The 138,633-nt window shown below is 44.0% G+C and overlaps 7 protein-coding genes, 1 long non-coding RNA gene, 12 other non-coding genes and 1 pseudogene across 39 annotated transcripts; 7 read left to right on the top strand and 14 right to left on the bottom strand.

Moving 5' to 3' along the window:
- Window positions 1-13,060: 13,060 nt before the first annotated feature.
- Window positions 13,061-15,806, bottom strand: Tmem107 (transmembrane protein 107). The gene is made up of 5 exons (XM_005332843.5): window positions 15,583-15,806; window positions 15,352-15,419; window positions 15,152-15,252; window positions 14,287-14,383; window positions 13,061-14,065 (listed from the first exon to the last, which is right to left on the bottom strand). The coding sequence occupies exons 1-5, from the start codon at window positions 15,667-15,669 to the stop codon at window positions 13,996-13,998; spliced, it is 423 nt and encodes a 140-aa protein (XP_005332900.1). The 5' UTR covers window positions 15,670-15,806; the 3' UTR covers window positions 13,061-13,995.
- On the bottom strand, window positions 13,250-13,384 carry LOC120884611 (U8 small nucleolar RNA). The gene has a single exon (XR_005727033.1). It is a non-coding gene; the product is annotated as a U8 small nucleolar RNA (small nucleolar RNA).
- Window positions 15,807-24,893: 9,087 nt separating the features above from the next.
- Trnaw-cca (transfer RNA tryptophan (anticodon CCA)) lies at window positions 24,894-24,965 on the top strand. The gene has a single exon. It is a non-coding gene; the product is annotated as a tRNA-Trp (tRNA).
- A 423-nt stretch (window positions 24,966-25,388) lies between these two features.
- On the top strand, window positions 25,389-25,470 carry Trnas-gcu (transfer RNA serine (anticodon GCU)). The gene has a single exon. It is a non-coding gene; the product is annotated as a tRNA-Ser (tRNA).
- Window positions 25,471-25,692: 222 nt separating this feature from the next.
- Trnat-agu (transfer RNA threonine (anticodon AGU)) lies at window positions 25,693-25,766 on the top strand. The gene has a single exon. It is a non-coding gene; the product is annotated as a tRNA-Thr (tRNA).
- A 339-nt stretch (window positions 25,767-26,105) lies between these two features.
- Trnai-aau (transfer RNA isoleucine (anticodon AAU)) lies at window positions 26,106-26,179 on the top strand. Its single transcript has one exon. It is a non-coding gene; the product is annotated as a tRNA-Ile (tRNA).
- Window positions 26,180-26,804: 625 nt separating this feature from the next.
- Window positions 26,805-28,701, bottom strand: Borcs6 (BLOC-1 related complex subunit 6). The gene has a single exon (XM_005332845.5). The coding sequence runs from the start codon at window positions 28,590-28,592 to the stop codon at window positions 27,516-27,518; it is 1,077 nt and encodes a 358-aa protein (XP_005332902.1). The 5' UTR covers window positions 28,593-28,701; the 3' UTR covers window positions 26,805-27,515.
- Window positions 28,702-43,046: 14,345 nt separating this feature from the next.
- On the bottom strand, window positions 43,047-49,385 carry Aurkb (aurora kinase B). 7 transcript variants are annotated; one of them, XM_040269414.2, is made up of 9 exons: window positions 49,281-49,385; window positions 48,902-48,994; window positions 46,832-46,934; window positions 46,675-46,726; window positions 46,291-46,482; window positions 45,952-46,090; window positions 45,702-45,850; window positions 44,784-44,958; window positions 43,047-44,623 (listed from the first exon to the last, which is right to left on the bottom strand). In XM_040269414.2, exons 2-9 carry the CDS (start codon window positions 48,947-48,949, stop codon window positions 44,450-44,452), a joined length of 1,032 nt encoding a protein of 343 aa, XP_040125348.2. In that variant the 5' UTR covers window positions 48,950-48,994; window positions 49,281-49,385; the 3' UTR covers window positions 43,047-44,449. The 7 variants fall into 7 exon arrangements, with proteins under 7 accessions (XP_040125348.2, XP_077898981.1, XP_077898982.1 ...); XM_078042855.1 differs by having other exon boundaries at window positions 46,832-46,995; XM_078042856.1 differs by having other exon boundaries at window positions 46,832-46,995; window positions 48,902-48,970; window positions 49,281-49,370.
- Window positions 49,386-54,941: 5,556 nt separating this feature from the next.
- On the bottom strand, window positions 54,942-55,142 carry LOC120884699 (small nucleolar RNA U3; annotated as a pseudogene).
- A 607-nt stretch (window positions 55,143-55,749) lies between these two features.
- Window positions 55,750-58,752, bottom strand: LOC144376170 (uncharacterized). Its single transcript, XR_013436331.1, has 2 exons — window positions 58,183-58,752; window positions 55,750-56,237 (listed from the first exon to the last, which is right to left on the bottom strand). It is a non-coding gene; the product is annotated as an uncharacterized LOC144376170 (long non-coding RNA).
- Trnaw-cca (transfer RNA tryptophan (anticodon CCA)) lies at window positions 57,262-57,333 on the bottom strand. The gene has a single exon. It is a non-coding gene; the product is annotated as a tRNA-Trp (tRNA).
- Trnag-ucc (transfer RNA glycine (anticodon UCC)) lies at window positions 57,949-58,020 on the top strand. The gene has a single exon. It is a non-coding gene; the product is annotated as a tRNA-Gly (tRNA).
- On the bottom strand, window positions 58,698-58,769 carry Trnad-guc (transfer RNA aspartic acid (anticodon GUC)). The gene has a single exon. It is a non-coding gene; the product is annotated as a tRNA-Asp (tRNA).
- Window positions 58,770-59,270: 501 nt separating this feature from the next.
- Window positions 59,271-59,342, bottom strand: Trnap-cgg (transfer RNA proline (anticodon CGG)). The gene has a single exon. It is a non-coding gene; the product is annotated as a tRNA-Pro (tRNA).
- Window positions 59,343-64,081: 4,739 nt separating this feature from the next.
- Window positions 64,082-64,155, bottom strand: Trnat-agu (transfer RNA threonine (anticodon AGU)). The gene has a single exon. It is a non-coding gene; the product is annotated as a tRNA-Thr (tRNA).
- A 262-nt stretch (window positions 64,156-64,417) lies between these two features.
- Window positions 64,418-64,499, bottom strand: Trnas-aga (transfer RNA serine (anticodon AGA)). The gene has a single exon. It is a non-coding gene; the product is annotated as a tRNA-Ser (tRNA).
- Window positions 64,500-64,812: 313 nt separating this feature from the next.
- On the bottom strand, window positions 64,813-64,886 carry Trnai-aau (transfer RNA isoleucine (anticodon AAU)). The gene has a single exon. It is a non-coding gene; the product is annotated as a tRNA-Ile (tRNA).
- A 669-nt stretch (window positions 64,887-65,555) lies between these two features.
- Window positions 65,556-85,266, bottom strand: Ctc1 (CST telomere replication complex component 1). 6 transcript variants are annotated; one of them, XM_005332847.4, is made up of 23 exons: window positions 84,924-85,265; window positions 83,259-83,422; window positions 80,751-80,982; window positions 80,404-80,615; window positions 79,915-80,071; window positions 75,690-75,968; window positions 75,458-75,586; window positions 74,662-74,894; window positions 74,372-74,549; window positions 74,076-74,276; window positions 72,454-72,580; window positions 71,682-71,796; window positions 71,006-71,324; window positions 70,836-70,925; window positions 70,413-70,597; window positions 68,543-68,640; window positions 68,285-68,459; window positions 67,895-67,972; window positions 66,942-67,086; window positions 66,786-66,850; window positions 66,420-66,585; window positions 66,189-66,315; window positions 65,556-66,047 (listed from the first exon to the last, which is right to left on the bottom strand). In XM_005332847.4, exons 1-23 carry the CDS (start codon window positions 84,954-84,956, stop codon window positions 65,911-65,913), a joined length of 3,645 nt encoding a protein of 1,214 aa, XP_005332904.2. In that variant the 5' UTR covers window positions 84,957-85,265; the 3' UTR covers window positions 65,556-65,910. The 6 variants fall into 6 exon arrangements, 4 of the variants coding, with proteins under 4 accessions (XP_005332904.2, XP_077898984.1, XP_013217169.2 ...); XM_078042858.1 differs by having other exon boundaries at window positions 68,588-68,640; window positions 80,404-80,429; window positions 84,924-85,264; XM_013361715.4 differs by having other exon boundaries at window positions 68,588-68,640; window positions 84,924-85,264.
- Window positions 85,267-92,046: 6,780 nt separating this feature from the next.
- On the top strand, window positions 92,047-109,612 carry Pfas (phosphoribosylformylglycinamidine synthase). Of its 3 annotated transcripts, XM_078042861.1 has the most exons (29): window positions 92,158-92,172; window positions 93,545-93,588; window positions 94,862-95,038; window positions 95,125-95,260; window positions 95,934-96,039; window positions 96,493-96,682; window positions 96,808-96,913; window positions 97,266-97,406; window positions 97,508-97,632; window positions 97,810-97,938; window positions 99,602-99,733; window positions 99,883-100,011; window positions 101,537-101,610; window positions 101,723-101,879; window positions 102,170-102,231; window positions 102,375-102,536; window positions 103,025-103,150; window positions 103,265-103,396; window positions 103,800-104,030; window positions 104,183-104,363; window positions 104,456-104,539; window positions 104,729-104,884; window positions 105,081-105,200; window positions 105,511-105,656; window positions 105,778-105,985; window positions 106,139-106,230; window positions 106,326-106,440; window positions 107,150-107,473; window positions 107,567-109,612. In XM_078042861.1, the coding sequence occupies exons 3-29, from the start codon at window positions 94,897-94,899 to the stop codon at window positions 107,875-107,877; spliced, it is 4,017 nt and encodes a 1,338-aa protein (XP_077898987.1). In that variant the 5' UTR covers window positions 92,158-92,172; window positions 93,545-93,588; window positions 94,862-94,896; the 3' UTR covers window positions 107,878-109,612. The 3 variants fall into 3 exon arrangements, with proteins under 3 accessions (XP_077898986.1, XP_077898987.1, XP_077898988.1); XM_078042860.1 differs by lacking the exon at window positions 93,545-93,588 and having other exon boundaries at window positions 92,047-92,172; XM_078042862.1 differs by lacking the exons at window positions 92,158-92,172; window positions 93,545-93,588; window positions 94,862-95,038 and having other exon boundaries at window positions 95,124-95,260; window positions 95,983-96,039.
- A 13,007-nt stretch (window positions 109,613-122,619) lies between these two features.
- Window positions 122,620-124,077, top strand: Rangrf (RAN guanine nucleotide release factor). Of its 5 annotated transcripts, none has more exons than XM_078042864.1 (5): window positions 122,621-122,840; window positions 122,928-123,044; window positions 123,255-123,390; window positions 123,493-123,578; window positions 123,790-124,077. In XM_078042864.1, the coding sequence occupies exons 1-5, from the start codon at window positions 122,764-122,766 to the stop codon at window positions 123,911-123,913; spliced, it is 540 nt and encodes a 179-aa protein (XP_077898990.1). In that variant the 5' UTR covers window positions 122,621-122,763; the 3' UTR covers window positions 123,914-124,077. The 5 variants fall into 5 exon arrangements, with proteins under 5 accessions (XP_040125363.1, XP_077898990.1, XP_077898991.1 ...); XM_078042865.1 differs by having other exon boundaries at window positions 123,255-123,411; window positions 123,493-123,624; window positions 123,790-123,992; XM_005332851.5 differs by having other exon boundaries at window positions 122,622-122,840; window positions 123,255-123,411.
- Window positions 124,040-128,279, bottom strand: Slc25a35 (solute carrier family 25 member 35). Of its 3 annotated transcripts, XM_078042863.1 has the most exons (6): window positions 128,173-128,279; window positions 127,356-127,842; window positions 125,826-125,891; window positions 125,278-125,430; window positions 124,814-124,948; window positions 124,040-124,642 (listed from the first exon to the last, which is right to left on the bottom strand). In XM_078042863.1, exons 2-6 carry the CDS (start codon window positions 127,728-127,730, stop codon window positions 124,469-124,471), a joined length of 903 nt encoding a protein of 300 aa, XP_077898989.1. In that variant the 5' UTR covers window positions 127,731-127,842; window positions 128,173-128,279; the 3' UTR covers window positions 124,040-124,468. The 3 variants fall into 3 exon arrangements, with proteins under 3 accessions (XP_077898989.1, XP_040125362.1, XP_021587063.1); XM_040269428.2 differs by having other exon boundaries at window positions 127,356-128,263; XM_021731388.3 differs by lacking the exon at window positions 125,278-125,430 and having other exon boundaries at window positions 127,356-128,263.
- Between the last annotated feature and the right edge of the window lie 10,354 nt (window positions 128,280-138,633).

Raw genomic sequence — 138,633 nt, forward strand, 5'->3', positions numbered from 1 at the left:
CTCAGCTTATGTGAAAGAAAGAAAGGAGCATCTTCCATGGGGTCTCAGATCTTGCTGTAAAAAAATAGCTTTTTTTTCTTGTCCCTGAGACCACTTTCCTTTCTAGTCAGAGAATAAAGATGCCAAATTCTAGACTTTCAAGTTCAAAAGCTTCAAAGTGTGGGTATAAGACAGAGAGAGTTAGGAGGAGGTAGGTACAAACAGGCAGAGCCCTCTACCTTCCCCAACACCCTGCACTAGCTGGGGACAGCCTAGTGCAGGACCTGGCATAATGTTGAATACTAGTTCAAGGAAATGGGGTGATCCCCATTTTCCCTGGCCAAGTACAGGGGATGTGGAAGACAGAAGCCCACATAAATTTGGGGAGAGCCCATTGTTTGTGGCTTAGAAAGCTAATACATTGCTTTTGCAATGTGGATGGGGGTGGGGGGAAGCAGCAGCAGCAGAGTAGAAATGAGAGCACATATGAGCCATGGAGATGGGGAACCCAGGAGGACTGACCTCAGAGTGAGGACTCACTGCACAACCCCTCCCCAACACACCCGACCTAGGCTGTGATGCCAAGAAACTCCAAAATTAGATCGGTGGTGGGCGGCGGGAGGAATGAGGTAGGATGACCGAATTCACCTGGAAATGAATAAGAGAATGTTTTCTGCAAGCAGTTAGAATGGAGACCCACGAAAGAGGGAGTCGATTATAAAAATAAATAAATAAAGTATTTGCAAAACTGAGATGGTGGTTTCCACATTTCCCTACTGGGGGATTGAAGGCTGGATTTCTAGGCCCCGCCCCTAAGGATCCTTCTAAGGATGTGGGCTGGGGGCCTGACGTTCTTGTTCATTTCTTTTTTCTTTTTTCTTTTTTATTTTTATTGGTTGTTCACAACATTACAAAGCTCTTGACATATCATATTTCATACATTAGATTGAAGTGGGTTATGAACTCCCAATTTTACCCCTAATGCAGATTGCAGAATCATTTCTAAGGAGAACTTTCCTGGGATTCCGACGTGGGCGACATAGAGATCGCACCGTTTTTCCCTCTTGAAATAACTGCTGGTTTCGAAGTTGAGGTGGAAGGGGGCTGTGCCATTGCTACACTTACTCATAAACTTCTCTATCCTCATGAGTCAAACCTGACCAAACTAGTAATTAATTTCAGGGACCTCTTGTGTCCCTCCACGCAGCTTGTACAGCAAAGGTCTTTTAATTAAGAACAGAAGAATTGTGGTTGGGACCCAGGCTGGGAGGCGAGCCGTCTGAGATCAGCAGAAATCCTGTAACCTCTAGGGTGCCCTCTGGCCCTGATGTTTCCAGGGGACACCCTGTCAAGCTCCCAGCTCCAGGAGGGGAGGGAAGCTCCAAAGGCTCCTGGGTCAGATGCTTTAGGTGAATTGCCAGGAGCGCTCAATTCTACCGAGTACCTTAAGCCCTGGGTACTAGGGATGGAACCCAGAGTGGATTCGTTTTTCATCACACAGATAATGTGACATTAAGCATAACAGTGAAGTTCCCTTGGCCACCACATCCTTTTGTTTTACTTTCTAGAAGATTTTGGATGTCCTTGTTTTTGAAAAACTAAATAAAAGCTTTTTGTTCATTTATCTATTTTGCTCAATCCAGATTGCAATATCTTCTCTCTGATAATTATATTTAAAAATTTCAATATCAGTTTTTTAAAATAGGTAACTCAACCATATTGAAAAATCCAAAATATACAAAGAAGGTAGTGAACCATCAGAAGATCTGAGCCATCCCAGGCCCACCCTAAACAGCTGCTGTCTAAAGGTGTGTAAATCCTCAGGGGATAGTTGTTGCAGACACAGTATATACCTAGATATTTCTTTCCCTCCTCTTTATTTGTTCTATTAATCTTCATTTATTTATTTATTTTGGACTGAGGATTAAACACAGGGACCTTTTACCACCAAGCTACATCCCCAGGCTTTCTATTTGATATTTTAAGGGCCTCTCTAAATTGCTGAGGCTGGAGGCTAACTTTGAACTTTCCATCTTCCTGTCTCAACCTCCTGAGTTGCTGGGATTACAGGCAGGGGTTCCTCTTTTTATAAATACAAATGGTAAACTGGGCACAGTGGTGCCTGTAAATTCCAGCAGTTTGAGAGGCTGAGGTAGGAGGATCATGAGTTCAAAGCCAGCCTCAGCAACTTATCGAGGTGCTAAGCAACTCAGTGAGACCCTGCCTCTGGAACTGGATGTGATCCAGTGGTTGAATGCCCCTGAATTTAATCCCCAATACCAAAATAATAACAATAATAAATAAAAATGCTAACAGACTATGCATATTGATTTGTACCTTAGGGTTCTGGTTTGTTTGTTTTGTTTTGTTTAATTTTCCAATTATAGGTTTAATCTTTGTATTAAACCATAACATACACACATAAAATGGAATTATATTAATCTGTGTGGTTCCCCCTGCACAAGTATCAGATAAGTGCCAGTAACAACTGTGTGGCCCTTGTTGTGATGGACTTAATGATCATGACTCAAACATTGTTAAAACTAAAAGTAGAATCTGAGCTGGGCATGGTGGTGCACACCTATAATCCCAGCAGCTTGGGAGGCTAAGGCAGGAGGATCCTGAGTTCAAAGCTAGCCTCAGTAAAATACAAAAAAGGGCTGGGAATGTGGCTCAGTGGTTAAGCGCCCCTAGGTTCAATCCCTAGTACAAAAAAAAAAAAAAAAAAAAAAAAAAAGTAGGGCTGGGGATGTGGCTCTGTGGTTGAGTGCCCCTGAGTTCAATCCCCAGTACCCGCTAAAAAAAATAAAAAGGACTGGGGATGTGGCTCAGTGATTAAGCACCCCTGCGTTCAATCTCTGGTAGCAATTTTTTTTTCTTTTTGCACTTAAAAATAATAAAAAGTGGAATCTGGGGCTAGGAGTGTAGTTCAATAGTAGACTGCTTGCCTAGCATGCACAAGACCCTGAGTTCCATCCTCAGCCCCAAAATGGGAAAAGAAAAAGGAAGGAAGGAAGAGAGGGTGGATGGGTGGGTGGGATGGAGGGAGGAAGGAAGGAAGGAAGGAAAGAGTAGAATCTGGTGGTGGCTGCTCTCATAACTAGAAACAGTAGGATCTGGGTACTGGAATGATGTCATCAAAGATGTTTCTCTGTTCCTGAGCTCTGCTTTCCTGTGACTTAGCTTCATTTCTAGATAGGCAACATAAGCAGCTGCAGTCTCACATTTGATAAAAATGTTGCAGCTTGTTTGTATATTTTTTTAAAAATAAAAACAAGTTATGTTCAAAAGTTCAAAAGAGCATATAGGGGGTTGGGGGATGCAGCTCACTGGTAGAGCACTTGCCTAACATGCTGGACGCCCTGGGTTCCAATCCACCACCACCAAAAAAAAAAGGCATATAGTTCAAAACAGAAGAAGTCTTCTCCTGTATCCCAGCAATATCTTTTTCCTCACAACAACCAGTTCTCTCATCGCTTGTGCCTCCTTCCAGGAATTTCACTGTTGTTTTGTGGGGTTTTTTTGGTGCTAGGGATTGAACCCAGAGTCTTATATAAGTTTCTAAGACAAGCACTCTACCAACTGAGCTACACCCCAGCCCCTGGTTTTGTTTAAGACAGGGTCTCTAGTTGCTGAAACTGGCCTTGAGTTTGTGATGTTTCCCAGGTTACTAGGATTACAGGTGTGCACCACTGTGCCCAACCAAAAATGTTCTTGGTATATACAATCATATTTATAATTTCCACTTTTTCAAAAAGTGAAAAGTATTATTAGTTATAGATGGACACAATACTTTTATTTTATTTATTTATTTTTATGTGCTTCACGTGTGCTAAGCAAGCGCTCTACCACTGAGCCATAGCCCCAAGCCCTAGCTTCCACCTTTTTTTAAAAAAAATATTTATTTATTTATTTTAGTTATTGGGGGACACAACATCTTTGTTTGTATGTGGTGCTGAGAATCGAACCTGGGCCACACGCATGCCAGCGCACTACCGCTTGAGCCACATCCCCAGCCCCTAGCTTCCACCTTTTAATACTAATGTCAGCTGACTCCTTGTACCTTTCTTTTTTGTAGTGGTACCCCCTCCTCCACAAAAATCTTAACTGGGCTTCTTCAGAAATGTTCACCATGGCTGATTTTAGGACTGTCAGTGAAAGAGTCTCTACAAAAGAGTTCAATGTAGATAAACTTCCTATTTTCATGTTGCCCTATTTTATTTGGCCACTAGCCTGAAGAAACCGCCACTCCAGGTGCTGGACACTCCCTTAGAAGTTTTTCACAAACATTTATCCAGTATACTAGATTGTAGAGATATATAAACAAGGCCTCTGGCCTTGAGCATGAGATGTTCACAGAAATGTCTATGTTTCTAAGATAAGAGAAGTTACTAGTTGGGCTCCATGGTAACAGCTGGCAGGGGGAGGAAAGAAAGGGGAGAAAAAGCTCTCCCCTTCTCAGGTGTTGTCCTTGAAGGGTTAACTTGCCCAGAACAGTGAAAGAAATCTTCTTTTATGTGCACTTCTGCAGACTTTGAACTTCTGAGCCCCTCCCCTTACATTCTAGGTATAAAATTCTGAAACTACCTGAACTTGGAGTTCAGGGGATTGATTGATTACAGTAAAAGCTGGGGCCCTCTGAGCCGGGCTGCAGCCAAATAAAACTATTTCCTGCTATCTTCAGTGTCTTGCCTCATCTGTCCCTACAATACTTTGTTTTTCTGTACTGAAGATTGAAACCAGGACTTCAGACATGCTAGGCAAATGCTCTACCACTGAGCTATATGCTACGTCCCCAATCCCTTTTAACATTTGATTTTTGTTTTTGTTTTTGTATTGGGGATGGAACCCAGGGGCACTTTACCAGCCCATTTTATTTTTTATTTTGAGACAGGGTCTCACTAATTTGCTTAGGGCCTTTTTAAATTGCTGAGGCTAGCTTTGAACTTTCGATCCTTCTGCTTCATTTTGAGACAGGCTCTCACTAACTCAGGGTCTCACTAAATTGCTGAGGCTGGCCTGGAAATTGTGACCCTTCCGCTTCAGCTTCCTGAGCCACTGGGATTACAGGTGTGAGCCACCATTCCCAGCTAACATTTGATCATTTGATTTTGAGACAGGATCTGGCTAATCTGCCCAGGTAGCCCTCACTCTCAGCTGCACCTTGTTTTTTTTTTTTTTTTTTTGTGTGTGTGTGTGTGTGTGTAGTTGTAGAAGGACAAAATGCCTTTATTTTAATTATTTATTTTTATGTGGTGCTGAGGATCGAACCCAGTGCCTCACACATGCTAAGCAAGTGCACTGCCACTGAACCACAACCCCAGCCCTGCACCTTGCTTTTATTACTTAATATATCTTGGAGAGTTTTACATCACAGTGCACAAATTAGTTTCTGGATGCATAGTATTCCATGGCACGGATGTATCATAATTCAACAAATCTCCTGTAGACACTCATTTAGGATGTTTCTAACCTTTTGCCAACACAAGTGAAGGCAAAGATTAATCTACACATTTCCATTTCACCCCTGTGAAAATGTTGGGTTAATTCCTAGACATGAAAATCCTAAGTCAAAAGATATGGGTGTTAGTAATTTTGACTGATTTGATTTTGATGGACTTTGCCAAATCGCTCTCTATGAATGTGTTACCAATTTTTAGTTCCACCAACAAACAGGTGAGGCCTGTTTACCTATGAAATTTTTACATCATACACACATACACACACACACACACAAAATTAGACATGACTTGTATTTCTCATATTGTGAATGTAAGGCATCTTTTCATGTGTGACAGTTCTTTGTATTTTCTTTTTTTCGAGGGGAGGGGGTACCGGGGACTGAACTCAGGGGCATTCACTAAGCCACATCCCCTACCCACTTTTGTGTATTATTTAGAGACAGTCTCAGTGAGTTGCTTAAATTGTTGAGGCTGGCTTTGAACTTGTGATGCTCCTGCCTGAGCCTCCCAAGCTGCTGGGATTACGGGTGTGCGCCACCACACCTTGCTCTTTGTATTTTCTTTTCTTTTCTTTTCTTTTTTTTTTAATATTAATGTGGATGGACACGATTTTTATTTATTTATTTATTTATTTTTATATGGTGCTGAGGATCAAACCCAGCACCTCATGGGAGCTAGACAAGTGCTCTACCATTGAGTCACAACTTCAGCCCCCCTTTGTATTTTCTTATCTGTGAAATGTCTGTGAAAATTTTTGTACATTTTTATTGGATTGTTCAGGCTTTTCTTATATATATATATATATTTTTTTCCTTCCTGAGAATTGATCACAGGGTTTTATGCATGCTAAGTTCATACTTTTATCACTGAGCTACACTCACAGTCCCCAATTAATTAAATTAATTAATTAATTTTGGTACTGGGGATTGAACCCAGGGGGGCTGAGCCATATCTCCAGTCTTCTATATTTATTTTAACTTTTTTTGAGACAGGGTTTTAACAAGTTGCTTAAGGACTCACTAATTTGTTAAGACGAACCTCAAACTTAGGATCCCCCTGCCTCAGAGGCTCCCCAGTCACTGAGATTAAAGGCATGCCCCACTGTACCCAGATCCCACATTTCTTTAAAAAATATATATTTTTAAATGTTGATGGACCTTTATTTTATTCATTTATTTATATGTGATGCTGAAAGTTAAACCAAGTACCTCATACATGCTAGGCAAGCACTCTACTACTGAGCCACAACCCCAACTTTCCACACTTTTAATATACTTTTAAATATACCAGTATTTTCCTTTTATGGATTCTGTGGTTTATTTATTTGCAGTGCTGGGGATTGAACCCAGGGCCTTGTACATGTGAGGCAGGCTCTCTACCAACTAAGCTAAATCCCCAGCCCACACTTTGTGTTTTGTTATCATATATAAAAATATCTTCCCCATCCCAAATTTATTTTTAAAAATTCTCTTGGAGGGCACATTACTTCTATGTATTTTTGCCAAAAAATGCCCCATTTCTACTCATGAGAAAGCACACAACAAATCCAAATGCATAATCTCAGTATATTCATGAGAAAGCATTGAACAAATCCAAATGGAGGGACGGTTTCTGAAGGAGAAGGAGAAATAACTTACCATTTTTCTTCAAATATGTTCAAGAAATCATACATACACACACAGACTGAGGAACAGTCTCAGACTGGGAAAATATAATCTGAAATGACAACTAATGCAATGAGATTCAGGATTAGATCTGAAACCAGAAAAAGAGCATTAAAGGAAAAAAACAGAAAAATCCAAATAAAAACTGTAGATTATTTAATAGTGTGGTATCAAGGCAAATTTCTTGGTTTCCACCAATAAATCACAGTTATGAAAGATGTTAACATTTGGGGAACTGAGTGAAGAAGTTACATGTTGCACTATTTTTGCAATTTTTTTATAGGTCTAAAATTATCCAAAATAAGATAAAAATTCTAAGGTTTCTCTGAGTACCATTTACTTTTTTTTTCGGGAGTGGGGCATGGGATTGAACCCAGAGGTGCTTGTCCACTGAGCTATAGCCCCAGCTTTTTTTTTTAAATATTTATTTTTAGTTGTAGTTGAACAAAATATCTTTATTTTATTTATTTATTTTTCTGTGGTGCTGAGGATTGAACCCAGGGTCCCACACTTGCTAGGAGAATGTTCTACTTCTGAGCCAGAACCCCACCACCACCCCCCAGGATTTTTTTTTTGAGACAGGGTCTTGCTAAACTGCTTAGGGCCTCCCTGAATTGTAACTTTCCTGCCTCAGCCTCCAGTCACTGAGTCACTGGGATTTTAAGCATCTGGATTGCTTTTTATTTTTCACACTGCAATCTTTATACACACACACAATACCTTTTATTATTTTATTTATCTTTTACATAGTGCTAAGGATCGAATCAGTGCCTCATACATGCAAGGCAAATCCTTCACTGCTGAGCTGCAAACCTAACACCATACTGCAATCTTTGATCTATAAATAATACTGGTGCAAGGTATTGATCCTTATTATTCCCTAACTGATGGCTATTCAGTTGTTCTAATAACTTTCATTGACTGATCCTTTTTTCCCCACTGACTTATTTTTAAATGATCTCTTTTTTAAATTGTGGTAAAAATACAAAACATTCACCATCTTAACCATTTTTAAGTGCACAGCTCAGCAATACATATGTTAATATTCTTGTGTAATCTCCAAAACTCTTTTCATCTTGCAAAATTGAAACTCTATACACTATTTATCTCCCCTATTCACCATTCTGTTTCTATGAATTTGACTACTCTAGGTACCTCATGCTAGTGGGATCATACAGTATTTGTCTTTTCGTGACTGGCTTATTTCACTTAGCATAATGTCCTCAAGGTTCACCTACGCTGTAGCATATATCAGAATTCCCTTTTTTTTTTTTTTTTGCAGAGGTGGGCAGTAACTGGGGATTAAACTCAGAGGCACTGAGTTGTTTTTTTTTTCGTTTGTTTGTTTGTTTTTGTTTTTTTGAGACAGGGTCTCTGTAAGTTGCTTAGGACCTTGCTAAATTGCTGAGGATGGTCTCGATCTTTCAGTTCTCCTGCCTCAGCCTTCTAAATCCTTGGGATTACAGGCATGCACCACTACATCTGGTCCTTTTTATTTTTTATTTTTTTTAACTACTGAATGCCTGGAGATTTATTTATTTATTTTTTAAAGAGAGAGCGAGAGAGAGAGAATTTTTAATATTTATTTTTTAGTTTTTGGCGGACACAACATCTTTATTTGTATGTGGTGCTGAGGATTGAACCCGGGCCGCACGCATGCCAGGCGAGCCCGCTACCGCTTGAGCCACATCCCCAGCCCCCATCTGGTCCTTTTTAAAAAATATTTTTTTATTTTTAATTGACACATAGTAATTATACATATTTATGGGATCCAGGATGACATTACAATACAAGCTTACAATGTATAATAAGCAGATCAGTGTAACTGGCATATCTATTGCTTTAGACATTTTGTTTTTTGGTACTTGATATTGAACCTAGGGGCATTTAACCACTGAGCAACACCCCTAGTCCTTTTCTGTATTTTATTTAGAGACAGGTCTCACTGAGTTGTTTAGGAGTTTCGCTAAATTGCTGAGGTTGGCTTTGAACTTTTAATCCTCCTGCCTCAGCCTCCAGAGCCTCTGGGATTACAGGCGTGTGTCACTGTGCCCAGCTCTACTGTCTGTGTTGGGAACATTCCAAATTCTCTCTAGTAGCTGTTTTGAAAGTCAGTGCAGGGCTGGGTTGTGGCTCAGTGGTAGAGCACTTGCCTAGCAAGTGTGAGGCACTGGGTTTGATTCTTGGCACCACATAAATAAAATACAGTTATTATGTCCACCTGCAACTAAAAATATTATAAAAGAAGAAAGAAAGAAAGTCAATGCATTGTTGTTCACCACAATTATCCTACTGTGCTATGGAACATTAGAAATTATTGCTTATGGCTGGGTGTGGCAGCACATGCATATAATTCCAGCAGCTGAAGCAGGAGGATCACAAGTTCAAATCCAGCCTTAGCAATTTAGTGAGGCCCTAAGCAATTCAGTGAGACCCTCTCTCTAAATAAAATACAAAAGGGGTCTGGGGATATGGCTTAGTGGTTGAGTGTCTCTGAGTTCAATCCATGGTACCAAAAATAAATAAATAAATAAGTTATTGCTACTGTCTATCTATCCCTGTACTCTTTGTCTACCCTCTCTCCACCCCCTGTATCCCATAGAATTTCCTTCCTTTTAAAGCTGAATAATATCCCACTGTAGGTACATACCACGTTTTGTTGATCTATTCCTCCATTGATGAACACTTGGATTGCTTCTGCTTTGAAGTCTTATAATAACGTCGCTATAAACATATTTGTGCAAATAATCTGTTCAAGTCCCTGCTTTCAATTCTTCTGAGTATATATAAAAGTTCCCTGCTTGTTTTAAAATGATGTCTTTATCATCCACTGAATTCTATGTATTTAGGCCTATTTCTGAACTCTCTGGTGTGTTCCATTGGCCTATCTAATTATACAACAGTACTACACTGCATTAGTCATTGTATTTTACAGCAGGCTTTTATTTCTCAGAGACCAGGCTTCTCTTTTCCTGGTTTGCTGGGTATGGTGGCACACATCTGTAATCTCAGAAACTCAGGAGTTTAGGCAAGGAAGATTGCAAGTTTGAGGCCAGCCTGGGCAATTTAGTGAGACCCTGTCTCAAAAATAAAAAGTAAAAATGGTTGAGGATGTGGCTCAGTGATAGAGTGCCCCTAGGTTTAACACCCAGTACTGACAGATAGAAAAAATTAAATTAAATTAAAAGTCCTGGTTTATCAGGCTTTATGTCTGAACCAAAAGCTGTGGCTAAAAAAATGGAATGCTTTTATTGGCCAGGCTTGGACCTCAAGGCCACCCCTGAAGCAGAGAGAGGGATGGGAGGGAGTGGCTGTCAGCCTCTTACTAACCCTGAGGACTAAGAATGGGGGAAGGCCTCCCAAAGGAAAAGAAAGATGCTATTACCAGTAAAAAGGATGGATACTGAACAGGCAAAAATAACAGATATCCACCATGATGGGAAAGTCTCAGAATCTAAGTCAACTTAGGGAACAGGTACCTACCAGTTATCAGAGGTCCAACACCCTACTAACACTCCAGCCTAACTCCTGGATTATCTCAATTAATCTCTTAACAATCCCATGAAATACTTCGGTGAACTGAGCTGAGACACTTTGGTCCCTTTGATAGATGTCAGTAGTACACCACACTACACCCCTACTGCCTGGTAAGAAGTTAGGTGCTGGGAGGCCTGGCATGGTGGTGCATGCCTATAATCCCAATAGTTTGGGAGGCTGAGGCAGGAGGATTGCAAGTTCAAAGCCAGTCTTAACAACTTGGGTAGTTCCTAAGCATTTTAGTGAGATCTTATCTCAAAATAATCAATAAAAAGGGCTGGGGTTTGGGGTTATAGCTCAGTGGTAGCCTTGCATGTATGAGGCACTGGGTTTGATCCTCAGCACCACATAAAAATAAATAAATAAACAAATGAAGGTATTAAAGGGGGGCGCTGGAGATGTGGTTCAGTGGTTAAGCACCCCTGGGTTCAATCCCTGGTAACAAAAAAGAAGAAGGGAGCAGTCAACATACTACATTTTGAAAAGAGGTCAAACTGAAGCCCAAGAAGTGATCCTGGGTCATTTCCCAAACAAGGAAGTCATTGATGTTAAGCAGTCTGTTGGGATGGCAGAACAGGTATGGTCTGGTAAATGCTCAACAACCAACTCTACCCCCAAAGAGTTTGCATTTTTGTTTGTTTTTTAAAATATGCATTTATGTATATGGACAAGTTTTTAAAATAAATTTTACTGGATTATAGCACAAAATTTATAGATAATAGTAAAATATATGATATTATTTACTATAAATTCCATTCCTGTATTTGTGATTTTTTAAATGGAATTGTAGCCTAACTACAAGTATAGTTCCAACATAAAATAAAGATACATGTTGAAACCCCACTGGTTTGTCAATGACTAGAGTGACTTCTTTGTTAAATCAGATAATAGTTTTCAAATCCTATGAACATTTGCAATACTAGGGATTAGACAGGGGTGCTCTACCACTAAGCTACCTTCCCAACCACTCACCCACACCATTTTTTTTTTTTTTGAGACAGGGTCTCACTAAGTTGCCCAAGGCTGGCTTGAATTTGCAATCCTCCTGCCTCAATCTCCCAAATTGCTAGGGTTACAGGTGTGGCCATAGCACCCACCTTACATCCTAAGAATATCTGGATTGTGCTATTCACAATGTAACAATTGCAGACTTAACACTTTTAAATTTAATCCCCATTAACATTTTCTGTATCACTTTCTTAAATGTAGACAAATAAAAAAGCCTGATTTGTAGCATTTGCCAGTTTCCATAGTGTAAAAATTCCTGCTAATGTCTATCTCAAACCAGTTAAAAGTCAATAAATTAGTTGGGAACAGATGCATGCTAGAACATCACTATATATTATTTCTACCATACAGATACAATAAACAGAAATAATCACATGAATGTATAACAATAAAATCACCAAGGCAGAAAGCACTTGGTACTTATTGTCTCTTTTTATATTACTTTTTTTACTTATTTAAAAAAATTTTTTGATGCCAGGGGTTGAACCCAGGGCCTCAAGGTCTCTGAGTATGCACTCTTCCACTGAGTTATGCTTCAGTCTAACTATAGGTTATTTAATTGTAAGTTTACATGACCTTTAATAATGGTAAGCTGATAATCAGCTTTCCTAAATCAGTAGGAACACTCCACTGGGGGCCAACAGAGGCAGCCTGACTGTAAGGGGATGAAATAGATCTTTCCTACCAAGGCATTAACCATGACCAGCAAGGCACATCTTCCTGGCTTCCCCTCTTTGCTCCTGCTAAGCTCCAGGAGTTTAAGAAGCAATCTTTTTTGCCACACCTTGGGCAAATTAATCTCTACTCCATAGCACCTTTAATTATCTTTTGTAGGACTTTTCACAATTTGTAGAATTAATCACTCTGGGTGAACTAGAAATTGTTTCTTTTCTGTATTAGCCATAAGATTTGTAATGGTCAAAGCTGAGTATGGGTCTTTTTCACATCTATTCCCTTAGTCCTAGTTGCATCACTTTGTATATAGTAAGAGCTCAATAAGTAAGTATTGAAAGAATGCTAAGAATGAAGGCCTGCTATAAGGATAGACAGAAAAGTTATGTGTATGTAAGACATCATTAGAGAGTATCTCCTTGTATGAGTTTTGCTTATTTTTTTTAATGGTGCGGTCTCTGCCATTCAGGACTGAAAGGTGTACAGAGAACCTTCCCAACCTACAGTGAATTTAAGAATATTCATTTTGTGACATGACAGAACATTTGACTTATTTGTGTGTTTCTATGTTATTATCAGCAAAGGCACGAAGGAGTGTGCCTGTTCTCATCAGACTACAGAGTTAATAAGGATTTCACTAGGTTCATGAGTGGTTACTCCAACTTCTAACGGGCTTTCATCCTGAGCAAGTAGTCCTCTAATGTTGAAGGTTGACAACATACCACTTACAACAATAAGTATGACTGAAACTTTATAGAACAAGTGATAAACAGCACCGTACAAAAAAACACAGCAAATTTCCTAGCACATGACCATAAAATATAAGAAAGCAGCCCAATTCACACAACATCTCATTCGAAAATGACTTACACCCACGTTTACTCTCTCAGTCACTGGAAATTAAAAGGTATCAGATCGTCAGGAAGAATCAGATAGGAGCAATCAGGGTGTTGCAAGTCCTGATTACGCAGAGACGTTAATCACGTATCATGCGAACTCCAATCATCATGTTCTATCTGCCCTCCAAAAGGAGGAACAGGTAAGGATTATCCCACCTGACGATACGAAGTACCGTTGCCTTGTCCGTACTCAGTAGAATACATTCCGCTGTAAACTACGGTGAGTATATAACAAGCTAACCTGATCAACTCAGCTACTTAGGGGTCTTTTAATGCTAACGCCGAATTCATTCGAAAATCTTTTAAAGTAAATTTTTTCCTTCCGCGCCAAAAAGGGAGAAATTAATTGCTCCCATAATGCTCTGCTCACATACGTGTACCGAGCTCTGAGCGCATCATTATTTACATATCCCCGCCCACTTCCTTCCGCCTGACATCTACCGTAAAAATCAAAGTAGAAGCGATACTAGTTATCTTACCGTCTGTAAGACTGAAACAGCCTTTCTTTTCTCCGGCAGTTTAACTACCCCAATTGTCTCCTGCAAATTGCATAAGTCTTGCTGTTACTATAAAATATATTTTATTACAAGGCACTAAGGAAAACGCTAATCTCGTATTCGGGAGATAATTATTCCACTGCCATCCTTTACCAGAAATAGTTTGAGAGGAGAGGGAGAAGAAACTGAAGCCTATGCTTTCCTTCTTCCAGGAACGGTTAGCAGCTTCTCGCTCCATCATCCTTCGTCCTTACTTTCTTTCCCGTCATGAAGGTGATCAGAAAGGTTTCTTTTTTAGACCAAGGACAGCGACGAATAAAGCCACTTCAGTGATAGCTGGGAGGGCACTGTGGAAGGTAAGAAATGAGTTCAGGGTCCCTTCAAACCAGAAACTCCACCCCCTAGGTCTAAGGAAGTGGGATGAGAATGAGGGATGCAATTTCAAAAGACTACAAGATGTTGAGTGGATATGGTATATCATACATGAGGAAAGCCCTATATAGGGGAAACCTTCAGATTGGGGGTAATCCTTCTTCCCCCATTCCCCAAATATTGAATGCTATCACACCTGCAGAAGACAAAAATGTACCAGTATGTGGTACACTCCCAGCGCTCAAATATGAAGAAGGATAGAGCCACAGATGCACTACAGTGAGCCCCAATAGCTTGGAAATGCACCAGAGTCAAGGAAAGTCTTTGGATCCACAGGCAGTGATGGACCCGAAATGGCTGTCAGTGAGGCTGGCACCTGAACCAGAGTTAATCTCTCTCTTTCCTCATCGTATTGCAAGGACCACAGTCAGCAGCCTTGTCTCTGAGTTTTAGGACAGTCATATGACTAGAGGCCAGAGCTGAGCTTGGCCAGATGTGGCCACCATTGCACACCTAGGGATCAGCCTGGACCCTTTAGGTGAGGTAAGGTAGGTAGGTTCTCTACCTACCCCAGTCCACACTCTGCTGGCATCACCCTCCAGAGCCATCATCCTCCTGGTCCACATTTCAAAAGTAAGAGCTTCCCTAATCCATGTGCCTCAATTCCTTGGCTTTATATCTTTACACCCTCCTTTGGAATTGTTTATCACTCTTACAGATGCATGTCTGTGTGTCTGCCTCCTTCCATGTGGGAATCTTCAGTGCCCAGTGCATAACAGGGCTTAACAAATTTTTTTGATAATTTATTTTTTAGTTATAGGTGGACACAATATCTTTATTTTATTTTTATGTGGTGCTGAAGATTGAACCCAATGCCTCATGCACGCTAGGGGAGTGCTCTACCTCTGACCCACAACTCCAGCCCCAACAAATGTTTGAAAATTGTATTAAATCCCCTGCACTGCCTTAGAAGATTTCAACTGGATTCTTTTTGCTGGCTTGGACCATTGTGCTAGAAAGGACTTGTTAGATGAAGGAAATCCCGAAGGCAGAAAGGATACAGATGAGACCCTGAGTGCTGTTGAACATGGAAACTCCTGAGAAGAAACCGGCCAGCTCCACTGCAAAGAGGGCCAGGGTGACAGACAGTGCTATCACCAGCCTGCAAAGAGAAAAGGGATTGGCTCAGAACTTCTGGACTTCTTCAAGACCCTTTCATTCCCACCAACTCGGGTCAAACCACCCGGCCCCAAGAGCTCACTGAATGTCTTGCTTCTCATATTCCTCAGGAGTGAAACTGAGAGGCAGGCAAGCTTGGATGTTGCTGTCCTGGGAAGCAGGGAAGAAAAGAAGAGAAATGAATGATGGGTGGATTGCGGGGAATGGAAGGATACAAAGGGGCAAGACCCCAAAGGGGTGAGGCAGGATTGGAGTGAGGCAACTCGGAGAGGGGAAAGGGGGCAAAAGGAGGGAGGGCAGCTGTGTGTCTTACCCGGGACCAGAATAAGGTGATGACGACCACTAGATGCGCCAGAAGTGTCAGGAAGCGAGAGGGCACGAGCCCCGAGATCCGACCCATGGCCTTTGGGGACAGGGACACGGCCTCAGAGAATGGGAGTATAAAGAAGATCACTCCTAGAGTCTCTGCTAGCGGGCAAAACCTCCGCTTACGCCTACATCCTGCGCGCTCTAGCGCCACCCAGTTGTCTTGGTAACTGCGTAGGCCGGCGTCACGCCCCTTTCTCCGAAAATCTCGCGATAGGAGTAAACTCAAGTGCCGCGGAGGGGCACCGGGATGTCAGTGGTTCGCAGCTACAGCTGCCCTCCGGCGTCGGTTTTGCAGTCTGCGGCTAAGAGTGGACGCTGTAGCAAGCGCCGCAACACCAAATTTGTCCTGTTAGGGCCGGCAAATGGAGACCCGCCCTTACCTCGCCCGGGAACTCCCGGCCGGCCTATCCTGATACCCGTGCGGCCTCCTTACCTTCGCCTAAGAGTTGCCCGAGACCGCTGCACCTCCACGCCGGCTTGGGTTACCATACCACCATGCCAAAAGATGGATACTCTCCCCTTCCCTCATCTGCATCCCTTTGGCTTTCCAATGCCCTGGGCTCGAGAAAGCAAGGAAACTCAACGTGGGGAGTCTGATGTCCCTAGATTGTCCGGTAGTCATCTGTTATCATGGAGCTCTTCGTTGTCAATGACCCCAGACCTGAGCCTTCCTTAAAGAAGGCTCTGCTTTCACCCAGATAACTTGGCTTAGTTTGAGGAAGGATTTTTGCCGAGATGCAGGAGACAGCCAATATCCTGGATTTAGAGTGTGAATGAGGTTCCAATTTCGGGAGCGGAGAGGATCACCAGGACCAAAAAGGGAGTGGGGGGAGTGGAGGAAGGGAATAGAAGTCTACTTCAGACCCAACTCGGATTTCATTGTCGCTTGGAGGTGCTGGATGCCCGGCGTTGCCCAGCTACAGTCCAAGAACCTCTTATTAAGGACGACCAGAGTAACCTTTGGGCCTCAAGGGGAATCCCTGCGGATTGGAAAGTTCTCACCACTGTGGGGAGCCACTCCAAACTCAGGCATCTTTAAATCCTGATGCACCAGGGGCATCTGAAAGATCACTGTATTCTGGCGCGGTAGTGCCATGACTGGGGTCTTTTCCCTCGCAGGGATAACAAAGCGTGGCCCAAGGAGTAGGCAACACCCAGAGGGGTTGAGCTACACTCACCAGTTCCCTTGTAATCCTACCCCCTGCCTCATTTGAATGGCTTCTTCCCCATTAAGTGTTCAGCACCCGCTCCTCTTGCTCTTTCCATGGACCCCTAAGGTCAGAGGAGCCATCACAGGACCCTAAGAAAAAGGTACTTTTCTATCTCTGTGTGATTATTTCGTGAAGCCTAGTTCACCTGGGGTGACCTGGGTGTTTTAGTCGTGGATTGGGACACACCACGTTCTTTGTTCACATTAGAGTCTCATCCTTAAGGGACCTCTGAGCCTACTTCAGGAGAACAATCGCTCACCTCCCCACTCCCTTTCAGTGCCTTTAAAGCCAGACTAAATGACAAACCCAAGAGACATTCTGATTCATTTATTCAACAAATATTTATTGACTATCTAATAAGTGCCAGGCACTGTGCTGGGCTCTTGAAGTTCATTGGCAAACAAGACAAAAGTTCCTACTTTCATTTAGTTTATATTCTAGGCAGGGAGGTAAACCACAAACATGTATGCAAATAGCAAACCCACAAGGTAAAAGGTGCTATAAATAAAATGTTAAAGAAAAATATTAGAATAATATGATCCAAGCAAGGTTCTTTGAAAATGGAGATTTGTCCTTAAACTGTGTTTTAGGGAATCAGGCCAAAAATGAGAAGAAATGTGTTTCTGACTCTCAAGACCCCAAAGAAATAATAAGGGTGAAAAAAATTAGAATGTCTAAAAAAAATCAAAGCTTTTGCTGGACACATAGACCTGTAATCCCAGCAATTCAGGAGACTGAGGCAGGAGGGTCACAAGTTCAAAGCCAAGTCTCAGCAGCAGTGAGGCACTAAGCAACTCATAGAGACCCTGTCTCTAAATAAAATACAAAAAGAGGGCTGGGATGTGGCTCAGTGATTGAGTGCCCCTGAGTTCAACCCCCAGTACCCCAAGAAAAAAGATCAAAGCCTTTTGGTCAAAGTCATGAATGAAAAAACTGAGGAGCTCTTCCAAGTCAAGGGAATCTAAAAAGAAATATCAAATTTGACATCACAACTTTAACATGAAATCCTAAATTAGGGAAAAAAAACTTTTCTCTTTTATTATAAAGGACACTATTGGAACAATTGACAATTTTTCAATAAGGTTTGTAGCTTACAAGATAGTATTGCATTAGTGTTACTTTCCTCAACTTATTTGTTTTGTGGGCTGAGGATCAAACCCAGTACCTCTTGTATCCTTGCTAAGCAAGTACAGTATCACTGAGCTCCCTCAGTTCCAGTTTCCTGATTTTTGATTATTGCACTGGCTTTAGAACATAAACACTAAAGTACTTAAGGAGCAAATGGGCTCAGAAAAAATTACTCTCAAATGGCTCAGAAGAAAATATAATGAGATGGAAAGACAATGATGAAAAAATCATGATCTGAGGGAGCTCCCCGAGTCACAGTTTATCAAAGGAAGGAGGCTGTGTCATAGGGCAAGAGTGAAGGAAATCTTTGTATTATTTTTGCAGTTTTTCTGTAAATTGAAATACTTTTCTAAAAAATTGAGGTTGGGTGCAGTGGCTCACAAATGTAATCTCAGCAACTCAGAAGGCTGTGGCAGGGCATCCCAAGTGTGGAGCTAGCCTGGACAACTTAGTGAGACTTTGTCTCAAAAAATAATAAATGTAGCTCAGTGGCAGAGCAATCCTTGGTTCAATCCCCAGTACTAAAAATAAATACATAAATTTAAAATAAAATTTAAAAATGTTTTATTCTTTTTTCCCCCTTTGATGTTGAGGATTAAATCTAAGGCCTTGCACATGATGTAACCTAACATTGAGGTACATTTCAGCCTCCCTTCTGAGTCTTATGTAATATCATTATTGAGACACGAAATAACATTATAAAACAAAAGGAATAATTTCTAGCATTGAGGGCCCCTATATTTTCAACTCTTGAATATTGAAACTTTTTTTCCTTGCAATACTGAGGGTAAAATCCAGGGCCTCAAGCATGCAAAGCAAGTGCTCTTCCATTGAACTTACCCCAAATTCCTGTATATTTAAATTATTTAAAGCCTCTTTAGAAGGCAGCACAAGCTTTCCCTTATAATGGAGGCAGTGTGATCACCAAAATTATCTTTAATCCTATAAAATAAAAACTGTGAAAATCGAATATTACCCACACAGTTTCTTCAACTTCAGTGTGTGAAGAAATTTCTCTTCTTGACTGTGGAACTCATTAAAAGTTCTGAAAATAATTTCAAATCACTCCCATCTCAGGAAAGACAAACAAAACCATCATGTACAGTGGACAAAACTGCTTTTCTCTTTTACATTTGACTCCTAAAATGAGTGACACTGATACATCTAATTTACAATGAGCCATGCATGTCTCTTATCTTCCAACACAGAAATTAACAGTATAGCAAATATGCAAAGTTTTTTAGGATATAAAAAAAGATTAAAAAACTGAAGAGTTTATGTTTTTCTTTCCTTTGTCAGAAACATATATGCATTTTCTCCTAGGAATCAAAAACCCAGGCTGAGCTCCCCTGGTCACAGCTTATCAAAGGAAGGAAGCTATGTCATAGGGCAAGAGTGAAGAAAATCTTGGACTTGCTTTTGCAAGATTTTTCAACGTCCCTGAATAAAATGAAGAGAGCCAGCCATGTGAATATCTGGGGAAAGAGCATTTTAATCAGAGAGAAGAACAAGTGCAAGGGTGGTGGGAATGAGCCAAGTGTGTTTGTTGAACAGAAAGGAAACCATAGTTTCTGAAGCCTAGTGATGAAAGAGGAACAAAACCCAGAGGTTCTGAAACACTGAGCTACATCCCAGCTCCTTTTAATTTTAATTTTAATTTAATTATTTATTTATTTTTTATTTTATTTTATTTTGGGTATCTGAACTCAGAGACACTAGACCACTGAGCCATATCCCCAGCTCTATTTTTGAATTTTATTTAGTGCGTGGGTCTCACTGAGTTGCTTAGGGCCTTGCTTTTGCTGAGACTGGCTTTGGACTCAGGATCCTCTTGTCTCAGCCTCCTGAGTTGCTGGGATTACAGACATGCACCACCATACCCAGTGGAGAATATATTTTAAGATTTGAAGCAGAAGATGAATGAGAAACACCCAGAATTGTCTAGAAAGGACAGGTTGAGGCTTAGACCAGATTGGAGCTAAGAAATTACAGTGAAGTAGGGGGAATCAGTGTAGTCATATGTGTATAGAGGGTAATCGTGTCCGTCATTGCTCTCTCTTCCCATCTCCATAGCCCATCTCCATAGCCTGCTTCCCTCCCCTCACTCCCCTCTGTACAATCCAAAATTCCTTAATTTCCCCCCTACCCATTTTTATTTTTTTTATCTTGAGACAGGATCTCACTAAATTGCCCAGGCTGTCCTCAAACTTGTGATCCTCCTGCCTTAGCCTCTGGAGTCTCTGGGACTATAGGAGTAGATGGGCTTGCAGGCATGAGCCCCTGCACACCACCCAGCGTATTGTTTTTAAGATTCGTACATATAGTGTGTCAGTATTTCATTCCTCTTGATGGCTGAATAACATTCTATGCATGCATGTGATCACACTTTATTTATTTAAGCCATTCATCAGTTGGATGTTGGATTTGTTTTTGCCTTTAGGCTACTGTGAATAGTGCTACTGTGATCATGTACAGGTATTTGAGTACCTGTTTTTAGTTCTTTGAGGAATAAACATCAGAGTAGAATTTCTAGGTCACATGGCAACTCAGTTTAACTTTTTGAGTAACTGGCAAATTGTTTTCCACAGTGATTGTACCATTTTACATTTCCACCAGCAATATGTGAAAGTTTAAGTTTCTCCACATATTTATTAAGACTTACCTTCTTTCTTTTTTCTTCTTCCTTTCCTTCTTAAATTCTAGCCATCCTAGTGGGTGTGAAGTGCTAACATTGTGAGTTTATTTATTTATTTATCTATCTATTTATTTACTTTTTATGTGTTGCTGAAGATAGAACCCAGTGCCTTACAGGTGCCAGACAAGTGCTCTACCACTGAGCCCCAGCCCCAGCCCCTATTTTTTTTTTTTTTTTTTCAGTACTGGGAATTGAAAATTCTCTTGCATGCTAATGCTCTAGTGCTGAGCTTCATTCCCAGTTCTTTTTATTTTCTTTAAAGACAGGGTCTCATTAAGTTGAACCTTCAAACTCACAATCCTCCTGCCTCAGTTTCCCCAGGAGCTGGGATTACAGAAGTGCACCATCTGTAAACCAGCACATTGTGTGTTTTTGTTTTTGTTTTTGTTTTTTACTGTACTGGGAATTGAGCCCAGGGATGCTGTATCACTGAGTCTACCTCCAGAGGTTCTTAGTTTTTTATTTTGAGACAGGGTCTGGATAAATTGCTGAGGCTGACCTTGAACTTTCTATCGCCTGCCTCAGCCTCCCAAGTAGCTGGGATTAAAGGCCTAAACCACCAAGTCCTGGTTATATTGTACAGTGTGGTTTTAATTTTCATTTCACTAGTGATGGATGATGTTGAGCATCTTTGCATGTGCTTATTGGTCATTTGTGGGGTTTTTGTTGTTGTTGGTTTTGGAGGAATGTGTATTCAAGTCCTCTGACCATTTTTTAAAAATTATTTATTTTTTAGTTGTAGTTGTACACAATACCTTTATTTTTATGTGCCTGGGCGAGCCCTAGAGTGCTCTACTACTTAGCCACAACTCCAACCCCAATTCACCCCCACCTCTCTGACCATTTTTAAACTGAGTTGTTTGCCTTTTTTTGTTTTGCTTTGTTTCTTAGTTTCTTGAAAATGTCCTCTGTTGCAGGTCCCTGAATTATTGTCTTGACAGTACCATGTTCAATAGTTTCCTTGCTATCTGGTATGACAAGACATTCTATCTATAGCCCTTTACCTTTCCCACATCTGAAATGATTCATTTCAGGGACAGGAAATAGCATTTTCAGTAGGGGTGCTCTTTGTTGTCTCTAGGTCCTTTTTTAAAAACAACATTAAGAAATACTTTTTTAATCCTTTTTTAGAGAGAAAAACACATCTTGAGTTCATACTTACAATTCTTTCTTTTCTTTCTTTCTTTTTTTTTAACTAGGGATTAAATTCAGGGACACTCAACCACTGAGCCACATCCCAGCCCTATTTTGTATTTTATTTAGAGACAGGGTCTCACTGAATTGCTTAGAACCTCACTGTTGCTGAGGCTGGCTTTGAATTTTGATCCTCTGCCTCAGCCTCCCCAGTTACTGGGATTACAGGAGTATGTCACAGAGCTGTTGTTATTTTTTGATTTGTCTTATCCTTAAAGTCTATTTTAACAGGGATGAACAATCAAAACAACTGCTTTAAATAATTGTTCTGATAGTAAACCCACAAACCTTTTTATATCATTGGATTCAATGGTTCTGTGTTACTTTTTTTTTTTAATTTTATTTTTTAGTTATAGTTGGCCACAATACCTTTATTTTATTTATTTATTTTTATGTGGTGCTGAGGATCAAACCCAAGGCCTCACACATGCCAGAGGACTGCATTACCACTGAGCCACAACTCCAGCCCAATTTATTTGTTTTTATGTGTTGCTAGGATGGAGCCCAGTGTCTCACATGTGCTGGGCATGTGCTCTACCACTGAGCTACAACTCCAGCTCCACTTTTAACTTTTATGGTTTACTTTTATTGTCCATGTGAAAAATTCAAAAGAACCTATCAAAAAGCTCCTGGAATAAATAAATGAATATAAAAGTCAGCGGATGTAAGATCAACCTACAAAAGTTAATTACTTGGGCTGGGGCTGTACCTCAGTGGTAGAGCGCCTGCCTCGCATGTGTGATGCACTGGGGTTCCACACGTAAAAAGAAAAAAAAAAAGCCCATTGACAACTAAATATATATATATATATATATATATATATATATATATATATATATATATATATATAAAGATTCAGTATAGTTGTAATATGGAAGGTGAGGGATGTGTGGCTGAAAAAGCAAAGATTAGATATTACTACTACTCCTAACAATAATAATTGAAGAATTATTACCAGCCAGGATCTGAATACTGAGTAGCAAATAGACTAGTAGCAATATATTTGAATCTTACCACTTTCTAGATAGACACAGGGAGGCTAAAAAAGCAGCACAAACTACACAGCTACAAGTAGTAAAGCCTGTGTATAAGCCCTGACATCCAGGTTCCAGAGCCCAAACAGTAGCACTCTGTTGCTTGACCCTGTGGGTCCACACAAGAAAGTAAGACTTAATCCCAAAGGTTATGATACTCTGATTTATTTTTTTATTTTAATTTTAATTTTTTTTTTTTTGTACCTGGGATTGAACCCAGGAAGACTTAACCACTGAGCCACAATTACAGCCCTTTTTTATTTTTAGATAGGGTCTCACTAAATTGCTTAGGGCGTTCCTAAATTGCTCAGGCTGTTTTTGAATTTGCAATCATCCCTGCTGTAGCTTCCCAAATTGTTGGGATTACAAGCATGTGCCACCTCCCCAGCTGAGACTGATTTTAAGCCAATGAGAGACGGAACCATGTTTGCATTAAAAAAAAAAAAATTATAAGTTGTAGATGGGACAAAAATGCCTTTATTTTATTTATTTTTATGTGGTGCTAAGGCTGGAATCCAGTGCCACACACGGGCTAGGCAAGCACTTTACCACTGAGCTACAACCCCAACCCCCATGTTTGCATTTTAAAAAGATGATAATCTTTGACTATTCTGGAGGCAAAGTGGTCAGAGAGGAGAGTGTAACTATAAGCCAGCAAGACTGGCCAAGGGGACAATGGGAATGGGAAATGGGGACTGACAAGAGAATTACTAAGGAAATGGCAGGACTTGGTGACTAGAAATGGGATATGTGGGAGAAGGAAGAGTCAAAGATGAGTTTTTCTGCCTCATATTGGCCACTCAGAGGAAGTGCAGAAGGACTGAGAAGGCGAGAAGACACAATCAACTGGAGGTATCCAGTAGGCACTAGACATTTGGATCCAGAGGTGGGGGTGGGATTCAAGAGCCCTGAACATAGAGGTGACAGCAAAAGCCAGGGAACATTTGTAGCATGAGGACAGAAGACTAAACCCTGACAAAAACAATGACTTAAGAACAGAAAAAGAGAGACTGGTTGGGGAGGTCAAGACCAACAGCCCAGTGCCAAGACAATCAAAGAAGTGTTCTCTTAGAGAAGTTGTTGGAAATCAGGTAAGGCCAGGCTGGGGAAGCATCTATGGGCGTTGACACCTCTGTGGCCTTGATAATTTTTTAGAGAGCTGCTGTGCAGGAATGAGGGTCAGAAGGGCAGAGGTGAGATACAGCATGACCTCCTTCCCCATTTGGCCTGTTGAACTCTTCCTTCAGGAAGCAAATGGGGTCTCTTCCAGTTTGGGATATCCCTCTTTAGAAGTTCTCAGCCCTGTCTCACTTGGGGAGCTTTAAAAAAATACAAATGTTTATGGTGATGGAAACCGGAACAGTGGTTCCCTGGGAAGGAGGGTTGAGGATCCACTGAGAAGAAACGTTTATGGGATAACCTTCTGCACTGATGGAAATGCCCTCAATTTTAAAAGGATTGCGAGTTGCATGGGTGAATTTATCAAAATATACACTTAAGATCTTCTCATTATAAACTATGCCTCAAACATTTTGAGCACCAATTTTTGCAAAAGTAAATAAATACCATGGTTCTTTTCTGGATGAGTTAAGTTAAAATCTCTGAACCCGTGGACTGGGCTTGGTATTTTGGAAGCCTCCAAACACTGTTAATGGGGAATCTGAGTCTTGCTGAAGGAGCTGATCGCCCACCTTTTCTGGCATGGCTCCATCTCGTTCCTTTAATTTGTTCTACTTAGTTCGGTCCCCGTTGGACTGTGAGCTCTGATATCCCATTTGATGAGCTCGGAGATCTTCACCTCGGACTCGGTCTTGAGGCCGAGTCTATTGCTCTGTTGGGTGCTGCCGGCGAGGTTCTGCTCAAGAAGCTTTTTGTTCCAGTCGTTTTCAGAAACACAGTAAAAACATTTCGACTCCGGTGTATCAATCTCCATTTGCCGGCTGCCCAGCTGAACAATGGTCATGAAGGGACCTGTCCAGCGTTGTGGCCGACCGGCCTCGTGGCGCAACGGTAGCGCATCTGACTCCAGATCAGAAGGTTGCGTGTTCAAATCACGTCGGGGTCAGTGTCTTTTCTAAAGTTGCTTTGGTTTAGTCCTACTTTCAATTTTGATCCAATTACAGTACTCTGAGAAGAAACATCTCTTAAAGGAGCAGGAAGGGGAAGGCTTCTGATGAGAAATTCCGTGGCCAACCCGTCCAAGGACCCTTGTGATTTCGCTGGGATTTTTTTTGCAGTCGATCCAGAAAATTCTGTGACAGGAGGGCTCCCGGAGACAGATTCAGCTCTTGACTACTCAGCCTAGAAGGAAGAGAGGTGAGCACTCGCGTACCTGAGGGTATGGCTGGGTCTTTGTGAAATCTGTTAGTAGGGATGGGCAGGATTCCTGTAAATGTGTTTACTTTGTAACACAACCATAATCCAGCTGCAGGAGTAAGAACAGGAGAGTTCAGTTCCCAGTGAGAAGAAGACAGCGACTTCCTATGCAGACGAGGTGGCCGAGTGGTTAAGGCGATGGACTGCTAATCCATTGTGCTCTGCACGCGTGGGTTCGAATCCCATCCTCGTCGGTTCGCGATTATCAAGGTCTGCGTTTCATTTTGTAATCTGTAGGTAAGAATTTCTCTTACCTTCTTTCATTGGTTTAGATTCAATGTTTCAGCACCACCCCTGCATTCTTTCTCTTCCCAGAGAAACTTCTGTACTACTATTTCTTGCACTATTAAACCCTTATATTTACCTGGTACAGAACTGACCTGGCCAGGAAAGTAAGGTTATACATACCTTCGGCCGGCGCCGTGGCTTAGTTGGTTAAAGCGCCTGTCTAGTAAACAGGAGATCCTGGGTTCGAATCCCAGCGGTGCCTCCATAGTTTCTTGTATTTTAAAACAAATATCAGACCTTGCAAGAGTTACGGTCCCTTATGGACCAACTCTCCGTATTCATTGAACCCCTTCGCGGAATCTCCTAGGCGCTACCAGGCAAATCCTATTTTGGGGCTCCTCCTCGTGCCCATCACATTTATGCCTGATCCTGAAGCTGGTGCTTCAGTAGTCGTATCACCTGTGTTTGTCAGTATTGCAGTTTGGCTATTAACTTGCCTAAGTGCTCAGCTGGTCAACTTTTTTGCATCCTGAAAGTTTCCTAGAACAAATGACCAGTAATAACTCTCATGTAACTTCACTTTCTAGCATGTTTGTCAGGTGGCCGGTTAGCTCAGTTGGTTAGAGCGTGGTGCTAATAACGCCAAGGTCGCGGGTTCGATCCCCGTACGGGCCAGCTGGTTAAAGTTTTGTGCTTAATATTTTCTAAGAGGGAAATGGTAAACCAGGAAAGCGATATCGTCGACCTGGGACTATTTCATACCCAAAACCTACTCTAGTTTAGTTCATTATGGATAATTTGAACATACAGAGAAAGTGAGTTCTTTCTGTGATACCTAAATTTCATCCCTATAATGTGTACGGCGACCTTAGTTTGTGTTCTGTAAACAGAAGACTGCCAAGAATTGGGACAAAGTTGTCTCAAATAATTACATTTGGACACCATCAGCAGAGTATGGCAAATGGTCAGGAATAGAGCTGTCAAGTATTCCCCATGTTACTCCACAGGCAAGATGTCCAGCAGCCAGCCCCTGCCTGTCCATTAAGACCTAAGAAGATAATTTGCTTCCCCTCTTCAAGAGAATCTTGCTTGCATTCTCTGGCCCCCTGTGTGTGATTATCTGTTTCACATTTCCCCGCAGATCTGCTGCCTACAGCAGGAACCCCCATATCCTTTCCTATCCAATCTGGGACCCACACCCCACTCTCAGCCCTCACTCCAAGGGTAGCTCCATGACCCTCATATTCCCATTCCTTTGGATAATGGAATCCTGCCACCCCACAGAGATGCAGCCTCAGCCTTAGCAGCAGCAGCACTTTAATTCCACAAAAACTCAGAAAGCCAAAACGGATCAGAACATTCCACAACAGGTGGACTTCAATACCAGCAACAATTGGACCTGAACCCTGAGAGCAGTGAGACACCTCCCACTTCACCCTCCACCATGCAATGTATTCCTCTTCACACCACCCCAGTTCTGGCTGGGGAAGTGGTTTTGTAGGGAACCAAAGGGCAGAAGCAGCTGGTTAAACATCTGCAGGTATCCATTCTTGCCTGCATGGTGTGTGGCCAGGGGCCACTCAAGCTCCCAAAGCCCCTGAAACCTGAGATGTGGCCACCAGAGTCAGGATGGCCACAATGGGGCTGGGTCTCCTCTGTTCCCTTTTTGTGATCTTGTATGGGATTCATGTTCCCACTCTGAAACCGAGACTAAGACTCTGGGTTCCCAGGCTTGGTTTTCTAGCTAGGGAGGAGAGTTGGAAAGAACAGGGTAGCTACAGATGGCCAACTGAATAGAAGCAAGGCAACATCCCATCCCACCAGGAGAACTTCCCCCATATACACCTCCCTAAGACCCTTCGAGAGGGCACGGGCCAGCTAAACGCATTTGGAAGAACCTCCAACACCCAGGTCTTCCCACAGCGGGCAGTTCCCACCAAGGCTCCTGGAAGAGTCCTTAGGATCCAGCTGGGCCCTGCCAGGACTAGGCCCCGCCTCTCATCTCTCCAGGTCACTTGCACAGGGCCTCCAACACCTCCAGAGTGCGTCGGATGTCTCGGACTTGGCGCGCCAGCCCCTGAACCGGCTGCAGAGCCCTCTCCAGCTCCTCGCATCGCGCCAGCAGGGTGTACATGCCCTTAATACTCATGTCCACGGCTTCGCCTAAGGAGTCCACCGCATCGCGGTAGGTCTGAATGCAGCCCACGCTCAGCGCTGTCAGCTCCTGCACCGCACCACCCAGCCCGCGAAGCAGGCGGTCCACCCGGCTGCCCAGATCGCGACTCAGCCGTTCCAGATCCCGCAGCACGTCAGGGTCGATGGGCGGGATGGTAGGAGTGGGTGCCGGTGCTAGGCAGGGACGCACTGGAGCAGGGGGAAGGGGCGGAGCGACGCCACTCAGACGGATCTTGAGTTGCAGGTTGTTGGCGACAAAGTGAGTGAGGTCTCCGTGGCGGCTCACAGTGCCCTCGAGCTCCAGGGGACTGGAAATAGTGGCACGGCGTCCGCTGCCCGCGCCGGACTCCGCACCCCCTGCGGACCCCGCGCCTCCGCACGCCCCACTGAGCCCGTCCAGACTGCGGCTGTCCTGAAGGCGGCTGGAGAACGAGCGGCTAGCCCTGCCGGCCGCTGCCGCCTCCTCGTCAATGTCTTCCTCTTCCTGCTGCGGCTGTTCCACATTCATTTCGACGCCTCCCGGGCTCCCTCGACGGTCGATCCTCTCGGATGCAGGCTTGTCCTCCGACGGCTTAGGATCCTTGTGTCGGGAGGACAGGTTCGGGTCGTACTCGGAACCTGGCTCCCCGCGGCGGCTCCGGCTCCCAGGCCGCGTCGCTCGGGGGCCGGGCTCGTTTTTCCAAGCCTCCGGTTCCAGCCGGCGGACTATGCTGCTGCTCGAAGTCTTCGGGGACGACCTGGGTTGGCGGCTCGCGCCCCCAACGTTCTTGGCCTCTTCCTCCCCAGACACCCTCAGGCCTGAGGGTGGTTTAGAGGGCGTTCCACCCGGCCCACCGCAGAAAATCGCGGCCTGCTGTTCCGCTGGAGCTAGAAGGTCAGCCTCCGACCCGGGCCGCCCCCGAGACGACTCCATACTGCGGGTGGGGGCCGGAACGGAGGAATTGGTCCGCCGGGGCTTAGGAGGCAGCCGCGGCGCCTTTAAGGGGCGTTGGTAGAGCCGCGCCGATTGGCCCCAAACTGACAATGGTTGGACAGGAAGAACACTTTGATTGGTTGTGGTGACCAGGAAGTCCCGGAAGAAGAGCTGTTATTGAACATCTGAACACACACGAGAGCCAGCCGGGTGTAGGGAAGGAGGTGACAGCTGCTCTCGTTGCCCCGCCCTTTCAGAAAGTTGAAGGGGCAGGTCTTCAAGATTAAGGTTCCGAAATACCGGAGCCCTGAAGGAGTGCAGCTCTCTTTCCGCCCATAATTGTCCCGTTTATAATTATTGCTTAGCAAACTCACCAACTAAGGACCAGACTCGGGGTTCCCCGAGACCCTTGGAATGGAAATAGTATATCCTGCTTGGATCCTAGGGATTGAATCGTACCCACCTGACCAAATTCTCAGCAGAGTATGAATAATTGGTTCTATTGTCCTGGGTTGACAGACCTAGCTGATGAACTGCCCAGAGCAACTCATTGTGGACAGCGATTCAGGGGCCCATGGGCTTTCCCCTACTTTTGGCATTCCTGTGTTTTCTGTCTCTCCCACTGGACGATGATGTGTGATTTTGTCCCAAGGTAAAATTCAAACGAGAATATCACAAATTCTGATAAGCACTTATTTTGCTTTGTTGGTGCGGAGATCAAATTCAGAGCCTTGTGCATGATAAGCATGTTCTGACACTGAGCTACACATACACGTCCAAACCCCTCCCTAAGTACTTTTTAGGATATAAAGGGTAGGGTTGTGATGATTGGACAGGCACTAGTTTAGATAAGGAGTTAAGCAAGACCTCAAGAGTTGTGCTAAATCTCAGGGGGAAAAAAAAAAAGATTGACATATTCAAGGAACTGGGGATGAGGTGGGCAGGAGACAGTTGGGCAAAAAAAAAAAAAAAAAAAAAAGATCAAGGGGGAGGGGGAGGATTTAGAACCACAAACTGAAGAAACAGGCAGAGGCTACCTCATGCAGGGAGGGGCCCCGAAGTTCCTGTTAGGAAACAGAGATTTCTTTCAAGTGCAATGGTACAGCAGACATTGGAAAATATAACCAAGACCCTGAGACATTGGTATTTATTAAAAACATCTCACTAACACTCCTTAGCTGATAATGGATAAGAATGTTCCTTTTTTCAAAAAAATATTTTTTATGGTTTACTAATCCTTTTGTGAAAATTTCACACAATCTCCTCAGATAATGTCACTATAGAATCTTTTTTTTTTAAATTTTTTTTTTTTTTGAGAGAGTGAGAGCGGGCAGAGAGAGAGAGAGAGAGAGAGAATTTTTAATATTTATTTTTAAGTTCTCGGCGGACACAACATTTTTGTTGGTATGTGGTGCTGAGGATTGAACCCAGGCCGCACGCATGCCAGGCGAGCGCGCTACCACTTGAGCCACATCCCCAGTCCCCACTATAGAACCTTTACTCCTGCTTTTTTGACAGCATCAACATTGCCCTTTGCAGTTTGCAGTCCCCTGAATTTCTTCATTCTGTTCTTGTATTCCTTTCATTGTTTTCTTTATTTGTTCTAATTAGATAACATGACAGTAGAATGCACTTTGACAAGTCATACATAAATGGAGTATAACTTCTCATTCTTCTGGTTGTACATGACGTAGAATCACACTGGTCATTTAGTCATAAATGTACATAGGGTCATAATGTCCAGTTCATTCTACTATTCTTCCTACCCCTATAGCCCACCTTTTGTTGTTTTCTTGAGGTCTTCCTATAAGAGGCTGTATCTTACAAGCCTGTGTTGTGGTTCATTTCTCTTTACACAATCCAAGGAATTGTAAACCATACTAAAGCTTGCCATCATAAAAATGAGTTCTGGATCCAAGTACAAAGATGTCATCTGATCATGGACACAGAGATATACTGAGGCAGTGTCACACCTGCATTCAGAAGTGCAAGTGCCAGAACTTCCCAGTACTCATCCTCAGGTCTCGCCAGCATCTTAGGCAGCCAACTCTGATGAGAGTAGCTCACTGTTTCACTAGGCCTGAAGAACTCACAATCACCAGTTGTCTTTGTCTTCTATTTACCTGCTGCTTAATAAAAACCCTCCCTCTAGTCTTAAAAAGGCTATATATATATATATATATATATATATATATATATATATATATATATATATATATATATATTTGGGCTAGGTGTATATTCCTTAGAAGATAGTAGTACCTCCCTTGACAATGAGATGCTGAGCACAGAAAGGGAATGATGTGATGGATTCATTTTTGGGAATTATTGGCTGTTGCACGAAATGTTTACAAGGGGACTAACGGGGACAGGTAGGGTAGTAAAAAGAAGGTTACAAATATAAGAAGATGATGGCTCAGCCTAGTGTGATACAGTACAATTGTGCAAGTGAACATGTTTTAGATGCATCTTGAAGGTTTTAGTGGGTAAGTGCTCAGTTAACCAATGTGTAAGTGTAGTTTTTATTCATCACTCTATGAGGATTAATGAGGTGACAGCCTCCTTTATTGTGCCCAGGGATAGGCACATGACCCAAAGCTTATCAGAGTACTTAATACTTCTACCTGCAAATTGTCTCAGAGAAGGGAACAGAACATAGGCATGACCAATAAAAGTCCTCCCCAGTGCTCCCTTGCACCTTTACACTAAGGGATAGAACCCAGAACCTCTTCCACGCCAGGTAGAAGCTCTGAAAGAGAAGACTGCAGGAAAGAATGAGACTGATAAGTGACAACCAGAACCAGAGACAAAAGATGGAGAGGCATGTATCTTGGAAGCACTTGAATTCCTGTGCCTGCCTGAGACCAGCCCCATCTTTATCCTTCCTATGATCTGGTTCCTTCACCACTTCCATCCCATCAAATCCTCATTCCTTCCTAAGGATTTCTTTCTTTCTTTTTTCTTTTCTTTTCTTTTTTCTTTCTTTCTTTCTTTCTTTTTTTTTTTTTTTGGTACTGAGGATTGAAATCAGGGCACTTAACTACTGAGCCACATCCCCAGCCCTATTTTGTATTTTATATTAGAGACAGGGTCTCACTGTTTATTGCCTCGCCTTTGCTGAGGCTGGCTTTGAACTCATGATCCTCCTATCTCAGCCTGAGTCTCTGGAATTACAGGCCTGTGCCACCACACCTGACCATACAATGATTTCTTTTTGCTGCAAATGGCAACTCTATCTTTCAAAAGCCTTGGGGTTGCTCTTGGTTCTTCTCTTTTCATCACAATTCATGTCCAATGCTTGGTTCTACTCCAAAATACATAGACACTGTTTCCTTCTCATTTGCTGCTCCTACTACTCCTGCTTCACCTCATTTCTTGCCTAGATTATTGAAGTAGCTTTGCCAGTGGTCTCCTTTACCCTCACCTCTCTACAGTCTATTCTCAATAGAGTGCCAGAGAGATCTTTTAAACTATAAATAATGTAGACTGGGAATATGGTTCAGGGGTAAAGTACTTGCCTGGCATTCATGAGGCCCTGGGCTTGATTCCCAACATCACAATAAAATTAATAATAATAATAATAATAATAATAATAATAATATCACTCCTCTGCTCACAACCTTAAAATGCCTCTGTTTCCTTAATTAAAACCCAAGTCCTCACCATGGCCTGTGAGGTCTGTGGTCTCATCTATTCCTTTCTTTTCTGCTCTGGAGACATACAAACATTTGGTGTTCTGCTTCTGTCTTTCCACTGCAAGGATTTCACCAGCTTTAACCTTTTGTTTTGTTTTGTTTTCAGAGTTCTTAGACTTGTACATCAAGTGACATGGCTTCCCCTTTCTCTTTTGTACACTTGTCCTTTTGTGTGTAATTATCTTATTTGTTATGGGACTTTGCCTTATTTATTTATTTTAATGCCAAGAAAAATTTTCAACCTGAGTAGTCTTCCTTCCCTTACTTCCTTCAGGCCCCCCCTTTTTTTTTTCCATACTGGGGATTGAACTCAGGGGCACTCGGCCACTGAGCCACATCCCCTATTTTGTATTTTATTTAGAGACAAAGTCTCACTGAGTTGCTTAGTGCCTGGCCATTGCTGAGTGTGGCTTTGAACTCACCATCCTCCTGCTTCAGCCTACCCAGCTGCTGGGATAACAGGCCTGTGCCCTGTGCCCGGCTCCTTCGGCCTTTTTTTTTTTTTTAAAGAGAGAGTGAGAGAGAGAGAAGTAGAGAGAGAATTTTTAATATTTATTTTTTAGTTCTCGGCGGACACAACATCTTTGTTGGTATGTGGTGCTGAGGATCCAACCCGGGCTGCACGCATGCCAGGCGAGCGCGCTACCGCTTGAGCAACATCCCCAGCCCCCCTTCAGGCCCTTTTTCAGATGTAACTTTTCAATGAGGCCTCCTCTGGCCACCTATTTAAAACTGTAGTCACACCAGGTGAGGTGGCTCATCCTTATAATCCCAATTACTTTGGAAGGTGAGGCAAGGGGATCATAAATTTGAGGCCAGCCTGAACAATTTAGCAGGGGTATTAGAGGTCAGTAGGTGCATCAGTTAATTTAAGACCACCCAATTTTGTTTCATGCCATACCATTAAAGAACAATCTGTAAAATCAGCACAGCTCTTCTATTAGATTCGTTCTTTTACATAATCAGTTGAGATATAAAAAAAATAATAATTATAAAAAACTACTAAAAAAAGAATCAAGCTGGATGTAGTGGCACGTTCCTATAATCCCAGTGGCTCAGGAGGTTGAATCAGGAAGATCACTAGTTTGAGGCCAGCCAACTAGTGAAGCCCTAAGCAACTTAGACACTGTCTCAAAGTAAAAAATAAGCCAGGTGTGGTGGCACTCGCCTGTAATCCCAGCATCTTGGGAGGCTGACACAGACTCAATGAGACCCTGTCTTAAAAAAAAAAAAAAAAAAAGGAAGGGGGCTGGGAACATAGCTCAGTTGGTAGAGTGCTTGCCTTGCATGCACAAGGCCCTGGGTTCAATCTCCAGTACCAAAAAAAAAATATTTGGGCTGGGGTTGTGGCTCAGTAATAGAGTGCTCACCTAGCATGCATGAGATACTGGGTTCGATCCTCAGTACCACATAGAAATAAAATATTTTAAAAAACAGTTGTTGTTTGATTTAAAAAAAAGAAAGAAAGAAAAGAAAGAAAGGCTGGGGATGTGGCTCAGTGGTTAAGCAACCTTGGGTTCGACCCAGTAAACTCATCTTGAAGGATAACACGACAAGGCATGAGAGTTTGAGAGAGTCAGCTCAGAACTTAGTTGAACATCAGAAAATGTCAGCTAAATCCAGACAAAGTAGAAAATAATATCAGAATTTCTCAGATGATAAAGACAATTAGAAACAAATTCATGCAGAGAATAGCTACTAAAGTAACCCACAGTTACCTTTATTAGTATACTCCTAAAGTGGAGACTTAAAATGGTAATGTGACATGGGACCCATAAAGAAGGATGAAGAGTGTAGGCTCAACCAAGGACCCATCTATATGGAATACATCAAAAGCCAGAGTCCCTGTCTACCCCACAGATGCACTTTGCATGAGTCAGCCTGGGATTCCTGTCCCTCGTGTGCTGCCTCCCTTCTGACTCAACCAAAAGTCCCTAATAAATCCTTGCCTATGCTTAAATTCTTTCAGGTTCTGGTGTTCATTTCTACAACTCTGGGTCCAAAAACCCAAGCTTCCTTAACGGTGTTAGGTTTGTTAACAGAGGTGACAACAGGGGCTGGGAAGATGGTCTACTCCTGGCACTGTTCATCATCACCAGGCAACAGGTGAAGGCCAAGAACTGCCAGCACACTTTGACAGCCTGTAATCCCAGCGGCTCAGGAGGCTGACACAGGAGAATCGTGAGTTCAAAGCCAGCTTCCACAAAAAGGAAGGCACTAAATAAACTCACTAAGACCCTGTCTCTAAATAAAATACAAAAATAAATCACTGAGCTCAGCTGCCAGGATGGGAGGAGAGGTAGACACCAGATCAAAAGAAACAGAGAATAACTGTGGATGGATGAACTACTGCCTGTCTGTGCCTGAGTGAGTTAACAGTCTGGTGTATATTCTTCCATGGACACCCCCTCCCATTTACACACAAATATAAAATTCCCTTGTTTGTTCTAAAAATGGTATTATAGCTGGGCATGGTGGCTCACACCTATAATCCCAGTACCTGAGGCTGAGACAGGAGGATTGCAAGTTCACATAGCTGTCAGGTCCACATTGTGGACCAAGTTCAAGGCCAGCCTCAGCAAATTAGTGAGATCTTTAGCAACTTAGTGAGAACCTGTCTCAAAATAAATAAAATAAAATAAAATAAAATAAAAGGACTGAGGATATATCTCAGTGGTAAAGCAGCTCTGGGTAAATCCCTAGTACCAATAAATAAATAAAAATAGTGCTCTCCACTCCACAACTAGCATTTCTTGCCAAATACATCATGGATATATCTTCAAGTCAGTAGATAGAGATTTGGATTAAGAACAATTAAATTTAATTAAAAACTTAATTTTTAAATTTTGAGAGACTGTCTTGCTAAATTGCTCAGGCTGTCCTCAAATTTATATTTCATAGGGTGTTATTTCCCAGTTTGTTCAACTATCCTCACTTCATAGACAATCAGATGATTTCCAGTCTTCATTACTGCCAACAAAATTACAACAAAGTCGTTTATATTTATGAATCTGTGCTTTTATTTTTTCAGGGTAAATTCTACAAGTAGGATTGCTAGGTCAGAGAGTATTATGTTTTACATTGTCAGATCTCTTTCTTAACAGACTATAACAAAGCCAAGTGTGGTTGTGCACACCTGTAATCTCCGAGGATCTGGAGGCTAAGGCAGGAAGTTTGAAAGTTGCAGACTAGCCTGGGCAATTTAGCCAGACCCTGCCTCAAAATGAGAAATTTAAGAAGGAGCTGATGGTAACATTCAGTGATAGAGTACTTGCCCAGCATGTGTGAGGCCCTGGGTTCAATCCCCACCAGGGCAAAACAAACCAAGGTGAATAAATGAATGCCCCAGTCAGCTGGACTCAGCATTTTGATATCCTTTCTCAGAAAAAATGTCAATGAGGACAGTTTTTTCCCCACACCCCAACAAACTCTGTTGTGTTGTTTGAGTTGGAATGTAGTTGAGTGGGATGTGGGGTGGAATGCAAGGGAGTGTGTGGGCTGTGGAATTATTTCATGTTTCTGCATCACATTAGTGGGTGGCTCCTGCTCTAGATACTTGGAATTCTTGTGGGTGAGGGGGTGAAGGCTCTTAGGAAAGTCTCCAAGGGAACAAGCACAGGTCTCTGATAAGGGTCTTGGCTCAGATCATCCATTCTTCCCATTATTCTAAGACAGAAAGCAGTATTCTAGATAGTGGGAAGAATGTATAGAAAAACCCTGAGTGGAAATGAGTTGGGTATGTTCAAAAAGCAGGAAGGAAGTCAGGGTTTCAGCAGTTAGAAAAAAGAAGGGTAGTTCAAAGCCAGCTTGGAATGGTAGAGAAGGGCCAGGTAGGTGTCTTATAGAAGAAGGGCTTACTTGAAATCACGTAAGAAGGTTTAAAATATATGGGTGCCCCAGCCTCAACCCAGACAATTAAATCTGAATTCCTTTGGGTGAGGTCTGGGAGTTCTAATGTGCAGCCAGGGTTGAAAACCCCTCATAGGAGACCTTGCCAACTATGTGGAGTGTGAGTTTTATTCTAAGTACACTGAAAAACCAAAGGAGAGCTTATTTATTTTTGGAGAGGAGGGGGAAGGATGCTGGAGGGATGCTGGGCCTTGTGCATGCTAAGCAGGTGCACTACCACTCAGCTACATCCTCAGTCCCCAAGGAGGATTCTAATTAGGGGAATGGCATGCTCTGACTTGGACTTTGCAATTAACAAACTTGAAGTGACAGGAACAGAAGGAGGGAGAACAGTTAGGAGACTGTTGCCATCCTCAAGAGAGAAAGGACAGTGACTTGAACCAGCATGAGAACGATGGGGTTTGTGCATAATTAAAGTGGGGCTGGAGCAGGTGATGTGGCACATACCTGTTTTCCCGGGTACTTGGGAAGCTGAAGCCAGGGAATTGCTAGTTCAAGACCAGCCTGGGTGATAATGTAAGACCATCTCAAAGAATAAAAAGGTGGGCATGGTGGTCCATGCCTGTAATCCCAGCAACTTGGAAGGCTGAGGCAGGAGGAGGGAAAGTTTGAGACTAGCCTCAGCACCTTAGCAAGGCCCCCAGCAACTTAGTGAGACCCTGTCTCAAAATAAAAATAAAAAGGACTGGGGATGTGGCTCAGTGGTTAAGTGCCTCTGGGTTCAATTCCCAAACCCCAGTACCAAAACAAAACAAAAAAAACAGAATAAAAAGAACTGGGGATATAGTTCAGTGGTAGAGTATATCTGGGTTTGATCCAAAGAAAGTGGAGCCAAGACTTGGTGGATTTGACTAGCAGTGGAAAGATCTGGAAGGTGGAGTAGGGAAACACAAAAGAGAAACAAGATGGTGCTGGGGAACATGGCTCAGTAGAACAGCATTTGACTTTCATATATGAGGCTGTGGATTTGATCCCCAGCACCTCGAAAAGAAAAAGAGAAATTAGGGATGAATCCGAGGTTTTTGATCTGAGCAACTGGATGAGTAATGGTGCTATTGACTACTAGGGGAAAGATGTGATATTTTGGAGGAAGGGAATGATGAATCAAAACTACTATTTTATTTATTTTGGTACTAGGGATTTAACCCAGAGGTGTTTTTATCACTGAGCCACATCCTAAGCCCCTACCCTCCCCCCTTTTGGGGAGGGTACTGGAAATTGAACTCAGGGATACTCACTCGACCAATAAGCCACACCCCCAGCCCTATTTTGTATTTCATTTAGAGACAGGGTCTCACTGAGTTGTTTAATGCCTTCACTCTTGCTTCAGCCCCCCCAGCCTCCCGAGCCACTGGGATGGCAAGCATGAGCCACCATGCCCAGCCCCACTTTTATTTTGAGACAATGTCCCACTAAATTGCTGAGGCTGGTCTCCAACTTGTGATCCTCCTGTCTCAGCCTCCTGAGTTGCTGGGATTTTTGTGTACCACAGAAACTGTTAAGAGTACTATTTTATACACGCCAACTTTTTTTTTTTTTTTTTTTTTTTAGTTGTAGATGGACACAATGCCTTTATTTTATCTATTTATTTGTCTGTGGTGCTGAGGATTGAACCCAGTGCCTCACACGTGCTAGGCAAGCACTCTACCACTGAGCTACAACCCCAGCCCCACATACATGCCATCTTTGTGAAGCCCATCAGACACATTAAGTGGAGATGCCAAAATGTCAATATCCAGCAGGGTAGGGAGGTCAAGGTGAGATATAAAAATGTGGAAGTTGTACTGAAAGCCATGCCATGAAATGAGACTAATAAGTATAGCTGGGGAACAAAAAACAACCCAGTGGACCATCAGGGCTCAGAAGAGGACCCAGCTCAAGGGATTTAGAGCAATACCCTGGAAGCAGAAGGTGAGGAACGGGGTATTTCTAGAAGAGAATGTCATTCATGTTGAATATGGCTGGGAGGTGGAGTCTGAAAGGGCCCATCAGATTTGGCTGAAGCAATTTTGGTTACTGATGGGTAGAGGTTTGGAGATGAGGGGATGGACATAGGCCATGGTGAATGAATGGTAAAGAAGTCAGTGTAGACCATTATGCTGTGAGCAGAGCCCAGAAATTCAAAGATATTGGAGGATGTGAAGGTCAAACAAACTTTTTCCTGCTCTGTTGGGGGTTGAACCCTGGGTTTCACACATGCTAACTAGGTAAGTGCTCCTACCACTGAACTACATCCCCTGTCCCTATTTTTTTTTTTTAAGTGAGAGGAGAGAGAGAGAGAATTTTTAATATTTATTTTTTAGTTCTCGGCGGACATAATATCTTTGTTGGTATGTGGTGCTGAGGATCGAATCCGGGCCGCACGCATACCAGGCGAGCGCGATATCACTTGAGCCACATCCCCAGCCCTGTCCCTATTCTTTTGATACCAGATGTTTATATGGTGATAAGAATCATCCAGAAAAAAGAAAGAAAGAAAGAAAGAAAGAAAGAAAGAAAGAAAGAAAGAAAGAAAGAAAGAAAGAAAGAAAGAAAGAAAGAAAGAAAGATTGATTAATGGTTGAAAAGAGAAAGGGGACAATTGCTTGGAATGAAACTATCAAATAGTGAGGTCTGGGTTCAGAGCACACCTGTAGGGGTTTCCTGACAAAGGTGAGAATTAGGAGGCAATAACACTCTTGAAAGCTGGTGATTAGAATAGGAAAAAACCCTGTCTGTTCCTGCTGTTTCTGAAGTGTAAAGAGTACTCATAAGAACAGGGCCTGCGAGGAGCTCTGGGATCTTGAGGAGTGAAAAGCCACCCTCCCGAAATGGGGAAGTTTGTAGGAGTATTAGTGCTACCGGTGTAGGAAAATGGGTACCCTCCATTACTGCTGATGGGAGTGCAAGCTGTCCCACTTTAGATGGCAATTTGGCAATATCTACTGAGTACTTAGCTCTGCGGTTAGCCTACAACCTAGAATTGCTATGCCTTTCTCTAGTTGTGCCCTAAAGAAGTCCTTACATAGGTACAAGCAACAGACATTGGCCAGAGGGCAAAGCTTTGAAAATAATTTATATAGCTAGGCATGATAATGCAGACCTGGAATTCCAGCAGCTCAGGAGGCTGAGGCAGGAAGATCATGAGTTCAAAGCCAGCCTCAGCAAAAGTGCACTAAGCAACTCAGTGAGACCCTGTCTCTAAATAAAATACAAAATAGGGCTTGGGATGTGGCTCAGTGGTCAAGTGCCCCTGAGTTCAGTAACCCCCCACCACCACCAAAAAAAAAAAAAAAAAAAAAAAAAAGCAAGAAAGAAATCTACATGTCATCAATAGAGTAGCTTCTTTAAAAAAAAAGAAAACCTAGAATAGCTTGGGTGAGGTGGTGCTTATTTGTAATCCTAGCTATTTGGGAGCCTGAGGTGGGAGGATCACCAAAGCCAGCCAGGACAATTTAGAGATAGTCTGTCTCAAAATTTAAAAAAGGATTAGGGATGTAGTTACTTCATTGATAGAGTGACCCTAGGTTCCCCAGACCTTGGGTACAATTTAAAAACCTACGAATATCCACATTAAGTACTGTAGTGTAGCAATTTTTAAAAACAAAGTATAGGGCTGGGGAGGTGGCTCAAGCGGTAGCACACTTGCCTGGCATGCCTGCAGCGCAGGTTCGATCCTCAGCACCATATACAAACAAAGATGTTGTGTCCCCTGAAAACTAAAAAGTAAATGTTAAAAAAAAAAAGTACATGTACCCAAACTGTCAAAACCTTCTAAGATAAAACTGGCAAAAAGCAAGTGACAAAAATTACATACAGTGCAATGCAATTTACATAAAAGAAGTCCCCATGTGCTAAAAATATGCTGTCTTAATTTGCAGTCATCTCTGTATGAAAGTTTTTGGGTGATATGATAAAATGAATAAAACCTTTAAAAATATGCTGTCTTCTGGAAGTATATAGATATGAATATAAATACAAAGAAAGAGGGCTAGAAAGATGTTACCAAACCGACTGATATTATGTTTCTAATATTAGCATATTTGGAAAAGTGGAATTTTATCTTATTCACAGCACCCATAAGAGAATCCACTTGTTTAATTTATGTAAATTTAAAAAAAATAATGAGACAATCCTGGGCTGAAATCCAAGCTTTGGAGAAGGAGGTCCCAGGGTACATGGAGATGAGGAGTGGCAAGAACAGGGCATCTGCTAAAGGGACTTGGTAGAGAGGGTAAAGGAAAATGGGAATAGAGCACAAAGCAGGGTGGGGTGGGGTGGGGGTGGGGGTTGGGTTAGTCTCCTGTGTCTAGAATATTTAAAACACCTTTCAAACATTCCAGAATCAGTGGAACTGACAATAGTCAGCAAAGAATATTGAGAACTGAATAATAACAAAATACACTATATTTTAGGCCTGTGTGGTACAGTGAAATATTTTGCTTTTTTGGGGTACCAGGAGTTGAACCCAGGAGCACTTGACCACTGAGCCAGACCCCCAGCCCTATTTTGTATTTAATTTAGAGACAGGGAGGTTCTCACTGAGTTGCCGAGGGCCTTGTTAAATTGCTGAGGCTGGCTTTGAACTGACGATCCTCCTGCCTCAGGCTCCCAAACTCCTGGGATTACAGGTGCCCACCATTAGGGAATATTTTGATGAATATGTATAGCTTTAGGTGCTTAGACTGGGGGAGATTTTTGTAGATAGATTAGTAATATACTTACTGACCAAATGATAACCAGATAACTGACTTTCAGGGATGGTCAACAATATAATGCTGCTTGTGTCAGCCTGTTAACTTCTTAGTGATGACATAAACACTGGGCATTTGCCCTTTAAATATGTAAGCTTTGTGAGCAAAGGATTATTATTGGTTTTTGCATTGCTGAGGATTGAACCCAGGGTGTGGAGCATGCTAGACCAGCACTCTACCACTGAGCTCTGTCCCCAATTTCTTCTTTTATCTATTGCTTCACTCTCAGCCTCTAGAATAGTGCCTAGAACATAGAATGTACTCAGTAACTATTGTCAAATGAATAAATCTAACCAAAATTACGATGTAACTACATCAGAAGGCTGTTGTGACAGAAAATGTACACATGGATGGTGGTAGTGGGATGAAAGAATAAAATCTTTTTTTATTTCCCAACGCTGGGGATTCAGCCCAAGGCCTGTGCTTAGCTTACCACTGAGCTCTTCCTCCAACCCCAAAATTTTATAATGAGAAAATAATAGGTAATGTCTATGGGGCTGGGGATGTGGCTCAAGCGGTAGCGCGCTCGCCTGGCATGCATGCGGCCCGGGTTCGATCCTCAGCACCACATACCAACAAAAATGTTGTGTCCGCCGAGAACTGAAAAATAAATGTTAAAAATTCTCTCTCTCTCTCTCCTCTCACTCTCTCTTCAAAAAAAAAAAAAAAATAATAATAGGTAATGTCTAAAAGTGAAAACTTAAGAAACAACAGAAGCATGTGATTTAGAAATACAGATGTCTCACAATGGCCTGACTTCCAATTTTTTGATGGTGCCAAAGTGTTCCAATATAAATATTTTTCACTTTCAGTATTCAGCAAATTATGGATTATTTAACACTTTTTTATAAAATAGGTCTGTGTCAGAGGATTTTGCTGAACTGTAGGCTTTCTCACTTAAAGTGGCTGGGCACACTATTGATGTTTCATATAGGTTAGCAATTAAAGGCATTTTTCAGCTTACAATTTTTTTTGACTTCTGATGAGTCTATCAGGATGTAACTAACCCCAGTAAATTGAGAAGCATCTGCTTATAGTAAATGCCAAAAGCAAAGCAAAATAGTGAAAAGACTTGAAATTACTAGTCTCTGAGATGGAAATAGGAAGATTTCTTTTCATAATTTTTTTTTTAGTTGTAGTTGAGACAATACCTTTATTTTGTTTATTTATTTATTAATATTTTTAGTTGTAAATGGATCTTTTTTTTTTATTTATATGTGGTGCTGAAGATTGAACCCAGGGCTTCACACGTGCTAGGCGAGCACTCTACGACTGAGCCACAACCCCAGCCTGGGAAAATTTCTTAAAAATAAGAGAATCTTTGGCATATCATTCATTTGTTTTAATCTATTAGCATGTATAATGGATTACATAGTGTTCCCATAAACATATGTCTACATCCTAATCCCAAGAATTTATAAATGTGACATTTTGAGGGGAAAACAGGTCTCAGGAGATGTAATTAAAGGTCTTAAGGTGAAATCACCTTGGATTATCTGGGAAAGCCCTAAGTCAAATGACTTGTCTTCTTAAAAGGCACAGAAGAGGGGCTAGCATTGTGGTTCAGTGGCAGAGCTCTTGCCTAGCACATGAGAGGCACTGGGTTCAATCCTCAGCATTACATAAAGAATAAATAAAAGCATTGTGTCCATCTACAACAATATAATTTATATTTATTTATTTTTTTGGAGAATTTTAATATTTATTTTTTTAGTTATCGGCGGACACAACATCTTTGTTTTGTATGTGGTGCTGAGGATCGAATCCGGGCCGCACAGATGCCAGGCGAGCCGGCTACCGCTTGAGCCACATCCCCAGCCCTAAATATAATTTTTTAAAAAGGCACAGAGGAGAGAGAGAGAAGAGGAGAGGGAAGGCCATGTGAAGATGGAGACAGAGACCAGAGTTATAAAGAAATGCTGGAATCATCTGATGCTGAAAGTGGCAAAGAAAGATTCTCTCTAGAGCCTTCAGAGAAAGCAGGATACCCCTGACATCTTGATTTCAGGCCAAGGGCTTCCAGAACTGTGAGAGAATAAATTTTTATTGCTTTAAACCATCAAGTTTAAGTCATTTATAATAGCAGCCCTAGGAATCATCTAAGATAGCATGCATAATTAGGATAAAATAAAAATAAGAAAATTTATTGAGGCATTCATCACATGGGTTAAAAAAAGCAAATAATATATGCAGAGAAAGCATTTGATGAAACTCAACTCTGGGGGCAGGATAAGGAAGAAAGAAAGAATTTTGGATTGTGTAGAGGTTAAATGTGGGGAGGGGTAGGGCTGTGGGGATGGAAAGGACGCCAGAATAAGACAGACATTATACCCTATATACAGGTATTACACTACTGGTGTGACTCTGCACCCTGTATAGCCCGAGGAATGAGAAGCCTGCTCCATTTGTGTACAATGTGTCAAAATGCATTCTACTGTTATATAGAACTAATTAGAACAAGTTAAAAAAAAAAAAAGGAAGGGAGATTAGGAGAAAAGAATAAGGGGATCAGGGGGGAGGGAGAGGTGGGAAAGAGGAGATATTGGGGGATAAAATTGATTAGAATTATACTGTTTTATTGTGTGTACGCATTTATATATTATAACAAATCCCTCTGTTATATATAATTATAATGCATCAATAAAAAGAGGGAAAAAGTCAACTCTGACTCACAATATAGAAAATCTGCTTTAAAGAAAAGATCACTAGTGAACTAGATAGACTAGACCTTCCTTCCTGATGAAGGATTGTCTATTAAAAACCTAAAAAAATAACTGGGCAGAGTTAAGCCCTATAAGTCCCAGCTACTTAGGAGGCTGGAACAGAGGATTGCCTGAGCCCAGGAGTTTAAGGCCAGCTTGGACAGCAGAGCCAGACCTTGTCTCAAAAAAACAAAAACAAAACAAACAAAACCCTATGGCAAGGACTAGCTCAGTGGTAGAGGACTTGCCTACGAGGCTCAAGTCCCCAGCACTGTCAACAAACAAAAAAAACGTATATTGCTTCTATTCATTCCTATATGAGACATAGCCAGCACAGTAAAACAAACAAAAACTGACAAGTAATAGGTTACAGACATCTCAGTTCACTCCTAAGTTGGCAATGAATGAGCCAGGAGAGGAAAACACTATAAGTCAGGAAAAGGTGGGTAGAGATCAAGTGTAGCAGTGGGGAGCTAAGGTCCCCTAATTACCCCCATGTTCTTCGAATCAAAGTAGGGCCAAGAAGTGGGTGTGTGGGTGTGTCTGGGAGCTGGGAGGGTGGGAAGTTACCACAGATAAAGATGCAGTGTCACTCCCTACCACTCAGGATAGGTGCTCCCTCCTTGCCCTAAGGGACAGCTTCCTCCACAGCAAAGCCTCCACCCAGAACCTCTACATTCATCAGTACAAAAAAGCTCCAGCCTTTATTAAATAAAAAGGAGGTAGAAGACAGATAAGGGTACAGGCTAGGACTCCTTCCTCCCCCTGAACATACACAGACATACAAACAGATACAACCAAGTAAATGACAGAGATGATCAGGGGACAGAACGAGGGGCAGAGGGAGGCAGCACCCTCCGTGAATGGGCCCGGACCCAAGGGTGAGCTGAGACCTGGGCCAGGGGCAGCCTTTCAGAGGGGTTATGTTTGAGCAGCTTGCAGATGAGGTCCTGGGCCCCTGCAGGCACAGAAGGAGGGAACTTCAGGTCCACCTGCAAGTATGGAGAAAGAAGAAAGATGGCATTTGTCACCATGGTTACTTTCCTTGTTTACCTACTCTATTCAGAGACTTGCGCAGGACGGAGCACATCCATTCTGTCTACTGTCAGTCCTAGCCTCTGAAGCTGACAGAGCCCCAGGCAGCCCTCTTACCTTGACGATCCTCCGATATGTCTCATTGTGTGAGGCACTCTCGAAGGGTGGGTTCCCCACCAGCAGCTCATAGCAGAGTATCCCGATGCACCAGAGATCTACCTTCTCATTGTGTGTGCGCCCCTCAATCATCTCTGGGGGCAGGTAGTCCAGGGTACCACACATTGTCTTCCTCCTGGGGGGATGAAGAAAGCGGGCATGAGTCTTAGGTCAGACAGACTTTCCTTTCCCTGATGGCTGGGTACCAACTGTCATCCAGATGCACCAGGAGAGTGTTCCAGTCAAACCATATAGCAACACTGGGTAGAGCTGGGTGATGAAATAAACCAAAGCACCAGAGGTTGGCCTACCTACTGCCCCTCATTGCCACACTGAGAGATGTATCCTAATAAAATAATTTGACATAAAAGCAATACTCATCTTGCAATTAAAGAAAAATTGGAGACATCTCTAATGTCCACCAAGAATGTTCTGCTTAAATAACTGAGGTTACATCTCTACTATGCAATACCATGAAACCAGGAACAATGACAATGGATAGTCAGGCATGGTGCCGCAGGACTGCAATCCCACTGATTCAGGAGGCTAAGGTAGGAGGATGGGAAATTCAAGGCCAGACTTGACAATTTAGCAAGGTCCTGAGCAATTGAGTGAGATTCTACCTCAAAATAAAAAATAAAAAGGACTGGAAATGTAGCTCATAGTATTTGTAAGGTCCTAAAAAATGTTTGAGAGTTTTCTCAGTGATATGGCAAAAGGGTCCCAATATATCAAGTAGAAAACCTTTGTCACGGGGACAACCAAACTGTTTGAGTCTGTTATGTGAGGACATCTGGGTTATAAGATTTGAAGGGGTTTTATGTAGAATGCTGCAGTCTTATTTCAGGGCTCCCCCAACCCTTGCCCCAGCCATCATACCTCAGAGAGGGAGCGTGCACCGACCAGCCAAAGTCCGCAATCTTCAGCTCACCTTGGAGCCCTAAAAGCAGATTTTCTGGCTTTATATCTCTGTGAATCACCTTTTTCCCATGGCAGTATATCAGAGCATCCGCCAACTCCTCCATGATCTGAGAGGGTCAACAACAGGCAGTTAGGCCTCCAGCTATAAGCCACATATCCCCAGCCTCCAAACCCCTGGCTGAAGTCCCAGGTGCCCACCCGCCCCGACCGTGGCTGTTCGTTGCTCATCAAAAGTGCGGCATTTCTGTAGCTCCTTGTAGAGCTCTCCCCGGGGGGCATACTCCAGAATCAAGTAGATCCTCCTCCGATCATAAAAATAGTTGTAGAGCCGCAAGATGTTGGGATGCCTGCAAGAAGAGAACCAGTAAGAAGACAGGACCCAATGGGTTGAACTAGGGTCACACATGGACCAGGGATAGGAGTAGATAGGGGGAGCTGGGATAGCTGGCCCACACTGAGAACTAAAGGGGGCTCACTGGTCACAGCTAAGAGACAGCAATCTGGGGTAAGGGCACAAATGGGGTTAGGTTCCGAGGTGGGAACATACTGCAGATGGGCCTGGATCTCGATCTCCCTGCGCAGCTGGTGTTCCACACCTTCCTTCTCGATCTGGGACTTGAAGAGGACCTTGAGTGCCACAATGAAATGACTTTTCTTCTCTCGAGCCAAGTACACATTTCCAAATTTGCCTTTGCCCAGAGGACGCCCAATCTCAAAGTCGTTGATTGTGAGGGGCTGTCTATTAGAAAGTGGGGGGGGGCAGGCAGCTCAGTGCTCACTTGTCTACACCCTCTAAGGTGTATGCTTTCCCTCCCTCCCTCAACCCCATTCTCTTCATCACTACACCTCCAGCCTTTAGGTTTTACTTCCCCCATTTCCTGCCTCTTCACTATCTCAATCCCACCCTCCACCCCCAGGCTTGAGAACTTACCTGGAGTTGCGTAGGCCAATGCTATTTTCTCCCACCTTCTGGCCATGGGCAGCTAAGGAGACAGCAGGTAAGTTGAGGCCCTCTTTTCATATTCTCATCCCTAAACCCCCCCAGATCTAGCCCCTGTGGTCAATCTTCTTCCCCTTTTCCCAGTTACCTGTGGGCAGGCCGTTGGGGCGACTCATGAGGACAAGTGCAGATGGGGTGGCAGGCTCCTTCCGGAGGACCCTCTGGGGTAGGGTGTTCAGGCCCGATTGAGACTGAGAAGGAGCAGGGGTAGCTCTGAGGGTGCCTTTGTCCTGGAGACCAGGCTGGAATGTGCTGCAAGCAGCATTTCATCTACTTGCTAAAGAGCCACCCACCCTTCCACCCCTAGTTCAAAGAAAAAGACTGATAACTACAATCTGGCTCTATAGTTTCAAGATTCTATTTATTGCTGCACATTAAAATGGGTTACTAAGGCACTGGACTCATAGCACAGTGGTAGAGCACTTGCCTAGCATGTGTAAGGCACCGGGTTTGATTCTCAGCATCACATATAAATATTGATTGAAAACTAACTAAATAAATAAATAAAAATAAATAATTACTAATAAACAATCTAAGATTAACATCAAACATTTCACCTTTTTGGTTTTGGTCCACATTACTTTCTGAAGCACAAAACTGTCCAACCTGTATAGTCCTGTCTGTATCAACACACTCATTCACCCAGCCTCCAATCCAGCAGAGGGCTGGGTCAATGAACATCCACAATTCAATGAATTTAACACAGAGGATTTCTCAAAGTCCTTTAAAAAGCTCAGACCATTAAGGCTTGAATAAGATCCTTGAAGACTTAAATGTTGCAGCAAACATCAGTATGTAATTCTCTGCAATAGGCTTTAGAGACACTATGGTCTATTCCGATGGCCTTGGACCACTTCTTCACTTTTAACTTGTCAGAGACACACTTTATTTTGGGAATGATCAAGGCAAAAGTGACAATGGTTTCTCTTTCAGACTCCACTCTTGTGAGCCTGACTTTGTATTCCATGAGGGAATAAGCAGGTGGCAAGGGAACACATGGACTCTCTAGGATGCCAAGTTCCAACACCAGGGAGCAAAGCCTGTGCAGGACTCTTTCCTTCTTCAGCCAAGAGAAGAAAGCCCACAGTGCCCCTAAAAGTCTGTTCCCAGTTATATTAGTATAGATTGACAAATAACAAAGCTGATAGTTGGTTATTTGTCAATCTATACTATACACAATATAGTCCAGAAATAGACTATTTTCACATCTACATGGAAATAATATATGACATTTCAAATCAAAGGGTAAGCAGGATTTGGTTGTATGCACACCTCTAATCCCAGTGACTTAGAAGGCTATACCTGTAGGATCACAAGTTCAAGGCCAACCCCAGCAAGTTAGTGAGACTCCGTTTATCTCAAAATTAAAGGGACAGGGGGAATTACCCTAAGTACATGTATGAAGTCACAAATGATGTGACTCTACTTTGCGTACAACCAAAGACATGAAAAATTGTGTACTATAAATTGAAATGCATTCTGCTGTCATATATAACCAAAAATAAAAAGGGCTGGGGAAGTAGCTCAGTGGTATAAAGTCCTCTTTCATTTCATTTTTGGTATCAAAAAACAAACAAACAAACAAAAAATAAAATCAGAGGGTGGATTCTTCAATGAAAGATATTTGGGTAATTGGAAAATAAATCTATTTGGATCCATACCTGTCATTAAAGCAAATTCAAGGGCTGGGGAAGTAGTTCAGTGATAGAGTGCTTTCCTAGCATACACTGAGGCCATGGGTTCAATCCCAACTATTGAAAATAAATTCCAAAGTATTATTTTTAGACTGGACATTTTAAACAATAATTATATCTATGTTCTTCCAGAGTCAATTCTCTGCCCAGTTTATTTTTTCTGGATGAGAACGGGGAATCATCGCCAGCAGACCAAACCTTGCCTGTTCAGGCCCAGATATAATTTTCCTGTGACAAGTAGGCTCAGCTCTACAAAAATCCTCAAGGGGTGAGAGAGTCACTATTGAAGTTGACAACATTTGGCTGCAAATGACCAGATCAGTTCCTGCATGCAGCAAACTCTTGGGGCTCATAGGTAGGAGCTCAACAGGGAAGAAAAGGGCTTAGAGGATCGCCCTCACTCTCCCAGCCCGGAGTGTGAATGGGGGGTGGGGAAGTGGCCAGAAAGGTGAAAAGGGCCTTACCGTCTGCCGGCCGTAAGGCCAGGGGTAGGCATTCTCCTTCTGGGCCATCCTTAGAAAGTAGGAGGAGAGCTGGGTGGAGAAGGGAAAACAGAGCTGTGAAAAGCAGAGAAAAGAGTGAGAGAGGAAAAGAGAGAGGTCGGACCATCTAACCGGAAATGCTAGCCTGGGCTGGAGGAAGGAAGGTCTGCCTTTAGGCTTCTGGGCTCCGCTCTCAGCGCCCCCGCCCTGCTCTCTGTCCCACCCACTTTCCGGACCCTCTCTCTAACCTTGAACGCTCAGCAGCCAGGCCGAGTGCGCGCGGGCCCACCAACGGACCGCCTGATCTGCCTCCTCACCTGCCCTCTCCCAGCTCAGGGCCCGCGAAAGGAAAGCAGCTCACCCGGAGCCCGTGGCACAGCTACTGTCCCAGTCGTCCGCAAAAAACTACTGAATCTGCCTGGTCGCAGCTTTGCCGAGGCACTTTCAAATCTCCCGCCCCGGCCCCATTGGCTACATCCGTCCTGTGACGTAGGCGTGAGCAGCCAATGAGCGAGCTACCGTGCGCTGGGTTCGAGCTCAGCAAAGTTTCCCCAGACGTTTTCTTTCATTTTAAAAATTTTAAATACGACCGGGATTTACCTTTCTGTAGGAACTAGAGTCTTTGTTTTCTATCAGATGGAGAGAGCCAATTATGCCAACGCCATTGGTTAAAACAAACTACCCTGTTCCCAACAGTTTGAAATGCTGCCCTTAATAAAAATCATCGTGTATTCAGTCGTCTCTAGTTATTTGTGGGTGATTGGTTCCTGGACACCCTACACACACACACACACACACACACACACACACACACACACACGCAAATGGCGTCTTATTTTCATAGAACCTACCCATTCTGAAGTCTAGGTTAAATCATCTCTAGATTACTTAAGATACCTAATACGATATAAATGCTGTGTCAATAGTTTTAATACTATATTGGTTAAGGAATAATGATGCAAAAAGTCTGTACATATTCAGTATCGATTTTTTTTTTCTTCTTTTGGATCCACAATTGGTTGAGTTTTGGATGCAGAACCTATGGTTATTTGAGTATCAATTGTTCTTGACTATTTCTGGGCTCTCTGTTACACTGTCCCTTTGTGTGTTTATTTATTCTTATGGATTTACAATTTTGATCTAATAAGTCCTTTATGTTCCTAGGAGGAATTTTCCACCAGTGGATCTTTCTCTGTTGGTCCTCAGATACCTGGCATTTGCTTGGGTTTATTTTCATTTTCATTGCTTCTTGCCTCGCTTTTTTTTTTCTTCCTCTCAGCTCCCTACCCTTTTCTCACCCTCAAATTTCATTCATGGGTTAAATTAAAACATATTAGCTCTGGCTGGGTGGTGCATAACTGTAATCCCAGTGATTTTGGAGGGTGAGGTAGGAGGATTGCAAGCTCAAGGCCAGTCTCAGCATTTAGTGAGGCCCTAAGCAATTTATTGAGACCCTGTCTCAAAATAAAAAGGGCTGAGGATATGGTTCAGTGGTACAGGCCCTTGGGTTCAATCTCAGCTACAAAAAGAAAAAAAACAAAACAGGGCCTTCTATGAAATAATACCTAGTGTTATAGTGTATGCCCTATGCCCTATCTAGCAGCCTTCCCTTTTTTTCCCTCTCCTGGAGGAATCACCTGCCTCCCTTCTGTGCAGTATAGTTGTACTGTGTGTCTGTAATCTGAACAAGGTTAGAGACCTGGATTGGTCTTTTTTGTACTCAAGAATTCTCTTAACACTTCCCTTATTTGCAAGATAGGGTCTTTTCCTTAACACTTCCCTTATTTTCAAGATAGGGTCTTTTCCTTATTTTTATTTATTTATTTAGGTACTGGAAATTGAACCCAGGGGCACTTTATCACAGATCTACATCTCCAGCTCTATTTCTTAGAGATTTTTTTTTATTAATTATTGATAGACCTTTATATAGGTAGTGCTGAGACTTGAACCCAGTGCCTCGCACATGCTAGGCAAGCTCTCTACCACTGAGCCACAACCCCAGCCCTTCTATTTCTTATTTTGGGACAATGTTTCACCAAATTGCTTAGGGTGTAGCTGAATTGCTGAGGTTGGCCTTGAACTTGCCAACCTCCTGCCTAGCTTCTTGAATTGCTTGGCCTGTGCCACCACGCCTGGTTGTTCCTTTTATTATGAAAAGCAGATTTTGAGAAGCACTCAGTAGGTTCCTTGTTGGTGAGAATTGTTTCACAAGACTGCTGCGAAGGAGGCTGGTAAAGTCAGCATCTCTCCCAGCTGCTAGGATGAAAGTGTAACAGTGGTCCACTTTACCATTTGAATACAGCCCTCCTTGCTCTGAGGTTTCTTTTTAAAAAGACATGTTCTTCTCCCTATCCCTAACAAGATTAGGGAGAAAGTGTTTGCTTTTCTTCCCCTAATTAATTGTCCTTGAACTCATCCACCACAGGAAGAAGATATCTGCCAGAGGATCTAAGAAGTGAATTTCAACACACCTTCAGAGTGCACCTGGGACCCCCTGTCAGGGCACACTTGGAATGCAGCCTTTGAAGAGCTTCTTTAAAAGCCCTCTGTTTCCCTGATGGGCAGAATCACAGCCTCAGGGACAAGAATCCCCTGTGTTTCTCTTTTGCTTGCAAAGCAATAAAACTTGTTTTCCCTTTTCTCTGTCCTCATTATTAAATTGGCATGAATTGGCACTGAGGACAAGGATCAAGCTTTCGGTTACAAAAGCAAGAGGAAGCTGGTAGAAATAAGTGTATGCCTCAATGGCCTACAGGTTTTTTCTAGGGAGCCCAAGATTAATTTGAAAAGTCAGAGATCTGTGCATGATGAGACATTTCCAGAGAGTTGATAATCAAGGCCATCATACTCTATTTGTGAAACACCATTTCGATACTGAAGGTACACACTCTTTTTACTTAGGGTCAGCTCAACCTCACTTCCCAAGATCAGGGACTCTATTTTTATTGCAACTCTTTTACCAACTCATTAGGCATAAAGAGACCAGCTAAGGAAGCATTTTTTACAAAAGTTCTATTACTTGGAGTATACTGTATTCCTCATGACCTACTTTAGGAAGACATTTCTTAAACCTGTCAGGGGACAGATTACAGAAGTGGATTATGCCTGATAGATCCAATACAGTAGCTCTATCCCCTGGAATCTTTAAATTTCTACCTGCACATTATATTAGAACAATTTGGGGCCTTTCAGGAATGTTTGTGGGCCAGCATAGGATTGAGATTTGCGTCTTTCATAAATCAATTTCCCACCTGTCTGCCCAAATTAATGAATAAAACCTGTTATCTACCTCAGTGCTTCTCAAATGATTTGTGGAGAAGGACCAGTCTTGATTATTTTCAATTTCTCACAAGTCAATACTTTCATAAAATATAATACATATATATGCATTGGAAAGTTAAATCTGAAACAACATAAAAATTACAAGCCCACTCTGGGGATATGGCTCAGTTGGTAGACTGCTTGTCTTACATGCATAAGGCCGTGGGTTCAATCCTTGCACTGCCCCCCCCCAAAAAATTCACAAGCCCATATAAAAAAAGGACATATAAAAAAAGTGCTCTGACAGATGCTATAAGAGTTTCTAAATGCTTACTTTAAATTCTACACTTGTCCTGGATGAGGAAAAAAAGAAAAAATTAGCACCAGTCTGTGGACCACACTTGGAATATATACCTATCTATCACCACAGTAATAAATACAATTCTGTTTAAAATTGTGTTCTGTTCTCCTTGGTCAGGAACACTTGAAATCCATTCTCCTGCAAATATGTTACCATTTTGTTCTTAAAAACAAAAACAAAAACAAAACAAAACAAACAAAAAACTTCACCAGTTTCTGACGATATAAAGTAGCAATTTCCTCTTGGTGTAACTTTTGTTTTTTCTCTTGATTTTTCATCTCTTGGATCATGTTAGATGTGGGGTGGATTCTACTGTCCAAGAAGCAATGAAAGGTTGTGATGAGGGGGGATGTCATTGTTCTTCTGTCAGGGGCTGATCTTTCACATGACTAGGAAGGGTCAACACTGTTTTATGTTCCAAAGGACAGGGCAGGATGTCTAGATTACTACAATGTTTGGAAAGCCAGGATGTCAGTTTCTTTCATTTATTTATTAAGAAACAGGATCTCTCTATGTTGGCCAGGCTCATGTGATCTGGCAGTTCAGTTCCCCTTCCTTCCTTCCTTCCTTCCTTCCTTCCTTCCTTCCTCCCTCCCTCCCTCCCTCCCTTCCTTCCTTTTCCAGGGATTGAACCCAGGGGCGTTTAACCACTGAACCACATCCCCATATCATAGCTCTTTTTATTTTGAGACAGTGTCTCACTAAATTGCTGGCTTCCCTAAATTGCTGAGACTGGCTTTGAACTTACAATCCTCCTTCCTCAGCCTCCCAAACCTCTGATATTACAGGCATGCACCACTGTGCCTGGCAAATTTCTTTTATTTCTGATAATATTCCAATAAAAATGTGAAGATATGAATTTTCATCATCAACCAACAAACCCCTGCCAGAGATAGGCTCAGAAGGTTTTGGAAGGTTCTTGCTGAGGAAGTCTGTCCATGCCCTTAGGTCTTTCCACTAAGTTTTCCTTTTCAAGATAAAGCTGAGGCAAAGCTGTGGAATTAATTGGGTATCCTTGTCCTATCCAGATTCACTTGAGCATCCCTACATCAAAGGGCATCACTATCTTAGTTTGCTCTTGGCTATCATAGCCCAGGTGTTTGTCTTTGGTGAAAACCACAGACCTGAACAAACAAGTTCTAGCCACCACGACTGAGAACTTAGACGATGTCCAGGTCCAGACCATAGGACATTTATGCATCATCCCAGGATGAACCAATCAGCCAGAAGGTATCCCTTCCAAGGTGACTGAACAGCAAGCCTCTATAGTACACCTGAAACTTTTAAACTTTTTACTGTATCCTTCATACAGGAAATGGAGAGCTGGATTTATTTTCACAAACTGAACAAGCCTATTGTAATCAACACCCAAATAAACAAGTGAAATCCCCAGAAGTCCCACTCATTCTCCTTTCCTTCCCACCACCCACTTTTCCCAAAAACAACCATATTCTATCTGGGTGTAGTGGTGCACACCTGGAATCCTAGCAATTCTGGAGGCTAAGGCAGGACAGAAGATCCTAATTGGCCAGCCTCAGCAAATTAGGGAGACTCTGTCTCAAAATAAAATAAAAAGGGCTGGGTATGTAGCTCTGTGGTAGAAAACCCCTGAATCAATATCAAGTACTGAAAAAAAAAAAAAAAAGTAATCATAACCTGACTTCTAAATCCATATGCCAGTTTTGTTTGCTTTGTACTTTATGCAAATGAATCAGACATATATTCTGTGTCTTTCATTCAACATTATTGTTTTAGTCTTGATTAAAATGATAAATTTTATGTTAAATATATTTTGGTATTAAATTATGAACTATCTTAAAAAAATAGGAAAAAAGAACACACAAAATGTATTACATGCCTAGGTCATTTAGGTATTAAATTCCAGGAGACTTAAACTATCAAGAATACTCTTTAAACCAGGGATGATGGTGCATGCCTGTAATTCCAGCAACTTGGAAGTCTGAGGCAGGAGGACTGTGAGTTCAAAGCCAGTCTCACCAATTTAGTGAGGCCTTAAGCAAGTTAGTGGGACCCTGGCTCAAGCTATGGCATAAAAGGGGCTGGGGTTGTCACTGAGTGGTTAAACACCCTTGAGTTCAAAAGCGAAACAAAACTAAAAACTCTCTTTTGGGGGTACCAGGTATTGAACCCAGGAGTGCATAAGCACTGAACCACATCCCCAGCCCTTGTTTCTATTTTATGTAGAGACAGGGTCTCGCTGAGTTGCTTAGGGCCTTACTAAATTGCTGAGGCTGGCTCTGAACTTGCGATTCCCCTGTCAGCCCCCAAAGCCACTGGGGTTACAGGTATGCCCTGCCCCACCTGGTAAAATCAAACTCTAAAAGCACCTATGTAACTACTACTGGATTAGTCAAATCTTAAGGTTTTGCTGTATTCTGCCCCACTCCCTAGACTGCATTCTCTTCTCATTCTCCTGAAGGGGAAAAAAGAATCCTCATCCATGGCAAAATGTGGTCTTTTCAAGAGCCCACTTCATTGTCAGTAAGGAACCTGCATCTCTCCTCCTGGTTTTTGTTGCTCTATACTTCAGATAAACTTTGCTAGTAATTAACTATAGATATAATCCCTCAAAGTAGTCTTTGATTTTGCAAGGGGGTGGTGATACCAGGGATTGAACTCAGAGGAACTCAACCACTGAGCCACATCCCCAGCCCTATTTTGTATAGGTCTGTCTTGACTACACAGGGTCTGTCTGTGTAGACAAGAGTTGCTTAGATCCTCCTCGCTAAGTTTCTGAGGCTGGCTTTGAACTTGCAATACTCCTGCCTTGGTCTCCCAAGTAGATGGGATTGCAGGAGTGTGCCACCGCACCACAAGGGCTGATTTGTTTTTGTTTATTTGTTTTTAAATGAGAGAAAAGAACTACAGGTGGCGCCCCAGTTTAAAATGTCAAGAATTAGGCCTATGTATATTTCTCCTACATTTTCCACTACACTTGCTATGGGGTGGAATTGTGTCCCACCAGCCTGACACATTGGCCCAAGTTTGTAATCCTAGCAACTAAGGCAGGACTATCTTATTTGAGGCCAGCCTGGGCAATACTGGGAGACCCTGTCCCTACAAACAAACAAAACCCTACAACTAACTTTAGTGTTTGCTGGAGGCAAAGGGAAAAGATAGTGGGAAAAGAACAGTGGTTACAAATATTAATTACCTCCAGATGACCAGTTACAGCAACAAGGACTAATAAATCTGGCGTATTTATTAATTTATTGATACCAGGGATTGAACGCAGGAGCACTTAACCATTGAGGTACATCCCCATCCCTTTTTTTGTATTTTATTTAGAGTCAGGGTCTTAATGCCTCGCCTTTGCTGAGGCTGGCTTTGAACTCGTGATCTTCCTGCTTCAGCCTCTTGAGTTTCTGGGATTACAGGTGAGCACCGAGGTTTGGGCGTCCAGAGAGCGGAGCACAATTGTGCTGCGGCTAGCTTCAAACTCTCTTCACCTTAAGTCACCAGAGTTCCTCTGCAGGGCGTGGCCCCGCTAAGTCATCAAGCAGGTCTTCAGTTCTGCAACAAGGGGTGGTCAACAGTTTCCCTGTTCTCCGGAGTGACACAGTGACAGAAAGCAGGGGCCAGAGAGAGAAGAGCACAGCACAGGTTCTAGCCTAGGTGGCGACAGCCTTGTGGATAGTGGTGAGATGGCCCAGATACATCACCAGCAACTCAAATCTGTCACATTAAGAAAGGAATATTTATTCGAGGAAAAATATGTCAAGTTATTTCCCAGTGGGAAATAAAAAGTCTCCGCGGGAAGGTGAGGAGGGGAGGCTTGGATTTCTCTGTATTATTTTCAATACATCAAAAGCAGCAAAAATGCACGTGTTTCCCGGTGACTGCTAAGTCTGGAGAAAAGCAATATTTGTGTTTAACAAATACTTAAAATTTTGTAACATTTTAAGTAAACCCTCAAGTAAACCAGAGACGATGGAAAACATTTTAAGTTAGTGAAAAAGAGAAAAAGAAAGGTCGGTCGTACATGAAAGTCAACCGGCAGGACAGTTAGAAGTGCAGCGAGGGAGAACCTTCAGCTGGAGTTTCCAGGAATTGGTGTCACAGAACTAATTCAGTAGAGACAAAATAAAAACAAAGCACAATGATGTTCCTGGCAACATATTTAAAAAATGAAGAAACAAAAAGCTGCAAATAAATAATAACTCAAGTATCCAAATTTAGAAGAATTGCTTTAATAATTTACAGAATTGTCATCAAATTTTAGATACTCCTTAAAATGATAAAGTCTGTAGAGTCATATTTCTACTACGATGATGAGCGACAACAATGGAGTACAGGATTAGGGACATCACTGGCAAATAAAAGTTAACTTGCCACAAATGAAAATAATGGGGTAGCATGGTGACCACAAATCACTATCATTACTTTAAAAACGATTTGGTCATTTCTATACTCTTTCCAACAAAGAGCATTTATTGCCACAAATACATTTTCTGAACAAGAAGTGGAAACTGTTAGTGAACAATTTCTGTTAGGATACCTAAAATGTCTATGAAATTATGACTATTTTAGTTGGTCGATTTGATGAGAACAGTAAAAATGAAATTATAGTGCCCAAATTTGTTTTTAGGAGACATTCATGCACTTTAGGAAAAAGTGTAACAGAAAAGACTATCTTTTTATTTTTTTCATTTAATATAAAGATTAGGGCTCATGTTCCTTAATTTGGAAAAGTACTGATTGACCCCGACGTGATTTGAACACGCAACCTTCTGATCTGGAGTCAGACGCGCTACCGTTGCGCCACGAGGCCTCCCAGAACCCGGCGCCGGACCGGTATCGTGAACAGATTTATCGTCAGCAACTAAAGGCGGAACTTTATCCTTAAACTCCGCCTCTGAGATTTTAATCTGTGCTGTTCTTTCAGCCTCCGGGAGAAGGGGAGGGGTCAAGATGAGCGCGCACGCGCAAGGCAATCAAACTCATTCTGATGAAAAGAGACAAATTGTGTTCAAGTGAGTTTGGCTTAAGGTCCAATTCTTTAACCTTGGGACACATTGAATTCACTCAATAGAGAAGCGATATCAATGTGTTTGGGAATTTTTTTTTTCTGGAAATCATGTCATCACAGTCTCAGCGTAGTTCCTCGCCTCCGGAAGAAATCTTACACTTAATCCTGGCTCGGCCGCTGACTCACAGAGCCGCTTTAATTAGCTTCTCTGGGCTTTAGTTTCCTTTTTAATTCAGATTGGGCATAATTCCACATTGTCACGCAGGTGAAGGCGCGCATCAGCAGTGACCAGAACCGAGTGTCCCTTAGGTGCGCGCCCAGCACACTAATGCTGCGCAAACTACCGTTTCTAGCTCTGAATCTTTTAGGTGGCTCGATTAGACCTTAAAGAACCTCTAAAACAAGATGCTAGCATCTGCGTTGGTGGTATAGTGGTGAGCATAGCTGCCTTCCAAGCAGTTGACCCGGGTTCGATTCCCGGCCAACGCAACTTTTTTTTTTTTTTTAAATTTATTTATTAGTATTTCACCCCCTTGCTCCCCAGGGTATCACCCTGGTGTTTAGGGTTGGACTTGAGGCACACTCTTCTCGGCCTGGGACTCTGGCCGCAATGCCCTGCTCGTTCCCTCCCAACGAGAAGACCCTACTTACCGTGCGGCTAGAGACTGGAGAGTGCGGATCGCGATACGAACCCACAGATACAGACGCAGAGAGGCCAAAGGGAACCAAACCTAGCCTCGGCATCTGGGACCCTGCGGCGCGGCTCGCCGAGGCTGGGAAACTAAGCTGCTCAGCTCAGCTACAAGCTATGACTGGAGATGCCCATTTGGATAAGTAAGAAGCAAATTCAGGGGTTCCTGCCTGACCGAGTATTATGTGAGCTGTTTTATGCTGTTTGCCCATCTGTGTTTGCTAAGTTCTCATCAATGAATTCACCTAATGCACATATTGAGTAGGGAGAATAATGGCAAATGTAGCTATACGTTTAAATTGCAAGTTACTTAAGTAAAATGCAAGCTGGCACTTAAAACGTTCGCTCCGGAGTCAGAATGATCTTCTTCTTTTTCTTTGGGACTTATTCTCAGGGCACAGACGGATTTTTACCAAATGAGTGGGATTTCATGGATAGAAAAGTAGAACACGGAGAACACAAAAACATACAGCGTCTCCCCGTCGGGGAATCGAACCCCGGTCTCCCGCGTGACAGGCGGGGATACTCACCACTATACTAACGAGGAGTGAGCTACGCAAAACCCCTTCCGTATCCTTGATCTGGGATCTCGAAGGCGCTTAGCATGCTCATGGAAGGGTTTTGGAGGTTTGCCTTTTCAGTTTAGACCTCAACTGAACACGAGTCTTTATAAAGGCGGAAACAAGCAGGAGTTACCGAAAAAGTGAACCTGACTATCCAAGCACACCCTGAATTGCTCCCATTTCCTTCAATCTGTCATTCACAACTGGAGGTTAATAAGCATCATTCAAATTGAAAGATGGCTCTAGTGGACGAGGTAAGGCAACAAGATGAGAAACGGGAAGCCAGCAGAATGTTTGCGTTTTGTCTAAGTCTGGACTACCTCTGCTGTCCCTGACAGCCCAGTTAGGACTACGCACTAAGTTTCTTCATGCCACCGGATGTTCACTCAGAACAAAAGAACTCACTGCACAGAGCAGTCGACACGGATCATTTTCCAGTTCAGTTTACCGAGCCGTTATAAGGGTCAAGCAAAAAGCCAAAGGCAGGGCTCGTCCGGGATTTGAACCCGGGACCTCTCGCACCCGAAGCGAGAATCATACCCCTAGACCAACGAGCCGACGTACTGCGCTGCCCGCGACCGCCCTTAGAGGTCGTATCACACTTGCTGCGGTCCCGAGGACATCATCCACGGCTGAGACACGCAGGCGTGCTGCTAGGAATCATTCTCCCCAAAGCAGTACTCTAGGACAAGGGTTTAAGAAATCTCTTGGCTGCTGGCCCAAGAGCTCCGACTCCTCCCAGGAAATAGCGTCGAGGAAGTGGGAGGGAGTGGGCTCGGCATTGACCTGAAGTTGCTTTCAAGTTCTGCCTGGAACATCGGTTCCAGCTCCTGGTGGTCACCAACAGTTTTTTTGAAAGAGAAGATGTTTGAGGACCATCCCCCATCCTTCCCGCCTCCTCCCGCAGCCGCAGTCCTCGGGCCCACCTCCCCATTGTAGAACTTTGGGGACAAGCCTGGTTTCGGGATGGGTTTGGGGCAGTTATTGAGTACTAAAGTACCTAAGTGAACACCAGCCAGCCCCTCTCGTCTTTCCTGCGTTTGGTGTAACTTACTGGGGTGGTCGGCAGGACATGCCCCAGCCTAGACTCGTCAATAGCCCACAGTGTCCCTACCCGGGTGACAAGGCCCAGGTGACAAAGACAATGATTCCTGGGGCCAAGAAGACTGACCCGAAGAGGTTTCATAAGAGCTGGTGTGGTTGGCGGGTCTGGCTTTCCAACCTCCAGAGTGGGTTGAGATACCAGGTCTTGTAACCAAACCAAAACTTCCCTGGACACCCTTGCCAATACTAATCCTAGGGCTTTCAGCCTGTAGGATCAGGTACCCCTTAACCTCTGATCTAGCAATGGCTCTGTCTGTCACCTAAGACTTCTAGAAGGTAAAGGGCTCTAAGACAAGTACCACATAAGTGTAGCCCAAGGCCAGGAAGCCCAGCTTTGAGGCCTGGAAGTGTCCCTTGGGCTGCCCAGTGAGCCTCTAATTTCTTGGTGCACTCACCACTGCTCCTTCCGAGTTTCAATCAGATCAACCGGGGTCAGTTACAGTCCAGCTTCTTGGGCCTTCCTTCAGCTCAGTGCCTGTCCCAGGGGAATCCCGTAGGCCTGACTTTGACCTTCAGCGGCCCTGCACCAACCTGATAGCATCCATTGCTTGTTCCATAGCCAGTCCTGTGATTTGTGGGGCCACGCCCTTCTTAATAACTCAACCCACAGACACTTTGGTGGGGAGGACTTCAAAGAAGGGTTCAGGTCTTGTTTTTTTTTCTTCTCAGATGTCCCCAGGCAGCTTAATCTTTCCCATTAAAGTTGCAAATCTTTAAGATGGTTCTCGAGGTTCTCCCAGTGATCTTGGTGCCTCCTTTCCCCAATCACTTTCCCATTCTGGTCTTTCTTGGCTGGGCTCCCGGGCTTCCTAGCTAAATTCTCCAGTCTTCCTTCCCTCTCCTGACCTCAGGCACTGAATCTCCACAAGGAAGAGACCAAAATCCTTCAAGACCAATAGTAAAAGTTGTGATTCCCTCCTCCTAGAAAAATGCATACCATAGTGAATAAGAATGTCCATGGTCAGTTTTATTCATACACAGGAACCACACTCCCAGGCTAATGAGTAAACACCTTAATGAGCACCATCAATGCCTATTTCAAATGTAAAAGACTTTGAGGCTCCACTGTGGGTACACCTCCAGCCAACTCTTTTGTCTCAGAGCTGGAAAAACCTGAGATGGGAGTGAACTCAGGTGGAAGTTATAGGAAGAAAGATGGGGGTGAATCTGGATAGAAAGAAAGATGATATAGCCTTGATATTTTTTCAATGCCTATTTTACATACATTTTGCTCCATGCTCTACCCTGAACCATATTTAAACTCCTAAGCTGGCACACCAAAATAGGCTTTACTGCTCTCAAGCCCCCTACCATATGGCAGGGGTTCTATCTCTTCTCTCTTCAAATATATCCAACTGTGTTTACTAGACCCTTAGTGATTGTCCGTGAATTTTTTGTTTGTTTGTTTTTTAGTTGTATATAGACACAATTCCTTTATTTTATTTATTTATTTTTATGTGGTGCCGAGGATCAAACCTAGTGCCTCACAGGTGCTAGGCATGGTCTCTACCACTGAGCTATAATCCCAGCCCTGTCTGTGAATTTTATTCTTCAAAATTTGTGAGACAAGAACCCAGAGGAAATTGGCAAAGCCATGAATCTAATCTCATCTCAAAACTTCAGTTTCAATAGTGGGAAGGACTCCACTTTCAGAATCCAAAGAGTAAGGCATAAACAACTGGTCATTGTTTCAATTGGAAGCAGTTTACTTTTTTCTTTTTTTCTTTTTATATTTCACATTTCAACAGAAGTCAGAAATTTACACTGAAAGATTCAATTCTAAGATTTAACTTCAGGCAGTCACAGTTTTTTTGAAAGAGAAGATATTTGAGGAGCTCAAAGCTCCTGACCTCAGTGCTTCCCAGGAGGATGCAGGTATCCTCCCGAAGTTTTTCCTTTTCAGATTCCACATCCTGTCAGTTACTAAAGCCTATTATTCAAAATCCTAAATGTCTTGAAGTCATCTCTACAACTGCCCTTGCAAGCTTTGGACATTTCTGTAAGCAACACCTGCCCCGACCCCACATGCTCTGATTGTAACATTTATGTAGCATATTATATAATTTAGTGAAATATGTTGTTTTTTTGTGTCATCCCAGTCCCATAAACTCCAGCAGGGCAGGTCTCCTCTCTTTGCTTCCTGCTGTATTCCCAGGTCTCACAACACTGCCTGTTTTGCTGTAACTATGTAATGGAAAGTTTCTACTTGGTCATAAGACTTGGCTCACCTCCTCCAGAAAGCCTCCCCCGACTATCCTCTACCCTAAGACTGGAGGAGATGCCACTTTTCTTCCCTATTCTGAGAACACCCTGTTATTTCCGCTGTTTACGGGTGAGGAGTCTTTGTTTCCCCGAAGGCTGAAGTATAACACCAGAGAAGTACGCTGAGGTAAGTGAAGAGTGGAAAGTAGAAGCTTTATTAAAGGACAACCGTAAGAAGAAGAGGACCTAGAGGTGGAATCCGTGGAAGCGGGAGGTCTTCCCTTTTTTTATAGCTAAGGTCTTCTTTTGGCTTTCCCACATTCATGTCTTTTGTTTCCCTTTATCTTGCAGTGATAGAATGCAGGTGGGAAGGTCAAAAGGTGGGAAATAGGTGGACTGAAGGAGTAATCTGGGCAGGAAGGGCCTGGGGTGGTTTTTGATTATCACTTTTTCTTTGCTGTGAGCTGCTTTATTAACAGTTCCTTAGGATGGATTCCTGGCCTTGGGGACATTAACATTTCAATTTCCAGCAAGTGCTGCTCTGGTTTCCTGGACTCCATTCTCAATAATGTGCTCCATTTTCTTTATCTTACTCAATATTAGGCCCAATTTACCTAACTACACTAACTATCTATCCTCAAATCTGGCTTCACTGTCCCTGCCTTTAGCACTTTATGTTGTGATTGCTGTCTTCTCAAGAGCTCTGAGAAAAGGGTCTGCTTTATGCATGTGTTTACACAGTGTTTGCCAGTGTTGCATACAAACGTGGTCTGGATATCTTGCTTGAGGTGGAGACAGCAATTCTTCCAGGTCAACATTTTTACTCAGTATCTCACAACAGATCCTGGGCCAAGGAAATGCTGGGCCTTCAGACACACCACAGGTCTGCCTTCTCTGGGTCCTGCCACGGTTCACTCCTACCTTCACCAGCCCTGCCTCAGGGCTCTAGGAGTGTGTCCTGCTGTCCATACCAAGTTCCCTGGAAACTGCACTGGCAAGGCACTCTTTTCTACTTCCTTTTCTTGTTACAAGGCCAATTCATGCCAATTTAATAATGAACACACAGTTTTGAGAAAAAAGAAAAAGAAATTTTATTGCTTTGCTAGCAACAGAGAAACACAGGGGACTCCATCCAGTCCCTGAAGCAATGATTCTGCCCATCAGGGAAAGAAAACAGACAGCTTTTTAAAAAGCTCTTCAAAGGCTACATTCCAGAACTGTTGGGGTCCTGGATCACCCTGATGGTGTGTTTGTGTTAGGATACACTAGTTAATTTGGGAGATAGTCACTTCCTAGTTCTTCTGGTGACATCTCCTTCCTGTGGAGAACTGATAACTCAAGGTAATCTATTCCCTTGAGATGGATTCCAAGTTAGGGAGTGGGAGAGGAAAAGAGGAAAAGAAAAAAACAAGTCAAAAGGTAAAGTGGGCCACTGTCACTCCTCATAGTTCCAGTTCTTGGAGGACTTCTTTTAGGAAACCAGATAGCTCCGGGCCAAAGGAAATCTTGCTAGTGGACCCAGACTTTCTGCTTGTGGAGAGCTAGCAATAGAGGTAACTACACGTGAAAGGCCCAGTTACCTACAAGTCGCACCACATTTTAAATATATATTTTTAAAATATGTATATTTTACAATACATAAAATACATATAAAATAATGAGGCCTCAAGACAAAAGAAATATAATTTAGTACCAAACAAAACCAAGTGGCTCAAATTCTAGGAGACCTCCTATAGTAGAAGCAATTTGGATGGTAGGGGAGCTGCCCGGCTAGCCCACCCTGCCACTGGGCTGTAGCACCCGCCAGGCAAAAGACTGGCGGGCTGCGCCGGATTGCCAACAGGTGAGAGGGCCAGCTTGGGAGCGGCGGCCCACCAGGGCACCGGGATGCTCTCAAACCCTTGAGTTTTATAGAAAAATAGTTCTTTAGAGTCTCCTCATTAAGTCACAAAACAAACAAAACCTGAAACCCTCCCACCCAACTGAATAAAGGCACCGCTGGGATTCGAACCCAGGATCTCCTGTTTACTAGACAGGCGCTTTAACCAACTAAGCCACGGCGCCAGGGATAGTACTCCTTTTCCCTAACAAGCACTACAGGAATATAGCATTCGCGTCTATACATCTTATACAAACTCAATGGAAATCAACTGGACTTTGGGAACATATTACTTCCACCTGATTCCGGAAAGGGCAGGGAAATACTTTCAACCATAGCAAGAAGTGAGCAGTTGGGGTGCTTCTCATATTCTAGAATTCTGAGATAATGGTATTTGGAGAGTGCCGATTGGATTAGAGGGTCTCTCGATCAAGAACAAAAACTACACGTAGTCGGCAGGATTCGAACCTGCGCGGGGAGACCCCAATGGATTTCTAGTCCATCGCCTTAACCACTCGGCCACGACTACACGCCTATGAAAAAGTCTTTCTGTGCCTTTCTTAGTTCCCCCACGTCACAAACACTATGCTCTTTGTTACTGTTTTTGTTCCAAGCCTATTAGGACTGAGACAGGACCGCGAAAACGACAGAATCAAATAGAATTGGAGTCAGCCTTTGCCTTCTGGCCCCGCCTTTTTGAAGATCTTCTCCATGTGGGTTTCTTTCCAGTTCCTGGAGAGCTGTAGGAAGTTGTTTTGAGAAACAGTAGGTCGGTGATCAAAAAGCTCCGAGGTGGGGCAGGAGTATTTCAGGGCCGAAGATTGAGGAAAACCAGAAAACTCTGGCCCGTACGGGGATCGAACCCGCGACCTTGGCGTTATTAGCACCACGCTCTAACCAACTGAGCTAACCGGCCAGACATGCCCCATTTGCTCCCCATTTCTCCACTTCTGGTATTCTGACAGGGAAGGAGCGAACTCAGCCAAAACATGGAAATTACAACCTTGGCGTGTCAAATTAAGATGCCCCAATGCCGACTGAAGCCTATCTAACAACCAAGAAGAAATGCTGTAAAGGGGCTTTGCCCTACCTCTACACCTAGAAGCAAGCAGCTCTCAGCTGAACTGAGAGAACAAAACACGTGCAGATCATAATTCTATCCGTTGGTTTGGATGTTCCTGATCTCCTCTTGGGTCAAAAGATATACCGAGGCCCTGGGGAAACCCACCGTGCTGACCCTTTGTGTGGAGTCTTGACAGTGGAGGAATCCAGAGTCTTCACATGCTCCTCCTAGTGCTTGGTGCTTCCCTCCCCCACACCCATGTTGTACTTCCCAGTGTCTCTAGGCTCTCATACTTCAATTTTCCCCAGGCCCAGCCTTGCTGAGAGAACCACAGCCATATTCTCCCAACTGCCCTCCACTCCTCAATTTACTCCCTGTGGGATCTGACTTTGGTATCAGTCTGCTGGACCAGAAGCTCTTCTACAAATCGCTTTCCACAATAGTGTAAACAAGGGGTTGAAATGATGAACAAAGGTGCTAGCCACCAGGGAGTCAGAGAGATTGAGACCGTAGAGATGAACCTAAATGAGAAATGTCCCCAGAGTGCTTTATTGCAGGTCAAAGAACCTGTCACAACATCCTCACAAGGAGCAAGCCTTTTCTGTTCCTTAGTTCCTGCCACAAAGGAAGATCAAAATGCTTAGGTCCACATGTGAGTGCAGATGCCTTGACTCCCAAGCAAAGGAAATATCAACAGTGCAAGATTTGCTGTTCCCACAATGTTCCTGAGACAGGCTGGCACCAGAATAAAAGAAATTTCAGTGGGGTAGCAGCTGGTGAATCCAAGGATGTGGGGAGTGGCCACAACCACTCCAGGGGGAAAAAGGCCTGAATCCTTCCCTAAGGAAGAATTTTCTGATGATCCTTGTAGTTCAGGTTAACAAGAGGAAGCAAAAGCCCCCAAAGAGATGGGGTTCTCTGACTCCTGGATAGAAAGACAGGCCAGTCGGAGCCTGGGATTCACCCGAGTCAGGAGAGGTTCTCCACATTGGAACCGCTGTAGCCGAGGAGGTTCTGAGATTGGAAGAGAAGAAAAACAAACACCACACATGTGGTTTTTAGTATCCACTCACCACTCTTCTCCCCAACTCCAAAAATTCCCTATTGACTCTTTATGCCTCCTCCCTGGGACCCATTTATCTGCACCACCCTTACCTAATGGAGTAATATTAGAGGGTTTCCTCTCAAGCTCAAAAGAAAGCACAATGGGGCGGAGGACAGAGGGGCTGGTACAAAGTGTGTGGAGGTAGAGTGTCAAAGGATCCTCAGTCTTAGCTGAAGACTAGAAAAGGAAACTCCGGGTTAGTCAGAACTCAAGCTTCCAACCTTTTACCAAAGTCCCAGGAAGCTGGGTATCTGAGTCCCTACTTTCCAGTCACATCTCACCTCTAGCTGGGCTCCAGGTTCCATAAATTGCAAGACTACTCTCCCTGGCTTTCGGACAAATTCTAGGAGGGAGGACCACTCATTAGCACACAACCCTAGTGCTGCTGCCACATGATAATCTGTACAGGTCACCATAGCTTCAGCAGTCCCATCCTCTACCAGAAGCCTGGGGGAGAAATAAAAAACTCCCAAGTGGTCAATCTCCTGGATCCAACACACCTCCCTCCCCATCATTCCCAATCTTTAGCTCAGTGTACCCTCACTCATTCTAAAAATATTTATTAAACAATTCCCATGAGCTAGAAATTATGCTAACTCAGATGAAGCTTTTTAACAAGGCAGTAAAACAGTGTGATAGGTGTTCACCTGATGCTGGCTTGGCTTATAGATGTCTGAGTGAAGCAAGTGGGACCCTGACGAAGGCACTTTCCCTGGGATGAAAAAAGTGGTTAGAAAAGTCCTCTTTGTCCCATCACATCCCTCTGACATTGCACACCCAGCTCAACCTGTTCCCATCCATACCTGGGGGCAGACACTGGTACAATGAGCACACACCCACCGGAGCTGGAGGCTGACAACAGAAACAACATGGCAAGAGGCAGTGGCCTGGAATGGGCCACAGCTACTCTGCTGAAGTTCAGCCAGGTAGATGTGAGGCAATGGAGCACTATGGAAACAGAGAAAGAGATGGATCAAGAAACAGGCAGAGGGCTGGGGATGTGGCTCAAGCTGTAGCACGCTCGCCTGGCATGTGTGGGGCCCGGGTTCGATCCTCAGCACCACATACAAAGATGTTGTGTCCGCCGAAAACTAAAAAATAAATAATAAAATTTTTCTCTCTCTCTAAAAAAAAAAAAGAAACAGGTAGAAGGAACTAGACATGGTAGAATGTGCCTTTAATCCAAGCAAGATAGAGGCTGAGGCAGAAAGATCAAAAGTTCAAGATAAACTTGAGCAACTTAAAGCAAGACCCTGTCAAATAATAAAACATAAAAAGGTATGGAGATATAGCTCAGTTGTATAGCACCCTGAGTTCAATCCAGGGGGGGAAAAAGAGAGAGAGATAAAGAAAAAAAAAAAAAAAAAAGACAGGCAGAAATCAGCAGCCATGGGGATGGAGATAGTTGTGGGTTCCATGTTCTCCTGGAAACCTTATGGCCCCCTATCCCAATTTTGATTCCTCATCTTCAACAGTCACCAATTATTTATCAGTCTTGAACATAAGATGTTAGCCAAGAAAGAGATATTTACATTTTAGACTGAAAATCCTTCCAAAGTCTAGAATGTTAAATCTTTCTAGGTAAAATGACAGGTATTGGGCATTCTTTATTTGGGATATAAGGAATCCTTCTGACTCAACAGTCATACTATAATGAGAGAAGACTGTGATAATGGCAGAAGTTCCAGAGCCAGAGACATGAGTGGGATGTGGATGTGAGGTCATGAAGTTTAAGAGTCAGGACCTAGATACTGACCTGACTATGGTCTCCGGGGGAAAACTCAGGACCTGCACATAAGTGGATGACCGGAAGCAACAATAAACATTGTGGGATCTGCAAGAATAGAGAGGGTGAGGAGAAAGTAATCAGAATAGGATGGGAGCTGGGATTCATGGATCACAACTTATAAGTTGGCTACTCCCTGACTCCCAGGGATGTACCCTGGATCCAGCTCTACCAAAGCAAGAGGAATAAGACAAGGACTGGTCTGCAATATCTCAAGAAGGTGGAGGGCATTTACAACAGACTAACACTGAAAGAAATGGCAAAGAGAAGCTGTCCTTATGCATAGTTTGTGGAGGTTAAGTGTTCAAGAGAAGCACCTAAGTAGGAGAGGAGATGTGACCACACAACACAGATTTTCACCTGGAAACCCTTTTCTCCAGTTGATAAAAGTATACTCGAGCTCCTGGAAGAAGTCCTAGTGGGGGAGGCAAGTGTGGGTCTTCAATATATATGTCCAGGCGAGGGGGGAATTCAGAGTCAACAGTCTCTATAGATACAGTTAGCTTCACACACCTTCTTACATCCTCAGTGTTCCCTACAGAAGAAGGGGAGGGTGGCTAGTGGGATCTGTCAGGGCACAAGGTCCCATCATTTTATCATACTTTGCTCCTGAAGGACCAGTCATTACCAGGCTTTGCGTGCAAAGGGGCTGAAGTGACTCACACATTATCCGTGACAAAATCGCAGCTGAGAAAGACACCAAGGAATCAGTGAGGCTGGAAGGTAAAAGAAATACGCTAGGAACAGAGGTACAAGACCATATAGGACATAAAGGGTCAGTCCAAAAACAGAAAAAGGAGCGACAGTATCAGCTGAAATATTACAAATAAGATCCCTAGAATATCTTGAGCTACGCCAAACTCTTCACTAAAACAAGATGTGTGGGAAAAACAGGGTTGTGGCAGTGCATTCAAATCCTGTACAACTCTGTGATGACGCACCCCTGTAATCCCAGTTACTTAGGAAGTTGAGGCAAGAGGATCAAAAGTTCCAAGCCAGCCTAGGAAATTCAGCAAGACCCTGTATGAAAATTTAAAAAGACTGGGATACAGTTCAATAGTAGAGGACCCGTGGGTTCATATCCTAGTAATGGGAAAAAAATTTTTTTTTTAATTAAAAGAAACTGACATAACTTTGGAAGCACAGGTTTTACCAAAGACTTTTCCTTCTATCACCACTTGTATTCCCATCTAGAATCTCAGTCTGTCATTTGAGCCTTGGGGTTCAGGACCCCTCCCTAAAAATATAGGTCCTTGGAAACATTCTTTTTTTGGTGTGGTACCAGGGATTGATCCCAGAGCTTGTTAGGCAAATGTTCTACTACTGAGCTTCATCCTCATCTCAAAAAATTCACTTCTTTTTTTGGGGGCGGGAGGTACAGAACATATAGAACAAGACTGAACACAAGGGCATTTAACCATTGAGCCACATCCCCAGCCCTTTTTATTTTTTGAGACAGGGTCTCGCCAAGTTGCTTAGGGCCTCCTGCCTTAGTCTCCTGAGCCATTGGAGGTTACAGGTATGGGCCACTATGCCCAGCTCAAAACATTCACTTCTTATTTTTGTTTTTGGGGGTGTTTTGTGGTTGTTTTTTTTAGACATATATGACATTATACATATATGGAGTATAATTTATTCTAATCAGGATCCCATTCTAATTATGGATCTCCATGATGTGGAGTTTCACAGGTGGTATACGAACATAGGAAAGTTACATCTGGTTCATTCTACTGTCTTTAAACATTCACTTCTAATAGATTAATTTCACAAAAATTACAGACAACCCAATGGGATTTTTTTAATACAGGGAGAAATTTCTCCACAGCTTTTTCATTTGTACTTGCAATTGCCCCACAAAGCTTATACCAGGATTACTGTTTTTCCTGCAGCCATCAGCTGGCCACTTCTTGCACTAAATGAAGGTCCTTCTCTGTATTTTCAGCACTTTTCCTTATACTTTTGGAGGTTTTTCATATTGTTAAAGCTTTTCCTTAAGTGTAAGAATACCTGGCTTGTGATCATTTCCAAATCTGATGCACTTGGGGAAAAACTCAGTATGAAACACAATTTCCCTCTTGCACTGACATTACCCCTCTACCACATAAATCACATTAAAGAAACATGTTGCCCCACATGGTGATACATGCCTGTAATCCAGCAGCTAGGGAGGCAAAAGGATCGCAAGTTCAAAGCCAGCCTTAGCAATTTAGCAAAGCCCTAAGAAACTTAGCAAGATCCTATCTCAAAATAAATAAATAAAAAGTAGTTAAGTGCTGCTGAGTTCAATTTCTGATACCAAAAAAGAAAAGAAACAAAACATGTTAGTTGGGTGTGATGGTACACCTGCAATCCCAGATACTTAGGAGGATCAGGCAGGAGGACCACATAAGCTCAGGAATTCTAGGTTGAAAAAGAGAACAGACTATTTACCAAACCCAATAAACATGGAGCATGGTCAAATTAACTGAAGGGGCTGGTGGACATTTACTTGGCACTAAGCAAGTTGGTCAGCGAGGATTCAGGCAATGCTTTGGGTATTCCCAGAACATCTGGAGAGCTCTCAAGCTCCAGGGTCCACTCATCCTGGACGGTGAGGCAGGACACACAGCCAGCCAACTCCAGAGGACGCTGAGATGTGCAGGATGACCCTTCCACCTCGAACAACTTTGGTGTCTGCCAGGAAATGGGAAGACTGCCTCTGAGTATGTGCTGGGCAAGAGATGGTTCACAAAAGCTTCCAATGTTGCTTTCTTTCTAGAGCCTGGTGAAGTAAAGGATCTCAACGTAGAGATGCCTTCTAGGTCATCTAAACCCAGCCTTCTTCTAGGAGAGCTGGAAGGACTAGTATACCCTTTTAACTCCAACCCAAACACAACTTTCTAGGGAAGAAAAGATGAAATAGGGCACTCACAGCAGGGCCAGGAGCCACAAATCGGTAAACCTGCCCTGGGTGCAAAAACTCAAACCAGCGGACCGAAGAGCCAAGGAAGATGAGAAGAACCTGTGAGGAAGGACAGCAGGGTGCTGAGTCCCAGCCTGGAGCTCAGGGTAGGGAAAGTTAAGTCCTAGAGGCCAGTTTACCTTCTGATCCTTGCTCTCATCTGTCAGGGGCTCAGGCGGGCCCCAACCAGTCCCCTCCTTCCTCTGGGTGCCCCCAAGCCAACAACCTGATACATGGAAACTGAGGGTGGGCTTGGGCAACCCTGAGGTGGCTCCTGAGGAGGCACAAAAATTCCGCTTCATGAGGGCCTCTTTGTGGGACAGCAAGAATAGTCGGCTCTGTCCTATGTGGGGTCCCTCTACGCCGGTAGACTCTGTCTGAGGAGGTGATGAGGAGTGATGAAAGGATCTGGGCACAGGAAGGATCAGGGCATCCTCCAGAAAGAACTGGACGTAGACTCTGTTGGGACAGAGAGAAATAGTGATGTAGGCATTGGATGTTTTTCTCTTTTTTTTAAATGGTACTGAGAACTGACCCCAGGAGTGCTTTACCACTAAGCTATATTCCCACTGTCCCCCAACCCTTTTTTTAAAATTTGAGTCAGAGTTTTGCTAAGTTGCTTAGGACCTCACTAAGTTGCTGAGGCTGTTCTGAAACTTGCAATCTTCCTGCCTCTGCCTCCCAAGTCTTGGAATTACAGGTCTGTGCCATTATGCCCAGCCATTGGGTGTTTTCGGCCTCAATATTCCCCAACCTGCACCAGACCCTTCCTTCCTCTCAGACTTAAGAGGACAGTCACTAACCCAAGAAGCCCACCTGGACTGTTGTTTCTGGATGAAACCAGTCATGCCTAGCTCCTTCCAGGAAGGGAAGTTGCTTCTGACGTCCCTCTCTACCACCAACTGGAACTTCTCTGTCCGTATTAGGCAGCCTAGAAGAAAGTCTCTATTTTTGCAAGAAAAGAGAACTGCTTCCCTAACTTGTGAAGGTCCACAAGTGACCACCAGCCCTCAACTCCCTAGAGGGGTGATAAATGCCAAACAAATTTTCTTCTCCAGGGTTGCCCTGTATGTATTTCCAGTAAGCCAAATAAAACCATTATTTTTCCAAATTAAGAATATTATAAACAAGAATTGTAATTCTGGTGTGTGCTAGGAGCCATGGAGGCAGAAATAAATGTTGGGAATTGTAGTTCTGGCTAGGGGTTCCCTGGCTCCTTTTTTTCTACTTGCCATATCAGTCTCCCAAACTTCACCCCAAAACTATTATTTTTTGTTTTGTTTTTGTGGTGGTAGGGAAGGAACCCAGGGGCATTCTACCACTGAGCTACACTCACAGTCCTTTTTATTTCAAAACAGGCTCTCACCAAGTTGCCCAGACTGTCTTCAAACTTGTAATCCTCTTACCTCAGACTCCCAAGTGGCTGGGATTACAGTCATGTACCACTGTGCCTGGCCTCTAACCAAAGTTGTTAATTGTCATGTTACTTCAGATCTCTAGCAAACTCCTGCAAAAGCTTCCTCCTGGCACCCTTGATTATGAGAACCTCTACCCTATACCACCATCTTTTTAACTCTGAGCTTCATACCTACAAGCTGAGGGTCAGTGAGGGGTTGTGAGTGCTTGGCCAGGAGCACGCAGGAGAGGGAACCACTTCGGTCCCGAAGTTGCAGACAACCTTTATGAGATGAAGCCACCAGAACCCCGACTAAAGCCTGCAGGAAGAGGAAGGCCAACATATTAAAAACTTAATTAAACCAATATTGAACATTCACTATGTGTCAGTCACTGTGTTAAATGGTAGCACTATAAAATGAACAAAAAGCACATGATCTCTGACCACGAAGCATCTACACTCAAAGAAGACAGACATGAAAAAATACCACAATATACCGCAGTCACACATTTAGTAGGAATAAATAGGGGTTAGAGTTAAGAGACCATGCAGGACCTCTTGGGACAAGTTTGTTTGTTTGTTTGTTTGTTTTTAATTTTAATATTTATTTTTTAGTTTTCGGCAGACACAACATCTTTCTTTGTATGTGGTGCTGAGGTTCAAACCTGGGCCGCACCCATGCCAGGCTAGTGCGCTACTGCTTGAGCCACATCCCTAGCCCGACAAGTTTGGTTTTACTTTATGAATACTAGGAGAACCAGAAAAGGATTTAAGTAAGATAATCCCATAGTCCATGTTAAATTTCTTCTTCTTTTTTAGTACTAGGGAGTGAACCCAGAGCCTCATGCATGCTAGGCAAGTGCCCCATCACTGAGCTTTATCCATAGCTCCTTTTTATTTTGAGACAGGATCTCTCTTTTTTTTTTTTTTAGAGAGAGAGAGAGAATTTTTTTTTAAATATTTATTTTTATTTCTCAGCAAACACAACTTCTTTGTTTGTATGAACATCTTTGTATGTGGTGCTGAGGATCGAACCTGGGCCGCACGCATGCCAGGCGAGCGTGCTACCGCTTGAGCCACGTCCCCAGGCCCTTGAGACAGGATCTCATTATGTTGACCAAGCTGGCCTCAAACCTTTGATACTCCTGCTGAACCTCCCAACTGTTCAGCCATGTGTCATCATACCCAGCTCTAAGTTACATTTTTACCTCACTCTTCCCTTTTTTTTGTACCAGGGGTTGAAAGTAGGGGCACTCAACCACTAAGCCATATTCCTAGCCCTATTTATTATCTATTTATTTATATTTTTTTGGTCATAGGGATTAAACCCAGGGGCACTTAACTACGAAGCCACAACCCCAGCATTTTTTTAAAAGATATTTTATTAGTTATTGATGGATCTTTATTTATTTGTTTATACATGGTGCTGAGAATCGAACCCAGTGCCTCACACATGCAGGGCAAGCGCTATACCACTAAGTACAACCCCAGACCCCCCAGCACTTTTTTTATATTTTATTTTGAGACAGGATATCACTGAGTTGCTTGAGACCTTGCTAAGTTGCTGGGGCTGGCTTTGAAGTCTTGATCCTCCTGCCTCAGCCTCCTGAGCTGTTTGGATTACAGGTGGGGCCACTGTGCCTGGCTTACCTCACTCTTTTGAATTGTCACAGGGAAGATAAGTTGGTGGGGGCCCAAGAACAGATGGGGCAGCTAGAAGACTATACTCTAAATGACAAAAAGTGACAGTGACCTGGACTGGGCAATAAGGATGGCAAAAACAGGTAGTTCCTTAAGCCTGTAGAGCCTCTTACCTTGGCTGGGTGGAAGGCAGAAGGCAGCAGACAGAGCCAGGACCAGGCCAGGCGGTTATTGAGTTGGCATGTGGACAGGTGGGCAGCCTCTGGGAGAGGCAGAAGTACCTTTGGGTCAAAGGAAGCCCAAGCCCTACACCGTCCTTCCTTTTCCAGAGTGTCCAGAGCTGGGAAAGAGTAGGGAATCTGCAGCCGAGCATACTGTCAAGGAGAAGAGAAATCAAATTGTGTCCTCTGTGCCCTGGGGTCCTTCAGTACATTGATTCTGCCGCCCACCTTTCCCTGCATCCTCATACTTTCTGGAGGGGACAGTGATGTGGCTCTTCAAGGATCTCTGTATGTGCATTCCGAATGGATCTGCTGGACGGAGCTAGAGCATCCAGGGTGGGAGCCAGGAGTTGTAATCCCAGACTGGGGTTTCTAGGAGAGGAATGCTGCAGGAACTGCTTGTGTCTCAACAAGTGGGGACATAGCCTTGACCAGGGAAAGAAGCACAGTCACTTCCCTCAAAGACCCTGTTCCAGGTTCCTGTTTCCCTTCCAGAGAAAGTATTCTACTCCCGAACCCATACCCTCATCCTTCTCACTTGCAGGCCAGCTCCTCCAGGGCCTTGACAGCCCACAGGTAGAGGGGAAGACCTAACTGCCATTCCCACACCAACTGCTCATACAGGGAAGCCCCATGAGCTTGGTGGGACGACTGTCTTCCAGGTTTCTGACAGGAAAAACCCCGAAGCAGGACAGCTCCACGGAGGCAGGATGCTAGCACTGGTCTTGTTGTCCCTCCACCCACCGACTGGAGGAGGTGAACATCCTGGAGCTGCAAGAAAATGAAAAAGTGAAAAAGCAAAAAGTGAAGACTGAACTCAGTGACCCCAGGCAGGGTAACTAGTCTCTGCTACCCGGGTTTCAGGAGAAAGGAACACGACTTCCCCTATGTTGGCTACTATTTCCTTTCAGACTTCACACCTCTCCTACCATCACAACCCATTTCCCTAAGTCAGCATCATCTCCCATGTGCTTTAGTAAGCCTTTGCTCTTTCTGAGAACCAGGTAACCCCTAGCTGGATAGGTATGGCTCTGTCTTCTTCCTAGGCTCCTGGTCCTAGACCTGTGCTTTAGCCATCTCTTCCCCTAATCAGAAGGCCTTCTGTGAAGAAGCTGCTTTGACCCCAATCCCTCCTCCCAGAACTTAAGATTACTCCTTTTCTTTCTAAGCTCTTGTTCAAATCATTTTTTAAGAAAAGCATTCCCTCGAATACTTGTTATTTGTATGTTCTTGCAACAGAGTTTCTCATCCAGCTGCAAAAAACGACTAGCCTATGAAGGTAAGAAAAGTTACTGAGAGGGTCTCTTTGCAATCAGCCCTGATCTCTCACATACCTCCAGGCGGACCCCTGGTCGAATCACCCGCCTGAGGGCACGGAACTGTTGATATGCAAGGCAGAGCCCTAGCTGCCCATCCAGTTCATAGAGGCCAGCAGGCTCATTCAACACATCAGTGACTGTTCCCTGCAAAGAGTCCAGAAGTCCAGTTGGTCACCATCTGCTTACTCTTGTATAACCACATTTCCTGTCCCACAAGCTGTAGGATCTATCTCTTCCTCAGGCTTACCATATAGTTTAAGAGTCTAGAATCCCGCATAAGACCTTTTGGTCCCTTCTTGTCCTGGAAGTTGCTGGATGTGGGATGTGATTTGGAATCAGCCTCCAAGAAGGGTCCTTCCAGCTCCAGCTCTTGTACACGTCCTGGTTCCAGCAGCATCAGATGGGAGGAGGAACTGGTCATCCAAACACAGTAATGGTAACCAGGGATCCTGGATACTCGCAGTTGTGTCAGTACATAGGCCTTACCAGGCCAAAGAGCACGGTGCCACACCAGCTGGGCAGGGATCTGGCTTACAGAGAGGTAGGTAACATGACACATGAGATGCTCCCTACAGCACCATCCTTTTGTCAGTCCCTTCCTATTATAATTTAACCTCAAAGACCTGTTTCTCTTGAGACTTCTCTCTTAATTTTCCCTGTTTACCAATTAAATCTTAAGCCACAGAACTTTCAGAATCTCTCCTGTCTCACAGGAGAGGCCAAATATTTCCTAATTCCTTCCGCAAGATACAAATCATCCCTAAAACTTCCTTTAGAATACATAAATACTCTATTTAAAAAAAAATTTTTTTCAAAAACAGGTTTCCTAGATATATGCGTGCTAACATTAATATATAATGCTTTTTGTTTGTTTTAGGTACTAACAATTGAACCCAGGGGTACCCTAACACTAAGCTGCATCCCCAGCCCCTTTTATTTATTTATTTATTTGTTTATTTATAAGGAAGTTTTTAATTTTTATTACATAGAGTTTTCCAGAAATGTAAATACCACATAGTTGATAAAATATTATACTTTTTTTTTTAAAGAGAGAGAATTTTAATATTTTATTTTTTAGTTCTTGGCGGAGACAACATCTTTCTTTGTATGTGGTGCTGAGGATCGAACCCGGCCGCACGCATGCCAGGCGAGCGCGCTACCTCTTGAGCCACATCCCCAGCCCCTTATACTTTGTTTATCAGTACTTTATTTATTTATTTTTTTGAGAATTTCAATATTTATTTTTCAGTTTTCAGTGGACACAACATCTTTGTTTGTATGTGGTGGCTAAGGATCAAACCCAGGCCACATGCATGCCAGGCGAGCGCGCTACCGCTTGAGCCACATCCCCAACCCTTATCAGTACTTTACTAAGAATAAAAGAAAACATTTTCAAGAAAAGCACATCATTTATGTCAATGCCTATCATAATATTTTAGTCATAAATATAATATACTAGTATTTGTTTTAATCATATCCACAGTGTTTTTCTTTTTTTTTTAAGATGTTGATCAACTTTTATTTTATTCACCTATTTATATGCAGTGCTGAGAATCAAACCCAGTACCTTACACATGCTAGGCAAGTGCTCTACCACTGAGCCATAACCCCAGCCCTCCACAGTGTTTCTCTATGTGGAAACACATTTTGTTTTCAATACAGTTTCCATCTCACATTTGCTTCAGAATAAATACACATAATTTAATTAGAAATAACTATTCCTTTTTTAACCATTAGATCAATATGTTAATTTTTAGCAATACATTAATGTCTGCGTTATATATGAAAGTGGGTTACATAAATACTCTATTGATAAACATATACCCTTCTTAGCATTTCCCCTCTTCCACCTCATAATATTTCATTTATGTTAACAATATGTGTTAGGTAGTACAATAAACAATTCCCTTTTATCAACCATATTTCAAACCTCTGGTAAACACAGAGTAATAATAAAGTAATAATAAACCTGTATATTATCAAGTATTGAAAATAACACATTTGATAGGGTTTCTTTTTTTTTAATATTTATTTTTTATTTTTCGGAGGACACAACATCTTTTTATGTGGTGCTGAGGATCAAACCCGGGCCACACGCATGCCAGGCGAGCACGCCACCGCTTGAGCCACATCCCCAGCCCTTGGTAGGGTTTCAATATGCATTTGGAAAAGCCAGGCATGGTGGCACTGCCTATAATCCCAGCTACTCAGGAGTCTGAGACAGGAGGAAAGCAAGTTCAAGGCCAACCTGGCAACTTAGTGAGACCCTGAGTCAAAACAAATCAAAATAAAGGACTGGGGATGTACCTCCATGGTAAAGTAACTCTGGGTTCAACCCCTAACACCATAAGGGGAAAAAAAGGCCGGGTGAGGGGTAGGGGATAGATTATCAGGATGGACTGAATGACCAGGGAAGCCTATTGAACGAAGATGAATTAAACTGGGCCCTGAAGAATAATATAGCTGAGTAACCCTTATCTGAAATACCTGTGACCATAGTGTTTCAAATTTTGGATTTTTCTTTTTAAGATTCTGGAATATCTGCATATTCATATACAAAATGTCTTGGGGATGGAACCCAAGTCTAAACTTTAAATTCACTTATGTTGTACATATACCTCATACATATAGACTGAAGGTAGTTTTATCTGATATTTTTAGTGTACCTGTGTTTTAACTTCAACCCATCATATAAGGTCAGGTATGGAATATTCCACTTATAATCTGATGTTGGAGTAGTTTGGATTTCAGACATGGAATGGTCTACCCATGGTTTTTATAAGTGTAAAAGGAAGAGACTAGCACTTGAACAAGGAGGCAACAACAAAAAATGCTCACAATTCTGAATGTACAAGGCACAATTTGGGGGCAGTGAAAACACAGGTGAAGTGAGAAAAGGGAATGTTCTTGGGGTTATAAGAGGAAAAAAACAGGAGCACCACGATGAAAAAAGTCCAGAAATGCCATGCAGGGCATAATATGAACTAGAGAAAGGCAACTACTAAAGAAATTGAAAAAACTTTTTCCTCAGGGAGTTTTATGGATAAAACTGCTCATGAATATAACTATCTTCTAGGGCATGCTCCTCCAACAGACAGAAAAGCACTGCTGCCATTCTCAGAGGCTTCAAAACACACTCATGACACTTGAACTTCACAATCATCTTGCTCAACTTCACAGAACTCCATTCTACTCAAAACCCAGCTGAGGGGTTGGGGTTGTGGCTTAGTGCTAGAGCGCTTACCTCACATGTGTGAGGCACTGGGTTTGTTCTTCAGCACCACATAAAGACAAATAAATAAAAAAAAAAAGTATTGTGTCCATCTACAACTAAAAAAATACATATATTAAAAAAAGAAGAAAAAACTGGGCAGGGTGGCAGAGTGACACCGGCCTGTAAGTAATCCTAGCAGTTTGGGAGGCTGAGGCAGGAGGATCATGAGTTCAAAGCCAGCCTCAGCAATGGCAAGACACTAAGCAAGTTCAAGGCCAGCCTGGCAACTTAGACCCTGTCTCAAAACAAATCAAAATAAAGGACTGGGGATGTACCTCAGGGGTACATACCCTGTCTCTAAATAAAATTCAAAATAGGGCTGGGGATGTGGCTCAGTAGTAGAGTACCCCTGAGTTCAATCCCTTGTACCAAAATCAAAACAAAACAAAACAAAAAAACTAAAACCCAGCTGAATCTCACCAATCAGACCCTGGACATCACATCTCATCTTGAAATATTGCTAGACTTACTTAAAACTTACTGCTTGCTGGGCATGATGGCACACATCTGTCATCCCAGCACCTCAGGAGGCTGAGATAGGGTCACAAGTTCAAGGCCAGCCTCAGCAACTCAGCAAGGTCCTAAGCAACTTAGTGAGACCCTGTCTCAAAATATAAAGGGCTGGGGATGTAGCTCAGTGGTAAAATCCTTGAGTTCAATCTCCAGTACCCCTCCAACCCTCCCCCAAAACTTATTGCTTCAGGAGCTAAGGGGTATAGCTCAGTGATAAAGTGTTTGCCTCATATGCACCAACCCCTGGGTTTGATTCCCAGCACTGAATTTTGTTTGGTCATCCTAAAGCAGGAGAAAAATAAGTGATTTTGGTAATTTTTTGGGTTTTTCATGGGAATTTTTTTTTCTCAGTATGGGAATGGACCCAGGGCCTTACACATGCTAGGTATGTTAGAGTATAGTTACCTATACTCTACTGTGGAAATATAATAACAGCCCCTGGCAATTTTTAAAAATGTCAAATACAATGAAAAGGCCACCCACTCAAATGAACTGCACAGCAGCAAAATCTATTCCCTACCTGCTTACAGACAACAACACTATCTAGAATCTTCCTTCTATGGTACTGTTCCAGAAAACAAGTCTCCCCCGCTGTCCTCCTTTCCTTTCTGGTTCCTGCTACAATGTTATTTCTATTAGAACACCTTCCATACTGAAAGGCCCCTGAATGGATCCTAATCCTCACCTGGACGATAATGGACACATGGTTGATGGCTTGGCTAACAGTTGGGGATAATTCACCAAGAGAGAGGATAAAGTATGCTTTCTTTTTACTTTTCACCAGAGCACTCAATCGAATCAGCTTCCCAGCCAGATTTTGCTTCTCACCTCTGAGCTTGCTTCTAAGAAGGAAGAGAAAGGAAAGAATGAAGGTCCACCCTCCCCAACTTTTCTTTTTCCCTTTATACAAATGTCTTCCCTCATTGTAAGGAACAATCTGGTAAAAGGTAAAACGTCCAAAGCCCAAAGTATTATTCTAAAATCCTTCAAATTCTGCTTGCCTTCGAAGAATCCTCCTACTAACAGTCTTAATATTTTAAGCCTCCATTGTTCCCTTGATTAGGAACATTCCATTTATATGATTATCAAAACTATTATTTCCCTCTCTTCAATGAATCACCATCATCCTCCAAGCTTTACAATATTTTTTCTTTCTCTACAGGGGAAGACTTACCTATGCCTAAGCAGGCAGGATGCAATCTGTGGGTACAAGACAGGGATGGGTGTGAGAGGGTCAGGACTGATAGTCAAAGGAAATACTGGTACAGGAGCTTCCCAGAGCTCCAAGTGCCCTTCCTTTGAGGAATTCCACCTGGCAGGAGGGAGGTAACTCCAACTGGGGAACAGGAAGAGATGGCCCAACCAAGAAAGGTCCAGGTCTATGAGCTAGGAAAAAACCAAGAGCACAGGTTAACCCGGACTCTAGTATCCAATCCACCTCTTCTATATATTAGCTACCTTGCTGCCTAGGTACCATTCCAATTTGGATCTGAAGTTATCTGACCTTCCCTTTCTGCTTACCTCACAGCCCAGGCTACCAGTGTTATCTCTCACGTAGAGGCTTCCATTCCTGCATCCTTGTTCCTCTGAAAGGTCTGTTAATGTTCCTACAAGTAACAGTCGCTCCCGGGGAAGAGGGACCCCATTTGGCCTAGCCTCTGGGGCCCATGTCTGGTATGCAATGCTGCTCCAGGACAGATGGCTGCAGCATGGAAGATGCTGATAGGTCCTGAGGTTCTGTACTGAGACAAAGCTGGAGAGTGAAGAAAATAGAGGTTTTACAAAACGAGTTTAAGTCTAGGATACCCTCAACCCTGACTTATCCCCAAGAGAAAGGAAGGACTGAAAGGGAATATGACTAGACATGAGTTTATTTGCTTGAGTGAAAAGGAAACATTGGGAGGGGGAAGGTCTAAGATAATATAAGGATGAGGTCTGGGCCCAGTGACTGGAAAAGATCCAGGGAATGCAAGAAGAAAGCCTGCACTGAATATTTTGAACAATATGGTGCCAGGGAGAACATGAAGTAGGAAAGTGGGGGAGGGGCCCTGAAGAAATGAATATGTGTTGAGAATACTTTACAGATATCACAAATAGCTCCCCTGAAAGCATCTCAGCTCTTAGCTCAATAGAGAACTCCAATGGCCACAGCCAAGTTTCCTGCGTAGTATGGAATATCACAGTACTAGAGACCAGCTAGGAAGCTGAGGCTGAGATGGTGGGTACTGGATATGATACAAATAATAGTTAAATTATCAATGGGGGTATAGCTCAGTGGTACAGCACGTACTTAGCACGTATGAAGCATGGGGGCCAATCCCTAGCACCAAAAAAAAAAAAAAGCTGGGTGCAATGGTACACACATACCTGTAAACTTGGAAGGTTGAGGTACATGATCACAAGTTCAAGGTCAGTCTTAGCAACTTAGCAAGGACCTAAGCAACTTAGTGAGATCCTGTCTCAAAAATATCAAAAAATAAAAAATATAAAGGGGGGCTGGGGATGTGGCTCAAGCGGTAGCGCGCTCGCCTGGCATGTGTGCGGCCCAGGTTCGATCCTCAGCACCACATACAAAGATGTTGTGTCCGCTGAAAACTAAAAAATAAATATTAAAAAAAAAAAAAAAAAATATATATATATATATATATATATATATATATATATATATATATATGTATATAAAGGGCTGGAGATGGCCAGATGCAGTGGTGCACACCTGTAATCCCAGCAGCTTGGAAGGCTGATACAGGAAGATCACCTCAGCAATGGTGAGGCACTAAGCATCTCAGTGAGACCCTGTCTCTAAATAAAATACAAAACAGGTCTGGGGATGTGGCTTGGGGTCAAGAGCCCCTGAGTTCAATCCCCAGTACCTTAAAAAAAAAAAAAAAAAAGGGCTGGGGATGTGGCTCAAGCGGTAGCGCGCTTGCCTGGCATGCGTGCGACCTGGGTTCAATCCTCAGCACCACATACAAACAAAGATGTTGTGTCCGCTGAAAACTAAAAAATAAATGTTAAAATTTAAAAAAAATAAAAAATAGACTACTTAGGGATAGATGTATGTGTAGTAAAAATGTAAACATATTCATGGGAATAATATACCTCATGTTTAAGACAGGTTTTTTTTTTAATATTTATTTTTCAGTTGTGGTTGGACATAATACCTTTATTTTATTTATTTATTTTTGTGTGGTGCTGAGGATCAGACCTAGGGCCTCCAATGTGCTAGCCAAGCCATCTATCGCTGAGCCACAACCCTACCCCCAAGGGGTTTGTTTTTGTTGTTGTATTTGTTTTGAGATATAATTGCTTGTTGTCAAGATATCCTTGCTAAGTTGTCAAGGCTGACCTCAAACATGTGATCCTCCTGACTCAGCCTCATAAATAGCTAGGATTATAGATGTGGATAACAGAACCTGTCTCCAAGATAATGGTCATTTCTATGAGGAGGTAAAAAAGTTTCTTTCTGCAGAATTTTTCAGAGCCCTGGATATATTAATAAGCCCTGTGACTCTCCCAGAGAATGTTATTATATTCAGAACCTCTCAATTTATTTGGCCATGAAATTCTTTTCTTGTGGTATTTTATTAACATTGCCTCGTACAGTTTATGAAATGGTAGTGTAGTAGAAAACCCAAATTAATTTTTAAAAAAGCTCAGAAACCTAACTTCAGGTCTTAAAAACAATAATCCATATTTCATAAAGTCAACATCTCTTTGTATCTAAGTTTCCAAATACACAAAATGAAAAGAATACCAGCTTTTCTCCCCACTTTGAGAGCTCTTTTTCCAAATTTTCTATTTTTCCCACTTCTTTCTTCCTCTCCTTTTCCATAAAATTGACTTAAGCCAATTTAGGAGAATTTTAGGAAAAGGAATGTTAGTTGGAGAATAGGAAAGTTCTACAGAAGAGGTTGTATTTAGACCACTGTGTTCTCCACTCACTCTTCTCACGTCCCCTCTTTATAACTATAGGTAATTCCTTCTTAATCCCAAATTCATTCTTCCTGCCAACCTCCACTTTCATACCTGTAGCTGAGGGGCAGTGTAAAACCTTGGTTCTTCCCCTGGGACAACCAAACAGTCTTCACACAGTCAATCACTGACTGAGTGAACTGGACATTAGGTCCCTTGCCAGTTGGACAAAGGCTCTCTTGGATGAAGGTCTGGGCAGCTTCAAGCCAGGCTTGCTCCTGAGGAAAAGTAAATCTGATTATAACATTTTAATGACTATTCTGGCCCCAAGGAATCTTTTGGGAATAAAGGAATAGGGGGAAAAAAATCCAGAGGGCATAAGAAATGAAGATCAAGGGCTAGGATTGTGGCTCAGGCGGTAGCGCGCTTGTCTGGCATGCGTGCGGCCGGGTTCGATCCTCAGCACCACATACCAACAAAGATGTTGTGTCCGCCGAGAACTAAGAAATAAATATTAAAAATTCTCTCTCTCTCCTCTCTCACTCTCTTAAAAAAAAAGAAATTAAAAAAAAAAAAGAAATGAAGATCAAAAGTATAGTTAATTAGAACTTGAAGCCTTAAGTCTTAGTTCAGGGCAGGAATGTAGTTCCCTGGTAGAGCACTTGTCTAGTCTGTGCAAGGCCCTAGATATTCTATCCCTAGCACTGAAGAAAAAAACAAAAACAAAAGGAAACGACATACTATCCTATAATACATAAAAATATGCCTCCTGATAGTGAACAATACACAAAAAAAGACATAAGCAGAATATAATTTTTAATCATTTCTTTTTCCTGTTGTGTGGATTTGAGTTACTAAAAGCTAAATACACACAAAAATATACTGGCCCCAAACTTGGGATCCTCCTGCCTCAGTCTTCCCAGTCCTCGGGATTACAGACATGCATCACTTAGCCTTTTAGCACTCTTTAATGCTCTGTTCACCAACTTAGCATACAGAACAAACAAAAAATATTGTTTTACCCGAAACTAGAATGCACTCCTTAAGTCTTTCCTTTCCTAAACAAGATCAGTCCTTTTAGATTCTCTTTATTATCTTTTTTTATCCTGTCTTCACCTCTGGAACTTTCAACACTGCTGCCATCCTTGGGGCCACCATCCTCTTTCAGTGCATTTCAACCATAGCTTTCCAACTCTCCACACTGCAACTTAAGCAAAGTAAAACCCAAATCTCACCTGCTCTTCTGCTCCAAATCCGCCAAAACAACTCCCAGTAAAAAGTGCTGTTCAGCAAGACATGGATCCTTCCAAAGCCCATTCCCAGCTGAACTTATTTTTTCTAAAGACACTTACTCTCTCTCTTGCTGTTCAACAAGTATTTACTTCCGTCCGCCTTGTAACGTCTGCAGTGCTGTCTTGCTTTGCTAACTACTCCTACACACACTGCTAGACTAAAGCTTTTCCTTTTCCTGCACAGCTGCGTCAGGGGTCTCCTTCAGAAATCCACATCCCCATAGCTCCCCCATTAACCTGCTCCTGGTTTGCCACTAGAGAGTGGATGGGGACGCGCTTAAGGTTCACAGCCGGCGCCGCACCAATAACCTAAAAATATTCGCAGAACCAGTGAGAGAAGTAGGAGCAAACTGCCTGACAGTCCCTTCACCCCGCGACCACGACCAGGAATGTCGAGAGGGCAGAGAGACATAATGGAAGCAACATGAGAGGAAATAAAATCTAAATCAAGGAAAAAGGGGCAGGGGGACCAGAAAGCAGCACTCACGGAGCTAGGAGCCTGAGCCTGGCAAGCCGCCATGATGCGCCAAAGCTCCGCCCCTGAAAAACGCGCGAACGCGGCGCGCAGGAGACCACCGGAGGCCTCTTGATGGCGTCATCTGAGCACGCCCTGGCTCCTCCCACTTCACGTCCTCAGGATCCTTCTCAGTTCCTCTGGCTGGGCTCCCCAAGTTTGCCATCTCAGTTCTACCGTGATTTCCTGTCTGGCGTTTTTTAGACTTCCACGTGGGATGTTGTAGGAGAGCTCAGAAGCTCAGACACCGCCTACATGATTGATAATTCCTAAGCATCTTTCAGTCTTCCTGATCTTGCCGGGAGAAGAGCTTCCTCCTTAATGCAGTTAGATCACGTGGTCCATACTTGTGTCATAGCTTTAACTCAGATAGAATTTAACTCTTCCCCCACTCGATTGTGAGATCCCAGAAGTCAAGAACTTTGGTCTATCCTTGTATTCTGGTGCCAGGAATAGTACTTGTTGCTTAAAAAAAAAAACAATTGACGAAAAATTGTGGATTAATGAAAACTTCCTGATCTTTCAATTCACTAGTCAGTGCACAGCTTTGTAGACCGTGGAGAGCACAGAGGCAAAATATGTAAAATGTTAATAATAAGTTTATGAAAAGAAAAGTAGAAAATGCAGGGGGGTGATGTGTTTCATTTGCATAATGAAAGTCTTATTGAAAAGACTGAAAAAAAAAAAAAAAGTAAAGCGTTGAGTGAAGCCCATGCAGTGGTCCACACCTGTAATACCAGTTACTTGGGAAGCTCAAGTGGGAGGATTGCAAGTTCAAAGCCACTCAGCAAAACCCTGGAATTATTGTCTCAAATAAAAAGGGCTGAGCATGGTGATGCCTGAAATCCCAGCGACTGGGGAGGCTGAGGCATGAGGATGGAAAGTTGAAGGTCAGTATCCATATTTGATAGAGACCCTCAGCAACTTAGCAAGGCCCTGTCTCAGATTTAAAAATAAAAATGACTGGGGCTATGACTAGTGGTGAAGCCTTCCTGGATTCAATTCCCAGGACCAAAAAATAAAATAAAAATTGTTTTTATTTTATTATTTGAAAGACCCTCGAAGACCCCAACCACTCAGTGAAGGAGCACACCAGTCGTCCAGAGATCAGTTTATTCAGCGTAGGCTTCACTAGAGGCGAAAGCATCTGCAGCAGCAGCAGTGTGGGTTTTAGGGACTTAAAGGTCCCCCACGGGAAGTGTGTGTGGTTAAGGTTAGTGCACCTGTTGTCAATTTTCTATTGGGCTCCTGGGCTCTTTTGGTAGGCTCTTTTGGCAGGCCCCTTCTCTTAGACAGGAAGAAGAACCCAGGAGCCTAGAGACTAAAGCCCTAGGCATGGTCACCATTGTAGGGCGGTGGCTCGGCCCTGTTCTGGCTCTGTGCCCAACATTATTTATTTTACTTATTATTTATAAATAAAAGAGTTTGGAGGCCGAGCATGGGGGTGCACACTTGTAATCCCAGAGGCTTGGGAGGCTGAGGCAGGAGGATCATAAGTTCAAAGCCAGCCTCAGCAATTTAAGGAGGCCCCAAGCAACTTTGTAAGACTCTGTCTCAAAAAATAAATAAATAAATAAATAAAAAGGGCTGAGGCTGTGTCACAGTGATTAAGCATGCTTACATTCAATCCTCAGTACTAAAAAAAGTAGGGTTGGGGATGTAACTCAATGGTAGAGCACCCCTGGAATCAATTCCCAGTACTGAAAAAAACTTGAAGATTTCAAGGAGGTGAAGGATATGAATGTTGGGGATCAGGGAGAACAAACTGAGGGAACAAGGACAAAGACCCTGTGGTGGGAAGAAATGAAGGAAGTCAATGAGGCTGGAGGGGAGGAGTAGAGATTAAACAGCTACCTGACAGAGGCATTTAAGGCTGCAGTAAGTATAAGCCTGCTTCAAATCATTTTCAGAATGAGAACAAGCCTCAATTATAAAATAGTATAAACATTTTAGATAACAAGAATGCTCTAGTTTTTTAATGGGAGAATAAAAAGCCTTCAATTTGACAGGCTCAGTGGTGAGCTCTGGAGACTGAGGCAGGAAGACTACAAGTTCAAAGCCAGCCTCAGCAATTTAACATAGACTATCTCTAAATAAAATGTGAGAAAGGACTAGGACTCTGGTTAAGTGTTCCTGGGTTGAATCCCTGGTGCCAAAAACAACAACAACAACAAAAAACAACTAATTCTACATCTACAAAACCAACTAAGTCTACCTCCTCATTCAACTTGTTTGCTTGGTTTTTTTTTTGGAGGGGGTACTAAGGACTGAATCCAGGGGCATGTTACTACTAAACTATATCCCAGGTCCTTTATGTTTATTTATTTATTTTTATTGTGAGACAGGTCTTGCTAAGTTGCTGAGGCTGGCTTCAAACTTGTGATACTTAACCTTCCCAGTCACTGGCATTACAGGCATTCACCACTAAGACTGGCTCAACTTATTTAAAAAAAATTTTTTTTTTTTTTTACTATGGTCATGCACCACCACAACCAGTTCAACTTTATTTTTGTTTGTTTTGCAATGCTGGGACTCTAAGCCAGGGCCTACATGTATATGAGGCAAGTGCTTGGGTACTGAGCTACAGCCCCAGCTCCTTAACTTCACTTTTGGTGCAGATCTTCTCTATTCTATATTTGATGCACTAGAAATGCACTGTGATGACAAGTTCTTTATATAAGAAATTTTGGGAGTTAAGTGCAGTGGCATGTGCCTGTAGGCCCAGCTACTGGGAGGCCAAGGCTGGAAGGATTGCTAGAGGAGAGGAGTTCAGGGCCAGCATAGGCCACACAGTGAGACCTCAGCTCAAAAAATAAATAAATAATAAACAAATAAGTAAATAAATATAAAATAAAAACAAAACCTTACTGGACATCAAATGAATATTTGTTTTGTAATTATTTATTATTTTCCATATTACATTAGACATATGCTGCTTAGCTTTCAACCAGAAGGAGGAAGAAGCAGAAGAATGAATGAATGAATGAATGAATAAGTAAATCTGCTAGAAGCTGAAACTGAAACTCTCCCATGCCATTATCCACTGACCTTTTTATTAAAGCATTTATTGGACCTAGCCAAGGCCCCTAACCTAATCTTTTTGCTTTCAGTATTTTCTCAACTCTGACAGACTCTCCTCTATTTATTTATAAATACAAGGATGTGCCTCATATCTTGGGATTTACCTTTTGTTTTTTCCTCTAGTGGCCCTGGGCCTCATACAGTAGGTACTGTACCATTCAACTACATCCCTAGTTTTTTTCTTTAAATGTTTTTAAAATTTTTTGTTGTTGTTGATAGACCTTTATTTTATTTATATGTGTGCTGAGAATCAAGCCCATATGCTAGGCAAGTGCTCTCCCACTGAGCTACAACCCCTGGCCCGTCCCTAGTCCTTTCTAATTTTTACTTTGAGTTGAGGTTTCACTAAGTTGTCCAGGATGGCCTTGAATTTAAGACTATTGCCTCAGCTTAGATCCCAAGTATCTGGGATCACAGGTGTGCACTACCACACCTGGCCTAGGATTTACTTTTTTTTTAATTTTAATTTTTTAGTTGTAGGTGGACACAATATCTTTATTTAATTTTTATGTGGTGCTGTGAGGATCATGTTTGCTAGGTGAGCACTTTACCACTTTACCATTGAGCCACAAACCCAGCCCCTGGGATTTATTTTTGATGGTTTATAGAAGGAAGAGCTAAATTTGGGCCATAGTGGTTGCAGAAAGCTGTATTGAATCCATCACCACCCCTAGTTAAAATTTATTTTTTGCAGTGCTAGGGGAAGAACCCAGGGTGCTCTAATGGTAGTCAAGGACTCCCATGAAAAACAAGGTCTCTTAGAATTTAGGGACAAATAAGACAGTCAAGCTAGTTCTCAGTCTCTCTCTCTCTCTTTTTTGGTATGAGGGATTGAACCCAGGGGCACTTAACCACTGAGCCACATCTCTAGCCCTTTTTAATATTTTATTTAGAGACAGGGTCTCACTGAGTTGCCTAGTGCCTCACTAAATTGCTGAGGCTGACTTTGAACTCATGATCCTTGTGCCGCAGCCTCTTGAGCCACTAGGATTACAGACACACCCCACTGCACCAGGATAGTTATGAATTTTATAAGGTTAACAGTCATACCAGAAAATTAGGATTTAAAAAGTGCATCAGTTTTCAAGGCCATGGGAGTGAGGTAGGATGGAAGAAATAAGGATAGGTAAAAAGATAAATAGGGAAGGCAAGAGAAACTAGAGCTTTAAATCTAAAAACTCCATGACTGACCTCACCTTCACACCCACATCTATTTCCTTCCAGATCTGAATTCTTAAAAAGTCCAGGTAATCTTAGAGTACTGTAAATCCAGTTAATTAGTGCCTATGTACTTTGCTAGTTTACAGAATATATTTTTATACTGATTAAAAGAAGCTTAAAGTGGGGTGGGGCATGCTGGCTCAGGCCTATAATCCCAGCAGCTCAGGAGGCTGAGTCAGGTTTATCACAAGTTCAAAGACACCTTCAGCAATTTAGTGAAGTCCTAAGCAACTCAGTGAGACCCTCTCTCTGAATAAAATATAAAAAAGGGCTGGGGATGTGGCTCAGTAGTTAAGCACCCTTGGTTTCAATCCCCAGTCAAAACCAACCAACCAAACAAACAACAAAAGAAGAAATAGCTTGTCATATAGCCAGGTATGGTGCACACCTGTTATCCCAGCAGCTCAAGAGGCTGAAAAAGGAGAATCACAAATTCAAAGCCAGTCTCAGCAAATTAGCAAAGCCCTAAGCAAATTAGTGAGACCCTGTCTCAAAATAAAAAATAAAAAGGGCTGGGGACATAGCTCAGTGGTGAAACACCTGTGGGTTCAATCCTTGGATCCAAAATAACTAACTAAATAAAAGAAGATTAAAGAGAGATATTGATAGACACATAATATTGAAGCCAGATTTAAAGATAGATAGTTAGTGTAGTTAGGTAAATCGGTTCTAATATAGAGTAAGATAAATAAAATGGAGGCCATTATGGAGAATGGAGTCCAGGAAACCAGAGCAGCACTTGGGGAAATTGAAATGTTAATGTCCCCAAGGCTAGAACCCTTCCTAAGGAACTGTTAAAGAAACAGCTCCCAGCAAACAGGGAAGTGTTAATCAAACTACCCCAGGCCCTTCCTGCCCACAGTACTCCTTCAGCCCACCTATCTCCTGCCTTTTGGCCTTCTCACTTGCATTCTAACACTGCAGGATAAAGAAACAAAAGATTTGAATGTGATACAAGCCCTGGTATCCCTCAATCCACATACATACATACATACATAAATGGCTGAGGTTGGCTTTGAACTTGTGATCTTTTTCTCTCAGCCTACCTAGCCCCTGGGATTACAGTTCTAGGCCACCACACCCAGCTGAAATTAGGCTATTTATAGGGTAGGTTTGGCTAACAAGAGACAAAGACAATTTGCACAGGAATAGGAAGAAAGAAAAAAGGAAACAAACAAAACAAAACAAAACAAAATTTACTTGCAGATGAGAGAGAAGGAAGAGAGAATCCAGTAATTATTTTCTTTTAACACTGTACTTATGATGGTGGGTGGCTCCAGCTCCTGTTAACATTATTTCCTCCCTTTATCTTCTCAAGCCTAGAAGAGGTAACAACTTTCTACTCTGTAGCAGCCACCATACATTGCTGGTTCCTGTTTTCTGATAGTTTGGTGTTTTTTGTTTTTTTTTTTTTTGGTATTGGGAATTGAATTGAAACCCCCTGCACTCAACCATTGAGCCACATCCCCAGCCCCCGCCCCCCCTTTTTTTATTTCTAGAGGTAGGGTGTCCCTAAATTGCAGAGGCTGGCTTTGAACTCTAGATCCCCCTGCCTCAGTCTCCCTAGCTGCTGGGATTATAGGTGTGTGCCATTGCACCCAGCTTCTGATAGGTCCTTTTTTTGGGGGGGGTATCAGGGGCACTGGACCACTAAGTCTCATTCCCAGCCCTATTTTGTATTTCATTTAGAGATAGGGTATCACTTAGTTCTTAGTGCCTCGCTTTTGCTGAGACTTGGGAGCCGCTGGGATTACAGGCCAGTGCCCACCATGCCCAGATGATAGGTTTTAATAGAAACGTATATTCATGCTTTATAAGGTTTTAAAAACATACAAAAAAAAACTGTTCAAAGATAGAAAAGCATTTGTATTACAAAACTATGCAACAAGCCATTGGAACAAGCCTCAGCTTCCACATCCATATATCATTTCTTTTTTTTTTTTTTTTTTTTTTCAGTTCTGGGGATTGAACTCAGGGGCGCTTAATAACTGAGCCACATCCCCAGCCATTTTTTTTTAATATTTATTTTTTATTTTTTAGTTCTTGGCGGACACAACATCTTTGTTGGTATGTGGTGCTGAGGATCCAACCCGGGCCGCACGCATGCCAGGCGAGCGCGCTACCGCTTGAGCCACACCCCCAGCGCCCCCAGCCATTTTTTATTATTTTATTGAGAGATAGGGTCTTGCTGAGTTGCCTAGGGGCTCACTAAATTGCTGAGGCTGGCTGTGAAGTCACGATCTTCTTGCCTCAGTCTCTCTTATTCAAAATACATACATACATATATACATACTTTCATCCCAAAAAAGTCAAAGAGTAAGGGGGAGGGAAAATGAATCCTGGACGCAGAAAAAGCTTCTCATTCCGTCTCCTGCGTTCAAAATATTTGTCATTTGGTCATTTGCACAAGACCATCAGAGTACAAAAAAAAAAAAAAAAAAAAAGACTAGCATAGTCGAGGACACAGAACTGAATGTGTTTTTACAAATGTCAATTCAAGGAGGATTTGTGAAGAGACCAAATGGGAGCCGGGCTCCGTTTGAGGCCTGCTTCTCAACTGAATAAGGCCCTGTCTCAAAAAAAAAAAAAAAGATAATGATTCTTAAAAGGAGCTGGGGATGTACCTCAGTGGTAGAACTCCTTTGGGTTCAATCTCCAGTACCGCAAAAGAAGAAAAAAAGAGGGAGAGAGGGAGGGAGAAAGAAGAGTGAAAGAAAGAAGAAAAAGAAACCACCAGGAAGACAACCCGACCCCAAAGAGCTTGGGTCGAGAACAGCTGCAGGGCTGCGAAGCCGCTCGCCTACTACTGGAGGAAGTGTGCGAGGCATTTCCTGTTCACTTCCGCCCGCAGGCGTCGCACATAGCTGACGCGAACGCGCCAAGATTCGTGTGGCATAGGGGCAGCGTGGACAGCTTTCCCGTGAGTATATGTACCGCATGCTGGCTTTAAGGCCACTTAGTGGTGCAGCTCTTTGTCACCCATCCCAAGTCCAGTCCAGGCCGCTTCAGTATCCCCACCAGGCCGAGCTGAGTGCAGCTGAGGCCCGCGTGCCTGCTGTAGTAGGGGTATCCTTTCATCCCCACGTGTGCGCGTTCCGCAGACGCTGGACGTGGGTGCCTGACCACTCAAACTTGGCTCCAGAGTCTTTAGTTCAGCAAAAAAAAAAAAAAAAAAAAAAATCTGTCAACCACCTGTTTTATATAGGGCACCATGCTAATCATTAGGAATATTGCACTGGGATTTTTTTTTTTTTTTTGGCGGCGAGGTTCGGGGGTGTACCGGGAATTGAACTCAGAGGCACGCGACCACTGAGCCACATGTCCCACCCTATTTTGTATTTTATTTAGAGATAGGGTCTCACTGAGTTGCTTAGTGCCTCGCTTTTGTTGAGGCTGGCTTTGAACTCAGGATCCTCCTGCCTCAGCCTCCCGAGTCCCTGAGATTACAGGCATCTTCCACCGTGCCCCGCAGATGAAAATTTAAATAAAATGGTTTCAGGAAAACTGCCCTGAAAGAAGAGAGGGACAGAGGAGTGGTGGGAACCAAGAATTCATTCATTCAGGCAACGCGTTTTCATTTGTTTACTTTTTAAGCTTTATGTTTAAAAAGTAAGCCCCAGGAATTGCTCAAGCTTTGGTGATTAAACGAAGATGAAGCAGCTACATGCAGACAGATTTTGTTTTAGGGGGGGAATATAGAGTGAAAAGTAAATAAAAATGTCAGATTGGGGTGAATACTATATAAGAAGTTAACCAGAGCCATATGAGAGTGGCTATTTAAGATTGGCTAGTCCAATAAGGCCTTTCCAAGCAGGTGAATTTTCCCTGAAATCTAAGTAACTATAAAGAACTAGCCATGCAGGCTGGGTGGGTACATGCCTCTAATTCCAGCAACAGGAGAGGCAGGGAGGATCCTGAGTTCAAAGCCAGCCTCAGCAAAAAGCTACTCACTAACTCAGTGAGACTGTGTCTCTAAATAAAATACAAAAATATAGGGCTAGGCATGTGGCTCAGTGGTCCAGTGCCTCTGAGTTAAATCCCTGGTATCAAAAGAGAAAAAATAACTAGCTATGCATATATAAGGGTGAAAAAAAAATGCCTTTTAGTACCGAGCTTGGTAAGATAGAGGAATACAGTAGAACCTAGTGGGATCCTTGCAGAGTGGGTGAGATAGGGTTGAAGAGGTGGCCAGACCAAGTAATCCAGAGCACTGAGTTGAAATTTTATACCATGTGTGATGGGAAGCCATCATCTTTATGCTGACATGTGGCAAATGGATTGTGGTTTTGCAGAGGTGGAATCAGACTCTGTTCCCAAAGCCAGTACGTTGATCCAGGTGAGTGGAGAGGGGAGATTTGAGGGCTATTTGGAAATAGATTAGAGAGACTGAAGGAAAAACCTGCTAGGCAAGTTTTTTTGTCACTGAATTACATCCCTAGGTCAACTCTGGTGTTTTTGGTTTGAGCAATTAATTAGATGATGGTAGTGTTTACTGACATGGGGAATAGCAACTCTGGAGAATAAATAAAAATTCCTGTTTGGGGGATGGGGGTGTGGCTCAGCAGTAGTGCACTTGCCTGGCATGTGTGAGGCACTGGGTTCGAGTCTCAGCACTGCATTAAATAAATAAAAGGTCTATCAACAACTTAAAAAAAAAAGAATTCCTGTTTTGACCATAACAGATATTTGCTGTGTATATGAGACATCAGTGTCTCAAGCTTTTGAATGTACTTATTTGGAATTTCAGGAATCGTCAGTGTTGGGTAAAGTTATAGAATTCATTGGCAAATATTAACTTGAACCATAAGAAATTACTGGTTTTGGCCAAAAATTGTTGAATGCTGGCAATTTCATTTGTTCATTCTACCAGATAATATTTAAAATCAGGACTGGATGAGGTCACTTAAGAAATAGAAGAGAAGTAAGAATAGAGCCCTGGGCACCCAAATGACCAGCAAAAGTGACTCAAAAGGAGCAACCAGAAGGTGGGAAAGATACCAGGAAAGTGTGGTGTCACTGAAGCCAGAGAAGGTGTTGTTTCAAAAAGTAGGGAATGAGTTAAGTCAAATGTTGCTGAGACGTCTAGTAAGATAAGAACTGTTAAAGTGACCTCTAGATTGGCAATATCACAATCCTTGGTCCTGGACATAATAGTCAAATAATTCAGTTTTTTGTTTTTCTCTTTTTGTAGTGCCAAGGATCAAGTCCAGGGTCTTAGCATGCTAAGGGTGAATTCTTTTTTATTTTATTTTTTTGTGGTGCTGGGGATTAAACCCAGGGCCTTGTACATGTGAGGCAAGCACTCTACCAACTGAGCTATATCCCCAGTCGTGAATTCAGTTTTTAATAAGTTAAGTTTGAGTTGTCCACATTGTGTTCTCACACTTCTTGGGAAGAGGCAGTGTATATCTGTGAGCTCCGAGTGTGATCATGGTTGAATGAGTGAAGTAGATTAGAAGCCTACCTTTTCCTGGTTACCTTTTCTCTGAGTGCCCTTGTTATTTTCCCCTAACCTATTACTAATGTCTCGACTGTCCTTGAAACTTGAAATTAGTTCAACAGGAAAGCTTTAATTTTTTTTTTGTTTGTTTGTTTAATTTTTTTTAAAGGAAACCAATTCTTCCCTGAAAGGACACCTGCAAAGATGGCCCCAGTCCTTCACTTCTATGTCCGACCCTCTGGCCATGAAGGGGCAGCGACTGGACAGACTCTACAAAAAGTACAAAGGCAACTACCAGAACTGCAGGGTGTTGAGACAGAACTCTGTTACAATGTGGACTGGACAGGTTGGGCCTATGTAATGGATGCTTGAATGAAGTGCTATAGTGCCACATGTAGTATCTTAATGTATCCTTACTCTGTCTCCCTGTAGCTGAGGCCTTCCCAAATGCTGAGGAAATAAAGAAGCTGAAATGGCTGTTTGGCTGCCCGTTGTTACTGGATGATGTTGCTCAAAAGTCCTGGCTCCTTCCAGGTTCCAATGACCTGCTGCTGGAAGTTGGGCCCAGGTATGTGTTTTAACCTGGGGCAGTTTGTTTCACTAACTAGGACATAGCCTTTCTTTTGAATTCACTGCATATCCCTTCCACTTCCATTGTAAGTTCCTCTTGTGATCCTCAGGAGATTTGTTTTGCTTTTATTACATCTTATTCCCTTTCTTGAAAACTGCACATATTTTCTCCATGTGGTATATGCCTTTATAGATTGAGCCAGCTCTCAGATACATTCTGAAAGTAAAATAACTTGTATTCTGAGAAGTTAAAATTGTGGCAGTTTTTGACTTTTTAGTGCTGAGGTTTGTGTCTAGGGCCTTGTGCATGTTAAGGAAGCATTCTATTAGTGAGCTACAGCTCTAGCCCCTAAATTGCAGCAGTTTTATTGCTAGAAGGATAGTTATATAGTTTGTTTGTTTTGGGGGGTACCAGGGATTTAACTCAGAGGCACTCGACTATTGAGCCATATCTCCAGCCCTATTTTTTGTATTTTATTTAGAGACAGGGTCTCACTGAGTTGCCTAGAGGATAGTTATAGTTTGATCTGAGTGACTTGAAAGCAGGTTTCTTGGAGCCCAGTCTGAGGTTGGAGACCATTGGTGAGGGGATAGTGATGGGAGATTGGCTGGGCAGGATGGATAGGATCTGCCTTTCTGGCAAGATCCTAACCATCTGGCCCACTTCTCAGGCTGAACTTCTGTACTCCAACATCCACCAACATCGTTTCTGTGTGCCAGGCCTCAGGACTGGGAGCTGTGAATCGTGTGGAGATTACCCGACGCTACCGGCTCTCGGTGAGGCAATGGGTGATTAGGAGGAGGTGTACTAGAAGAGATTAGATCCTAAGATCTAGGGAAATAATGGGAGAAGCAAGGGAAGAGTTCCTGGCTTTGGACCTGTTCTTCATTATTGTATGAATTGGTCACTATCCAAAGATTCCTTATCAAGGGATGAATAGGATAGAAATCCAGTCTGTGTTAGTCTCTGCTAATTTATGCATCACAGCATGGACTCATTCCTGGAAGGGGAGTCTTCTTTTTTGTTGTCTAGACACAGGTGCTATATAGGCCTGGGGATGCCTAGCCCTGGGTTTAATCCCCAGCACTGCAAAAAAAAAAAAAAGCGGGGGAGTGCTGTACGGTAGCATTGGACTAACATTGTATATTTGGAGAGCCAAGGGTGGAGTATTCCCTCCATTCTTCAGTTCACTCTTCATCCCTTGCCTTCTGTGTGTGTCTCATTCTTAGTTTGCCCACCACCCTTCAGCTGAGGTGGAGACCGTGGCTCTGGCTGCCCTGCATGACCGGATGACAGAGCAGCACTTTCCCCATCCCATCCAGAGCTTCTCCCCTGAAAGCATCCCAGCCCCTCTGAATGGCCCCATCAACGTATTAGCTGAGGGTCGGCTTGCCCTGGAGAAGGCCAACCAGGAGCTAGGTGAGTAGGAGTCTGTGGGAATGGAAGGGAAAGACCCAGGATACTAGAATGCCAGTAGATATGTTGAGACCTGGAATAAGGTGACCTGAGCCATACAGTAAACTTTTCTGGGGTTTGTATTATAGGTCTGGCTCTAGACTCCTGGGACCTGGATTTCTATACCAAGCGCTTCCAGGAACTACAGCGGAATCCCAGCACTGTGGAGGTCTTTGACTTGGCTCAGTCCAATAGGTGAGGACAAATTTGGTCATTTTGATATATGAGCTCCTAGAGGTTAGAAGGGTAGACCATGGGGACTTGGCTTCATAGTTCTTCCTTGGTATAATGGCCTTTCTGAGTCTTTGAGGGCCTGGGCTCCCCCTAACCATCCAGGAATCTGTCTTTAGATCTTAGTTTCATCTCTACTTTGGCTCTGGATAATCCACAGTGACAGAATGCTTGATGATTGACTTTATGGAATGTATTTTGACCTATTTAAGTGTGAATAGGCCATAACTGCTGCTGAATGCTATTGAGAGGACATGGCACTGAGGAATGACTCATGTTTTTGTTCTGCCTTCCTTTCTCCATGTAATTCCCTCAGTGAGCACAGCCGACACTGGTTCTTCAAGGGCCAGCTCCATGTGGATGGAAAGAAGTTGGCACACTCGCTGTTTGAATCTATCATGAGCACCCAGATGTCCTCGAATCCTAACAATGTCCTCAAGTTCTGTGACAACAGCAGGTTGCTTGTGCCTTGGGTCTGGGAAGGGGGAGGCGCTGGAACCTGGTTGGGTTAGTACAGATCTCGAGAAAGAAGTGGGTCCAGCATGGACATGTCCACAGTGCAATCCAGGGGAAGGAAGTCCGATTCCTACGACCTGAGGACCCTTCACAGCCAAGCTGCTTCCAGCAACGGCAGGGGCTAAGACATGTTGTCTTCACAGCCGAGACACACAACTTCCCCACAGGTGAGCTGTGTTCCTGAGAGGGATGGAGATCAGAGAGTAGGGTAGGGCAAAGGTCCCAGGTATCTAGGCTGAGGCTGGGAAAAAAAGGGAAAGCTTGTTGTCTTTGTTTCCATGGGGGTGGTCAGGGATGAGGTTTGTCTCTGTGACACTCATGCCTCCCCCACTCTCTCTTTGCAGGAGTAGCCCCTTTCAGTGGTGCAACCACGGGCACAGGGGGCCGAATCCGGGACATCCAGTGCACAGGCCGCGGGGCCCATGTGGTGGCTGGCACTGCTGGCTATTGCTTTGGAAACCTGCATATCCCAGGTCCAGTCTTCTTCCTCTCTACCCACCTTGCCTCCAGACTTTTTGTCCTGGCAGCACCAAATGCTTGTATTTTGTAGGCTAAAAGGTCATCTGGGTGTCTTTTTTGTGGGGAGGGAGGACTCCCGAATAGCTGGCTTTTCATTGACCCTGATCATGAGGTGTGTAGGCCATTGGAGATGTTGGGTGCCAGCCTAGATTTGCAGAATCATAATTTTTTTTTTTTTTTTTTTTTTTAAAAGAGAGAGAGATTTTTAGTTTTCGGCAGACACAACATCTTTGTATGTGGTGCTGAGGATCGAACTTGGGCCGCATGCACACCAGGCGAGCGCGCTACCGCTTGAGCCACATCCCCAGTCCAGAATCATAATTTTTTAAAAAGTATTTTTATGTATATTTTTTTGTTAGATGAACACAGTATATTTATTTTTTTTAATGTGGTGCCGAAGATCGAACTCAGTGCCTCACGCATGCAAGACGAGCGCTTTACCACTGAGCTACAGCCTCAGCCCCAATTTTTTTTTTTTTTTGGTACTGGGGATTGAATCAACCAGGGTGCTTAACAACTGAGCCACATCTCCAGCCCTTTTTATTTTTTATTTTGAGACAGGGTCTTGCTAAGTTTCTTAGGGCCACTCTAATTTGGTCTTGCTGAGGATGGCTTTGAATTCACATTCCTCCTGCCTCAGCCTCCTGAGGCTGTTGGGATTATATCTGTTGAGATTACAGGCATGTGTCGCTAATCATGATGATTTACTTTACAAGCTATTACTGTCTCAGCCAGAAAACATGATGCTGGTTTGTCTTTTTTTTTTTTTTTAGTACCAGATATAGAACCTAGGGGCACTTAACCACATTAACTACTGAGCACATCTAGATTGTCTTGTTTTTTGAGTTTTTTTGTTTATTTTTAGTTGTCAGTAGACCTTTATTTATTTTTATGTGGTGTTGAGGATTAAACCCAGTGCCTCACACATGCTAGGCAAGTGGTGTTCTACCACTGAGCTACAATCCCAGCCCTGGGTTGTGTTTTAATCACTATTTGTCTCCAAAATCCAGAAAAGCTTAAGTTGGATATTTTGAGCTGGGGATGTAGCACAATGATAGAGTTCTTGCTTAGCTTGTGGGGAGAGGTGGGTTCAATCCCCAGTACTATAACGGAAAAAGAAGTCTGATACTGAGAAGAGGGAAGGCTGATATGGGAGGTGGAGAAAAAGACTAGCACTTAACTACAGGTTCTACACTGTGCTAAAGTGGACATTCCAACCATGCGGGTGGTCCTTACTGATTTTGACTTGCCCAATGATGCTGGTTCTTCCATCCTGCTTCTTTTTTGTTGTTTTTAGGTACTGGGGATCAAAGCCAAGGGCGTGCTCTATCTCTGAACTACATTATCAGCCCTTTTTATTTATTTATTTTTGTGGTGTTGAGGATTGAACCCAGGTCCTTGCACATACGAGGCAAGCACTCTACCAACTGAGCTATCCCCAGTTCATCTTTTTTATTTTTTTGAGAATGGGTCTCAGTTGCCAAGGCTGACCTTGAACTTGCAAACTTCTCTTCTCATGAGGCCTCCTAAGTTGCTGGGATTATGGGTGTGCACCATCATGCCCAACTCTCTTATATCTTTATAGTCCATTCATTCAACTTTCTTCTTTCCTCTCAGGTTATAATCTTCCCTGGGAGGATCCAAGCTTCCAGTACCCTGGGAACTTTGCCAGGCCCCTGGAGGTTGCCATCGAAGCCAGTAATGGGGCATCTGACTATGGCAACAAGTTTGGGGAACCAGTGTTGGCTGGTAAGGCTGGGCATGTAGAGGGATAATGAACACATAGTCCCTCAAGGGCTTGTGGGTGGGTGTGTGACCCATGGACTGTGGTATTGGGCAAAGGCTAGGGGTCTGGGTGATTGATTCCTAACCCCTTCTTTCTGATGTCCACACTCCAGGCTTTGCCCGCTCTTTCGGCCTCCAGCTCCCTAATGGTCAGCGGCGTGAGTGGATCAAACCCATTATGTTTAGTGGGGGCATTGGGTCCATGGAAGCTGAGCATGTGGGCAAGGAACCTCCAGAGCCAGGTAAAAACCTGCTACTTTTCCCTGTATTCGGTCAGCACAGGAAAGTTTCAGGGAGGGAATTGAGGGGACATTTATTGATTAGTTTTTAATTCCTTGGTTCATGTCTCTCCTCCAGTACAGGTTTTCAAGGCAGGAGAGTGGTTTATGTTAGCAAGCAGTCTCAGCCTTTGTTATCTCTGTCTCCTCCCTACTTTATTTATGTAGGGGAGAGGCCCTTCTCACCCCTACCCCTATGCTTCTGGATCACACCCTGCTAAATTGAGGCAGTTAATATTTGTTCGCCATTCGCTATATGCCAGGGACTTTTATTTGCTGGTTCAGTTCAATTAAGCAAACATTTATTGAGTACTCATTGTGTGCTGAGCACTGTGCTAAGAGCTATGGTGAATCAAGATAAAAGTCCAGGTCCCATTTTCTGACTAAGTGATCCGGTCACATGGCTCAAAACTCAAAAGGCAAGGAATGTTATGCATTGAAAACTCCTTCCCCTGACCTCCAGACCCCAGTTTCCCTCTCTAGAGACAATCAATTTTATTCAGTTACTTTTGTGTCCTACCAGAAGTGTTTGCTGCATATGCAAGTAGATCCATATGAATATTTGTTCTTTTTTTCTTTACTTCATCTAGAACTTATTGAGGATTGTACCCAGGGATATTCTGCTATTGAGTTACATCCCTCAACCCTTATTTTTAATTTTTATTTATTTACTTATTTACTTTTTGGTATCAGGGATTGAACCCAGGGGCACTTAACCACTGAGCCACATCTCCAGTTTTCTTTTTCTTTTTTTTTTTTTAGAGATAAGGTCTCAGAGTTTTTATAAGTTGTTTAGATCCTTGCTAAATTGCTGAGGTTCGCTTTGAACTTGTGATCTTCTGCCTTCGCCTCCAGGCTGTTAGGATAACAGGCATGCACCACTGCGCCCAGTTTACAATGTTTACTCTTATAGGTAGGCAAATTTTGTATCCTTATGAGTAAATTCATAGAATAAATTCCTTGAAGTATGCCGGCATAGTGACTTTGCCTGAAACACTAGTGTCTGGGGAGGCTGAGGCAGGAGTATTGCAAGTTCAAAGCCAGTCTCAGCAACTTAGTGGGGCGCTAAGCATCTTAGCGAGATCCTCTCTCTAAATGAAATATAGAAAGAGCTGAGGAGTGGCTCATGGTTAAGTGTCTCCAGGGTTCGATCCCTGGTACCAAAAAAAAAATATTCCTTGAAGTGTATTTTCCCAAAGAACAGAAGCATTTGTATGTATGTATGTATTTTTGCTGTACTGGGAGTCAAACCTAGGATCTTGTCCGTGTTAGACAAGTGCTCTACCACTGAGCTACATGTATTTGTAATTTTGATTGTTAGGGCCACATTGTCCTCTGTAGATGTTGTTCTAATTCAGTCTCCCATCAGCCCAGTGGAGTATTAAGATCATGTACCCCTCGCATAAACTTTCTTTGTCCTTATACTACCTTGCTTTAGAGGCTTGTGATGGCTTTCCCTGTGTTCTGTTTCTACCCTTCTTCCTTGCAGGCATGGATGTTGTAAAGGTTGGGGGTCCTGTCTATAGGATTGGAGTTGGAGGTGGAGCAGCTTCATCTGTGCAAGTGAGTGGGAATAGCTAAAGATTCAGACTCCTTGATGTTGCTGGGTCCTATGTGTGTGGGAGGTGAGGGAGCCCAGCCTCCCTGAGCTGAGCTATGCTTTATGTTCCTTCAGGTGCAGGGAGATAATGCCAGTGACCTGGATTTTGGGGCTGTGCAGCGGGGAGACCCAGAAATGGAACAGAAAATGAACCGTGTTATCCGGGCTTGTGTGGAAGCCCCCATGGAAAACCCCATCTGCAGCCTCCATGATCAGGGTGCTGGTGGCAATGGTAAGGGAAGCAGTTGGGACAAAGTGCTGGGCCTACTAACTCCTGCCAAATTTGGTTTAGGGAGAGACATTGAGCATCTGCAACCAACCACCCAGCTCTTAAGTCCTTCACCAGTTCGGGGTTGGAGTGGGTGGAGCCTGCTGCCCTGTGACAATTGGTAGAGAGACTATAGCAGCAATTCCTGCAGGGACACAATTAGGTGCTCCTTTGGAGGTTTGGAACTGCCCTTTTTTTTTGCCTGGAGCTGACCATAACCACATTGCCACCTTTCCCTGCAATCCTTTCACCAGGCAATGTCCTAAAGGAACTGAGTGACCCAGCAGGGGCCATCATTTACACCAGCCGCTTCCAGGTTGGTCTCATCCCCTGAAGTCTGGCATCCCCCCTCTACCAGCCCCAGCCATCCTTCCTTTATGATCCCCAATTCCTAGCAACAGTGTGAGGTGGGGGAAGGCCTAGTGATTCTTCTCTTTGCTTTCTGCTATGTCTGTGTAGCTGGGTGACCCAACCCTGAATGCCTTGGAAATCTGGGGGGCCGAGTACCAGGAGTCAAATGCACTTCTGTTGAGGCCGCCCCACCGGGACTTCCTGAGTCGTGTCAGTGCCCGGGAACGCTGTCTGGCTTGCTTTGTGGGTACCATTACTGGAGACAAGAGGGTGAGTTGGGGGCTGGGGATGTGGCTCAAGCGGTAGCGCACTCGTCTGGCGTGCGCGCGGCCCGGGTTCAATCCTCAGCACCACATACCAACAAAGATGTTGTGTCTGCCGAGAACTAAAAAATAAATATTAAAAAAATTCTCTCTATCTCTCTCTCTCTCCTCTCTCACTCTCTCTTAAAAAAAAAAAAAATCTTAAAAAATAAAAAAAAAAAAAAAAAAAGAGGGTGAGTTGGCTCCAAGAGTCAAAAGCAGACACTACTGGTGGGTTCAAGCTGCCTGGCTTCTTGGGCTAGAGCAAGAACTGTCAAGGGAGAAGGATGGGAGATGATGACAAAGAACATATGGGGAACAGATTGTAGGAAGCAGGGGGAAGATAGAAATTACAGAGGAAGGGTGGAAGGACCATCTCTGCCCTAATCTCTGGAAGCATTCCCTGCTGGTGCTCATAGTCTCATTCCCTCTGGGTGTTGTCCCTGTGGTCCATAGATCGTGCTGGTGGATGATCGTGAGTGTCCCATGGGGAGAAATGGCCAGGGGGATGCCCCCTCTAAACCTCCCCCAACCCCTGTGGACCTGGAGCTCGAATGGGTATTGGGCAAGATGCCTCAGAAGGTATGTGGGATGGGATGTGTTTCTCTTGTGGCCCTCCTCTCGGGACCCCCATCATCTGCTTGCACCCAGCCTTCCATGGGTACTCATATTCCCCTATTGCCATTTTTGTTGTAGGAGTTCTTCCTCCAGAGGGATTCTCCTGTGTTGCAGCCCCTGGCCTTGCCTCAGGGGCTGAGTGTGCGCCAGGCTCTGGAGCGGGTTCTGAGATTGCCCTCTGTGGCCAGCAAGCGCTATCTCACCACCAAGGTCTTCCCTGCACCCCTGCTTCACCCCTTGAGCCCTCTGCTTTCTTTCCTCCCCTTAGGACCACCACAGCCCTAGAGTCTTGGGGGGAAGAACAGGGACACCTTCACCTCCACCCCATGCCCTGGTCTTCTTGCTGCCTACCCTCTGTGTGGAGCTCTTATGTGTATGTTGGAGGGAAGCCAGGTTTCCCACTGTTCTGTCTCCCTCAGGAAAAAATGGACAACCTGAGCTCTCTGTTCTTTTTTAAAAAATATCTTTATTTACTTACTTTTGTATGTGGTGCTGAGGATTAAACCCAGTGACTCATGCATGCGAGGCAAGCCCTCAACTACTGAGCTACATACAACCCGAGCCCCTAGCTGTCTGTTCTTTGCCCTCTTGCCAATTGTATTTCATACCACAGGTGGACCGCTCTGTGGGTGGCCTGGTGGCCCAACAGCAGTGTGTTGGGCCTTTGCACACTCCTCTGGCTGATGTAGCTGTCGTAGCACTGAGTCACCAGGAACTCATAGGGGCTGCCACAGCCCTGGGAGAGCAGCCAGTCAAGAGCCTGCTGGACCCCAAGGTGGCTGCCCGGCTGGCTGTGGCTGAAGCCCTCACCAACCTGGTGTTTGCTCTGGTCACTGATCTTCAGGTGAGTTCCCTGACAGCTTCTACCCTAGAGTTCCAGGCCTTTGGGACACTTCCACATTCATTGCTTGTCTTTCGTTTCATGCTCACAACCACCCAGTCCTTCTGTACCCTAGTCTCTGCATGTCTCTTCCACTCTAATGTTTACTCTCCTAGGATGTGAAGTGCAGTGGGAACTGGATGTGGGCAGCCAAGCTCCCAGGGGAAGGTGCAGCTCTAGCTGATGCCTGTGAGGCTATGGTGGCAGTGATGGCAGCACTGGGTGTGGCAGTGGATGGTGGCAAGGATTCCCTCAGCATGGCTGCCCGGGTTGGCACTGAGACTGTGCGGGCTCCTGGTGAGGCTGGGGCCCTCAGGAGAGGGGGATGGAGAAGGGACCATTGGGCTGGGCTGGAATCTCACTCTTTTTTGGTCTTTCTTGCTCTGTAGGGTCACTGGTCATCTCAGCTTATGCTGTTAGTCCAGATATCACAGCCACTGTGACCCCAGACCTCAAACATCCTAGAGGGAGAGGTATGTGCAATGTACTTTGACCTTGGTCTTGGTTTGGGGGCTCCCTCATCTTAGCACTGGGCTGTGGTACTTTCTGGAACTAATGGTCTGGGGCATCTTCTTGCATGTTGGGAATGGCAATGCTATGAGCACTTCAGGGAAGGGTACTCCTGAACTATCCATCTCCCCCCATCTTCTCTGTCTCTTCAGGCCATCTGCTGTATGTGCCTCTGAGCCCCGGGCAGCACCGGCTGGGGGGCTCAGCTCTGGCCCAGTGTTTTTCACAGCTCGGGGAACAGCCTCCCAACCTGGATCTTCCTGAGAACCTGGTTCATGCCTTCAGGATCACCCAGGGGCTTCTAAAAGGTGAGGCTCTGGGAGAGGTGGTGCACATGGCAGCAGGTGCTCACCAGCTAAGTACGTGGGGATTAGGGACTTGGATCCTTCTCTGTTCCCCATGTGTGTTACCTTCTCACACACTATCATGGACTCTCCAGAAGTAGATAAGTGGAGCCATCAGGCTGGGCCCCAAGATCACTGAACTTTTTTTACTTTCCTTCAGACCGCCTCCTCTGCTCAGGCCATGATGTCAGCGACGGAGGCCTTGTCACCTGTCTGCTCGAGATGGCCTTTGCTGGGAATTGTGGGATAGAGGTGGATGTAGCTGCGCCTGGCGTCGATGGTAAGAAACTAGGTTTAGAGTCAGGTCTGGCTGTCTTCTCTACCCTGCAGACCTCATCTCCTGATAAAGAATAGAATGTCCTCAACCCATTTTCCCTGGGTCTTCTTCGACTGTCTCTTCTGAGCTGTCTCCTGACAGCTGAACTAAATGGCACCCACTGTGTTCCTTATTGTACCCCTTGAAGACCCCCCACAGTCCCTGATGCAACTTCCTCTTCCCACCATCCAAGTCCTCACCCCACCTCCGGTTGCTGCCTCTAAATCTCTGGCAGCACCCTAAACACCCTGACTTGCCTCCATTGCTCTCCCAGCGTTGCCAGTGCTGTTTGCTGAGGAGCCAGGCCTGGTGCTGGAGGTGCAGAAGCCAGACCTGGCTGGAGTGTTGCAGCGTTACAGGAGTGCTGGCCTCCACTGCCTGGAGCTGGGCCACACAGGCGAAGCTGGTCCCCATGCCATGGTAAGGAAGCCAGGGAGAGTGGGGCTTAGTGGGCAGTCTGAGCGAAGAAGCTGTAGGCCTCTCTGCCAGCCATGGAGGGGCTGTCCTTTCTCTTAGCTCTTGATTTACTTGCCCTTTTCAGGTTCGAGTATCAGTGAACGGGACTGTGGTTGTGGAGGAGCCAGTTGGGCAGCTGCGAGCCCTCTGGGAGGAAACAAGTTTCCAGCTGGACCAGCTGCAGGCAGAGCCACACTATGTGGCAGAAGAGGAACAGGGTCTAAGGGAGCGGATGGGGCCCAGCTATTGCCTGCCCCCCTCTTTCCCCAAGGCCTCTGTGCCCCATGAGCTTGGTGAGGGAGTGTGCATAACAACATTTGGTTTCCTAGGCTGTCAGCCTGGGTTTGGATCCCAAGACCTGGGTGCCTGGGCCTGCTCTGGAAAAGGTGTCTGGGGAGTTCAGGTGGGGAAGTAACTGTCTAGAACAGAGACACTCCTCCTTCCAGGTGGTCCTGCCCCGCGAGTCGCCATCTTGCGAGAAGAGGGTAGTAATGGAGACCGGGAAATGGCTGATGCTTTCCACTTGGCTGGGTTTGAGGTGAGTAGGTTGGCCAACAGAGCTAGAGGCCTTGATCTAGCCTTGATCTAGCCTCGGACTGGGTACCCTGACATTTGCCTACTCTGACCTGCTAGGTGTGGGACGTGACCATGCAGGACCTCTGTTCTGGGGCCATTGGGCTAGACACATTCCGCGGTGTGGCCTTTGTGGGTGGTTTCAGCTATGCAGACGTCCTGGGCTCTGCCAAAGGTAGGTGCTCCTCTGCCACATTCCTGAAATCTCTCACCTTCATAAAGCCAAGGGGAAAGTGAGCGAATGAGTTCAGTTGTCAGGTGTCAACAGAAGGCCTGAGGTTAATAAATGGGGCAGGTTATCTGGGTGGGGTCTTGCTAATCTGGACAGTTTATGTCCTATCTAAAGGGGCAGCTGCTGGTCGGCTGAAGCAGCTATTGAAAAGGTGGCTCAACATAACCAGACCCTTATTGTTTAAAGAAAAGCTGAAAATTCAGGTTTTTGTATGAGATCTTATTTTTAAGTGTTGAGTAACTCAATAAAAACATATATGATGTATTTTTTTTTTTTTTTAATTCTGGATGGACACAGTACCTTTATTTTATTTGTCTTTTTATCCATGGTGCTGAGGATTGAACCTAGTGAGGATTGAACCTAGGGCTTCACAAATGCTAGGCAGGCGCTCTACCACTGAGCCACAACCCCAACCCAAGTGAAAACTTTTAACGTTCTGTTGGCCAAGCAAAAAGAAAATCACTGGCCATCTGTGTCCCAGGAGTTGGTAACATCAGATTTAAGCAGACCAGCCCATTTCTTCCCTCTCGTGCCCCAGGCTCTGTAGAGAGGGTTACCTGCTAGAGTCAAAGAGCAGCCGTTTCCCTTCATTCTTGGCTTCTCTTTTTCTGAGGCCTCCCACATCTCACCTGACTTCCATGTTCCCTTCTAGGATGGGCAGCTGCTGTGACTTTTCATTCACAGGCCGGAGCTGAGCTGAGGCGTTTCCGGATGCGGCCAGACACCTTTAGCCTGGGCGTGTGTAATGGCTGTCAATTGCTGGCTCTACTGGGCTGGGTGGGTGGCAACCCTGATGAAGAAGTCGGGGATATGGATCATGACTCTTGGCCAACCCAGCCTGGCCTCATGCTGCGTCACAACCTGGCTGGGCGTTTTGAGTCTCGCTGGGCCACTGTGCGAGTGGGGCCTGGGCCAGCCCTGATGCTTCAAGGGATGGAAGGTGCTGTGCTGCCAGTATGGAGCGCCCATGGAGAAGGTCAGGCCTGGAAAGGCAGGGGGAGGACTGAGGGCTGGGAATGGATAAAGGGCCTGAAAGAACTTGACTTTCATTTTCTTTCTTCCCTCCCAGGTTACATGGCATTTTCTTCTCCAGAACTCCAAGCCCAGATTGAGGCCAAAGGCCTGGCTCCCCTGCACTGGGCAGATGATGAGGGGAACCCCACAGAGCAATACCCACTGAATCCCAATGGTTCTCCAAGGGGTGTGGCTGGTGTCTGCTCCCATGATGGCCGCCACCTGGCTCTTATGCCTCATCCTGAGAGGGCTGTGAGGCCATGGCAGTGGGCATGGCGACCCCCTCCATTTGACACTCTTACCACCTCCCCGTGGCTTCAGCTATTCATCAATGCCCGAAACTGGACCCAGGAAGCAGGCTGCTGAGCCAACTGGACAGGCTCACCTGCCCTTACAACTTATCCCTCTGTGTTTGCTGCTCTGTCACCTTCAGGATTACCCTTCATGACTTCCAAAAGTATCAAAAGAAAAGCTCAGCTGATTTACTCATCTGCCTTCTGGAAACTTGTCTGAAGAGCAGTCCTTAGTTCTATCTTCTAACATCTTTTGCCCTTCCTTGTGTTTAGGAAGCAGCCTGTGGCTTGGGGCAAAGAGCTGATAAGCGAAAGTTAGGGTGCAAGCGCTTGGGTTCTCTTGCCTTCCCACTTGTTCACTTCCTCAGCAATCACCGCATCCTGCCTCATTTCCCTCCTGGGCTCTGAGGGAAGTTTATGTCCCCCTTTTTTCATTTTGGTGTAGGATCTGGGAACAGCATGCAATGGGCCCTGTCTATTCTCATTGTTAGTAGCAGAAGCTTCCTGGATTCCTTTTCAAGTGAGCTATGCTAACTGTGAGAATTGTTGCTTACAGAATTTTCTTTGATAGGATTTCTGGCTGTGTGTCAGGGCTGGCCTGGTGCCACCCTCTAAACTCAGTACTTGTTTTTTTTTTTCTCTTTTGGTACCAAGGATTGAACTCCAGTGTACTCAACCACTGAGCCACATCCCCAGCCCTGTTTTGTATTTTATTTAGAGACAGGGTCACACTGAATTGCTTAGTGCCTTGCTTTTTGCTAAGGCTGGCTTTGAACTCACAATACTTCTGCCTCAGCCTCCTGAGCCCCTGCGATTACAAGTGTGTTTCACCTGCCTTCCCTTAAACCCAGTACTCTTGATGTTTCTCCTAATTTAGCTCTCTGTTAGCAGTTGTGAGTATCATCCTTAGATCAGAGCCCTTAGTTTATTCTAATACTACCTCTTTGTTCATTATCTTTTGTGCCAAGCAGCATTTTATGATCTAACAACTTGAAATAAGGGGCTGGGGATGTGGCTCAAGCGGTAGCGCGCTCGCCTGGCATGCTTGTGGCCCAGGTTTGATCCTCAGCACCACATACAAAGATGTTGTGTCCGCCAAATACTAAAAAATAAATATTAAAATTCTCTCTCTCCCTCTTTCTTAAAAAAAAAAAAACTTGAAATAAGCTAAGTGTAGTGGTGCACACTGGTAATTTCAGTGACTCAGGAGGCTGATGCAGGAAAATCACAAATTTGAGGCCAGTCTGGACACTTTAGGAAGACCCTGTCTCAGAACATTAAAAAATAATAATGGTCTGGGGCTGGGGTTTTGGCTCAGTGGTAGAGTGCTTGCCTACCATGCATGAGGCACTGGGTAGCACCACATGAAAATAAAGATACAGTGTCCACCTAAAACTGAAAAAATTAACATTTAAACAAAAATAATAAAGGGTTAGGGATGTTGCAGTGACAGAGCACCCCTACATTCCCCAGTATTGCCAAAAATGATAATACCTGGATATAGCATCACCAAGCTGAACAGGTGCTGGGTATTTTCTGTGTATCTGCATTAATTCTCAAAAAAAAAAAAATTGGCAAAGTATAACTAAATTGCAAGGAGTTGAAACAACTTGGGAGGAGGGTGGCCAGGGGCATGCTCACTCTGCTCCATCTGCTTCCTACCATCCTGCAGTCTTTTGCTGGCAGCTGTTTTCCATTGTTCCTTGTTCCCTTTGCTGACACACATGTAGAGCTCACTGACATTTCTGCTATAGGTCATTTGCCCCCCTAAAATGTTGGGCATCTTAATTAAAGGAGTTCCCCTGAAAGTGAAGACTGGAGTCAGATTTCTGAGGGCACCAGGGTGGGTGGGGAGAAGAAGAAGGCTGGGCATGTGCTTCTGATAGGGGATAGTACCTAAAGAAGAGATTGATGGTGTAAATTGTGAGTGTGGGGATGTAACTCAATGGAAGAGCACTGGCCTGACATGAGTTCCCCGTACCCGCTCCCTCACACTGAAAAAAAAATGTGTGTGTGTGGAGAAGTAACATCTTTTCCTCATTGTTTTGCATAGTGACCTGCCCTAAGCTGTATTGCCCTCCTATGGATCATTTTTGGCATTTGAACATTTCCTCCTGCTTCTGGGAAGAAATAAATATTTTGTTAACCTTGTAACATCGAATGTGCAGTTTGGGGCTGGTACCGAGGCTTAGAGGTCAGGTGATACAAGAGTTGGACAATGGGGCTGGGGATGTGGCTCAAGCGGTAGCGCGCTTGCCTAGTGTGCTTGCGGCCTGGGTTCGCCTCAGCACCACATACAAACGAAGATGTTGTGTCTGCCGAGAACTTAGAAAAAAATAAATGTTAAAATTCTCTCTCTCTCTCTCTCTTTAAAAAAAAAAAAAAAAGTTGGACAACCTGTGAGGTAGCCTGCTGATTAGCTCTAATGGTTAAAATTGTGGTTTTATTTATTTATATATTTTTAAAATATTTATTTTTAGTTGTAGTTGGACATAATACCTTTATTTATTTTTATGTGGTGCTGAGGATTGAACCCAGGGCCTCATACACACTAGGCGAGCACTCTACTGCTGAGCCACAATCCAGTCCCTAAAATTGTGGTTTTAGAGGTGGAACCATTTCTAGTTTGGATCACCTTGGCCAAGCAAGACCTACCTGTCTCAGATACCAAGACCATTTAGCTTCTCAATCCTGTTTGTTTTTTAATATCTTTTTTTTTTAATGTGCTGAAGATTGAACCCAGTACCTCACATATCCAAGGCAAGTGCTCTACAACTGAGCTACAACCCCAGCCTCTCATTCCTGTTTTCATCCAGTATTAGTCTTACAAACTTGCCCTTGCTGGTCCTGACCCAGTTCCTGTGTCCCTTCCCCAATCCAAAGGTCCTCTAGCAAACCACTATGGGTAGCTGTTTTGTGCTTCTGCCTTCATGGGAAACCACTTTTGCAGCCCCTCCCAGGGGTGGCTTTTATTGGGAGCTGAAGGTTAGGTTCCTTTGTATCCTACTTCTAGACTTCACCCCCCTTCCACTTGAGGCTCCTGCCATTCTGCTATATCACCATCACCCTGTTCTTTGTTCTACTGCCCCATCATTCCCTGTGGAAGAGGCTGCCAGTTGGTCCCCAATATCTGGTTTCCCCCTTCTAGAAATAGAACCTACAGAATTTTAGCTGAGATTGTGGCTGCTGTGACAAAATTGATGGAAGAAATGACATATATACAGTTTCCAAGTGTTCTTTAAAATGAGGTACGTTCTCTTGCTTCCTGCTCTCTGGAATAGAAGTCCAGCAGCCATATTGGACCATGAGGTAGCTTGGAGAATTGTTGCTATGCAAAGCAGAGTAATAGGGAGAAGGAGACTTATCTCTTGACACTGAGGAGGGCCATTCAGGCCTTGGGCAGACTATTACTGTTTGTAGTAAGTGTAGGAGATGAACTTTTGCCTTAAGTCCTATTAATTTTGATGTTTTCTAGCTCCTCTTTTTTTGGGGGGAGGGCAGGGTGTCAGGGATTGAACTCAGGGGCACTTGACCACTGGGCCACATCCCCAGCCCTATTTTATTTAGAGACAGGGTCTCACTGAATTGTTTAGCACCTCGCTTTTGCTGAGAATGTCTTTGAAATCATGATCATCCTGCCTCAGCCTCCCAAGCTGCTGAGATTACAGGCATGCATCACTATGACCCAATAAGATGTTTTCTATCTCTTACAGCCAAATAGTCCTTAAATATTCCTACCACCACCACCTTTTTTTTGGGCGGGGGCTGCTGAAGATGGAACCCATAGCCTTAAATGTGCTAGACAGTGGTCTACCACAGAGGTACATCCCCAATCTAACTCCCTTATTCTTCATGTGTATTAGCCCTTGACTCCTATTCTCTACCCTTATAGAGATTTGAGGACTTAATGGACATAAAGTATTCTAGATTATGGCAATGACCAACGCCCTGATCATCTCTATAGTGACCACTATTCTGCTTTACCAACCTCATCTTGGATTTTGTAATCACCAAGATCTTTTCCACCATAATCCCTGTTCCTTCCTCTTTGCTGCTTAGAAGTCATCAGGATCTCAAATCCAATAACTACTCCCCCCAATCCATCTCTCCTTTCTTCCTTTTTTTTTTTTTTTGGTGGTGCTGGGGATTGAACACAGCCTTGTGCATACAAGAAAAGCACTGTACCAACTGAACTAGATCTCCAGCTCATCCTTTTTTCCCTTGTCCAACTTTCATCCAACTTTCAATGCCCTTTAACTTGATCCAGTATCTTGTCATCATACCCATTTGGCAAGATAACCTATCAGCTGTCTGAAAGCCAGAAAATAGCAGATTGTCTGATAAGTACATTATTATCTGCCTTTGGGGAAAACAATGAGAAATAGAGATAAAAGATACTAAGTGAACTTTAACAGTTGTGCGCTGTGAGTGGAGGGATCTGGTGACCTCAGCTTTCCACACTTGACATCTAAAACCAAAAACTTGACAAAAACATCCAAATTGCATAAGCAAGTCCTTTCCTTCCTTAAGGAATCAGCTGAGCCAACAGCTCTAGTAATAATCATCACTGGTTAGATGGGATTGTCACAGTAACACAATGTGCCTCTCTTCTCAGCCCAATTAGCACTATGTCTTCACCATTTCAATCTTACATTGATCTGTCTCCACAATACAGGGTTAATTCTGTTTTTACTCTCCACTGTGTCCTAACACAGTGCCTGGCACCGACTAGGAGACCACTGAACAAATAAGTAAATATGAGTGTTGAAATGTCTGAAAGTCAACAAAATTATTTTCATTAATAAAAGAGTGAACTGTGCAGTGGTACACAGCTATAATCCCAGCAACTCAGGAGACTAAGGAAGAAAGATCCCAAGTTTGGGCCAGCTACAGCAACAGACCCTGTCTAAAGAAAGTAAAAAAGACAGAATGTACCTCAGTGGTAAAGTGCTCTTGCATTTAAACCCCTTTTCCTCCCCCTACCCCCCACAAAAGAGTGAATTTAGAGATTGAGTTTGTGTGTTGGTTTGTACTTTCCCTCAAGCTTTTCCCTTTCCTCTTCCTTTGTCCAGCCATTCAAAATTTCAATTTCTTGTTATCAGGTCAAATGAAAGATATTGGGTGGTGGTGGAGAAACAGGGAGAATCTTCTTTCCTTCTCTCTTTTTTTTTTTTTTTCTTTTGGTACTGGAGATTGAACCCAGGAGCACTTTTCCACTGAGCTATATCCTTGGTCCTTTTTGTTTTTTTGAGATAGGTTCACACTGAGTTGTTGAGACTCTCACTAAATTGCTAGGGTTGGCCTTGAATTTACAATCCTGCCTCAGCCTCCTAAGGAACTGGGAGGAGCTGGGATTATAGGCATATGCTGCTCTGCCTGCCTCTTAATTTAACACCTGCCTGGCAGCCAACAGGGCCCTTCAATTTTCAGAAAAAAAAAAAAAGCAACACAGTACAGAATACACATTATTATTTTGTTTTCCTTCTGTGCCTCATTGCTGGAAGGAGTACCACTGGCAGGGGTGGCAGGGAGGCAGCAGGCATGTGCTGGAGATTGAACTCTGAGTGCCTAACCACGGAGCCACACACCCAGCCTTTTTTTAAGTTGCTGAGCTGGCCTTGAATTTGGGATCCTTTTTCCTCAGATTTCCAAGCTGCTGGGAATACAGTTGTGCGCTACTATGCCCGGCAGCAGGCAGCTGCTGGAAGCATGTGAACAAGAGGTCCAGATGGGCCCACCTGGTGGGGGCTGCCTTCTCTAGGGAGGTCACCAGTCAGGGAACCTTTTGATCTCGATTATGCCAGTCCCTCACTGTACTTCCCTTCATGTTGTGTCTGGGAAACCACACCCAAACCAGGGCATGGACTAGTGGCAGAGATTAGAAAGGAAGGAGGTAGGTGTCAGACAGTTGTAAACCTGTCAAAAGGGAATATTTTGTTGAGCATGGTGGCACAGGTCTGTAATACCAGCAATTTGGGAGACTGAAGTAGAAGGATTACAAGTTTAAGGCCAGCCTGGACAATTTAGTGAGATCCTGTCTCAAAATAGGTGTGTGTAGCTCAGTGGTAGACTGCCTGTGGGCTCAATTTCCAGTACCAGGAAAAAAGCAATAAACAGTGGAGCAGAGGATGTCTCCACCAGAAGCTGGGCCACCAGAGACCCAGGGTCAGTTTAATAGTATCTCCCTGGCACCCACTGATTCAAGACCCTGTTTGGCAGAAACCTAAGAAAGCTTCATTATGTCATTGGCCACTTGGGGGCAGTAAACAGCCAGAGGGTGGCGGCCCAAGGACTGCAGCAGGGGCAGGGCAGGTGAGAAGGAAGGTCTTGGTGTTTAGTCTGAGGCTTTAGGAAATCTCCCCAAGGAAGTAGCCCGCTCAGAATGCCCAGAGCCGGTGGCATGGGGTCCTCTTAGCCCAAGCAGTCATAGACTCATGTAGTTCCATTTGTCTTGTCGGTCTGGGGAGCCTACAGAACAGGACAAAGTGCTGTGAAACCAAGAACCACCCAGGTAATAATTGTCAAGGGATTGGCCCTGGGGGGCACACGAGAGGGAGGAAGACTTAGAATTAGTGATCTCAAACAAGTCCCTTTTAGGGGAGCCCTGGTACCTTGGGTGTTTGTAGTAAGGGATGTGGCCCAGACTTTTGGAATTAGCAAAGGACCCTTTGGGTGGGTCAAGACCTGAAGGATGAGTAGCAGTTTGTTTCATAAAGAGGCAGGGGTAGCATTCCAGGGAAACCACAAGTTTACAAAGCCTCAGAGGCGAGAGACATGGTGAGTCAAGGAACTGAACCAAGGTGAGGCTCTCCAGAACAGTAAGTACAAATGAGAAAGAGGACAAGCAAAGGAGAGGCCTAACAGGACATGTTAAGGAACCAGCTGTTGTCCTAAGGTACATCATTCTAGGGGGTTTATATAGGGAATGGACATGGCCAAATGTGAGGTTTCGAGAAATCACTGTGGCTGTTTTTTACCATGAGTTGAAGACAGAGAAGAAGACAGAGGGTGTGGGAAGTCCAATGAGAAAGCTATTTGGTGTACAGTCAGAAATAATGGTGGCCTATCCAGGGTGGTAGCACTGGAAATGGAGAGAAATGGAAGGATTTGAGAGACTGTAGGAAGTAGAATCACCAGGAAGCAGATGTGGGGAGGAGAGAAAGAGAGAGAAAGAAACCCACGATGACGACCAGGCTTCCTCCTTGGAACACTGGAAACATAATCATTTCATTGACTCTGACAGGGACAACTCTGGGAAGAAGATGATATGCTTTGCTCAGGACCTGTTGAGTTTAAGGTATTCATGGGACATATATATGGAGGTATCCAGGACATGGGCAGAAGGGATCTGAGATGGAGATGATGCTGAAGATTTGAGAGGCACAGGAATATGAATGGTGAAGGTTATCTAGGGGGAATGTTCAGGGCCTGGCAGCCCAACATTGAAGAGAGTGACAGAAAAAGAGAAGCCTAAGGGCTGAGACTGTAGCTCAGTGCCCCTGGGTTCAATCTCACAGCACTTCCTTAGCAAGTATGAGGCACTGGGTTTGATTCTCAGCACCACATAAAATAAATAAATAAATGAATTGAATAAAGGTATAAAGGAAAAAAAGAGAAGCCTGATCAGGAAATATCGCCATTAATTTAGTCTAACCAGTTGTGTGACTTTCCACTGCCTGAGACTCTGGAGAACTGTGGGATACCCCTGGGAAGATATCCAGGAAAATAGAAGGGACTAGGGACATAGCATGTTCTCCTTCTCCACTGGAGAATTATCTCAGCTGTTACACAGAGGCAAACTCCTCTCTCCTCTAGATCCTTTTTCAACATAGTACGAACTTACAAGGAAATGGCGTTGGCCAAAAAAAAAAAAAAAAAGCAGATGAAAAGAGGTCAAGTGCTTTGGAGGCTGGGATGCGTGGGTTTCCAAGAGAGGTGGCACCTTCCCAGAGATCCCAAGGGAAAGAACAAGGAGTAGCTCTACTGTGCTCAAGAACAGAGATCCTACTGTGGGCCATATATGGAGGAAACCCCTCTTCACCCTGCCTATTGTCGTGTTCCACGACTAAACACTCAGGATCACTCCAGGTGAACTGGGCTCCTCTGACTTTGGGGGTCCATGGAAAAAGAAAGAGAGGCGCACATGCTGAAGCTTTTTATTGGGAAGAAGCCATTCAAATGAGGCAAGGGGTCAGGTTTTAGGGCGTTGAGTCTAGCTTTGTGATGTTTGCTGTCAGCAGACTATCTGACATCTGGGGAGGTCATGCCCATTTCATGTGCTGAGTGGGGATCATGGCAGAGCAGCAAAAAGACCAGAGCGAGGCCAGCCCAAACAGAGGGGCAACGTCAGTTCAGTCCTCTTTGTACGCTCAGTGCTCCATAGTATACACACACAGCCCATGGCTGGCTTGCCTCATCTCCACATTCTCATGACTCAGGGCTAAGAGGCGCTCGGTTCCTATGTGGCAGCTCCCGACAGCCTATGATGGGGCTCCCCCTCCCTGAGGGTGTTCACAGGATTCGGAAGAGCTGTGATGGAACTCTCCACCCTGGCCCTCCTCAGACTGAGGCCAGGTCACCAGGGTTATATTTGCCACCAACACACCACGTCTTATATCTGAATGTCCACATTGCCTCCTTCCACTTCTTAAATATGTACTGAGATATGGGTGTGAAATACAGGAGGGTATGTGTTTGTTGAGAAATCACAACTAAGAGTTGCCAGAACTAAGTTAGGAGAATATGTAATTCATTCAGGGGGTGGTGGGGATATATGCTGTTAGCTAGTTGCAGGCTCAGGGTCCTTATGATGAAAGTTACAGGCTCCCATATACTGGTGCTAGTTTGAGTATAGTTTTATTTTATTTATTTATTTTTGTTTGGTGCTGAGGATAGTGCCTCACATATGCTAGGAAAGGGCTCTACCACTGAGTTACATCCCCAGCCCTGAATATAGATTGTTCCCACCAAAACTCATGATAAACTTTGGTCTTCAGTATTACATGTTGGGAGGCAGGGCCTTGTGTCTGGTGGTTGGATCATGGGAAGAGCCCTTTTGAATGGATGAATGCCTTTTGTCCATCCATTCTCACTCTGGTGGGACTGAATTAGATGGGCTGTCACTGAGCACAGTGGCACTTGCCTGTAATCCAGCAGCTTGAAAAGCTGAAATAGGAAAATCACGAGTTCAAAGCCAGCAACTGAGTGAGGCCCTAAGCAACTCAATGAGACCCTGTCTCTAAAAAAAATATAAAAAAGGAAAAAGGGCTGGGGTTGTGGTTCAGTGGTTAAGCACCCCTGTTTTCAATTCCCAGTCAAAAATAAACAAACAAAAAACAAGGAATAGGTTGTCATATAACTAGGTAGGTATGGTGGTTCAAACCTGTTATCCCAATAGCTCGGGAGGCTGAAACATGAGGATTACAAATTGAAAGCCATCCTCAGCAAATTAGCAAAGTCCTAAGCAACTTAGTGAGACCCTGTCTCAAAATAAGAAAATAAAAAGGGCTGGAGATGTTGCACAGTGGTTAAGCACCCCTGGTTCAATCTTTAGTGCCCCCCAGAGAGGTGGGGGGAGGGAGAGAGAATGGATTATTATAGAACAAGTTTATCCCTAGTGTTTTATCTCTTCCATATGAGCCTACTTCCTCTTCTGTTTTCTGCCATGAGTTGAATGGTACAAGGCCCTCTCCAGAAGCCAAGCAGATAATAGCTACCCAATCTTGTACTTCCTGGCCTTCAGATCTATGAATGGAATAAACTTCTTTACATATCATCCATATTCAGTTATTCTGTTATGGTAATGGAAAATGATCTACTCTGACAAGAGATGGATGGAAGAGTTGGAGGCACTGGACTCTATTGTTGGGAAGTGGGGGTCATAGGGTCAAGTGCTCAATCTTGTGACTTAGTAGCAAGAATAGAGGCCACCTTTCCTCTTTGCTCTTCTCACCACCAAACTCCTATTCCCTATTTCCATCAATGGCATTTCTATTTCTTTTCTTTTTCTTTTTCTTTTTAATTTCTTTTAGTTGTTGATGGAACTTTATTTTTATTTATTTCCATGCGATGCTGAGAATTGAACCTAGTACCTCACACATGCCAGGTAAGTGCTCTTCCACTGAGCTCTAACCCTAGCTCCATCTCCATTTCTTTTGGTCAGGCTACCATCTTTGAAACTGCTCTTCATCTTTTCTCCACACCTTGTGCAGTATTATTATTATTAGTAGTAGTAGTAGTCCTGGGGATTACACTCAGGGGTACTCAACCACTGAGCCACAACCCCAGACCTATTTTGTATTTTATTTAGAGACAGGGTCTCATTGAGTTGCTTAACACCTTGCCATTGCTGAGGCTGGCTTTGAACTCGTGATCCTCTTGCCTTCTGGGCCACTGGGTTTTTCAGTGGCCCAGAAGGCAAGATCCCACAAGTTGTGGATCTTAACTTGTCAGATCCCACAAGTTAAGGTCTTTGTCTCCCATCTGACTCCCTCATTTGACATACCAGCCACAAATCTCAGAGGCCCCCAGGTCACTCACTCTTTGAATGACTATGGGTTCAGGCCTCTTTTCAAACTCTACAGGTTCCATAGTTCACTAGAATGACTCACAGAGCTCTTGGAAGTGCTATATTTATGATTTCAGTTCTATTATAAAGGATATTCATAGGCAAGGTTGAGGCAGGTCCCAGGATCTGAACTTCCATGTTCTCTTCCCAGGGAATCAGGGTGCATCATCCTCTGGTACATCAATGTGCTCATCATCTGGGAAGTTCCACTGAACTTCAGTGGCCAAAATTTCTATTGGAGTTTTATTGGGCTGTTATCAAGTAGGTCAAAGCTTCCACTCTCTGGTCATATGGTTGGTCTTATTGGTGTAAGACACCATTAGTTTTATACCAGTGGTCTTATTGGTCTTATACTATGGTCTTATTGGCACGCCCATCCTGATTCATTTCTTTAGCATAAGCTATGTAGGGGCCCACTGTGAACCATCTCATAGTAAAAACTATCAAGGCCCACCATGAATACAAAGAACTCCTGTACCTTGGGAAAATCCCAGGATTGGGGGACAAAACCAGTCAAATTTTTTTATGAGACACCTTCTCTTAACTGGTCTTGGTAAATAACCTCTTGTCTCTTAGGCAACATTCATTTGATAAATACAGGCGAGCCCTGTGCAACTCATGAGAAGATAAAGGTGAAAGACAGATGTGGTTCCTGCCCTCCTGGTGCTTAATATAATAATACAGGGAGGTACCTGTAACAGAACGGGAGCCATAGGAGCCCACGTGGGGAACAATTAACCCAGAAGTGTTTTCTGGAAGGGTGGGGCTGTAGCTCAGTGGTACAGTATTTGCCCAGCATGTGTGAGGCCCTAGGTTCTATTCCACAACATTGCCAAAACATAAAATAATAATAATAATAACAACTTTTTTGACATTTGAGGACATGCTAGCCAGGGCACAGCATATGCAAACGCCCAGTGGTAAGAAAAAGGCACTGAGGAAGATTCAAAGTGGCTATCACAAGCCCTGCATGATGGTACAAGCCTGGAATCCCAGCTACCTCAGGAGGCTGAGGCAGGAGGATCACAAGTTTGAGGCAGGTCCTCAGCAACTTAGCAAGGCTGTCTCAAAGTAAAAAATAAAACTATCTGGGATCTTGAATACAGGAGTTCTGTCTCATATTCTGCTGCAAGCCATGGAAAATAACCCTCCTGCCTCATAGGCAACATGCTTAGGGGCCAGGCCTGGTGCAACTCATCAGGAAGCCTGGACAACATAGGAGACTGTATCTTATGTTTTTTTTTTTTTTTTAAAGTGCCTATAGCATCTAGTAGGAAAGGAGAATTATGAGATATGGGGGTAGAAAATTCTTGAGATGGCTGTGCATAGCTATACAATTACTCCAAGGACAATGACACACTGGTCTCCCTCAAATAATGCCTTATGATATCAGGCCTTTGGTTAGAAACCTGTTGGGGCTACTACTGATTGTCACATGACCCTGGACATTTCTCCAAGAGAGATTCTTCAGCTGGGACTAAGCAGGGATGGTAATGTTTACCTCATTACAGGATGTGAACTGTAGTCTACCCTAGTTCTCTCACTCAGGCTGGGATAAATTTAGGATGAAAGAAGCACTGTGTTTCACGTTTTTGTTTGTTTGTTTGCTTGTTTTGCAGTGCTGGGGATTGAATCCAGAGCCTCATGCATGCCACACAAGTGCTCTCCCATTGTGCTGCATACCCAAGCCTTTATATTTTGAAACAGGGTCTCACTAAGTTGCTCAGGCTTGCAATCCTCCTGCCTAAGCTTCCCACATCACTTCAATGACAAGCATGCACTACTGTGCCCCACTCAAATCCATCTCTCGATGCCTTCAAAGGGAGGGACTCTGGGATATTTGGTCCCAAATCAGACAGCATCAATTGCATGCAAAACATTGAATAAGGGAATATCCAAGGGGTACAGTATCAACCAATTTCAGGTCTACTACAACCAGTGGGCTGAAAGCTGAATACACAGATCTCCTGAGAAATATGGCAGTGGCCATCTTGGTCTACTGAGATTTGTCCCATGATACCCATCATCCTAGCCACAGCCAGCTATATCAAGGATTTTACTGATGTCTGGCAGGTGATATGGGAAGAGCTTGCCAAATAAATACTTTCAGATTGATCTAACTGGGCAGTTAATTGACCCAATTATATCCTGTCTCTTGGGGAGTTTGAATTTGAACACCCTGGGGAGAAGTTGTTGAGATGGCCAGCAGAGGTGACAGATATCAAGGGAGGGGGGAAATGGAAGCCAAGAAAAGACATTTGCCAAGTTAGGGTGGCCTTCCACTCCAATTCTCCTAGAGGAGATCTGGCCCTGTGCTCCTGCCATTTCTGCTTTCTACTAGCTGGAAGATCCCATCTAACCCTGGCTCAAGAGCTCATAGAACTATGGATGGATACCCGGCCCACAGCAGAACCTGAGATCTGCCAGAAACTCAAAATGAGAAAGTTGTATGTGTGTGTATATGTATGTGTGTGTCTTTCTCTCCATCTTCCTAGTCTGACCTCCTCCTTCTGGCCTACGGATAGGCCTTCCCCCTTGTGTCCAGTGCCAGGACACTCTTAACTATTATGTCCTTGGAGGTCCCTTTCCAAGGACTTCTGATCTGCTTGACTGTCATGAAGCACCCAGTGTTGGTGTTGCCCCTGGCAGGGAGAAGGGATAGATGGCAGGATGGTAGAAATGGGAGGGAGGGACAAAGAGCATGAGGGAGACTCTTCTGACCTGGTTCTCTCAGTTCCCTATGGCCAGGATACTTCTCTCCCTCTGCAGCCTGCAGTACTCCCCTCCCCTCTACAGCTTCTGATGGAACAAAACTAGTCCACAATCTGTGCTTGGAAACAGATTCAGACTCAACTACATCCATATCTCGTTTATACCTAAGAGCATTTTAGAGATAAGGAAAAGAGGCTAAGAAAGAAGGCAATACCTACAACTAGAAATGAGAAAATCAAGCTCCTTACTAGGCTCTACAAAAAAAAAAATTACAGCTTGTTAACTCCCCTCCCCTAGATACACTTGTGTTCTCCAGAACATGCCTTCTTACCTCCAGGTCTTTGCTCCTATGTTTCCCTGGCGAGAACACTACTAGAATTCCCTGGTGACTCCTCTGAGTCAACATTTAAGACTCTAAACTATGCAGGGCACAGTGACGCACACCTGTAATCCTAGCTGCTTGGGACACTGAGGCAGGAGGATCTCAAGTTGGAGGCCAGCCTTAGTTACTTAGTGAGGTCCTGTCTCAAAATAAAAAAATATTTATAAGGGTGTTGGGTAGTTCTGGCAGAGTTCTTGCTTCCCACGCCAGAGGCCCTGTGTTTGATTCCCAGGACTGCGGAAACAAACAAAAGACTCAAAGTGTGCTCCACTGTTCCTTGTACAGCCTAAGTGAGGCAGAGGGTGTGTCCTAATTGCCTTTGGATCACCAGCCCCTTCACAGAAGGCAAGGTAAGAGGCCAATAAATACATACCCCCTAGCTCCACTCCTTTAGAGTCTAATATCCTCGGGATAAGAATTCCCAAGCCTAGTTCTGGACTGGGACGTGCATCTGGAACCCCTGGGGGCATGGGTGGTCTCCAGCTATTGATACTAAAGGGTTTTTATTCAGCCACTCAACAATATATTATGCCAGGTGCAGGGATCAAAGATGAATGGAGAAATTAACAAAGAGGATAAAGTTGAACAAATAATTAAAGAACACTGGAAATCTGTACAAGAAAAACAAAGGGTTTAATCCTTGCTTCCGTTCAGGTGTGCTGAGGAGGGAGGGCTTGCCCCCAACGGGCCTCCGTGTTTTCTCAAGGCGACAATTTGAGGGGGATTATATGTATAATCCTCAGGTTGAGTGTAGCGTTCAGGAAGGCGTGCCTGTATCTTAAACGAGACCCACACCTGGATCTATTGTTTCTCTAATTCCCTGCATGGGATACGAGAATTAGTGGTCAGGTTGGCAGCCCACTCGCTGTCAAAAGGTCCTGGGGACACCATGAAATCATTCTACTTAGACTCAGGAGACCCCGCCTAGACGCTAGACCCCGCTTAGGTGTGCAACTGCCCTTAGGGAGGATCTTAAGCGACCCCTTTAAAAGGAAGAGGCTGGCGGATCCAGGCCCCCGACTGGTAACACAAATTCTAAACCAAGACCAACACCTCAGCGGTCCCACCCCGAGTCCTCGGAAGAGCTTCTGAGAGGGGCACCACTGGGCTCCGCCCCCAGAGCGCCGGCACCGATTGGCTATCGCGGGCGCAGGGCGGGGCCAAACCTTAAAGGGTCCAGAAACTAAGCTAGTAGAGAAGAGGCTGTGGTGGCTGTGAAAGCCGGGGAGGTGATGCCACGTGTGCCCATATGGATTTCTTTTAAATCTCTCTAGGGCCCATACCCTCGTCCTAGGCCCATGGAGCCCTCAAGAAACTATCCACTGTTCGGGGGCGCCTTCTCCTCCATCCTCCCCCCTGGGGCCATTGATGTAAGGTGAGAAAGATTCGGCGCCCTGTGGAGGCCGACCGGGTGGGTTGCGGGAAGTCGGGGTCAACCAGGGTCTGCCTCGCCCCTCTCCAGTGACCTCCGACCAGTCCCAGACAACCAAGAAGTTTTCTGCCATCCAGTGACTGACCAGAGCCTGATCGTGGAACTTCTGGAGTTCCAGGCTCACGTGCTGGGTGAAGCGGCGGCGCGGTGAGGAAGGGGCCCGCGGCTGGCCAATGGGAGGGCCGAAACTGAGGAAATGGGCGGGGCCTACGACTGGACGGTTATTCCGGACGCGAACTCCCTAGGGCAATGCGATACTGCCGGAAGTGATCAAAGCCTAGGGCTTAAAGATGTTCGGGGTGGGGGTGAGGATGAGGGGCATTGAGAAATGCCCCCCATTTTGCTCTCCCACCTCAGGTACCATTTTGAGGACGTTGGTGGGGTGCAGGGGGCTAGGGCTGTGCAAGTGGAGTCTGTGCAGCCTCTCAATGTAGAGAACCTGGCCCTGAGGGGCTACTGTCAAGAAGCCTGGGTCCTCTCTGGCAAGCAGCAGGTAGCTAAGGAAAACCAGCAGGTGAGGGCCGAGGAGCGTCCTGGAAGGGGGATGGAGTGGCCTTAGGGATCCAGGTAAACATCCTGACTCTGATCCTTCTAGGTAGCAAAGGATGTGACACTGAACCTGGCCTTGCTGAGGCTGCCCCAGTACCAGACTGATCTCTTGCTCACCTTCAGTCAGCCCCCGTAAGGAGGAAAGAAAGGGCCTGTGTCTCCAGGAGAATTAAGCTGGGTGGGGTACAGCGGGATATTGGCTGGTGGGGTCCTTAAAAGAAGCAGATTGGGCCAGAGGTTTGGGGACACAGATACCTGAGTCCTCTGGGAACAGGAGGTGGGAACTGTCAACCTCAGTTAGTCCTGAACCATGTTCTTTCTCCCTTTGTCCCCCACCCCTAAGCCCTGACAACAGGCCATCTCTTGGACCTGGAAATGTGCCACCTCCACCGTGGAACCTGGGTGACTTTGAACAGCTAGTGACCAGTCTGACACTTCATGATCCCAACATCTTTGGTCCCCAGTAAAAATGCTAAAGCACTGTATGATACTACTGAAGACTTAGAGACCTGGGTCTGGGAGGGGAGAAAAAGAGTTTGAATACCACCTGGTTTTCTCTTCTTTCTTTCCTGTGCATAAACACAAGACACACCTTCTCTGCAGAAATAAACTTGCTTTATAACCAATATAATTTCTGTGTCTTTGAATTTTACAGGACACCTGGGTCTCCCAAATTCCCTTTGGTCTTGGATGGGAAAGTTTAAAGCTGTGCATGGGAACAGGAGGGACCCAAGGCTGGCAGTAGAAAGAGGGAAGCAATATATTTTGGAGTGATTGGTTTAGCCCTGAGAAGGGGGTGTGTAGAGTACAGGGGGATAGATAGGTTGGTTTAGAGCAACACCCAAAGAAGGGAAGGAGACTTACTACTTGTGGTTCAACCCTGAGAGAACAGAACAGGGAGTGGCGTTGGCTATCCCTCTTGGATGGATAAAAAGTCACATGGTCAGTAATCAACAGGACATAGTAGTGGAGGCAGAAGTGTCCAAGAAGTATCAATTTGGTGGAGTGTGGGAAAGTAGCTGTTATTTAGTGTACTTTTGATAGAGGAAGCGCAGCTGGTCCCAGAAGAAGAGGGAGAGGATGGTGTGGGGGCCAAGGCGGAAGTAGGAGGCACCTATACCCTTGTACATGCCAAAAATGCCCTCTGTCCGGGCTGTCTGCAGAAGAGCATCCAAGATTCCTCGGTACATGAGGCCCTGGAGCATGTTGAAAAGGGAGGGAGAGCACAGGGAAGGAGCTTGTCAGAGCCCACCAGGGGCTTCACCTCTGCAGGTTGAATTTGAGGCTCTTCCACCTGTACCCACAATCTGCTTCCCCTGCCTCCCCCAGCTTTCTCTACCTGCCTGCATCCCAGAGCACTCCCTTACCTTGCCCTGACTGTCTGTGGGCTGGTTATAGAGCCTTGTGCTGGCCACATCAAAGGGTGTCATGGCCAGGACAACTGCGATGCCACTCACCATGGCAGCTGCCAGAGCCACCTTCCAGCTCTGGGGAGGAAAGATCTATAGGGGGAAGAGACGAAGAGCTTTGTCAATCAGCCAATTATTCAACCACTGGACAGGACAGGCCCTGCCTGGGGGACACAGAGATCTGGTAACTCAGGGAGCTTCTACTCTACCAGTTGTAGCACAGTATACCCTGAGGGCTTGGGTATCCCCTCTGAGATAAAGTGACAGGAGAACTTGGAGAAGAGTCAAAGAGTTGGTAACCCTCAAACCCTCCTGCTTCTCCCTCACATCTGAAGGTTGTCACCATCCATTCTGGGGCCCACCTCCCTTTGCCCACCCTCTACCCCATTCCCTGATGGCCCCACTCCCTTCCCGGGCAGTACCTCCCACTGGCTCAAGAAGTCCTTGGTGGATGAGAAGGTGCACAGCTGGGTAGAGGAACCGATGATAACTCGGGGCAGGCCGCCCAAAGCCCCACGCCACAACCCCACCAGACCATGTTTCTGGCCAATCTCGGTTAGCGCCTGAAACATGCCCTGGTGGGGGGAAGACCATGGGGATGGGGTTCAGTCACCCCAGCATCAGGGGCTCCCACCTCCTAATACTGTCAAGGACTGGTCCTTAACATGTACCTGTTGTCTAAATGACCAGTTCATTTGTGGGCTTAGAGCCAGAATATGGGCCTTCAGTTTTTTGCTACCCATTGCCATCCCACAGCAGGGGCTGGTTGTGTATAAGTGAGAATATTAGCAAATGGGGAGAATGGGGCAGGAGAATCAGGCTTAAAAGATTTGAGGAGCAGGAATTCAGAGGATCTGGGTGGGCTTCAAGGGTAGAGGGGGCACAGCAGTGGTCAGGGTTAGAGCTGCCTGGGGCAGGCAGAAAGCTGAGAGGACAGTTGGGCACTCCAGCGGGTTTGGGGAACCCTCACCTGATGTTTATACTGGTGCCCTACAGCAATTTCCGAGGCTGCCTGTGCCTGTAGGTGTGTCTTCACCTGGAGACAAGAGAGTATCACAGCTTATGCCCTAGTGGCCATGCTCCCGCATTAGAAACTCAAATGCCTGACCCCCCCCTTACACTTCCTCTAGGGTGTTAAGCAATGAATACCCTTTTAATCTGATAATTATTGTTATTCCCACTTAACAAATTGGTCAACAGACTATGTGTCTCTTGGCTCTAGGCCCTGGGGAGGGATCTTCAAGCACTGCAAGATACCCACCCCCTCAACGTCCTCCTCTCCTTGAGGCTTGGGATTAGGGGTGGAGAGTTTAAAGGCTGGCAGTATTTCCTAAGACTTCAAATTAGGCAAGATCTGAGTGTCCAGACTGTCACACAAGCTCCCATTCCCAGTTCAGTTCTCCAGCTACCACATTGACCAGGCTCCCTATCAGACTCTGGCTAAAATGTGCTCTCAGGCTCCCAGGACTCATAGGGGTATGTGTTCAACTGATTTCAAAGAGGCTATTGTCCTTGAATCTCACCCTGGGAGTGAGCCCAGGTTGCCTCTCTTTCTGGAAAACATACAGCCTCCCACTTTCTTAGCTACACTAAGCAGGGCCTAGCCCCAGCTGTGTGACCTTGAAACAGTCACTTCCCCTCTCTGGGCTTCAGGTTCCTAACCCTTCACCTATATCTAACAAAGCAAAGGAACAGATTGTGAGATTTTAATTCTGTGATGCTCAGACCTTCCTGATTCCTACACTCACTGATGAGTTCTCAGGTTCCTCCTCTTCCCCTACACAAATCCAACCTCAATATCAGTTAATGATCATAAAATAATAAAAGCAGTATTATCAAATGCTTACTATGTGCCAGGATTTGTACTAGTGTTTTATGTGTGTTATCTCAGATATTTGTCTTCCTCAGTCCTTTCAATAATCACACAAAAAATTCATTACAATAATCCCCATTTTTTGCCGGGCAAGGTGGTGCACTCCTGTAATCCCAGTGGCTAGGGAGGCTGAAGCAGGAGGATTGTGAGTTCAAAGTCAGCCTCAGCAACTGTAAGACGCTAAGCAACTCAGTGAGACCTGTCTCTAAATAAAATACAAAATAGCCCTGGGGATATGGCTCAGTGATTGAGTGCCCCTGAGTTCAATCCCTGGTACCAAAATCATCACTATCATCATCATCATCATCATCATCATCATCATAATCATCCCCATTTTGCAGATATGGCAACTGAAGCTCAACATTTAGTAATTTTCAGTTAGGATTTGAGTTCCAGAATGGCTGATTCCAAAGCCCATCATATTCATCAACATTCAATTGAGTCTATTGAATGGGTGTGTATAGGGCAGATCAGAATGCCCTAAAACATGCCAGCACTTTCCTGATGCCCTTTCCTGTTGGCAAGGGAACAGCATCCTGTCACCTATGCTCTTGTGAAGAACCAGACTCCCACCCTACACCAAGGATCTTCCCTGAAGGCCTCAAGAAGGACCCTCCCCCTCCTTACCATGTAGATGGGGCTCCCCAAATAGGCTCCCATGACCCCAGCCAGGGCCCCAGCTGCTGCGCTGCGGGCAGGACTGAGGGTGCCCTCGGTGGTATGCAGGTAGCCCCTAGTCTCAGCCAGCCCGTAGGTGCCCAGTCGAATACCATTCATCAGGAACTGGTACAAAAGGGCAGGGGCCAGGCCCTTCTGCAGGGCAGCCAGGCCATCCACCTTGCCGATGGTGAAGAAGGCGTGGAAGACGTTTCGGTAGTGACGCTGGTAGGTGCCAGGGGCCTGCAGTTCTCCCTGCAACTGCATCCTGGTCTTCACAACCTCCAGGGGATTGGTGAACACACAGGCCCCGCAGGCTGCCAGACCACTCATCAAGAAGTCCATGGTGTGGGGTACAGTAGCCTCAGAAGGGAAGACCTCCGCTTGGAGGTCCAGAGTCAAGTGTCAGGGTCAAATGTCAGAAAGTCAAAGGTTAGCTGGATTTGAGAGTCAGGAACTGACAAAGAGGGGAAAAAAAAGAGGCGTGTAAGAGAGTCTGGCTAGGTTATGACAGAGCCTTCTGGCTAAGGGATTCGAGGTCAGGGAGGGGCAGAAGTCAGGAGGTGGCAGGCAGGTGGGATGTTCAGAATGGCAGGCTACGCTACGCCACGCGGGGCGGGGGCCAGCGTGTAGAGGAGGAAAATGGAAGGAATTGGGAGATGGGAGGAAGGAAAAAGAAAACCAGCAGGAGGAAAAGAATCCGGTGGTCTTCCCGGGACAGCAACGAGAGCTAGATCAGTAAGGGAGTCGGGACTCGGGACCGGGATGAACGTCCCAAGGTAGCTACCGGAGCTCGGAGCACCTTCACCCCGGGTAGCCTGCGGAGGCCCGCCGCCACACACCAGTGACCGGAGCGCTGCGCCAATCCGGAGCCTCGGGGAGCCGCTGCAGAAAGCCTCAGCCAATCAGCATCGAGCCGGCTCCTCGGCCAATGGGAGGCGCTGTCAGCGACCTGGCCCCCGGAATCGGCGGAGGCGGTTGGAATTAACTCTCCCAGATCCGGCGCCAGGGCCGGAGAGGCTTTGGGAAGGGTGTCCTGGGAACGGAGACTTTATCACTGGTGGGGAGGAGAGGTTTGACCTGGGCGGATGCAGAGGCTGAGCGCCGAGATGTTTGAGGCAGCTCCTCTTGTAGGCAAAGGGCTCCCATCTTTCGTCCTCTATCCGGGGTCATGTCCGGGTGGGGCTGTCTAACTGTGTCCACGCCCAGCTCAGTTCTGGGTGCCAGTGGAGCGCGGAAACTGCCAACCAGCCCGCGAGGGAGATGGGACACACCTGCTGGACCTGGGCCTGTCTCCTGGGGCTGAATAAAGTATAGGTTGTAGTGCTAGGATGTGGCTGGCTGTGGGGCGCCTGAGGAGGCCTGAGGATAGCGAGGGAGCTTGGTCAAATCCTTAAGTTCTTCTGATCCTCACAGCGACCCAGAGAAAGCAGGACAAGTCACGTCAGGAAATTTTATGTCCTTTACAGCTAGGCTTAAGTTGCAGCAAGTTGGAGATCTTGATTTACTGGACTTCTGTCCATGGGTCGTGAAAGAAGAGACTGGAGAAGCTAATTGGGAAAGAGGTGAAAGAGAAGGCTTAGAGAAAGAAGGCAGGAAGATCGGATGTCACCTGAAGCGGGTAGAAGAGCCTGAGGTCTCAATTGTGAACTGCCAGACTCAGAGCACCTTCTGAATTTCAATTTGGATCTTCCTGCTTACTATCTAGATTCCTTTGGGCAAGTTACTAAACATCTCAGAACCCTTTGGCAAAAGGAGAATGACAGGGTTTGGGATATAGCTCAGTTGGTAGAGTGCCACAAGGCCCTGGGTTCAATCCCCAGCACCACGCACACACACACACACACACAAGATTACAAGTACCCCAGAGGAAGTTGAAAGTTGTACTAGGAGCTCAACTTTGTAGGAAAGTCTGGAGCTGGTAGCTTTCCATGCCTTGTACATCTTGTCCCCACTTCTAGAATGTCCCTTTCACCTGCCCGCTTTGTGATGATCTCCAAATCATTACTCAACGTAGAAAGCTCATTTCTTGGCTCATGCATAATTTAGCCGCTCCCATTATATTTTGTTCCTTAAACATTAACCTACTTTTCTCACTTTGGTTAGCAATTGTTTTCCTACTTCTTCCTGGGCATAGGTGTGCTTGTTGCTATAGGGTGTCGGTGCTTCTAGACACTCATTTCTGGGAGACCTAGGGGCTAGGTCTGAGTCATCTCTATATCACCAGTGTACTAGTAAGTCATGAAGCCATAGGATGAAGTAGAGGGGTATCTTCTGTAGGTGAAGGGTACAGTAGAATATATATGATGCACTCTTCACCTCTGCAAGAAGAACCTTGAAAGGTTCTCCAGAAAATCTCCAAGGCATGCTACACCAATGCCCCAATTTTCTGGGGGATGAGATGCCATCATTGTTTTAAATCTTGAGTTTAACCCCTGTGTTTCTTGAAGTTGTGGTCCTTGGAGCAGCAGCAATCATAGCGGTACCAGGGAACTTAAGTGGAAATTTTCTAGCCCCTTCCTAAACCTCTTGAGTTGGAGTTTGTGTTTCAGTCCTCTGATGTACTCAGGAGTTTAAAAACCACTGATTTAAGTGTTTTTTTTAAGAGAGAGAGAATCTTTTAATATTAATTTTTTAGTTTTCAGCAGATACAACATCTTTGTATGTGGTGCTGAGGATTGAACCTGGGCCTCACGCATACCAGGGAGCACGCTACTGCTTGAGCCACATCCCCAGCCCAAGTTTTTTCTCTTTTAACACCAGATGCCCTAAAAATAGTCAGCTTTTAAGGTGTAGTTTTAAGCTTAATTTTTAGAGCAGTTTTCTGAACAGTAAAACTAATGGATACTATGAATGTTCTCATAGTCTCCACATTGTTTGCACTGTTATTAATATCTTACATTAACATGTCACATCATTATGATTAATGAACCAATACTGATACAGTAATAAGCCAATACAATCATGACACATTTTTGTTAACTAAAGTTCATAATTTATTCAGGTTTCTCCTGTTTTTTTTTTGCAAAAGGTCTTTTTTTTCTGTTCCAAGATCCCTTCCAGTATATTTACTTATTATTTACTTTTGTGGTACAGGGAGTGAACCCAGGTATCTGTACATGCTAGGCAAGTACTCTACCATGGAGCTACATCTCCAGCCTTTTTAAAAATTTTTTAAATTTTCAGAGAAGATCTCGCTAAATTAGCCAAATTGGCCTTGAACTTGTGATCTTGCCTCAGCCTTCTGAATATCAGGGATTTATAGGAGTGTGTTACCAAGCCCATTTTCAGTTTACATTTTTTTTTTTTTTTTTTTTTTTTTTAGAATTTTAACATTTATTTATTTTTTCCTAGGTTCTCGGCAAACACAACATCTTTGTTGGTATGTGGTACGACTGAGGATCGAACTCGGGCCGCACGCATGCTAGGCGAGCACGCTACCGCTTGAGCCACATCCCCAGCCCCTTCAGTTTACATTTGATTATCATATTTCCTTAGGATCTTTTTGGTTTGACAATTTCTCAGACTTTCCTTGTTTTTGATGATCTTGACAGTTTTTGAGGAGTACTCATCAGGTATTTAATAATCTGTCCTTCTAATTTTTTTTTGTGGGGTACGGGTAATGGGGATTGAAATCAGGGGCATTCAACCACTGAGCCACATCCCCAGCCCTGTTTTGAATTTTATTTAAAGATAGGGTCTCATTGAGTTACTTAGCACCTCACTTTTGCTGAGGTTGACTTTGAACTCATGATCCTCCTGCCTCAGCCTCCTGAGCTGCAGGGATTACTAGCCTTGAGCCACCACGCCTGGCGACTGTCCTTCTATTTTTCTCATCATGGTCTGGGTTATGGGTTTGGGGCAGAAAGATTACGGAGGTAAACTGCCATTTTCATCATGTATTAAGGATGGTACTTGATATATACTATCAGCAGGACATATCACTGTTGATATTGACCTTGATCACCTGGCAGAGGTGGTGTTTTCCCCAGTGTATTGATATTCCCCTTCCCCCCATTTCCATACTGTCTTCCTTGAAAGGAAGTCACTATGTACAGCCCAAACTAAGAGACTACGGATTTATGCTTCCCCTCCTGGAAGGATCTAGAGAAATTATTTGGAATTATTCTTTTTCTTAACTCTTTTTTTAAATATTTATTTTTTAGGTGTATATGGACCCAACACAATGCCTTTATTTTTATGTGGTGCTGAGAATTGAACCCAGGTCCCGCCCATGCTAAGCGAGCGCTCTACTGCTGAGCCACAATCCCATCCCTTGGAATTATTCTTTATATTATAATCCCACTCCAACTTCCTCATTTATTTATTCAAGCATTTACTTTTACCAGTATGGACTTACGGATGTTCATTTTTTGGGTTAGAATTCAATATTCTTTATTATTTTGTTCAAATTGTTATAAATTTGGCCTTTGGAAGGTCTTTCAATTCGCTCCTGTGTCTCTTTTACATACATTCATCATTTATTTATTTTTATATGGTGCTGAAGATTGAACCCAGTGTCTCACATGTGCTAGGCTAGTATTTTACCACTGAGCCACAACCCCAGCCCTATTTTTTAAATTAAAAATTTATTTTGGGCTGGGGTTGTGGCTCAGTGGCAGAGCACTTACTTAGCATGTGTGAGACACTGGGTTCAATTTTCAGCACCACATTTCATAAATAAAGGTCTATTGACAAAATATTTTTTAAAAAAACCATTTATTTTGACACTACACAATGTTACAAGCTCATTTGTATATTTCCTACCCCAGTCCTATATTCAGTCATTTCTCCAAGGAACTTTATTTCCTATTTTTTTTAACAGTACTCCATATTGATCTTAGGCCCTGTGCACACTAGGCAAGTGCTCTACCATTAAACTACACCCCAGTCCTGTTTCAATTATTGAGGAGTGGTTTTAGAAGCCAAGATCTGGGAAGTCTGGGCAGTAGGCTTATTTATTACTATTAAGGTGTCATTGCTTCTAGACACTTCTGGGAGAGTGAGAAAATAGATGTATGCATGCTAACTCATATATGTACACAAAAATATTTCTATATGCAAACATATTTATACTAAGCTAAATATGAATTCATACTGTCTCCAACTCTAATCCCTTGCCACATGGATCATTCTGCCCCCCCCCTTTCTGAAAATTCCCATTTCAACAGTAAGAACTTGGCTTTCATCATCCCCAATCTATGTACTTAATTGTTTAATTCTAATGTACATGTATAGGAGTGTCAGAATTGTTCATTTATAACCTTGTGGAAAACAACCTTATCAACTACTGTACAGTGTTTATGTGTAGTTCCTTTGTCTTTAGTCTTAAAGATACCACTCATGGCCAGGTGTGGTGGCACATACCTGTAATCCCAGTGGCTTGGGAGGCTGAGACAGGAGGATTGCAGGTTCAAAGCCAGCCTCAGCAAAGTTGAGGCACTAAGCAACTCAGTGAGACCCTGTCTCTAAATAAAATACAAAATAGGGCTAGGGATGTGGCTCAGTGGTTCAGTGCCCCTGAGGTCAATCACTGGTACCAAAAAATAAAAAAAAATTACATACATTAAAATTTACTCTTTGTTAAGTTCTATGGGTTTTGAAAAATGTATAATATATATGTATATATTATGCATTGCAATATTATATAGGATACTATATAATTACAATATTATACAAAATAGTATAACTACTCTAAAACATCCCCTCTTTTTCACCAACTGAACTCTCCCTGGGGGGTGGGAGGTTTCAATTGAACCACTGATCTTTTTCCAGATTGACTTCTAGGACTTAGAAATATGGATTTAATATTCCCCTATGTCTTTTTGTGGTTTGAAAACTCATTTTTTAAAATATTTTTTTTGTTGCCAATGGACCTTTATTATTTTTTTTATATGTGATGCTGAGAATGGAACCCAGTGCCTCACACATACTAGGCAAGCTCTCTACCACAGAGCCACAACCTGAGCCATAAAGCTCATTTCTTTTTTATCATTAAATAGTATTCCATCATACGAAAGTGCCATAGTTTGTTTATCTGTTTGTATATTGAAAGATAGCTTGATTACTTCTAGTTTTAGGTGATTGTGAATAAAGCTGCTATGAATATTTGTATGTAGATTTTAGTCTAGGCATTAGATTTTTTAAAAAATTTTCTTTTTTGTGATTATAGATGGACAGAATTCCTTTATTTTATTTTTTATATTTATTTTTTAGAAGTAGTTGGACACAATACCTTTATTTTTATGTGGTACTGAGGATTGAACCCAGTGCTTCACTCATGCTAGGCAAGCTTTCTTTCACTGAGCTACAGCCCCAACCCTAATCTAGGCATTAGATTTTTAATTTATTTTTGTTGCTGTTATTTCTTCTCTGATGTTGGGGATTTCCCAGTAGGGAGGATGAAGCAAGGATGCCCTAAAGGATTCCCTGTCTGGAGACTAAGGCAAGCCCTGTTGACATAGGTTTTTGCTAAGACCACAAGATTTAGGTTGGTAGCCCACAACTATCAGGGTACCTTAACAGAAATTTCTGGAATTAAAAAAAAATATGGCCTTATAATACAATCCAGCAATTTTATTTTGCAAAACAGTGTTTGCCCAACCAATTTGAAAACTAATGTCTAGGAGCAGGGTATTTAGTTCAGTGGTGAAGCACATGTTTAACATGCTCAAGGCTCTGCATTTGATCCCCAGTGTTAACAATAATTGTTTCTGTATGTTTGTTGGCTTTCCCACCAGAAATGAATGAAGTCTCTCACCCCCACTGTCTACAGGGAATTGAACCCAAGGGTTCACTACCACTGAGCTACTACCTCAGCCCTTTTTACTTTTTATTTTGAGACAGGGTCTCACTAAATTACCCAGGCTTATCTTGAACTTGCAATCTTCCTGCCTCAGCCTCCAGAGCTGCGGTTACAGGCATGCACCACATATCCAGTAATCTCTCTTGAGTATTGTAGTCTGCTGCCATTTTTTCCTGGGTGTGAGTGTTCTAACAGATTTGAGAGGAGTTGGAGGGGGAACATAAAGGGTCCCAGGTCTCCAAGAGAGGTGATAGTACCATGGAGAGGGAGGGAAGAAGATGCAGAGTTTTGGAGGTACCCGGCTGTGTTTTTCTCCCTGGGTGCAGACACTGGTGGGTTCATTTTGGCTGCCAGAATCCATGAAAATGCTCAGACTCCATCTGGTGGTAGTTTGACAGAATCCTCCGTGTCGGTTCTCACCTGGATCAGAAAATGTATGAATTCCTAGAGCAGGCAGCTTTGCCTTCTGCCCACTTCCTGATTTATCTCACACACAATCAGGCCACCTATCAGAAATTCCAGGTGTTCTGTGCTCCATGAAGGATTCTATTGAACTTCAAGGTCCTGGCCCTCCCAGAGGTCAGTTGGATTCAACACTTTCATTTTGAGCAACCCTTGAAAGGGATCCTCCCCACCCCACCTTGGTTGTGACACAAACCTAAAAAATAAGCTTACATAAAGGGAGCTAATAAACATGTATAACAAAACTCCAGATATAGAGCGGATTTCAGGCCTACAGTATCAAGCACTCAAATCTGTTTCTGTCTACCTCTCCCTTGTTGGGGTTTTTAGCCCCCCCCTTCCCTCCTGACCTGCGGGGAGCACGCCACGAACAGGATGGGCCAGGAAAGGTAAAGGTCGACTGGCCACCCGCACCCAGGCCTCCCTAGCAGGAGGACAATCAGACATGCCAGGAGGAACAGTCAAAGCAGGATCTCTTTTAATGAGAAAACATACACAGCTAATATAATGTACAGGAGCCAATCGGGATAAAGGTCAGCAGGGTGGGGAGAATTTACATCTACACCCATTCTATAGGCAGTAATGGGAGACCGGAACTGTCTGAGCTGTTTGTGAGGGCAGAAGGGTTCTGAGCGTATTCTAGAGGTGGTCCGATTCTTCATCACAATCCATGGCAATGCCTTCTGGCTAATCGCTAGGTGCTCTCTTAGCCACATGTGGCCCCAGGACTGGGAAGCGGGTAGCAACCAGCAAGTTAAGTTTCCTCTTTTCTGATGTAACATGCCCCATGTTACATCATTCCCTACACTCCCTGCATTGATTTTATTCTCAGGCCACTTCAATGATGGCTACTAGCAGCTCCAAGTCTAGCTTGCACCAGCTTAGCACCCCAGTGGAAAGATAATTTTTTTGTTTCAGTTGCTGCATTTGGGGGCAGAAGCTACAGTTCATTGGTAGAGCGTTTGCCAAGCATGGGCAAAATCAGAAATTGGGGGGAGGATGCATTACTGCATTTGAGATAGGAGAAATGTCCTTGGTCATATTAGAAACTTACCTATTAGTTTCTTTTTCAATAACTTCAGCAGAAATCCTATGCAGAATGATGCTCAGCCCTGAACCATTCTCTGAAGCTATAGGAGAGAATATGTCAGTTGACTGCTGCTGAGTCATTTATCCCCACCCCCCCCAAAAATGGGCTACATGGGCTTAGAATAATGGAGGGGTAATTGCCTAAACTAGGGCTCTAGTACCAGAAGAGAGAATGGGTATGGAACTTGATAAACTATTTCTGTCCTCTTCCTAACCCCTGTGGAGAAAACTTGAGTCCCTAACAACCCTGTCTGGTTGACCATGATATGGTCTCTACTTGTTCCTCCATAGAACAAGTGGCCTCTACTTATTCATTTCAATTAAGCTTCCCTTTCACAGCTCTCTAGACATGTTTACCCTCTCCATCACTGTACCTATGCTTCCCTGGTTTCCTCTTGGCCTGGCCCCTACCTGATCTTCAAAGAACTAAGTCCCTTCCTCCCTGAAACCTTTCCCCATCACTAGATGAGATAGAAGGAGGGTTGAAGCTGCCTGATGTGAATGCAGAGATGACCCATGAAGACTCTTCCACCCCTTCAGGAAGGAGTCAAAATCAACCACATTGAAATTCCTGGGGTTATTTTGTTAGTATTTAAAATTAAAATTGAAGACTTTTTGTTTTGTTTTGCACAAAGATATTAGCAGTAATATTATTTAAAGATTTTTATTAGTTGTTGATTTTTTTTTAAATTTATTTACCTCTGGTGTTAAGAATCGAACCCATTGCTTCACACATGCTAGGCAAGCGCTCTACCACTGTGTCACAACCCCAGCCCTATTATTATTATTATTATTATTATTATTATTGGATTAAACCCAGGGTGCTTTACCACTGAGCTACATCCCCAATCCTTTGTATTTTTTTTCATTTTGAGACAGAATCTCATTAAATTGCTCAGACTGGCCTTGAATATGTAATCCTCCTGCCTCAGTTTCCCAAGTCACTGGAATTATAAGCGTGCACCATTATGAGTGGCCACAGCAGTATTATTATTTATTTACAGGGCCTTGTGCATGATAGACAAGGGCTGTACCTCTGAGCCACATCCTCAGCCTTGCAATGTTATTAATAATGGGGAAAACTGTAACATCCTGATGTCTGTTATTAGGGAATGAATCATAATAGTGAAGATTCTTTCAGTAGTAGATAATGGAAACCCAGCTCAAGTTCAAGCACAAAAGGCAATGTTGTGGCTCAGGATCAGGGAAATTCAACAAATGATGTTGTTGGGCCTCTGTCCATTCCTGGCTCATTTTCTGTCACCATTGACTGTTTTCCTCCATTTGTGGGGGAAGAGAGGCAAGGGCACAGAAGGCTCTGACTTAACATTGTTCTTGCCTTGTGAGCCTACAAGAGAGTTTCTCTTCCTCAAAGGACCAGAAACTTCTCTTCCCCAGGCAGCTGTCCTGACTTGCTCCTTCCTGAGGAATAGGGTACTGGGGTTGACCAATCTTGTCAGATGGCCAGAGAGAGTCTGTAGCGTCACATGACTAAACCGGTCAGGGTCACTCCAAGTGAATTTGGGGACTAAATAAAGACACAGACACAGAAAGTATCTTTTCTTCGAGTTCAGTGACCGCTCCTTACTGAGGGCAAGGGAGGCAAGAAAGAGAGCAGGATAACATGTTGAACCCTTTTATTGGGGAGAAGCCATTTAAATGAGGCAAGGGGTCAGGTTTCAGGGGGGTTGAGTCTAGCTGCATGATGTCTGGCTATCAGCATGTTGACTGACATCTAGGAAGGCCATGCCCATCTCATGTGCTGTGTGGGGAACATAGGCAGAGCCAACGAAAAGACACTCATGTGGCAGCTCCCGACAAGAGTCGGTTATGATTGGTGGTCCCACTGGAACCCCATGGAATTGGTGGGGGATGGAGAGTTTCTTGGAAGACCTAGATTCCTTCTTGCCAGGATGGCAAAATCTAGTCATTATAATATTAAATTCTAGCAAAAGGGGTAATTTCAAAGACCATATGGCAACATGGAAATGATTATAAACAATGCAGAGAGCTGGGATTGTGGCTCAGCGGTAGAGTGCTTGCCTAGTACATGCGAGGCTCTGGGTTCAAGCCTCAGCACCACATAAAAATAGATAAATAAATAAAGTACTGTGTCCAATTATAACTAGAAAAAATAAAAACAAACAAAACAAAAAACAAACAATACAGAGAAGGCAGAATATACAGACTTGAAACTATGATGGTACTTTCAGAATATGCAAAAACAGAAAAAATTTGCTTTCTGGGGGTGGCAGGAAGAACGAATCATCACATAAGTAACTTTCAGTATCTTTGCAAAAACATACAAGAAATAAAATACTGGGCTGGGGATGTAGCTCGGTGGTGGAACACTTGACTAGCATGCATGAGGCCCTGGGGTTGATCCTCACCACCAATCAAAAAAAAAAAAAAAAAAAAAGAAAGAAAGAAAGAAAGAAAGAAAATATTTGTGAAAAAAACTGGTACATATTGCATTCAGTGATTTTTTTCAGATTATATATACCTTGATGGAATGGAGTGGGGCATAAACCTGGTGACTTTTATAGATTTGAAGTCATTGTTTTTATCTTTGCAGTTAGTTGCTTTGAGCAGTGGACCCACTTTGTCAGGAATGTTCGAATATTCACAGTGTGACCTTTAGGAGTTTCTCCTGAATGTGGGTGAAAATCCTGGGTGGGAGTATGTCTGTCTGGAGTAGGATTAAAGGGAGGGGAACAAGGAGATAAGCTCAGACTAGACAGGGAGAACAGGTCCTGCACCATCCAATTTCTCTTTTCTGTTCCACTTTTTTTTTTCCCTTTCTTTCTTTTTTAAATGCAGCACTGGGGGTTGAACCCAAGGGCTCTCTATCAGAGCCACATCATCAGCCCTTTCATTTTTTATTTTAGAAAA

Source organism: Ictidomys tridecemlineatus, chromosome 3 (assembly GCF_052094955.1).
Source record: "Ictidomys tridecemlineatus isolate mIctTri1 chromosome 3, mIctTri1.hap1, whole genome shotgun sequence".
In the NCBI taxonomy this organism is placed as follows: Eukaryota; Metazoa; Chordata; class Mammalia; order Rodentia; family Sciuridae; genus Ictidomys; species Ictidomys tridecemlineatus.

Coding starts and splice junctions, on each gene's coding strand:
- Tmem107 (XM_005332843.5), bottom strand. CDS start 15,669: ATGGGTCGGATCTCGGGGCTCGTGCCCTCTCGCTTCCTGACACTTCTG. Junction 15,420..15,582: donor TCACCTTATTCTGGTCCCGG/GTAAGACACACA, acceptor CCTGCTTCCCAG/GACAGCAACATCCAAGCTTG. Junction 14,066..14,286: donor TACATTTTTGTCTTCTGCAG/GTGTGATAGCAT, acceptor TACCTTCCACAG/TGCCCTCCCAGCTATCACTG.
- Borcs6 (XM_005332845.5), bottom strand. CDS start 28,592: ATGGAGTCGTCTCGGGGGCGGCCCGGGTCGGAGGCTGACCTTCTAGCT.
- Aurkb (XM_078042855.1), bottom strand. CDS start 48,933: ATGCCTACCCCTGGCCTTACGGCCGGCAGACG. Junction 46,091..46,290: donor GAGATCCAGGCCCATCTGCA/GTATGTTCCCAC, acceptor CTCTTCTTGCAG/GCATCCCAACATCTTGCGGC. Junction 44,959..45,701: donor GTGCACGCTCCCTCTCTGAG/GTATGATGGCTG, acceptor TCATCCCCCCAG/GAGGAAGACAATGTGTGGTA.
- Ctc1 (XM_005332847.4), bottom strand. CDS start 84,956: ATGGCGGCTTGCCAGGCTCAGGCTCCTAGCTCC. Junction 75,587..75,689: donor CTAGACTCTTAAACTATATG/GTAAGCCTGAGG, acceptor GACTCTTTGCAG/GGAACAGTCACTGATGTGTT. Junction 70,926..71,005: donor ATGAGAGCAAGGATCAGAAG/GTAAACTGGCCT, acceptor CCTTCCTCACAG/GTTCTTCTCATCTTCCTTGG.
- Pfas (XM_078042860.1), top strand. CDS start 94,897: ATGGCCCCAGTCCTTCACTTCTATGTCCGACCCTCTGGCCATGAAGGG. Junction 96,040..96,492: donor CCCGACGCTACCGGCTCTCG/GTGAGGCAATGG, acceptor TCTCATTCTTAG/TTTGCCCACCACCCTTCAGC. Junction 105,986..106,138: donor CTCTGTGCCCCATGAGCTTG/GTGAGGGAGTGT, acceptor TCCTCCTTCCAG/GTGGTCCTGCCCCGCGAGTC.
- Rangrf (XM_005332851.5), top strand. CDS start 122,764: ATGGAGCCCTCAAGAAACTATCCACTGTTCGGGGGCGCCTTCTCCTCC. Junction 123,045..123,254: donor CTGGGTGAAGCGGCGGCGCG/GTGAGGAAGGGG, acceptor CTCCCACCTCAG/GTACCATTTTGAGGACGTTG. Junction 123,412..123,492: donor TAGCTAAGGAAAACCAGCAG/GTGAGGGCCGAG, acceptor TGATCCTTCTAG/GTAGCAAAGGATGTGACACT.
- Slc25a35 (XM_078042863.1), bottom strand. CDS start 127,730: ATGGACTTCTTGATGAGTGGTCTGGCAGCCTGCGGGGCCTGTGTGTTC. Junction 125,431..125,825: donor GGCACCAGTATAAACATCAG/GTGAGGGTTCCC, acceptor TCCCCCCACCAG/GGCATGTTTCAGGCGCTAAC. Junction 124,949..125,277: donor ACTTCTTGAGCCAGTGGGAG/GTACTGCCCGGG, acceptor TTCCCCCTATAG/ATCTTTCCTCCCCAGAGCTG.